General features: G+C 46.3%; 2 protein-coding genes across 9 annotated transcripts in view; one reads left to right on the top strand and one right to left on the bottom strand.

Annotated features, from left to right (window-relative positions):
• Positions 1-3,962, bottom strand: part of WDR59 (WD repeat domain 59) — a 93,468-nt gene extending 89,506 nt beyond the window's left edge. For 2 of the 3 annotated variants that reach the window (XM_080827734.1, XM_080827736.1), the window contains exon 1: positions 3,780-3,949. In XM_080827734.1, the coding sequence (XP_080683860.1) occupies positions 3,780-3,833 (54 nt within the window). In that variant the 5' untranslated portion in view covers positions 3,834-3,949. Of the gene's footprint in view, positions 1-3,779 lie in introns of all 3 variants that reach the window. The other variant, XM_080827735.1, reaches the window with a different exon arrangement.
• Positions 3,963-12,434: 8,472 nt separating this feature from the next.
• ZNRF1 (zinc and ring finger 1) lies at positions 12,435-109,789 on the top strand. 6 transcript variants are annotated; one of them, XM_080827733.1, is made up of 5 exons: positions 12,435-13,486; positions 95,311-95,406; positions 105,707-105,812; positions 107,443-107,534; positions 108,235-109,029. In XM_080827733.1, the coding sequence occupies exons 1-4, from the start codon at positions 13,063-13,065 to the stop codon at positions 107,498-107,500; spliced, it is 684 nt and encodes a 227-aa protein (XP_080683859.1). In that variant the 5' UTR covers positions 12,435-13,062; the 3' UTR covers positions 107,501-107,534; positions 108,235-109,029. The 6 variants fall into 6 exon arrangements, with proteins under 6 accessions (XP_080683859.1, XP_080683854.1, XP_080683858.1 ...); XM_080827728.1 differs by having other exon boundaries at positions 12,445-13,486; positions 108,768-109,789; XM_080827732.1 differs by having other exon boundaries at positions 12,445-13,486; positions 108,474-109,030.
• The last annotated feature ends 642 nt before the right edge of the window (positions 109,790-110,431 follow it).

Below are 110,431 nucleotides of genomic sequence, written 5' to 3'. Positions count from 1 at the left end.
CAAACAGGTGAACGGATGGATACAGACTGTGGTCTCTCCATACACCAGAGTACTACCTGTGGGCAATAAAAAAGAACAGACTAGGGGCATCTGGGTGGCTCAGTGGGTTAAGCCTCTGCCTTCGACTCAGGTCATGGTCTCAGGGTCCTGGGATCGAGCCCTGCATTGGGCTCTTTGCTCAGCAGGGAGCCTGCTTCCCCCTCTCTCTCTGCCTGCCTCTCCACCTACTTGTGATCTCTCTCTCTCTGTGTCAAATAAATAAAATCTTAAAAAAAAAAAAAACAAAACAGACTAACTGATGCTCAACAACATGGATCAATCTCAAAGGCACTCCGTTAAGGGTGAGAGGCCAAGCTCAGAGGTTTCCACACTGTCCGTTCCTTTTCTTACAGCAATCACCTCAGCAGCTGCCCGAGGGAGGCACTACGACTGGCTACACAGGGGCACCAAGGAACTCTGGAGTGTTACTCTTGAGTGTTACGCTGGTTACAGGACTACATACATGGGCAAAACTCAACAAATTGTCCACATAAAAGGGGGAATTTTGCTGTACATTAATTATACTTCAATAAACCTGGTTGGTTTTTTTAAAAAGATTTTATTTACTTGACAGAGAGACAGCGAGAGAGGGAACACAAGCAGGGGGAGTGGGAGAGAGAGAAGCAGGCTCCCCGCTGAGCAGGGAGCCCAATGTGGGGCTCTATCCCAGGACCCTGGGATCATGTGAGCTGAAGGCAGATGCCCAACGACTGAGCCACCCAGGGGGCCCCAGTAAACCTGGTTTTAAAGGAAAAACAAAACAAAACAAAAAACCCCCTCTGGCTCTGTGGAGGATGAACTGGAAAGCAGCAAAAAGCTAGGGTGCAGGGAGAGTGGTCCCGAGTATGGCCGGCTACTTTGGAAAACTGAGTTTGAGACATCTCACAGATGCCAAAGCGAAGACATTAAGCAAACTGTTGCTATGAGCTATGAGCTCAAATTCCTGTCTTCATCCCAATCATTTTCTGAACTGTTTCTGCTCTTTCCGTTGGTTTAGAGGCTTGTGAACTACGCGTTCTGCCATCTGACCTCTTTGCCAGGGGTAATGATCTCATCTCCCATGCACTTTGGAAAAGCACAGCCACTCGATACAAGTGGCTATTTACATGGCAATTAATTCAATTTTAATTAAATTAAACATGCAATTTTTCGGTTGCACTAGCCCCATTTCAACTGTTCAATGCCACATTTCCATCATCGCAGAAAATTCTACTGAATTTTCTAGAAAGTTATCTCTAAGTTTTCTTAACACTCATCCATTCGAGGGATCACTTCAGAGTAGTTGTTAAGTACCACGGTTTCTTCGCTATTAATCAGGGATGGTAACATCTGAAGGCATGGTTTCCTAAAGTGAACGGCACTTGTAGAAACTGAAGAAAACGGGACACCTGGGTGGCTCAGTCGGTTAGGCCGCTGCTTTCTGCTCAGGTCATGATCCCGGGGTCCTGGAATCGAGTCCCGCATCGGGCTCCTTGCTCAGCAGGGAGCCTGCTTCTCTGTGTCTCTGCCTGCCACTCTGCCTGCTTGTGCACTCTGCCTGCTTGTGCTTGTCTTGCTCTCTCTCTCACTCTGTCTGACAAATAAATAAATAAACTCTTAAAAAAAAAAAAAAAGGAAAGAAAGAAACGGAAGAAAAAGAATTTCACCTTTCAGGCTAGGCTTTTTCTCCGAAAAACCAAAATATTTCAATTTTTTAAAAATGATTTTTAGAAGAGGCAGGGGGTTTTGAAAAGTTTATCGGTCTGTCCTCCCTTGTGAGAAAAACAGTATGAAGAGTTTTGATTTTTTTTTCTTTCCACACGAATAAATAAAGTTAATAAAATGGGTCCAGATCCCTTCCAGTTGCCACCAGAAACAACCATAAAACCATGCTAATTCAAACTAAGTCGTACCCTTCCAACTGAATAGAAAAATCAAAAAGAAAAATAGAAACCCCCACAAGGCAGTTAAATTACCCAATTTACTTTGTTCTCTTACTATGACCACTGCTGTTCAGGTTTAATTACTTGATACTACTTCATACATCCTAATATATGTGTCAGCACCCTCTCTGCAGGTCTCTCCAATTACAGCTCTATACAGAAGAAGGGGTGAGACTACCTGAGTTTCCCTGAGAATTAAAGCATTTGCAGATTAGTAGCTTCCAAATTAATAGGCTCAGAGGTAACTATACATGACTGTTCCCAGTCTCCAGGGAAAGCAATTAACAAGAAGGAACAAGAATACAGTGTTTTTTCCCTAGGGGTCTGGCGCCTCCCATGGGACAGTGGGCCTCGTAGAGACACTGTGCTGACAGAGCAAAGTACCTTAGAATCCTTTAATTCGTATGTTGCTGCTCAAATTCTCCATGGGGTCTATGTGTCAGAAGGAACCACACAGCAAATCGGTGGGTGGCTCCTCCATTTGTAAATCTTTATGGCAATAAAAGGGATGGAGTTTTAGAAAGAAGAAAACACATCACCCCTTGTTGTAATCCAGATTTGCCTTCAGTATAAATCACCTGAATCCTGATACACAATGCAGTGTTCACCTAGCAAGGGCTCAGTAAATTCTTGTTGAATAAATCTGTGGATGAAAGCCTGGCACACAGAAGGTAGTCAATAAATATTTGTTGAATAAATGGAGAGAATCACCAAGACACTGTCCTAGGTGATGGGGAAGAGGAAATGGGTTAGCTGTTGTGGAAGGACTGGACGACAGACTGCTAAAACATGAAGCAAAGTAAGAAGAACCCTGAGGTCAGATGCCTGCCTTCAAATCCCAAATGCGCCACACAATGGGAGACCTTGGCCAAGTCACTTGAGATCAGCCAAACACGGATCAATCCCACCCCCAATTTGGATAAAAGGGTTAATATCTATTTATCTTGGTTCTCTCATGAATTAGAGAAAGTAAATGCAGATAAATCACTTAGCACAAGGGCTAGCATTAGGAAGGCACGAAATACAAAAATGGTAAAAAAAAAAAAAAAAGGCTCTAGTAAACGTTAAAGTTCCTTGAGGCTAACATGTGCCCTTCACTGTGCCACATATCCTAAATATAATAATACATCATAAAATTCTCACGCCAGCCCTGTGAGGCAGGCACGACTCTCACCTTCACACAGGTGAGAAAGCTGATGAGCTGAGAGGGGATGGCAGGCTAGGGCTGAGCTGGGATTTCGAACCAGGTATTCGAACCTGGGCAATACATACATCGCACACTCCTATTCCCTATAAGGTATTTTCCACTATTCTAGCATCAGCAGCCACCTCAAAGCTTAGCTGCCGAAACAGGCACTTTATAGCTTTGTGTTTCTTTTAATCGAATCCATTCCAAAGTTCTGTGAGGCAAGGATACCTCCACGCAGCTGAAGCTCAGAGAAGTTCTGCGACTTATCCAAAGTCACTAAGCCTCGAGGCCCCCAGCCTTGCAGAGCAAACCCACTCGCTCACCAGCCGGGTGTTGGGAAGCCTCCCCTCAACACTCACTCGCGCTCAGTCTCTGCGCTTCGGTGTCCCAAGGCAGACCCTACTCCCCGGACTCCCCATACCCCTTCCGTGCCCGCCCCAACCGCCCCCAACGGGCATCAAGGCTCCCCTCGCTCGCTCGGGTCTGACAGCTCCGGGTCACCCCCTTACCCATCTCCCCAACTCAGGCTGGAGGGTCGCTCCGCCACCAGGGAGACTGACCCGGCTGCGTGGGGGAGGGGAACCAGAGAGGGCGCATGCCCAGAAGGCTCCATTTGGCCCCCGACTCACCTGGGAGTCGCGGAACTCCACCACCACGTTCTCGCTGCTCCATCGCGCCGCCATCTCCTGCACCCGACCGCCCCCACCACAGGATTTCGCGTTCCACACCCCGCAAACTCGCGTTCCTGGGCTCGGTGAGCCCCAGGCAGCCCGCGAGTAAGCCCTGCCACGCCCCGTCCCCCTCTTCCTCCAGACCTCAAACCATTGGCTGACCCAAATACCGGCTCCGCCCCTCCTCCCGGCTCCTCCAATTGCGACACCGCGCCGACCCAAAACAGGCACGCCCCCTCCACTTCCGTCTCTCAGCCTGAGTGACCCATGCTCCCAGCCGCGGTGGGTACACGCCCCCTTGCCGCAAGCTCTACCGGGAGTCGTAGTCCGAGGGTGAGCAGCGCGTGGGTAACTCGCCGAGAGCTCGCGAGTGCGGGTTTGGCTAGGGGAGGCGCATGCTGTCCTCCCTATCTCGTCGCTCGTGTCCCCCGCAAGGCCCAGATGGCCTACAAACCAAAGCCCAGCATTCGCGCAAACCAAACAAAGGTTTACCCCATCCCCGGAGGCCTGCCGTAAAGGCATTGATAGGTCTGAAGGCACGATTTATTCTTACAGTGCAGCAGCGCCTACCAAAGTGACCAGGGACCCCAGAGGGTCTCCAAAGGCGAAACTTCCCATAATTCTACTAAGGCCATTATTTATCTTCTACAGTTTCTTTCTTTCACCGGTGTACAGTGGTTTTCCAGAGGCTACGTAGTATATAGTGACAAGCTGAACGTCAGAAGCAGATAGGAGAAACCAGCGGTTTTCTATTAAGCCAGACATTGACAAGATTTACCACTCTTCCCACTAAATTTTTTTCATGTTATGAAACACAGATATTTTTTACTTACAAAATGTATTATTAATATTAATGTGCATTAATATTCGAGTGAAATCATGAAAAAAATTTTTAATTCTCAATTTTAATTTCTTTTTTTTTAAGATTTTATTTATTTATTTGACAGACAAAGATCACAAGTAGGCAGAGAGGCAGGCAGAGAGAGAGGGAGGAAGCAGGCTCCCCGCTGAGCAGAGAGCCCAATGCAGGGTTCAATCCCAGGACCCTGAGATCATGACCTGAGCCCAAGGCAGAGGCTTTAACCCACTGAACCACCCAGGCGCCCCTCAGTTTTAATTTCTAATAGTTATGGGGTGCCTGGGTGGCTCAATCAGTTAAGCTTCTGCCTTTGGCTCAGGTGATGATCCCAGGGTCCTGAGATCAAGCCCAACATGGAGTTGTCTGCTCAGTGGGGAGCCTGCTTCTCCCTCTCCTGCTCCCCCTGCTTATGCTATCTCTGTCGAATAAATAAATAAAATCTTTAAAAGATAATAAAATAATAATAAGAAGAAATAATCATTCCTAATAGTTACTTACTATCAGTAGATACAGCCCACATATAAGTTTGGTGGGGAGGGTCCTTAATAATATTTAAGAGCATAAGAGATTCTGAGATCAAGAAGTCTGAGAATCACTGTGCTAACATGGTGGTGAGTAGAGTTCTCTTCTTCTGTCCCACCCTTTCAAATCCTGGCTTACCTAGCTTAGCTTTAGTTTCTTTATGAATAGGAGAAATGACCTATTTTGTTAGTTTGGTTCTTATAAGGAGGTAAGCACAAGGGCCAGGAATATAGTCAATACTCTTGCTGTTGTTAATATTACCATTATTTCTGTATACAAGTCCTTGTGTGAATATGGATAAGAAAGATTACCCTCCCTCCTGGAGTGTTGCATATAATGGAGAAAGAAAGACATATCAACAAATGGGGGTGACCAGCTTGCCCAGGAACCCTTCCTTTATTTATTTGACAGACAGAGATCACAAGCAGGCAGAGAGAGAGGAGAAAGCAGGCTCCCCGCTGAGCAGAGAGCCCGATGTGGGGCTCGATCCCAGGACCCCAGGATCATGACCCGAGCCGAAGGCAGAGGCTTTAACCCACTGAGCCACCCAGGCACCCCTGAATTGGGTTCTATAAAAGACTTGCAAGCAATGTGCTAGGAAAGGACACCCTAAATAAGAAACCTGACATGGCATCCCAAACAAGGTGACATTTAAGGTTTCAGTATAATATCAGCATTTTCATAGAAGACACTATAAAGAAAAAAGCACTTCAGCATTGAAAGTGAACAAAGACCCTTAAGTGTGAAGACGGGGCATGCGTTCCAAAGATAAAGCAGTTCCCCGGAAAACAGTCACAGAGCCGTGCTGCTTTCTTTTCCTTCGGAATACACATCACAATTTGTAATTCAATATTTGTTTGTTTATTTAATATTTTCAAGCTTCGGGAGGCTAGGGACCAGATCTGTTTTGTTCAGCCTTGCTTCGTAACTACACATCAAGGCCTTCCATACTGGTCCAATTAATGAATGGGAAAAGCATGTAGAGTCAGGCCGCCAGAGCACTGTCTAGGCCAAAAGGATGTCTTCTGTGAAACCGAAAGTAATTTCTAAAACCATTCAAGGTCTTCACTTGTAACTCTTTACACCCACAAGGGATACAGAACCACACCACCTTCTCCTCAAAACACTTCACTTCTTAGTTATTCTCACACGCTGCAGCCCTTCAAAAATGCCTCTAGCCCTGGCCTTCACCCTTCTGTAGTGGCCTTTCTTCTTGCCTCCCAGTTTCCTCCCAGTTCTCTATCACAAAGGGCCAAAGCCTGCTCTGCAGAGAAGAGCCTCAGCTCACCAGGCCAGAAAGCAAAAAAAAAAAAAAACAACAAAACAACTCCAAGGCAGGTTCAAGGCCAGAGAAAAGAAAAGATAAAGAATATTTTCTATGCAAGTTCACATTGTCACAGGGGAATAAATGAATCCGTTCATCTAACATGTCATATTCTTGTTTGTTTATTTGCCTACAGCCTTGGATATAGTAGGTGCTCAATAAATATCCACTAAGTGACTAGCAAATAATCAGGTATGGCTAAAACTTAGGGTATGGAACAGGATGTAGCGAGAAGTACAGCTAAAAATGCTGGAAAGGGCTAGTGAGGAAGGCCCCTGCTTAGGCCTTTGAGTTTTATTTTGGAGATTGAGATAGAGATACAGGTATTTCAAAGCTCTCTGTCTATATATAGCTTGGTAATCTGTTTCCCACTGGAACTGGTAGGTTTGCCCTCGCCTGAGCATTTCTGCAACCCTCCCCCACTCCCACCTCTTTGCTTCGTATTTGTCTAGTTCTCCAAATCTGCTTGTCATGGTTCGTAGGCACAGAAAGTACTTCGGGTTTCAAGTCCTTGGTGCTCTCTGTTCTCTCAGTGTTTTCTCTCTTAGATGTGGAAAGGGCCCTGGTAGCATTTTTGAGAGAAGGAGCATGAGCACCATTCATACTGCCCCCTGGGGCCCTTCCTTTTTCTGTCTCCCACCCACACTGTCATCACAAAAGAGTGGGGACTCTGGAGCTAAATCTAGAGCTCTCTGGCTGCTTCCTGATTGCTGTGTGCCTCTGAGACCCACACATGAATGTCCCGCCTCAATCAGAGACTGGAAACTGTTGGTGGTGGGGGCAAGGGAAGGTTCCCTTGTCAAGTAGATTTCAGCTTGCTGACCTGGCCACAGGGCTCTGATCACCAAGCATGCTCTTTTCAGAAGGTCACCTGCCAGCCATCCCAGAGGAAAGCAGGGGACATGGTCAACCCAGAAATCCAGCGCTTTTGCTGGCTGTTATCAGCAGCTGCCCTTGCAAAGTTTTAACTCAGATCCTTTATCTTTCTAGTCCTTCCTTTCCTCTTCTGCAGAATGCGGAGTTAGCCCACCCCTCAGTCTCTTTACATCTGGGAATCTTGGAATCCTGCCCTGAGCCCCACTAGTAATTTTCCTCTCCATCAATCAACAAATATTTGTGAACGTGCACACAAACTCGTGCTCCTGGCTTTGTGCATTTGGTTGCCCATTGGCCTGGTTTCTCTAAGTTTTCTCTTTTCAAGCAAAATAATACAAATGTAAAGAGCTCTGAGAAATCTGGGGGGAAGTTTCTTACTGGGAGGCACTTATCTACCCCAGAGGGACTGCTGGGGACTTCCCCCAAAGACGTGGTTCATGGAGACAGAGAGGAAGGAGGCCACAGGTTTCCCAAGGATTCTCAGGAGCAGCCCCAGCAAGCTATTTCCTTCATTTTTCCAAACCTTTCAGGAATCTCCCAGACTTACTTCTCCCAGAGATGTTTGAAACTGGGTCTTTGTAACATTGTTATGTCCTGGCATTTGCAGGGTTTGGCAACACCAGTCTCATCAGCCTTTTCTCCTGTTGGTTCTGGTAGGTGGGTCGGTGGTTTATTAACCCTGTTTCACAGCTGAAGAACAGCCAGGAAGCAGCTCACCCAGGGTCAGCGAGAGCAGGAAGATAAAAAATAATAAAACAGAGTCCTCAATCTAGCTGGGGCCCTTTCTGCATCTGACCGCCTTGCATGGAGAGCATCTAAAATGACTCAACACCTCCCCAAACCCATTAACTTTCAACCAAGAATCCACAGGAGAAACTTGCAGCCCCTCTACTGGACTCTGAATGCAACAAATGACAAAATGAAACTAATCAGCTAATCGGAGCTTGCAAGTCTCTGTGCATGCCTGTTGCTACGCCCTGAGTCACTCTCCCTTAAGATGTAAAGAGGGTAGAGCCAAGCTACTGAATGAGGAACTTGCCCTGCTCTGTATTTGAATATTTTAATTTCAAAGGAAATTTGTTCTTTACTAAGTGCACAAGGATATAACAAGGGCATTGCCTGAGAGAGGCTGCAAGTCAGAGTCCCACAGGGCACCTGAGCCTGGTGTCATCATACTGGGGACAGTAGAGGCTTCACCCCCCCCCCCCCCGGCTCAGGCTCTCAGCTGTTCCGTGGTGCCAGATGCGACAGAGGATGGCCTCTCCTAATCAGTAGACAGGACTATAAATCCTAATGGCAAATTCTTAAGTAATAGAAAGAAATAGAGCTGTTAAGCAGATCTACTCTTTTGCACTCCATTGACGAGCATACGGAGAAAATGAACTTGGCGTCCAAAGAGTCCTTGATGAGCCAGTTCGCTGGGAAGCTTAGAAGTCTGGCTCTACCCCTACTAGCCGAGTGACTTGAATGCCTGGGTGTAGACTTTATCTCTCTGTCTCTCTCCATTTACATGGTTCCAATATTAAAATACCAAAAAAGTACATGATGAGGGGTGCCTGGGTGGCTCAGTGGGTTAAGCCTCTGCCTTTGTCTCAGGTCATGATCTTGGGGTCCTAGGATTGAGCCCCGCATAGGGCTCTCTGCTCAGAAACCAACCTGCTTCCCCCTCTTTCTCTGCCTGCTGCTCTGCCTGCTTGTGATCTCTCTCTCTCTCTCTCTGTCAAATAAATAAAATCTTAAAAAAAAAAGTACATGATGAAACAATCTTTGTCATCCATCCTGTCATCCCACTGTTCAGTTCTGATGATGGCCTACCTCCCAGGGGGGCTACATCATATTGTTTCGTGTCTCTATCTAGTAGCTTTATGAATCTAGAAGCTAAGAAAAATATAGATCTTTAGGTGGGAAGGGGGCAAGTTTCTTAACTTTTCAAGTCTTGACATCATCATTTTTCATTAGTCGTTGGCCATTCTTATGTGTACTGATAATGATGTTGGTAAATCTTCCCAGAGCTCTGTACACCCTCAGGATATGGTCTGTGCTCTCTGTTGTGGCTCCTAGGACCCTCAGGTTTGCCCCCTGAGGACCAGCTTCATCTTTGGTTCCCACATCCTCTCCTATCAGCTCCACTGCTGCTTTCAGTCCCTTGAAGATGCAATGTTCTCTAGGCCTTCGAACATGCTAGGAACATGCTTGGAACATGCTCGTCTTCCTTCAGCGCAGTTCTCCCCCTGCCACCCCATTCCCAGGCTCATCACCAGCTCATCTTTTAGGCCTTGGCTTAGGATCGCTGTTGGTGCCTGTCTCCTTCCACCAGCACCAGAATCTTTCACTCTCATGGCACTTCCTCATTCACTCATTCATTCACATAGGGGGCTAACTACACGCCAGGCACTGCTCTAGGCGTATCTGTCACCCTGTACTGTCACTGCTTACTTCAGTATTTTGTATGACATTGCGCTGTCATTCATATACCATCAAATTCACCCTTTTAAATGTGTAATCAAGCAGTGTTTAGTATATTTACAAGATTGTGCAAACATCACCACTATTCTTTAAAAAAAAAGATTTTATTTTTTTGAGGGAGAGAGAGCACGAGCAGCTGGAGGGGCAGAGGGAGAGAGAGAGGCAGACTCCCCACTGAGCGGGGAGCCCAGCAATGTGGGGCTCAATCCCAAGACCCCAGGCCCACGACCCAAGCTGAAGGCAGATGCTCAACTGACTGAGCCACCCAGGCGCCCCTCCTTTTTTTTTTTTTTTTAAGTAGTCTCCATACCCAACATGGAGCCCAATGCAGGACTTGAACTCACAACCCTGAGATCAAGACCTGAGCTGAGATCAAGAGTCAGACACTTAACTGACTGAGCCACCCAGGTGCCCTAAACATCACCATTATTTAATACAGAACATTTTCATCACTCTAAAAGGAAACTAACCCTTTAGTGGTCATTCTCCATTCTTGCCAGTCCCTCGGCTCCGACAACCAGTAACCTTTCTGTCCTAGTGGATTTGTCTATTCTGGAAATTTCATATAAGTGAAACCACACGATATATGGTCTTTTGTGATTAGCTTCTTTACTTGGTGTAATGTTTTCAAGGTTCATCCATGTTGTTACCCATATCAGTACTTTATTTCTTTTTGTGGTTGAATAATAATCCACTGTATAGGCACAACACAATGGCCTTATCCATTCATAAATGGATACACAGTTGGGGTTGCTTCCACTTTTTAGCTATTTTGAATAATGCCACTACGAGCATTCATATACATGTTTATCTGTGCATATAGGTTTACATTTCTCTTGGAAATAGACATAGGAGTGGAATTGATGGGTCATATGATAACTGTTTAATCTTTTTGAGGAATCACCAGACTGTTTTCCAAAGCAGCTCTACTATTTTCCATTCCCACCAGCAAAGTATGAGCGTCCCAATGTCTGCACATCTCACCAACACTTGTATTTATCACCTTTGATTATAACCATTTTAGTGGGTGTGAAATGGTTCTTCTGAAACTTTGTGAGAACCCAGACTCCATCTGTCTTGCTCGCCACCAAATCCCAGAACCCAGTGCTGTGCCTGGCACTTACTAGACATTCATATTTCGTTTGATGTGTTAAAAAAGTGTTGAACGGGTAGGTAAATCAAAAGTTACTTAGATGGTTACAATAATGCTTATTGATTGTGGATTCTTCTCCCCGGTAGAGCTCTGTCAAGGGATCCAGTATCCTTTCTCCTGCACAGAACTGTACCACCCCTCTTCTGTTACCTACTCTTTCTTCAGGGAGAAAGGAGGGTTAAATGTAAGCTTTCTTATTTTCCTTCAGACCACTCATTTGGATCCTAGGTGTGCCCAAATTCCTTATTTAGCCACTTAACAGATAATTTCTTGGGTATTGGAACACTTTGTTTTTTTTCTATGTTGGTTTCCCAAGCAGAATTTCTGCTCACCTCTAAGCACTCCATGCTTGCAAATAAATATCCTTCCTCCTGTTTCTTTCCAAGCTGCTCACCCTGGGACAGTCAATACCTGTGACAGACCAGCTCTGTTTTGGGGGAGATGGGTTCTTTTAATATCTCTCTACCCCCTGTTTTGGCTCCTTGATGTGGAAGTATCTGAGGGACGTTTAGAGCATGGAAGTTGGACCAGGGACTGGGTGATGCCCGTAGCCAGCACCCAGCACTTGAAAAATAGTTCTTGAATGAACGAACGGATGGATGGATGGATGGATGTGAATATGTGAGAGAGACATATTGTAAAATGCAGACTCGGTGGACAAATATTTATTGAGTACCCACTGTGTCCCACTACGGTGCATGTTGGAATAAAAGGTAAACAAAACTGGGGACTCGCCTTGGACTAGGGAGTTTCTAAAATTACCAGTTCTGGCTGTGTCCATGTCTTCTCACTTTCTACGCCACACCTAATCATCTTCAGGATCGCATTTTAGATAAGGAATCCGTCCGCTGCTTAAGCCTCAAGTAGGAAGTTCCGATCTACTCTCAGCAAAATCCGGAGTCACAAGTGCCCCAGTGCCAAACAGCTAAAAATTCCCCAAATGCTAGGCTTCCTGATCTGATCTTAGGGGTTCCTGGTTGGGAAACCTCCGCAAGAATGGACAGCACGTCCACCAGAGGGTGCTGTGGGGGCAAATTTGTGCCGGGAGGGAGGCTTGACCAGTGACCCTCAGAGCCAGGTAGGCGTCTCGAGTAATTTTCATTCTTCTTGGCGTTTCCTTCCCAGCCCCTTGAACCGTCGCCGCCCCTCCTCCCATAGGTGGTTCCCCCTCAATAATTAGCCATTTTCGGGACCTCTAAAGAGCGCTTGCTTTGAAAAGACGCCTGGCTTCTATTCCTGACGCCCCGTGGCTCGGGCCACCCGAGTCACAGGCCGGTCGCGCTGTGTGGGTGGGTGGGGACCTCCTGGGCGTCAGCGGCCGGGCGCCGCAGGGGCCGCGAAGGGGTTAACCCGGCGGGGGGGAGGGGAGGGGGCGCGGGCCGCGCCTGCGCTCTGCCGCCCTCCATTGTCTCCACGGCGGCGAGGAGCGCCGGCGAGCGCAGCCCGGGACCGAGCGGGGCGGAGCGGCTGGCGGGGCCGGCGGCGGCTGGAGCGAGAGCGCGACGCGACGCGACCGCGGCTTCCCGAGCTCCGCCTGGCCGCCCAGCGCCGCAGCCCGCCCGAGGCCTGGAGGGGTCCGGGCCGGCGTCCATGGTCGCGGCGTCCTGAGGCGGGGGACGCGCCCGGTGCCCCCAGCCCTCCTCCGCCTCCTCCTGTCCGGCGGGCGGCCTCCTCCGCCGCCTCCCTGCGCCCGCCCGCCGCCTCCCTCCCTCCTTCCCTGCGGCTCCCCCGGCTTTCGGGAGCCCGGGGGCGGCCTGTGGCGCGCCGAGCCCGCGCCGGACTGCGCTTCTTTGGACCTTGAGGGGAAACATGCGTTTGGCTTGGATCGTTTTAAATTCTTAGTTTGGGATCCCCGCCCGCCTGCCTCTTCCGCCCCGCGGGTTTTCTTTTCTTTTTTCTTTTTCTTTTTTTTCCTTTTTTTCCTCCCGGTCTCCTTTTTGACTCCCTCCCCCTTTATGCTCGCCCAACCCTCCCCCCGCTGCTGAGAAGTGGGGGAGGGTCTCGGCCTCCAGGTTCCCGCCCCACCGGGGCCCGGGCGAGCATGGGGGGCAAGCAGAGCACGGCGGCCCGCTCCCGGGGCCCCTTTCCGGGGGTCTCCACCGATGACAGCGCCGTGCCCCCGCCGGGAGGGGCGCCCCACTTTGGGCACTACCGGGCGGGCGGCGGGGCCATGGGGCTGCGCAGCCGCTCAGTCAGCTCGGTGGCGGGCATGGGCATGGACCCCAGCACGGCCGGGGGGGTGCCCTTTGGCCTCTACACCCCCGCCTCCCGGGGGACCGGCGACTCGGAGAGGGCGCCCGGCGGCGGAGGGTCTGCGTCCGACTCCACCTATGCCCATGGCAATGGTTACCAGGAGACCGGCGGCGGTCACCATAGAGACGGGATGCTGTACCTGGGCTCCCGAGCCTCGCTGGCGGATGCTCTACCTCTGCACATCGCACCCAGGTGGTTCAGCTCGCACAGTGGTGAGTCCGCGGGCGGTGGAGGCCTCGGAGGGTGGAGTGCAAGGGAGGGCGCGCCGGGGCGCCCCAAACCTTCGCGCGCGCTTGCGAAGATTTGGATGTGGAGCGCGCGACCTGGATCTGTCCGCCTTCCCTTTGGTTCCTGGGGATGAATGGGCTATCTACCCTTTAGAAAAGAGGCTTCCTGCGAGGCTGCGGAGCCGGGCGTTTTAGGACTTGAGGCGTTGGTTCACTTGTGGATGAGCAGAGTGAAACCTGCCCATTGAAGTCCCATGTATCGGCATCACCGTCCTCAGAGAGGAGATCTTGTCTGGCTTATAGCAAGTCGGCCTCGATGCTTCCTTTCTGTCACTGCAGCATTGTGCCTGCCTCACCGTTAACAGGGAGAGGGATCCGGTTTGACCAAGCGGTGTCTCCCAAACAAAGAGTGTGAAAAGAAAGAAAATTGGGGGCAAGTGTTGTTTGGATTAGGGCTCCCACTCTTGCTGAGAGAAGGGGGTGCCCAATTTTGCCACCCTGCTGGAGATCTGTCTGAATTGTTTAAAATGGAGCAGCCGGAAGGCTGCTGCCATAGACAGGTGTGGCCTGCCGAATGGAGGGCCTAGCCAGGGAGCCTCCCTCTGAGGCTTTGCAGGACCAGGGCTCTGGTGGCGGGTGCTGCATGCATGCAGTAGGCTTGGCTGGGTGACTCTCACATCCCTCCATCTTTTTTCTTCACCTCCATGCCAAGTGCTAGGTCTTCCTGGTAATCTCTACCTTTTTGTCGTGGGAGGTGGGACTTCATTGCCTGGATGTTGTTGTTGCGTTACCGGGGGGAAGAGGGGGATTCAAAAAATCTGGATGAATTCATTTTGTGAACTTCTGGTGACAGGCCAGCAAAAAGCTGGAGGAGGATTTCCCAGGCCCTGACTGGCAGGGCAGAAAAGGCACTGGCAAGAACTTCTGGAGCTAAACAGGTCTGTCTGCTCGGCTAACCTGAGAAGCCAGGTTAGGCTGCTAGAAAATTGGTCAAAAGGGGTGTGGGGCTGATATTTGCTAATTGGCAAGTCAGTGTGAAGAAGTTAACATTTTCAGACTCTTCGGGAGAGTTAAGCAAATCTGGATATTGTGTAGAAAGACGGAAGATTGCCTTATGGAGGGTGTATCTATTGGAACACTGTTCTAGCTATTGTGAAATAGGGTAGACTTTTAAAATCTTTCTTATTTCTGGAAATAGTCTGGCTTTTGTTTCGATTCTGTAAACTTTAATTTGTGAAATAATTTTTGAGGGGGAATTAGTAACTAATTTAGAGTAACACTGGAAAGTGGCTTTTGAATTGCTAAAATGGTATTTTAATTCTTTTTTTTTAAGATTTTATTTATTTATTTGACACAGAGAGAAATCACAAGTAGGCAGAGAGGCAGGCAGAGGGAGGGGAAAGCAGGCTCCCCACTGAGCAGAGAGCCCAACATGGGGCTCGATCCCAAGATCCTGAGATCGTGACCTGAGCCGAAGGCAGAGGCTTAACCCACTGAGCCATCCAGGTGCCCCAGTATTTTAATTCTTGAATGGACCTCTAGATACCATCCGAGCTTCCTTGATCTACATCAATCTCTGTCCTGAATAAGATGTAAGGTGTGACTGCTTTGGGCACTTTTAGACATTTGATCATTTTTAGACATCTTGAAATTAAAATTTTTTCTTATAAAATTAGGTCCAGAAAAAGGAAGCTCTATTTGTGAGATGACTGTGATTAACTTTTTAAAAGAACTATCATTAGTATCCGATTTTAAACTGAAAAGCAGTGCATGATGGTTCTCTAAAATCACAGAATTTTGTGTGTTGCAAAACACATGTAATCTTATGGATGCTTACCTGGGGAAGGAGTTCCCGTTTTGAAAATTTCTTAACTGTTTCTTACTAGAAACTTCTTTTTCCTTATTCCACCTGGTACCAGGTTCCATGATGGAGTTATGAGCTTACAGTTGGATTCCAAAATTTCAGACTCCTCAGCTGTGAAACCTGAGTTTAATTTTTTTCATCTAGCTGTGGTGAGGGTAGGAAGAGCCACAGAACCATGAGAATACAGGATACACACACTTTTTAAAAAAATAATCTTTATACCCAGTGTGGGGCTTCAACTCACGACCCCAAGATCGAGGCTCATGCTGTACTGACTGAGCCAGCCAGGCCCCCTGGGTAATACATTCTTTGTAGGACTGTCCTTTTCTAACATTTTGAGCCCACCTGGCCCTGCCCACTACGTGCCTCCACAAAATTTCCAAATGCTCTTGACGCAGGAGCGGGACACCATCCTGACTGACAACCACTTGTTTGGGGATTCATTCTTTTATTCAAATAAAATAATTAGTTTTTCCTTTGCAGTTCATTTACCATGAACCTTCATATTTCCAGTCTGCTGCACTGGTAGTTCTGTCTCACTTTCCGGAACAGGCCACAGGACCTTCCTTCCAGGACATCCCTTTCCTCTCTTGTTTATTGCTGTAAGAAGAGAAACATGTTTCTATTTTGGAGCCTTTGAGTAAGGCCAAGCAGTTTTTGCTCCTGTGTCGTAAGAGTGAAGGATAAGGACTTCGGTGCACAATTAACTAGATGCCTAGAAGTTGATGGGATGTCATTGCTTGTGTTTTTAAGGTGCTTTTGGAACTCTTCATGGGCACCGACAACAGTTGTCAGTGAAATAAGCAGGGGAGTTCAGGGTACACGAAGCTTCCTCGGAGGGAGGGAGCTGATGTTGTGTCTGGAGGTAAAGTACTAGGGTCTCAGGCCCTCCTCAGAGTAGCTGTGACCTTGGGGAAGACACATCACCTCTCTTGAGCCTCGTCTTTGTTATTTTTAAAATAGATGTGTTAGTCTTTGGCAGCCAGCCTGGAAAGGTTATTCCCCAGGTCCCGTGAGGATACGTAGCCATCACATTTGTCTTCTCTCGGTTCCTACGCTTCCCCAGGTTGTGAACCTTGCACGCCCTGGTCCCTATAATTGGAATGCTTTCCCTTCCATTCTGTTTTTGGGTAGTTCTTTCTGATCCCTCATGACTCAGACTTAAATTCCTCCTTAGAGACCGCTCTTAAAATTTGCCTCCCTCCTCTGAATCTTTCCAGCCACTCACCTGTTACCTTAACAGCACTTCACACACTTTATAAGTATTTTATTTTATCTGTTTGCCTTTTCTATTTAGTTTGACTGATTTTTAAGCTCCATGAGAGTAGGACTGGGCCTCTTGCTCACTACTATATCACTTGCACCGTGCGTGCCTGTCACAAATATTTGTCGAGGGAATGAATCTGAGTGCCTCATGTCCATCTTCTCATTTAATCAACCCTATGACTGTGAGGTAGGTGGTTTCATCCCCATTTTACAGGTGAGGAAACAGAGATGTAGGGCAAGGTCAGGAGCAGACACAAGGTCAGATAGTGAAGAGATGGCAGAGCTGGGGTCGGAATATAGGTCTGCTGGTGTCAGAACCTGGGCTCCTAACCATTACACTGCACTGCCTCCCATTCCAGAACACCAGGAAGCTGGCCAGTGTCCTGGAAATTGTGCTGGCTGGCGAGCCAGAGCGCTCATCTGCTGGTTGGGCTATCAAATAACTGCCTGACTTGTGACCTTGGGCACGTGACTCATCTAACCTCAGAGGCGCTGTTTTCTCACCTGGAACATGGACGTAATGCCTGTCCTGCTTACCTCTCAGAGTCCTCGGGGGTCTCATGAGCTAGTGTTTCCAAAAGCCAAATAGCAGATGTAAGCAAAGAGGGGTTCCTGTAGGGGCACTTCTACAGTTCACTGCCTTCTTTCCTCTGAGCAGAAGGTGCTAGGCAGGGAGACTGAGAGCTGTGTGAACTGTTTCCCCAAAATGGAAGCTACTGCTCTCTGCTGAAACCTGACCTACATTGGCGGGCCGTTGATAATAATGAACGCCATCAAGAGCTGTTTTAGAAGATGAGAGTTAGTGTCCCTTCCTTTCCACTTTAAAATGTCAATTTTGCTGTAAGGTGTTTAATCTCCAGATGGTCTTCTGGGTGATGTTCTGGAGATCTGGTTCTCAGAACATGGATTTCTGGGGCATCTGGGTGGCTCAGTCGGTTAAGTGTCTGCCTTCGGCTCAGGTCCTGGGATCAAAAAATCTTAACTGTTCTTTGTTGTCACCAAGTCATCAGCGGGGCTGATAGAAGGTAACTTTTGCTAAGTCTTGGACCAAGCTAGCAGGACATCTCCTGGATTCTATTTGCTGCCATTCTAGGGTTCTCAAGTGATTTAGTTGTCTCCTCTTAAATAATTTAAACAGAGTTGCCAACTCCATTGGAAGGGATCAGAAAGCCTCTTTGTGCCTCACCCACAGGCGTGCTAGAGGTAGTGGTCCTTTACATGGCTTCTGGGGAAGGAAAAGCGTTCTGTGGTCTTCAGAGAGCATGATGGGTCTCCTACCCTGCAAAAGTTCTATTCTTTTTTTTTTTTTTTTAAAGATTTATTTATTTATTTGACAGAGAGAGATCACAAGTAAGCAGAGAGGCAGGCAAAGAGAGAGAGGGAGGGAAGCAGGCTTCCCGCTGAGCAGAGAGCCCGATACGGGACTCGATCCCAGGACCCTGAGATCATGACCTGAGCCGAAGGCAGCGGCCCAACCCACTGAGCCACCCAGGCGCCCCAAGTTCTATTCTTAATGAAAATCTTTCCGTACAGCGGAGTTTATAGTTCTCTGTTATATGAGGGCTTATTTTCTACAAAATAAAAACTTAAAAATTTCCCTTGAGAAGCTGATAATTCCTTGAAGGTCACAGTTCACTCTTCCTCATTGGGGTTTGAAAGGTGTTGCAAGAAACAGTGGCTTGGCTCTTAAAGTGTTTGTTTTATGGGATGTGTGCATTTAGCTACTAAATAAAGACACACCCCAAATATGTCATGAGGAGTACTCTGAGCCAGGCCATTCTGCACCAAGGAAATGCAACTCTAGTTCCTTTTGAGAAAAGAAACCTGCTTTGTATTGTACAAATGTGATACTCAACACAAGCTTCTTGGGCACACACATTCTAGTAAATCTGATTATAAAACGAAACATCAATTTCGACAGTTCCAAAATTAGAAAAAACTTCATAGAGAAGTGGTCCTAGCATAGACGGACTAGTCTTGCTCCTGCTAACCCTTAAGTAGGGTGCTTCTAGTGATAGTGGGTCACTGAGGCTATAGTACTAGAATCTTAAAGATAGCTCTAAGCCTAAATCCTAATCCCAGTCAGGGATTTAGAATGCTGGAGGAGTTTGAATTACCATCTCTTTCTTTTCTAAGCGTTGTCATGGCCTAATCTGTATCAGATCATCCCTAGTGATTATTAGTGTGCAGAAGGCATTTGTCATGGAACCAGCAGTTTTCACTTCTGAATCTTATTTTCTCGTAAGGACAGAGGTTTATCCTTGAATGCAACACATGGGTTCCTGGTTTTGGTAGTTGAGGAGTACGTTTTGGGTATGAATGAATAACCTGAAAACTAGTTACAACCCTCCAGTGTGAAGCAGATAAGGAGCCAAGTTTAATCTTAAAGCAGCAGCTAGGGGCAGCTTCTGGACCGATGAGACTGTTTACCCCGAAATCTCCCTGGAGTTGTTAGAACTGAGAGTGCAGCCTTCCTCTGCTGGAAGTAAAGAGGAAGGGAGGAATTCACTGGGTCCCTATAAACACCAAGTTAAAGGAGGCATGGTAAGAATTTATAGCGCACTCTTTGGATCTGTAACAAGGAGGCAGAAGCAAGAGCTCTCTTGATTTCTGCGAATGGTTCAAGGGGTTTTCAAACTTGACGGCCCCCGTATTCTCTGGGGGGCTTGTTAACAATGCAGATGACTGGACCTCACTCTCAGAATTCAGTAGAGCTAAGGAGACACCGAAGAAGCTGAACTTGGAACAAATGATTCTGAAAATTCTCATCCCAAACAAAAAAAGAACTCTGAATGCTTTTCGGTGCACTCATTAGTGTTATTTTCAGTGTTACTAAACGAATCGAGTGTCTCCGAAGCAGGATCCATACAGATCTTCCTTTCAGCCGCTCCAGAGGCTGGATTCACCCAGCAAGAGCATTGTTCATGGTGTGATGTTTTTCTTTTATATGGAACTAAGCGTTTTTCTCCCAGAGATAGGCCTGAGCCCATCTGCCTTGGTCCTGAGAATTGAAGTTGCTCAGAACAGAAGGTAATTGTGGCAGTGTCCCTTTTCCTTCTGTGCTTGCCTTCCCCCTGATTTTTCTCCTAAGGCACAGCTGCCTTTGGCTACTTGTGCTACAGAAGGGCTTGCTGAGCTAGATCCTCTTTTACGTGTCCCCGGCCAGCAGCTAGACAAGATCCTCGAATGAATCCAGACTTTAAATGGACAAAATACCTACTTTTCCCTTTTTCCTGGAGACCCAAAACTCTGAGACCTTTTGAGTGTGTGTATGGAGATCTGTTGAGCCAAGACATTCATTTATTCAGCTGCAAGTTACTGAGCGCCTCCAGTATCCTAGGACCTATGTGAGGTGCGGGGAATATATCTTTATTATAAGGGTGATTAACATTACTTTGTTCTTTCTAAGAATTTTGCTTCCTTACTCCTTGAGAGAGAGTCAGAATCTTGCAGCTTAAGGGGAGATTTTTACCTTCTCCATCAGTTCTTCTGTTGAACAAACAAATTCAAGGTTTCGTCTCTGAGGCTGCTATGTGCTCTTCACGGACAGTCTTCATTCTTTCCTAAACCCTGTTTCTGGCCTGGAGCAGGTGATTTTTCTTTGTGGTTGCAGCCCAGTGCGTGTTAAGAAATTCCTCATGTAGCCTCATACAAGTGGTCCTGTATCTTCTCAGTGAGAATATCTAAAGGAAAAACTGTTTTTGCAAACTCTTCGTGTGTACCTCTGGCTTTGGTGTCTTTGTCATCCCTAGAGCCACATTTCTTTCTGGTCATTGAACACGGTTTTCTAGAAGCATGATCCACCACTTTAGTAATCTTGTCTCTGTAAAATTTATCCCAAGCCACAAATACCCATAAGGAAATATGAGGAATGGTTTTTCCCCTTGGTCTTATATGTCTCTGACCTCCACAGCGTTGACACTTAGTGCTATTTTTGGTGATTTTTATTTTTATTTTTAAAGATTTTATTTATTCCTTTGAGAGAGAGAGAGAGAGAGTGAGACAGACAGAGTGAGAGAGCGTGAGAGAGGAGGTCAGAGGAGAAGCAGACTCCCAGTGGAGCTGGGATCCCCATGTGGGACCTGATCCCTGGACTCCGGGATGATGACCTGAGCTAAAGGCAGTCACTTAACCAACTGAGCCACCTAGGCGCCCTTTAAGTGATTTTTAAAGCTTTGTTTATGACAGCCAACATTGATGACTGAAGTGTCCTCCCTACCTCCCCTGAATAATTATTAAATGTGTGTTATATTTGAGGTTTTTTTTTTTTTTTTTCCTGAAAGTAAAAGGTTTAAAAGAATGTTCCCTGCTCAGAGACTTAATATGGGCTTTGGCTGTAGGATGATACCTTAATTTTTGGAGAAACCTCACTTTATATTTAGGAATATGTAGTCATCTTGATCTTAGTGAATTAGGTTTGTCATAGCTTGGCTCCAGCTTTCTCTTTGGTAGTACCCTTTAGCCCTCTAAAAATATGATTAAATAAGCCATTGCTTCACAAGGAGTTGTTCTGAAATTGGTCAGCTTTGCCGTACAGTATCTCTTAAGGTCAAAATTGATTTTTTAGCATGTGGGAGAAACTTACATCTGGAGTCTTCCAGATGATCTGTGCAGAGCGGGGAGAAGTCAAGACCCTAGACCCCAGCCATTTTGGTCACTATGCCCATATTTCTCAACTCTTTGAAGATGTTTTCATTTGATTCCTCTCCAGTAACCCTTTTTTTCCTGCTAACAGGGTGCTTTTCCTTAGGGAGAGCCATTAGAATTCTTTTATCCTGATGTCTGCCTCAGTACTCTGGGAATCCTACAAGGATTTGAGGGAGTCCTTGGGATTCCAGCCCAAACCAATGAAGTACTTGCCTACCATAAATACAAATTAGCTTTTTGTGATATGGTTCTATTCTGTTTAGATAATTTACACTTTTAATGCCTTGTAAAATATAATGCTATCTAAGACAGCTTTTCAGAGAAACTCTGTTATGACACCACTCACTACGGTAACAAGCATCACCACATACCCCATGTACACCATATATTATTATATTTCCTCCGTCCTGGTCAGATGTGGCTGCAGTAGTCATACCATTGCAGCCAGCTGCCCTGGGGAACTATGGCAAGTCTCATACCTCTGATGAGGGCTGGTTTACACGCGCCGAACAAGCCCAGCCTTGTTGGCTGTATTTAATCCGTCTGTTCCCTACCTCTTCCCTCAGCCCAGAGGCCGAGTGCAACATAAAAGGATAGTGAATCTGAGCATCTCCAGTATTTTGGGGTATAGGGATCGCCTATGAAGTGGCAGGCCTTTGAGAAATAGTATTATGAGCTGTTCTGTTTTTGCTGTGGCTTTGGAAAACCTTTGGATTCTTCTACTGAAAATTTGTTTGAAAAAAAAATCTTTTTAATGAAATAGTGAGTCACAAAGCAGCCACTCCTTCTCATAATAGCATTTCTCACCAGGGGAATTTTTGGTAGCTGTTGGGGGAGGGATTTGAGTAGGTTGTGGATGATAAATCCCTGGGTGGAACATAACCAGAGGCTGCCATATCAGAACTCTGGTGCTTTCCACGCTGACAGTGAGCCCTGAATTTAAAGTGCAGGGCAGCAGAATAGAATGGGGAAGGCCTGTGCCCAGCGAATTGCCACAGTAGCATGACCAATGAGATTGGAGTTGAACATTCAAACTCAGTTCATTAAAACACCATTGTCATGTAAGAGGATCATGAAACTGAGGCCTTGAGAGGGCCTGAGGCCCCTTACGGGAGGAGCATCACATTTCTTGATTAAGGGATGGCTGTGGACCTAATGATGACAATATAAGAGTCAGGAATATGCCTCCTTTTTCCATAGTGTGAAATGGTGGCCTGGCGCTTGGCGCTGACTGTTGGACTACTTTGCAAGGAGACAATTCATACAAGGTCATCTGTGCTCTGAAGGTTTTAGGTCCTAATAAAGCCTTTACAGTGACACCCAAAGTGAACATATGACCCATCCAGCCTCTGTAGGATGGTGAAAAGGAAATGTTAGGGATATTAAGAGTTTAGAACACGCCAGGATTATGCTGTCTGCATCCAAAATGCTGTCCTCAACCCCTCTGCCTGCCCAAACCAGAGCTTTAACTGTTCCCAACTTCAGTGACCTACAGCTCTTCAGTCCTCGCGTCTGAACCACTGTCTTATGTAAGCTACAGAGAGAGGAAAGTCTGAAAGGTTATTACAACCGTGTTAAGATTTGCTTTCCTTTGGAAAGTCGTGGCTGTCTCCACTCCGTGTTTTCCTGGCTTTGTACTTTTCTTCAAAGCCTCTTCCCAGTTCCAAGGCCCCAGAGCTCAATAAAGGGGAACAGGAAGTCAGCATTTAATGCCTAAGAGCCAGCAATAACTAACAGAGAAAAGGGCACAAACAAGGGACTCAGAGGGGGTTTTCTGGGCCTGAAAGCTCTCAGGCCTGTAGGATTATAGATCCATCCCTCAGAGATGACTTTGACCAGGCCTTCAAACAAGGAAAGAGTAAGAGGAAACTCTACTCTGAGAGGACTTTTTCTTGGATTATATAGTGGAGACTCCACTTTTTTTTTTTTTTTAAAGATTTTATTCATTTATTTGACAGAGAGAGAGAGGGATCACAAGTAGGCAGAGAGGCAGGCAGAGAGAGAGGGGGAAGCAGGCTCCCTGTCGAGCAGAGAGCCCGATGCGGGGCTCGATCTCAGGATCCTAGAATCATGACCTGAGCCGAAGGCAGAGGCTTTAACCCACTGAGCCACCCACGCGCCCCGGAGACTCCACATTTTTAATTGATGTCATAATTACAAAGTATCTTTTGCCTAAGGAGTTCAAAACACTGAAGGAAAAAGTGATGGTCACTTTTTTTTAATTAAGTTTTTAATTTTAATTCCAGTATAGTTAACATACAGTGTTAAATTAGTTTCAGAGATGCAATATATACAATATATACAATTCAATATATATAATAAACAATTCAATAGTTCTCTACATAACCCAGTGTTCATCACTGATAAGTGTACTCTGAACTCCCAGCACCTATTTCCTGCATCTCCCCACCATCCCCCCTCTGGCAACCATCAGTTTGTTTTCTGTAGTTAAGAGTCTTCCTTGGTTTGCCTCTCTCTCTTTTTTTTTTCCTCATTTGTTTTGTTTCTTAAATTCCACATATGAGTGGAATCATGTGGTATTTGTCTTTCTCTGACTGATGTTATTTCATTTAGCATTATACTGTTTAGCTCCATCAATGACATTGCAAATGGCAAGCTTTCGTTCTTTTTTATGGCTGAGTAATATTCCATTGTATGTATACACCACGTCTTCTTTATCTGTTCAGCTATTGGTGGATTCTTGGGTTGCTTGTTGTTTAGCTATTGTAGATGATGCTGCAGTAAACATAGGGATGCATGTATCCCTTTATGAATTATCGTTTTTGTACTTTTGGGGTAGATACCCAGTAATGTGATTATTGGGTTATAGGGTAGTCCATTTTTAACTTTTCTTTTTAAGTTTTGCTTATTTAAGTGATCTATACACCCCAAGTAGGCTCCAACTCAGAATCAGGTCTTCTGACTGAGCCAGCCGGGTATCCCTGTGTGTGCCTATTTTTATGCCAGTACCATACTGTTTTGATTACTACAGCTTTGTACCATAACTTGAAGTCTGGAATTGTGAGGGTTATTTTGTTTTTGTTTTTGTTTTTGTTTTCAAGATTGCTTTGGATATTTGGGGTCTTTTATGGTTCCATACAAATTTTAGGATTGTTTGTACTAGCTCTGTTGAAAAATGCTGTTGATATTCTGACGGGCATTGTGTTAAATGCGTAGTTACTTTGTGTGCTATACTTTGGGTACTCTGGGCATTATAGACATCTTAACAATATTTGTTCTTCCAACCAGTGAGCATGAAATGTCTTTCCATTTCTTATCGTCCTTTTGAATTTCTTTCATCAGTGTTTTACAGTTTTCAGAGTGCAGGTCTTTCACATCTTTGGTTAAATTTATTCCTAGATACCTTACTGGTTTTGGTGCAATTATAAATGAAATTGTTTTCTTAATTTCACTTTCTGCTGCTTCATTATTAATATATAGGAATGCAACAGATTTCTGTACATTGATTTTGTATCCTGCCATTTACTAAATTATCGGTTCTAGTAGTTTGTTGGGTTTTCCATATATAGCATGATGTCATCTGCAAATAGTTGAGCTTTTACTTCTTCCTTACCAATTTCAGTGCTTTTATTTCCTTTGATTATCTAATTGCTGGGACTAGGAGTTCCAGTACTATGTTGGATAAAACTGGTGAAAGTGGACATCCTTGTCTTGTTCCTGACCTTAGGGGAAGAGCTCTTAGATTTCCCCATTCAGTATGATGTTAACTGTGGGGTTTTCATACATAAGACTTTTATAATGTTAAGGTGTGTTCCCTCTAGACCCACTTTGTTGATGATTTTTATTACAAATGGATGTTTTACTTTATCAAAATTTTTCTCCAAGGCAGTGATCACTGCCTTTAAAAAAAAAAAAAGACTATTATTTATTCATTTGACAGAGAGAGAAAGCACAAGCAGGTAGAGAGACAGAGAGAGGGAGAAGCAGACTCCCCAAGCCTGATGTGGGGCTCAATCCCAAGACCCCGGGATCATGACCTGAGCTGAAATCAGACACTTAACTGACTGAGCCACCCAGGCGCCCTGATCACTTTCATAAAATAGCATGAATTACTTGCCCACCTTCTTTTCCTTGAGGGTCCTCAGGGTACATCTTGTCATAGGATCCAGACTGGAGCCTGACCCTTCCTTCTCCTGTCTGTTTACTTATATTAGATGAACTCTAAAGTTTCTGTCCTATGATTGCAAAATGGAAAAGTCGCAGGATTTTATACTATCTCAATTTTTTGCTTCACTTGCACATTTCAGGAGATCAGATGCTAGTGTGACTGAATAGGAGCTCTGACATCTTGGAATCTTTTCCAAAAAAACTATTGTAGGCATTCAAAAGAGATAATGTATTTACCTACCAAACAGATTAATAAATAAATAAATAAACCATTACAGATGAAATTGCATAAATCCCACCCCATTCCCATATTTTTTCTTCCCTCCCCAAAGGTAATCACTGCCGGACTCTCCCGTTCATCATCCTCTCCATATATTTATACTTTCATAGCAGGTTTCTGCTAAAACAATATTCATTTAATTCATATAAACATTATCATAATGACTCTATCCTTTTATATCCATATATATACATGGAGATATATATATATATATATCCCCAAATGAATTTGAGATCTGTCAGTCCATCATCATAGTACTTATTGCTTATGTTGACACATTCATTTTCACTGTTGTATTCTGTTGTATGACTGAGTCTACCACAAATATCACCATTTCTCAATCCATTCTTTTACAATGGGTATTAAAGTTATTTTCAGTTGCTTTGAGAATTTTTTCTGTTTCTTTACATACTTGAGTGAGAGTGTTTTTTAGGGTGCATCCTTAGTTGTGAAATAGCTGGGTCATAGGTATATATATCTTCAGCTTTTAGAGAGATATTTCCCACTGGCTCTCCAATATGCTTGTACCAGTTTACATTCCCCAAAATAGCATATTTTCACTTCCTCCGTGCCCCTGCCAAAACTTCATTATCATCATACTTTAATTTTTGGCAAGCTCTGATGGGTATGAAATGGAATACCACTGTGATTTTGTTATTTATGTATTTGATAAGGTGCGTTTACATATAATTAATATATTAATATCATATTTTTAAATGTTTTTCTTCTATGAAATGCTTGTTCATGTCTTTTACCCAGATTTATGTTGGATCTTTTATCCTTTTCTGACTAGTTTGTATGAATTTGTGTTGTTTTGTTTTGTTTCCAGACAATTATTATTTGTTGTCATATGTAATGCAGATGTATTCTCCCAGTGTGTGGCTTCTCTCTTTATTCTTTTTGTGATTTGTTACAGTTAACTTAATTGTGTAATTGAATATTCCACTGTTTTTCCTTACACCATATGCATTTTGTGTCTTAAGAAAGATTTTCTTTGCCCGAGATCATAAAGATATTATCTTACATTTTCATCTCAAAGTTTTTAACTTTTGCCTTTCACATTTAAGTCCTTAATCCCTGGAAAATTAAATTGTTTGAATGGAGTAGAGTGAGGATATCTTTTTCTTTTCTGTATGACTACTAGCTCTCCCAGTAGCAAGTGAAGAATGGTGAAGTCCTTCCCTACTGATTTGCAAAGCCGCCTCCGTCATATATCAAGTTTCCTCCCAGGCCTGTATTTGTTCCTGGGCTTTTTGTTCTGTTCCATTGGTCAATTTGTCTGTCCTTGTGCTAACACTTATTTAATTACTGTAGTTTTGTCTTGCTGTGTGGAAGGGCAGATCCTTTCATCTTGTTATTCTTTTTCAAAGCTGTGTTGTCTAAGTGAAGCTTTCTAGGGGACAAATAAGGTAATCAGGATAGAATAAACAAAATGAAGTACAGAGTACTAGCAACTGCTCTGTTTATAGCTGGTATTCTTAATGACAGGACATCTGGCAAACTGACCCTAATGGGCAGTTTCAAATTTTTTCCCTTACTATGTTGTACAAACAATAACGTTTCCCTGTGTCTTTGTATTGCAAACAGCAGAATAAACAGTTCTTTCTGTATGTTACAGACAACAACAATAAAAACAACAGAAACCGGTTAGCTATTTTTGGCACTTTTGCTCCCAGAATCAGCTTTGTCAACTTCTATGGGGGAAAAGCCATTAGAGTATTTATTGGAATTACATTGAGTTTCTCAGTTGCCATCTTTATAAATTTGAGTCTACCTATGAACCTGATGGAAATGGGTTTGTAGATACAATAGAATTGTTAATTTTTTTTTTTAGAATTGTTAAATATTTTTTTTTAAAAGATTTTATTTATTTATTTATTTGACAGACAGAGATCACAAGTAGGCAGAGAGGCAGGCAGAGAGAGAGAGGGAAGCAGGCTCCCCGCCTGAGCAGGGAGCCCGATGCGGGGCTCGACCCCAGGACCCTGGGACCATGACCCGAGCCGAAGGCAGAGGCCTCAACCCACTGAGCCACCCAGGTGCCCCTAGAATTGTTAAATATTTTTTAACGCTTTGAAATAATTTCAGATTTACATAAAAGGTGTAAAATTTGCACAAAGAAATATTGCATTTGTGTCACCCAGAATCCTCGGATGTTACTAGGAAGACATAAATAATTGAATGTCCAATTCAATTGGACAAAAATGTCCAGTGACTCTGTAAAGTAGCTTAAGATGTTAATGAAACTTCTCAAATATGAGGAGCCTACATTGACCTGCTCCTAGAAATGGGAAAACCACATGATATTAAAAATGACACGGTGTCTGAAAGGGTGGATAGATCTAATGCTGAGATCTATTTTCATCAGAGTTGGTCTGTATCCTTACCATGAACCTTTGCTCCCAAGGTTTGTACTCTGGTCCCATCTGTTGAAATAGGGGCTTGTTGCCCATAGTTCAGGTCAAATCTGCCTCAATATGACATGACATGAGACTATCTCCTGGAGTCTTGACTCAGCTGTGCTGGAGGTGCCTTCATGGGAGGAATGGGACACCCTTCTCTTGGGAGAGGCAGTGTAGGATACCCATTAAGATTGCAGGCTTGGAGGGGCGCCTGGGTGGCTCAGTGAGTTAAACCTCTGCCTTCTACTAGGTCATGATCTCAGGGCCCTGGGATCAAGTCCCGCATCGGGCTCTCTGCTCAGCAGGGTGCCTGCTTCCCCTGCCCCTCTCTGCCTGCCTCTCTGCCTACTTTTGATCTCTGTCTGTTAAATAAATAAATAAAATCTTAAAAAAAAAAAAAAAAGATTGCAGGCTTGGAGCCAGACTGCCTTAGGTCTGAATCCCAGGGTAACTGAGTTTTAGTTCTGGAATCTTGGGCAAGTGATTTACCCTTCCTTGCACCATAATTTCTTTAATTCTAAAGTGAGGCTAATAATAATTACATCTATCATGTGGGACTATATGAATTAAACAAATTTGTAGACATAAACACACCGTTCAAAATCGTGCCCGGTAGATAGTAAGTAGTCTGTAAATATAACCTCATGTTATTACTTAATGTTTTTGGATAAAGCTTTATAATTTTTAAAGATCTTGAATCCCTTTTGTTAAATTTATCACTAGGTACCTTGTTTTTGCATTATTACTGTAAGTAGCTTTACATTTTTTTATAATCATTTCAGATTTCTTGTATATTTGGCAAATTTGCTGAACTCTTAGAAAGAGACGGAATATAATAATTATAATGTGAAATGTCTACAGAGAAAATTCAAGAGAATCACATCTGCAAATAACCACTCTTTAGTTCCTTCTTTTCTAATCCTCTTCTGTGTCACTTCTCTTTCTTTTAAGATAGCGAGCTAGTTCCTCCAGTAAAAAGTTTATGTGAGTTGGTAATCATGGGTATCCTTGTTTTCCTTTTATTAAAGGGAGTCTTCTTGCATTGGAACCATTGTCTCTTTTTGGTCAATTTCCTTTATTCCCTTCTATTCTTAATTTGTTAAGTATCACAGCTGACTCTTTGATCAGATTTTTCCCTTGCATTTATTCAGATGGTCTTTCTCCCTCCATCTATTAATGATTACATTAATAGGTTTTATAATGTTTAACTATCCTTATATTCTTGAAGTAAGCCCTACTTGGCTGTGGTACATACATTTTTTATAAATTGCTAGATTTAATATGCGAATTGGGATCTCTGCATATATGTTATGAAATTTCACTCATAATTTTATTTTCTTCTATTGCTACTATGGTTAATGTAGTTTTTTTTTTTTTAAGATTTTATTTATTTGTCAGAGAGAAAGGAGAGCAAGCGCACAAGCAGGGGGAGCAGCAGGCAGAGGGAGAAGCAAACTCCCCGCTGAGCAAGGAGCCTGTCGTGGGACTCCATCCCAGGGCCCTTGGACTGTGATCTGAGCTGAAGGCAGATGCTTAACCAGCTGAGCCACCCATGGGTCCCAAAAGTTAATGAAGACTTTTAAAAGGAGTTTAGGAATATGTATATGTTCATTCTCCTCTAGAAGTATTTGTACAAAGGCCTGTTAGAGTTCTGGCTGCAAACAGATTGCACACTCAGAGAGGTAATGGAATCAGATTTAATTGAAGAGACAGTTTAAAGGTGTGGGCAGGATTAAAGGCACTAACAGTGGATGGCTGAAGCATCCAGAGATTGGCCACAGTGGCAGTCTGTTAGCACTCCTGGATCCGAAGTGCAGGGGGATGGGAGTTCTTATTAAACCTGATAAGAGGGGCACCTGGGTGGCTCAGTGAGTTAAGCCTCTGCCTTTGGCTCAGGACATGATCTCAGGGTCCTGGGATTGACCCCCGTGTCGGGCTCTATGCTCAGCGGGGAGCCTGCTTCCCCCCTCTCTCTGCCTGCCTCTCTGCCTCCTTGTGATTTCTCTCTGTCAAATAAATAAAATCTTAAACAAACAAACAAACCTGGTGAGAACTCTGGCTCTGGGAAAGATCTTGCATGTAAAATTGTCCTGTAAAAGTGTCTGGGCCTAGCGCTTTTTTTTTTTTTCCATGGGTAAGTTTTTATTTAATACGATTCAAGTTCTTCAGTATTATTGGTATATTCGAGTTTTCCTATTCTTGTGTCAGTTTTGATAAGGCATATATGTCCAGGCAATCTCTGTGTCTATCCCTGTATTATGTCCTCCTTTCCATTCCTATTATTATTTGTAAGTTTTCTCTTTATTCTTGATTAGTCTTATCAGAGCTCGGTTTTATTAATTTATTTTCAAAGGACCAGCTTTTGATTTTGATTACCCTTTATCCCCCACCCCATTTTGTTGCTTTCTGCTTTTTTTTAAAGATTTTATTAGAGAAAGAGAGAGAGAGCATGTGCAAGCAAGGGGAAGGGCAGAGGGAGAGAAAATGTTAAGTAGACTCCCCACTGAGTGTGGAGCCTTATGCCGGGTTCGATCCTTCAACCCTGCGATCATGACCTGAGCCAAAATCAAGACTTAGAGGCTTAATTGACTGAGACAGGCTCTGTGCTTTCTGCTCTTAACTGTATTTTATCTTTCCTTCTATTTCCCTTGGGTTTACACTGTGTTATTCTAATTTCTTGAGTTATTATACTTCATCTGAGTTAAAGTTCTGCCTTCCAAAGGTAGGCTTTAAAATTTTTTCCATGAGTCTCTTAATGGCATACTCTTTTTGCTTGCCTAAAAGTGTTTTTATTTGTCATAACCATTGAATGATAATATGGCTTGATGTAAAAATCTGGGCTGACAGTTATTTTTTCTTTTCACTTGAAAGATGTTAGTCTGTTTCATTATCTTTTGGCTTCTAATAATGCAATTGAGAAGTCTGCTTCTCCACTCTTAATCTGTTTTTTTTTTCCTCTCTCTCAGCTGCTTTTTTTATCTTCTCTTTGTTTATAGTGTTCTGCACATTTGCTGCCATGTTGGTTTATTTATCCTGCTTGCTGTTTGTCTTTGAGTCTGAGACTTCATGTCTCTCAAAGCACCTAAGAAAATTTTAGCTGTTTATCCCCTCAAATTGTGCTTTTCTTTTATTTCCTTCCATCTTTCCTTTGGAAATCCTGGATGTTCTACATTGGACTTTCTTATTCTCTCCTTCATGTTTCTGAAACTGTTTCATATTTCCCACGTCTTTAGTTCTGTATGCTGTGCTCTGGGTAGTTTCTTACCTACACCTTTGAGTACACTAGTTCTTTCTTCACCTGCTTTTTAACCCATCCACTGATTCTTCTATTTCTTGGAACTGCATTTTAAATTCCTTGGATTGTTTACTTATTGCCATCAACTGCATAAAAACAAACAAAAAACAAATAAATCACTTTATTTCCATGGTTCTGGTTTTCCTCATTTGGAAAGTAAGTGGGACTGGCTAGTTGCTGTTTGTTCTTGTCCTCAGAAATTCCATCAAGCCATATCACTGGCTTTATACTCTTGAGCAAATAAGCGCTAGGAGCAGGGAGGCAGGAAGCTGGAAGCCCATCTTCATTTTGGTTCCTACTCCCAAGGGAAGAGTAGCTCCTGAGTCATCTAGGGAAGCCTTTTAGCACTGTACCTCTTTGGGGTGGAGGGGGCTGGCTCACAGCTGGGACAATGACCCATGTCTATGGCCACAGGAAGCTTAACTTTTTCTCTGTACTCAAGATAAACAGAGCTTTCCATTTTCTCAGGAGGCTGAATTTATTCTTTTTCTTCTTCTCGACAGCACTATCCAGTACGGTAGCCACTAGCCACATGTGGTTATTTAAATTATAATTAATTAAAATTTAAAATTTAGCTTCTGACTCACACTAGCCACATTTCAAGTTCTCACCAGCCACAGATTGCTAGTGACTGCTGTAATTGGACAGCACAGATATAGAACATTTCCATCATTGCTGAAGGCTCTGTCAGGCAGGACTCTTTCACACTCTTCACGGTATTCTGAACAGTAGATAGAGAATTGGTAAACATGAAGTTTTGGGAAATGGATCAAATGGACTTGTTGATACCCAGAATCTAGAAGGCTCTCTTTAGAGTTACCATAATTCTGCATCACCTACATTTGGAAGAATCCAGAGAGGGCATTACATTCTAAGAATGATTTATGGGATGAAATGGTATACAGAAGCCTACTTGTCTTACCTGTAACTTGGTGCCATGGGAAGAGGGGGAGCCAGGTAAGTAGAAAGGTGAATGAACCCCTGATGTTCAATCATTTTTGGGAACATGGAGAAAAATTACTGCAGGGGTATACTGAAGTTATGCAATTGTGATTAAGCTGAGACTAGGGAAGGTGGCCTTGTGAGGTAACTAGAGAAAACCAGCCCAAGTTCTTATTACTTGAAATTTGACTCAGGTTGGAAATTCCTTGTAATGAAGTCATCTTTTTCCACCCCCTTAAATTGACATCTCATTCTTCTTTGAGTTGCTGTAGAAGAGTTAAAGATTCTCAAGAAAAGAAAAGAGGTAGTTTTGTTCTCCCCTCAACCACATACACACAAACACCCACACTTTCTTCACATATAGCCGCGTTTCGCAGTGACTGGCCTCCAGATAGACCAAGAATAAGAGCAATGTAGGTCAGCTCTGGCCCCAGCAGGCTGTAGAGTGAAGAACCACCGACCCTAACTTTGTTCATCACCCATGGCAGACAGTGCTAAAACTTAACCTCACTCTTTATTACTGAGCTCTGTGTGGACTCAGAATCCTTCTCAACACAGTGCTCTCGGTTCCCAAACCATATTAAGTAGCTGGAGCTGGCAGGTGAGACTGAGACTAAACCTCTTTACTGCCCTTTGCTAGGGATTGAGGCTTGGAATTTGCCATTCACAGAAGGGACATTGTTCTTACTGATTTCAGAGTGTAGTACCAATTATAAGCCAGATGAAGTAGTTCAGCTGCCTGCCTGGCTCAGTAGGTAGAGCATTCAGTTCTTGATCATGGAGTCGTGAGTTCAAGCCCTATGTTGGGCCTAGAGCCTACTTAAAAAAAAAAAAAGTCTGTCTTGAGTATTTATGGACCAGTGTAAGAATGGATACCAAAATAAAAGTTGCTAGTGAAAATGGATGGTAACTTTAGGGGTGAAGGTAAAGGGAATTCGTAATGGAAAGGGGTTCAATACTTAGTTCATTCCATGATTTTTGTAGGGTTGGCAAAAATAAGTTGGATTGACTTTCTGGAAGAAACTGATCTGAAAGAAAAAGATGGCTTGTAAGATGACTGGGAGGGATTTAGGAGGAATTCAGAGACAGCATTTGTAAAAGGACATGGAAGTTCTTAAAAAAAAATGTCTTACAGCAGGTGAAGGAGTAGGAACGGATTAACTAATAGGTAATAGGCACTTTGCAGAAACACAGAAGTTAGCAGACATTTGTGATCTCTAAATCAGTGGTGGGTTTTTTTTTTTTTAAGATTTTATTTATTTATTTGGCAGAGTGAGAGAGATCACAAGTGGGCAGAGCAGCAGGCAGAGAGAGAGAGGGAAGCAGGCTCCCCACTGAGCAGAGAGCCCGATGCGGGGCTCGATCCCAGGACCCTGGGATCATGACCTGAGCTGAAGGCAGAGGCTTAACCCACTAAGCCCCCCAGGCACCCTGAGTTTGTTTTTTGTTTTTTAAAAGCAAATCTGGAAGCATGGGTTCTTCCCAATTTTTTTTTTCCTCCAGTCACAAAAATAATCAAAATATTCATTGTAAAGATTTCAAGCATTAATGTAAAAAGCAGGTTTCCCATGGTTCCTCTGGTATGTATCACAGACTTTTGCTCTTGTGGATGAATGGCTATGTATAAGAAAGTAACACCGTGTTACCATTTCACAACTTGTCTTTTCTGTTTAATGCCTTCTTCATTGTTCCACTTAGTCCCATGTGCATGTGTGGATTTCTTTTGTTTTGTTTTTGTTTCTGTTGTAGTTTCCGGAAACTCGTACATGGAAGTAGAGCCTATTCACAGCAAATCCCTCCCCTTGTCCCGTTGTCATTGTGCCTGTTTGGTTGAAGTCACAATGAGGCAGGGCGCTGTCCATGAAGTTTGCCTAGAAATGGCTTTTGCTCCTTTACTTCTTTGCTAGAGAGACGATATCTACTATTTGGTCCAGACTTCTCTGTAAGTTGTTATAAGAATACCACAAGGAGGGGCGCCTGGGTGGCTCAGTGGGTTAAGTGTCTGCCTTCAGCTCAGGTCATGATCTCAGGGTCTTGGGATGGAGTCCTGCATTGGACTCTCTGCTCAGCAGGAACCCTCCTCTCTCTCTGCCTTTGTTGTGATCTCTCTCTGTCAAATAAATAAATAAAATCTTGAAAAAAAAAAAAAAAGAATACCACAAGGAGAGTTCATGAAGCCCCTCCCGTAAATTTAGTTCACTTTCATAGAGCAATTAAATTATGAACTAGAAAGAGCTCAGAGTGCAGCCCCAATGGCAGAGGATGTTTGGTAAGGAAATCACACCAGGCAAAAGGAGGCAAATAGGAGCCCTCGTTCTCCTCCAGTCTTCAATTCTGAAGCAGTCTGAATATCTCTCACTTGTTCCAGAGTTCGCTGCTTCTTTCCATTTTTCTTTCTGATGAGATGATTGCTCCTGCCAGTAGTTAGACTTAAAGCAGGAGAGATTTGTCTCTGGGATCTACAGTCTAAGCTACTCTAAAAGAAAACACCGGGCGGGGAATGGGGGTGGAGACATTTCAAGCCAGGCCTGTAAGAGGCAGCTGAACATGGCTCTGCACTTGGCTGGTGCTTTTGCTTCCTTGTGGGGTTGCAAACAGAAACTGTCAAATAGGCAGCGTGCTGGTGGGGTCTGCAGCCTCTCCTGGGACCTAGCGACTGTCTGGGATTGTATCCCACAGGGGAGTCTCACGTGGGCCCGAGTCGCACAGCCCCATGGTCTGAGGAGCTGTCAGGTGCCAGTCAGGCAAGGGTCTGTTCCTCCTCCTCCTTCCAGTACCTGTGGAATAAAAAAAGTACCCTTTCCCGAGGTGTTTTATTAAGATGTTCCTGTTCCATGTGACTGTCCCGTTGTGTGGGCAGGAAGTAAAGGTGCTGGCCCAGAACCTGGAAATGGAGTTTAGGATGAGGTGGAGCCCTCAACAGCAAGGCTCGGTGTTTATAGGGTTCCTATCCTTGAGCTTACAGCGGAGGGCACGTGTTGTCTCCCCCAAGCCCCCAGAAAGTGGAGAAACCGGAGCAGAGTGGGAAAAGTACTTGGAAGAATTCTGGAATGACTGAACGCTTGAGTCTCTGAACTCTTCCCTGCGGGGGCTGTTGCTCTGATAACACTCTGTTTTTGTTGGTTATTGCATCTTTTAAAAATAAGGAACATGCACAGCCTCAGCAAATAGTAATGCTGTTCCTAAGAGCAGACGTTTATCTGTTGCTTACAGAGCTACAGGCCCAGTTGTAACGCTTCTTGGATGTTGCTCGAATCCTCATCCTGTGAGCGGTTACTCTTACCCCCGTTTTACAGATAACTGAGCCCCAGTGGTTAGGGATTTTGCCCAGTGTCCCACAACGAGGGAGTGATGGGGCTGTAGTTAACAGCACCTCCTGTTGTTACCAGATACCATCAGTTTGGACGCCACGTATCACATGGTGGGAGTCTTTTCAGTCCTGTGTCCTTCCTACCACTTAGGAGCCTAGAGCGTTCGTTGTAGTTTCGTGAAATGGTGGAGAAATAAAACGGGTTGCCTTACCACATCAGCCCTAAGAGTTGCCGCTCATGAGTGCGCTTCTCTGCTCTGTATCATAACATCAGCCCTGTCAACAGTCTGCCCCCGGCAGGACCTATCGTCCTCCTTTCTCCCTGTCCCTCATGCCCTCATGCTCTTACTTTCTTTCTTAAATAACTTGCATTCCAAGGAATTATCTACACCGCCTCAGGTAGCACACAGTTAGGCCCCTTCCCCTCTTTTGCTTTGCCACAGTTAACTTGGCTAAGCCACAACTCTGATTAAATCCAAGTCTCTGCCTACTGTGTGGCTGTGCTTCTGGGTTGGAGGAACCGAGCATGCTGGCTGATCTCACCCCTAATTCATGGTCACTCACGTGAAGCAGGCCTCTAATGCTGCCAGGGAGTCCTAGTGTGTTTCCACAGTTCATTCATTCTCCCCCTGTCCTAGAGGACTAGTCTATACCTTCCCCTCTCTTCTCAAAACTCCTTTCTCAGCCTTTGCTGATGAACTTACTTCTTCTTATTTCATCAAGGAAACCTGTTTTTGACACTCACCACCACATCTGTCCACCCATTTGCATCTCTGCTGCTTGCCCCTTGCCTATAACTAGTACATCTGAGTTGTCTGTGCCCCTGGGAAGGGCCAGGATGTCCACTTGTGTGCTAGACTTCATGCCTACTTGCTGAGTCAGGAGCGTAGCTCCAGCCTTCCTCTCTGTCTCCTAAATTTCGCTTCTCTGGACTGGCGTGTTCTCTCAGCCCACAAACTACTCATGTTTCTTCCATCTTGAAGACAGTAACACCTTCTCTTCGTTCTCTAGTTCTCCAGATACTACCCCATTTCTCTCCTTCCTTTTATAGCAGATTCCTTAAGAGTTCTCTTTCCTTGATTTTCTGACTTTTCTCCTAACAGTCTCTTCTAACCCACTCCAGCCAGGTATTTCCCCACACCACCGAAGCAGAGCTCCTCCTTCTCGCTTTTCAATTTGGGAAAGCCGGCTGCATTTGGTCTCCTTGAAACACTTTTTTCACTTGCTTCCAGGAGTCCTGGTCTTCTTCCCATCTCTCATTACTCTTATCTACTCGGCTCTCATCCCTCTGCCGCTAATTTTGGAGGCTTAGTCCTGGGATTACGTCTCATTCTTTCGTATAATCACAACCTTGGTGAAGTCTTCCAGGCTGGTGGTTTTAAGCACCGCGTGTATGCCAGTGTCTCCAAAATTTACTCTCCTGCTCAGCCACTCCCTTGGCCTTTTTATATTTAACTGCTTTATTGAGATATAATTCACGTGCCATACAAGTCACCCATTTTTAATGTGCAGTTCAGTGATCTGTTAGTGTATTAAGAGGATTGTGCAACCATCACCACAATCAATTTTAGAACGTTTTCAGTACCCCAAAAAGAAACCCTGTAATTGTTAGAGTAACTCTGTTTCCTTCAGTCTGCTCCGTCCCAGGCAACTGCTAATCTACTTTCTACCTATTTGTCTGTTCTAGACATTTCATAGATGTGGAATCATACAAAATGTGGCTTTTTCCACCTGATTTCTTTCACTTAGCAGATGTTTTCAAGATTCATCTGTATTGTAGAATGTGTCAGTACTCCATTCCTTTTTATGGCTGAATAGCATTCCGTTGTATGGGCGTATCCCATTTGGAACACTACATCAAAAACTAATGATGTACTATATGGTGACTAACATAACACAATAAATAAAATAAAATAAAAAGAATTTTATAGTCTTAGCTCTTATGCTTAGGACTTTGAACTGTTTTGCTTTAATTTTAGTATTACAATGTGATGTAAGTGTCCAGCTTTATTCTTTCACATGGGGATGTCCCCTTGTCTCAGCACCATTTATTGCAAACACTATTCTTTCTCAATTGAATGGTCTTGGTACCTTGTTGAAAATTAGTTCATCCATAGATATTTGTGGTTATTTCTGTTCCATTGGTCTATATGTTTATCCTTACACCAGTGTTACTTCTGGATTATCGTAGCTTTCCAGTAAATTTTATTTTTTTATTTTTTTTTTTTAAGATTTTATTTGACAAATAGAGATCACAATTAGGCAGAGAGGCAGGCGGGGGAGGGGGGGAGGCAGTCTCCCTGCTGAGCAGAGAGCCCGATGCAAGGCTTGATCCCAGGACCCTGGGATCATGACCTGAGCCCAAGGCAGAGGCTTAACCCACTGAGCCACCCAGGCACCCCTCCGGTACATTTTAAAATCAGGAAATATGAATGGCTGTTCGATGTTGCTTGCAGTTTCATTTGAATTTTAGGATCATCTTACCCATTTTTGTGAAAAAGGCACTTGGGATTTTGATAGGGATTACCCTGAATCTCTAGATCAATTTGCCATTACCAATATTAGGTTCTGCAGTGCATGAATATGGAATGTCTTTCCATTCAAATACTCCTTTTTTTCTTTCAGCATGTTTTGTAGTTTTCAGTGTACAAGTCTGGCACTTCCTTTGAAAGTTCATTTTCCCCCCTAGTTGTTCCAGCACCACATGTTGAAAAGATTATCCTTTCCCCTACTGAATTACCATGGAACATTTACAGAAACTCCGTTGACCATGTGTGTAAGGGTCTACATCTGGACTCTATTCTGTCCTGCTCTATTTGTCTGTCCTTATGCCAGTGTCACACTCTTGAACACTGTGGTATTAAAGTAAGTCTTACAGTCAAGAATTGTAAGTCCTCTACCTTATTCTTTGTAATTGTTTAGGGTATTCTCAATCCTTTGAATTTCCATACACATTTTATTTATGTATTTATTTATTTATTATAAAGATTTTACTTATTTTAGAGAGAGAGAGTGTGGCATGAGCAGGGTAAGGGGCAGAGGGAGCTGAGCAGGGAGCCCAGTGCAGGACTCCATCCCAGGAACCTGGAATCATGACCTGAGCCAAAGGCAGATGCTTAACCACTGAACCACCCAGGTGCCCTCCGTACACATTTTAGAATGAGCTTATAAATTTCTAGGAAAAAAAGCTGGCAGGGATTTGGATTTGGATTGAATGAAATTTGTTAATAAATTTGAGGAGATTTAATGTTTTAAAATTACAAATTCCAGTCCATAAAAGCGGTATATTTCTACATTTATTTAAGTGATCTCAGTAATGTTTTATACTGTTAGAATGAAGGTCTTGCACACATTTTTTATTTTTTATTTTATTTATTTATTTGACAGAGAGAGAGAGACAGCAAGAGAGGAAACACAAGCAGGGGGAGTGGGAGAGGGAGAAGCAGGCTTCCACTAAGGAGGGAGCCCAATGTGGGGCTCGATCCCAGGACCCTGGGATCATGACCTGAGCTGAAGGCAGACGCTCAACAACCGAGCCATCCAGGAGCCCCTTGCACACATTTTTAAAACTTTAAGTATTTCATGTTTGTTTAAAAATTTTTTTAAAATTATTTGTTACTACACACAGCATAAAATTTACCATCTTACCACTTTTAAGTATACTGCTAAATGGTGGTAAGTACAGAATATTTATATTGTTGTGTGACCTCTAGATTCTCCAGAACTTTTTCATGTGGCAAAACTGAAACTTTCTACCCATTCATTAAACAACTCCCCCCTTCTCCTTCACCCAGCCCTTGGCAACCAGTATTCATTCTACTTTCTGTTTCTATGCATTTTACTGTTTTTACTTGACTTACCTCATGTAAGTAAAATCATATGGTATTTGTCTTTTTCAACTGCCTTATTTCACTTAGCATAATATCCTCAAGGTTCATCCATTCTGTAGCAAGTGCCAGATTGTGTTTCCTTTTTAAGGCTAATTAATATCCCATCGCATGTATATGTCACATTTTGTTTACCCATTCATCCACTGATGGACATTTGGGTAGCTTCCATCTTTTGGCTACTGTGAGTAATGCTGCTGTGGACATGAGTGTGCAAACATCTCTTCAAGGCCTTCTTTTCAATTCTTTTGTATACATACCCAGAAGTGGTATTGCTGGATCATATAGTCATTCTATTTCTAATTTTGTGAGGACCCGCCATCCTGCTGTCCACAGTGGCTGCACCAGTTTGCATTCCTGCCAGTAGGGCACTAGGGTTCCCTTTTCTCCACCTCCTCACCAGCATTTGTCATCTCTTGTCTTTTGGATAATAGACATCCTGACACGTGTGAGGCAATATCTCGTTATGGTTTTGATTTGTGTTTCCCTAATGATTAGTGATGTTGAGCATCTTTTCGTGTGCTTGTTGGCTATTTGTACATCCTCTTTGGAGAAATATCTATTCCAAGTCCTTTGTCTATTTTTAAATTGGGCTACTTGGTTTTTTTCTTGTTGAGTTATAGAAATTCTTTATATGTTCTGGTAATAACTCCTTATTGGGGGTGCCTGGGTGGCTCAGTTGGTTAAAGCCTCTGCCTTCAGCTCAGGTCATGATTCCAGGGTCCTGGGATGGAATCCCTCATCAGGCTCCCTGCTCAGCAGGGAGTCTGCTTCTCTTTCTGCCTGTGCAGCTCCCCCGCCAGTGCTCTCTCGCTCATTCACTTGCCCTCTCAAATAAATAAAATCTAAAAAAAAAAAAAAAGCAACCAACAAACCTTATCAGATATATGACTTGCAAATATTTATTCCCATTCTCTAGGTTGCTTTTTCACTCTATTGTAGCCTTTGATGCACAGAAGTTTTTAATCTTCATGTGGTCCAACTTACCTGTTTTTACTTCTATTGCCTATGCTTTTGGTATTATATCTGTTTATGGTATTTTTTAAAACTTTATTTTCCTATAGTTCATTGCTAGTCTATATAAATACAATTGACTTTTGTATATTGATCTTGTATCCTGTGACCTTGCTAAATTAACTTACTGGTTTTAGCAGCTTTTGTGTAGTCCATAGAACTTTCTACATACTTAATTACATTATCTGTGAATCAAGACAGCTTTCCTTCTTTTCAAATCTGTTTGCTTTACTTAATTGCCCTGGATAGGATCTCCAATACAGTGTTGATTACAAGTAGTGACACAGATATCCTTGGCTTGCTCCCAGTCTTAGGGGGAAGCGTTCAGTTTTCTGTTATCTGTTATTAAGTGTGATACTAGCTGTACGTGTTTCATAAGGTTTCCTTCTATTTCTAGTTCGCTGAGAGGTGTTATTAACAATGGCTGTTGAATTTTGCCAAATGCTTGTTTTATATCTTTTGAGATGATCATAGAATTTGTCTTATCTGTTAATATTGATGAAAACCAATTTATTTCAATTTTTAAAATTTTAAGGATTTCTGCTTTTATGTTTATGCGTAATTTTTCCATGCAGTTTTTGTCTTGTTTTGGTATCAGTAATGTTGGCCTCATGCAACAAGTTGGGAAATGCTTCTTTTCTATTTCCTAGAACATGTTGTGGAGTATTTTTCTTTCTTAAATGTTTGATAGAGTTCAATTAAATGTTAAATAGAGTTCAAATTAAATTTAAATGTTCAATAGAGTAAAGCCTTTAGAACCGGGATTTTTTTTAGTAGGTATACAGCTATTAGGGTTATTTATTTCTTATCAGGTAGGCTTTAGTAATTTGTCCTTTTTTTTTTTTTTAAAGATTTGTTTATTTGGAGCACCTGGGTGGCTCAGTGGGTTGGGCCTCTGCGTTTGGCTTAGGTCATGATCTCAGGGTCCTAGGATCGAGCCCTGCATCGGGCTCTCTGCTCAGCAGGGAGCCTGTTTCCCCCATCTCTCTCTGCCTACCTCTCTGCCTGCTTGTGATCTTTGTCTGTCAAATAAATAAAATATTTATTTAAAAAATATTTTATTTATTTATTTTACAGAGAGACACACAGTGAAAGAAGGAGCATAAGCAGGGAGAGTGGGAGAGGGGGAAGCAGGCTTCCCACCAAGCCCAATGTGGGGCTTGATCACAGGAACCTAGGATCATGACCTGAGCTGAAGACAGACGCTTAATGACTAAGCCACCCAGGCACCCCAGTTATTTGTCTTCTTATTTATTTATTTAAAAGATTTTATTTATTTATTTGACAGAGAGATCACAAGCAGGCAAAGAGGCAGGCAGAGAGGGGAAAGCGGGCTCGCCGCTGAGCAGAGAGCCTGATGGGGGACTTGATCCCAGGACCCTGGGATCACGACCTGAGCCGAAGGCAGAGGCTTAACCCACTGAGCCACCCAGGCGCCCCTGTAATTTGTCTTTTTAATGTAATTTGTCCATTTCATCTAGGTTGTTGAATTTAACGATGATTTATTAATATTACTATGCTTCTTATTATTAGCAAAAAGTTGTTTGCTGTGTATTTTTGTATGGGTTTTTTTTGTGTTTTGTTTTCATTTTAACAACCATAAGGATGTTTAGGGGTGATCTTTCACTCCTGACATCTTTCACTCCCGACATTGGTGATTTGTGTCTTCTCTTTTTTCTGATTAGTCTGGCTAGAGATTTATCAATTTTATTAATTATTTCAGTGAACTAGGTCTTGGTTTCATTGATTCAGTTAGTTTGTTGTTTTTCTGTCTTCCATTTTGTTGATTTCTGCTTTTGATTTCATCTTACTTTCAGTTTAATTTGCTCTTCTTTTTTTAGCTCCTGAAGATTGACTTTTAGACTTTAGACCTTTCTTTTCTAATAAAAGCATGTAAAGCTGTAAATTTCCCACTATTTTACTTACCTTTTTTGTATTATGTATTCCATAAATTTTGTTACATTGTACTTTTACTTTCATTCATTTCAGTGTATGTTCTAATTTTTTCTGATTTTTTTCTATGACTCATAGGTTATTAGAAGTGTCTTATTTAGTTGCAGATATTTGAGGGTTTTCCAGGTATCTTTCTTTTGTTGATTTTAGTTTAATTCTGTTGTGATTAGGAAACATACTTTGTATTACTTGAATCCTCTTAAGTTTTTTATTAACTTTTGATTTTGATTCCAGTATTGTTAATATACAGTGTTACATTAGTGTCAGGTGTATAATGCAGTGACTTAACAAATTCTATACATTAAGCAGTGCTCATCCAGATTAGTGTGCTCTTGGTCTCCATCCCCTAAAACCCACCACCTCCCCTTTGGTAACCATCAGTCTGTTTTCTATAGTGAAGGCTCTATGTCTTAGTTTGTCTCTCTCTCTTTTCTCCTTTTGCTCATTTGTTTTGTTTCTTAAATTCCACATATAAGTGAAATCATGTGTTATTCGTCTTTCTCTGACTTATTTTGATTAGCATTATATTCTCAAACTCCATCCACATCGTTGCAAATGAATCCTCTTAAATTTTTTGAGATTTGTTTCATGGCTCGGAGTGTTTTCCGGTTTAGTGATGTGCCACATGAATTTGAGCAGAAAGTGTTTTCTGCTGCTTTTGGATGGGTTTTCTATCAATGTCAGGTCAATTTGGTTGATAGTGTTGTTCAAGTGTTCTGGAATTACACTGATTTTCTTTCTTTTTCTAAGAGATTTACTTCTTTTTATTTGAGAGAGTGTGTATGCTTGCGTGTAAGCTGAAGGAGGGGCAGAAGGAGAGGAAGAGAGAAAATCCCAAGCAGATTCCCCTGGATGGAGAGCCCTGTTGTGTGGCTCATGGTGGGGCTCTATCCTAGGACCCCAGGATTATGACCTGAGTCGAAACAAAAAGTCTGCTGCCTAACCCACTGAGCCACCCAGGCACCCCATACTGATTTTCTGTTTACTTGTTTTATCAGTCACAGGGGAAAGTGTTAAAATCTTCTGCAATAATTGTAGCCAATCCAGCTTTCTTTTGATTGGTGTTTGCAAGATTATCTTTTTCAGTCTTTTTTCTTTTAACCTATCTGTATCTTCCTATTTAAAGTGGATTTCTCAGAGAAAGCATGTAATTTGGTGTTGCTTTTGTTTTTCCAGACTATCTTTGCTTTTTACCTGGAGTGTTTGCATTTAATGCACTTACCAGTATGTTTGGATTTATGTTGACCAACTTGCTTATTTCTTTCTCTTTGCTCTTTGCTTCTTTTTCCCTCTTCCTGACTTCATTTGGACTAACAGAATCTTTAATATTCCGTCTTATCTCCACTGTGGGCTTGTTAGCTTTTTACCTCTTTGGCTTGTTTTATTACTGATTACTCTAGGTTTTACAACATACATCTTTAACATCACAGCGTTCCTTCAATTAGTGTTTTATCACTTCTTGTACAGGGTGAGAACTCTGCAGCAGTGTTCCATTTGTTTGCCTGCCCCAGAAAATCTCTAAGTCCTCCACCAGTGCTGCAAGTTCAGCCCCTGCACCTGAGGGGAGAGTGAATGAGTAGGCCCTGAAGGACAAAATTCAGATTTCACAGTTCATTTAGCAGACATAAGATATTGAGCAAATCATGTAAAATTGAGTCCTGAAAAGCAAATGTAGTCTCATTTTGGGGGGAGTTCTTTGATTCTGTTGGTTAAAAGAGTGAGGGAAAGTTCAGTGTAACAGAGACAGGTGAAGCCTGGGCTGTGATTAGTGGGTGGCTGCCCTTACCAGTTTAATGCCAGTTAAAGGTGAAGATTCAGGTACTACCTAAGAATCAAGAAGGGTTCCACTGAGAACCATCAGTCTCCTAAGTCTTAAGAGTTAAGCTCCTCTACCTGCCAGCATCCTTCTGAATGCTAAGACTTGCCCCTGTTTTAGCCAAGGCCTTCCTTTCTGTCAAGCAGTAGACTCAAGGACTTGTTACTTCCCAACACTGAAGTTCATTCGCCAGCTCTCAGTTGTGAGTTGAGATCATCAGACCTGCATAGTTGCTTTGGGCTAAGAGCTCATCTCTGCTGTTCTCCTTTTAAGGATCCATCTCTAGACAAGTACAGCGTGCTCTCTGGCAGCCAAGTTATCTGCTTTCTCATCCAAAGAACTTTGGACAACCTGTCCGGAAACATAGATGCAGCTTCATTCATTTTCTTTCTCAGATGTTGACATTTTAAACACTTAAAAGGGATAGTAATACCTGTATGGTACTTGGAGGAGTAGGGTTTGTCCAGTGCACCTGGGTGGTATATGTTTATGCGTACAGACATATGTTTATTTCCCTTGGGCACGATTAACTGAGCCATATGCGATTTAGTTTCTTTGTATTTGCTTAGAATACATTCAGGGACATCCTAAGGCTACGCAACACTTTATAGGTTTGGCTGCATTGATTTGGTAGAGAAGAGAGAAGGGAGACATGAACTTGACATTTCTTGAGTGCATGTTCAGGGCCAGGCCTCCCATCTTACAGATGGGAAATAGCGGAGCCAGAATTCGCATCTGCCTGACTCCCGTATCATCTTTTGCAGCCTTTGTCATGGGTGGCATTTTAAATGTGGTTACATTTAAATTTCCTTCCTATTGTAAATGGACACAAGGTTCTGGTATGTAGAGGGAAGAGCGGAATGGATGATCCCATTGAAATCCACATCTTTAGGTTCTTTCCTTCCCCCTGTTTCAGCAAACTCTTAAGAGTGGAGCCACGTTGATAGGTTGGTGTATAGGGGTGGAGCCATGTTTCAATTTGCCTTTAGAAAGGATATAAAATATTCACATCAGAAGCTTTTTTAGTATAAAATTTGGAAAGCAGTGAAGCCTTTTGTTGCCAGACATGGAAAACTTCTGTGAAAAGGAAGCAGATCAGGTCTGGCTTGTGGATATTTATATTCTGCCCCACCCCCAGCTAGATTCAGGCTGGCCCCACCCCTGAGGTGTCCAGATCAAGTCCATACCTGTTGACTACAATCTGCATATCATTTACCTAGAAGAATGTTCTAGAACAGGATTGAAACCTCTTTTGTTGTCTGTTGTTGGGTAACAAAACCCACTCCCAGACTTAAGGCTTAAGACCATAGCCATTTTATATTTGCTCACGATTCTTTAACTCAGGAATTCAGGCAGGGCTCAGCCAGGCGGTTCTTCTCTGCGTGGCCCAGCAGGGGCCTCTCACGGGGTTATAGGAGTCGAGAGAGCGGCTGGAGGTGGACCATCCAAGATGGCTTCACTCCCATGACAGGTCTGGCGTTGTGGTGGGGATGGCTAGGAGGCAAGGACCTCTCCTCCCCTTGGCTGACTGGGATTTTGTTACATGGCAGCAGGGTTCCAAGAGCAGCATTCCAAGCCCTGAAGGCGGAGTGGCATTTCACTCAGGGCCAGCCTCAGAAGTCGCCTCCTCCCCATCCTGTGGGCCCGAACAAGAATCTGGGCTGGCCCTGTGATAAGGAGGGGGTGGAGAGCAGCCATTCAGGAGGAGCCCACAGGTTGGACAGAGGCGTGTCACGACTATCTTTTGGGAGCACAACCTACAAGAGAATCCTTTCCCTGGAGTGCTTGAGCCCCATCCCCGGCCGGTTCAGTCAGAATCTGATGGAACAGCCAGGAGCTGCTCGGGAAGTCCTGTGTGCGCGCTCCTGCAAGCACGGTTTGCACTGAGGTCCTCAGTCTGGCTCTTCTGGCTCCCGCACATGGCATTGCAGTGTGCGAGACTACTCCCACTCCTTTGAGCCACACTGATAAGAGAAATTGAAAATAATTTAAGTGCTGTCACATTTTTTTCTAGGACACAGTCCTATTTCTATAAAAATTCCCCCAGTCTGTTCCCGCGTACACTGATGTCGAGTACTATTGTTTTTATAATAGTTGGAAAGTATGGTGAATTCCTGGTATGGACGAGGTCTTCTGTGTCTGTGACTTCTGTGATAGCCCAGCATTAGACTCCGGTAGGTATTTAGGGAATTGTTGTAGGATTGAACCATTGGCTCTGCTGTTGCTGAGTGTTATTAGTGTCTGTCAAAACTGTGCTCTTATAGATCAAACAATTACACATCCCTGTTAAGAATTCAGAAAAACATGTGATCTTGCACTTACACAGATTTAAAATTAGATTCAACTTGAAGAGTGACCTAAACACTTTCAAAAGAAAAACATTTCTTTAAATGTGGGAGCATATTTAGAATACCTCGAATAAATATAATTTACTTCTGTCAAATGACTTCATTTAGAAAGGCCTAAGGCAGAACTCTTCTGACTTTGAACCATTTAAAATATAGGACGTCTTCGGGGCGCCTGGGTGGCTCAGTCATTTGGCCCTCCGACTCTTGATTTCAGCTCAGGTCATGATCTCTCAGGGTCATGAGATCGAGCCCCACCCATCAAGCCCCATGTCAGGCTCTGTGCTGGGCATGAAGCCTGCTTGGGGTGCTCTCTCCCCTTCAGCCATACCCACCACCCACCTCACCCACATGCCCCCCCCATAAATAAATAAACCAACACATACGTGCACATAAATACATAAAACACAGGACATTCTCTTTGTTGCTTTCAACACAGGAATGCACAGATTTTACTCTTGAAACTACTTATTAATGGTCCATAAGAGTGCTGTAGCTCATGGAGTACTAAACCATGAGATTGTTCAGTCATGATTCTATTCTGTAAGAGGTACAGGTTACAGCTCTGATATAATCTCTGGGGGGACTTTGGAAGCTGTATTTTTCCTTTGTGTTCCTGGAACTTTTTACAGATGCACATTAATGAGCCCCAACCCTGACCTATCTGGGGTGGAGGGATATCTGAGGGGTCTGTGTTTTCAAATGACTCTTATATGCAGTAAAGCTGGAAAACCACTCTTGCAGAGAAATCCATATCTCCGTCCTCCGCCTGAAAGTTCCATTTCTACTAGAAAGTATCCTAAAAGATTTTCCCAGTGTAGGAACCTGCAGTTAGGGACCCTTAAGATAATACAGATGGTTGGTTGTTGGTGGTTTTTTAAATTGAGTTGTGGTTTACATACCATAAAATTCATCTCTTGTAAGTGTACAATTCAGTGATTTTTTTTTTTTTTTTTTAGTAAACATACAGAGTTGTATAACTATCACTGAAATCCAATTTTGTAACACTTCCATCTCCCCCAGAAGTTCCAGGATATCTGTTTGTGGTCAGTCCCTGCTCCCTTCTCCAGTCCCAAACAAGTACTTATTCTGCCCTCTCTAGATTTATGTTTTCTGGAGATTTCTTGTAAATGAGATAATATGTAGTCTTGGGGTGCCTGGGTGGCTCAGTGGGTTAAAGCCTCTGCCTTCGGCTCAGGTCATGATCCTGGGGTCCTGGGATCAAGCCCCACATCAGGCTCTGTGCTCGGCAGGGAGCCTGCTTCCTCCTCTCTCTCTCTCTGCCTGCCTGTCTGCCTACTTGTGATCTCTGCCTGTCAAATAAATAAATAAAATCTTTAAAAAAAATAATATGTAGTCTTTTGCATTTGGCTTCCTTCACTAGGTTCATCAACATGAACATGTTCCTTTTTATTGCTAACTTTTATTCTGTTGTATGAATTTACCGTGTTTTTTTCTATCCATTCACCAGGCAATAAGACATTTGGATTGTTTTTGGTTTGAGGCAGTTATGAATGATGCGGCTGTGAACACTCACATGCAGGTTTCTGTGTGGCCATGTATTTCCATCTGGCAGGCCTACATTTAACCTTTTAAGAAACCCAAGAGCATTTTCAAAGTAGCTGTACATTTCGGCAGTGAGTGAGGGTTCCAATTTTGTCACATCTGCCCAACACCTGGTACTGTCAGTCTTAGGAATTATAGGCAATCTAGCAGGTATGTAGGGGTATCCATTTGTGGTTGTAATTTGTATTTCCATAACAAGTGATGATGTTGAGCTTCTTTTCATGTATTCTTTAGCAATTCCTTTATCTTCTTTGATGAAACGTTTTCAGATCTTTGCCTGACTGTTTTTTATTGTGTTGTTTATTGTCTTATTATTGAGTTGTGAGAGTTCCTTATGTATTCTGGATTCAAGTCTTTTTTTAAAAATATTTTATTTATTGAGAGAGAGAGAGAGAATGAGAGAGAGAGAGCTTGAGAGGAGAGAGGTCAGTGGGAGAAGCAGACTCCCTGCTGAGCAGGGAGCCCAATGTGGGACTCCATCCCAGGACTCCAGGATCATGACCTGAGCGGAAGGCAGTCGCTTAACCAACTGAGGCACCCAGGCACCCAAGGATTCAAGTCTTTCGTCAGATGTGTGACTTGCAAATATTTTCTCCCAATGTGTGGCTTGTCTTTTCATTTTCTTATATGGTTGTCTTTTGAAGAACAAATGTTTTTAATTTTGACTAAGTTCGGTTTTATCAGTGTCTTTCTCTTCTTGGTCAGTTTTTAGTATCATGTATTTAAAAATCTATGCCTTGGGGTGCCTGGGTGGCTCAGTGGGTTAAGCCTCTGCCTTAGGCTCAGGTCATGATCTCAGGGTCCCGGGATCCAGCCCTGCATCGGGCTCTCTGCTCAGCAGGGAGCCTCCTTCCCCTCTCTCTCTGCCTGCCTCTCTGCCTGCTTGTGATCTCTGTCTGTCAGATAAATAAATAAAATCTTTAAATAAAAAATAAAGATAAGGGCACCTCGGTGGCTCAGTGGGTTAAAACCTCTGCCTTTGGCGCGGGTCATGATCCCGGGGCCCTGGGATGGAGCCCCGAGTTGGCTCTCTGCTCGGCAGGGAGTCTGCTTCCCTTCCTCTCTCTCTGCCTGCCTCTCTGCCTACTTGTGATCTCTCTGTCAAATAAATAAATAAAATATTTTTTTAAAAAATTAAAAAATAGTAAAAATCTATGCCTTGTCCAAGGTCACGGAGATTTTCTCCTATGTTTTTATCTAGAAGTTTTATAATTTTAGCCCTTACCTATGTCTGTGTTCCACTTTGAGTTAATTTTGGGGTATGGTGTGAGGTAAGGGTGTAAGTTCTTTTTTTTTTTTTTTTTTTTTTTTTAATCAGTACAGGCAGTTGTCTTGACACCATTTGTTGAAAAGACCATCCTTTCCCCCACTGAATTCCCTTGGCAAAATCAACTGGCCATAAATGTAAAGGATTATTTCTGGGCTTGGTTCTGTTCCATTGACTTACATGTCTATCACTATCCTGGTTACTTACAGTTTTACAGTAAGTTTTGCAATCTGGTAGTATATGTTTTCCAACTATGTTATTTTTCAAAATTGTTTCACCCATACCAGGTCGTTTGTATTTCCATCTCAATTTTAGGATCAGCTTGTCAATTTCTACAAAATGGTTATCCCTTTTTAAAACTTTCTATTTTTCATTCAGGAGTCTGAGACTTCTCAGCGAGAAGCTGAAGCTGACTCACTGCTCTTTGAGAGGTTGTAATAAACGGTTCCTGAGAGACACTTGCTGTCATGGCATTTCTCCAGGCGAGGCATGTTACGTGTAACAGCTAGTGAGAACACAGGCCAAGGCCAACTCCAGAGCACCAGTGGGGGCAGGGTGGGGGTAGAGTTCCCTTCCCCGCGGAGTCTCACCAATAGTTGGCCCTCTATAAATACGTAATAGGAGTGAGAGAACATCTGCAGTTAAAAAAACAAAACAAAACAAAAACAAGTTGAAGATGAAGCATTTATCTTCTCTCTTCTGTTTGAGCCTTCCTTATTTGAAAGCCATCTTGATACCAGTAAGTTTTGCACCAGCCCGGCCAAGCATGGCTCCCTCTCCACTGGGTTACAGGCAGTGTCTTGGCTGATGGCTTTTATCAGATTTTTTTTCACCTGCTCTTGCCTAAGCCTGTAACACATTATCACTCACACCAGACATGCTTTTATCTCTTCAGAAGCTGCAAGAGGAAGCTCTGGTCTTTCCTTCTTCAATTGTACTTAGAGGAACATTTTATCTCCTTCTGGCAAAGGTTGGCTCTTCATCTTTTAACATTTTAAATGCGCATTTCTTTTGAACAGGTTGCCTTCCAAAAACTGCATAGTTCTTCCTTCTACTTCATCAGGCCTCTTGTGCCAGATTCACTGAAACCCAACCAATATTTATTGAGCGTTTGAAATATTCAGGCTGCCATTTGAGGCCCTCCCAGATGTGGAGAGGGTTCTTGCCCTCACGGAGCTTATAGTCTGGTCAAAGAGACAGTGTGTCGTGTAAGCACACAGATAGCTATGAGGAGCAGTAATATCAGAGACTGGAAAGATCTCAGGGCTTTCCGAGGAACCTGCTGTGAACTAAAAGCCATGATCTTGACTTTCAGAATTTAGTTCTTGGAAATCTCTCATGGTGGTTTAGCCTTGCTGACTATAGAACAGATAGAGTGCTTGACTTCCTTGTCCTGCTGACTCACTTTGCTATCTCTGATTGTACCAGGCTCTAGGATATATTTTTCATTATTGTTATTCGATGGGCATTCTGTTTTCCCTTGGAGAAAGGGCTGTATATTTAACAAATGAACCATGAGTGACATGCTTGTAAAGGGAGTAACATGATATTTTAAGCACCTCATCTGTTATTTAATGTATTGTTAAAAGTGGGATTCTTTTCTCTCACATTGCTTAGTACTTCCACCAGAAAAAGGAGGTGGCAGAGGATTTGAAATAGTGATGCTGTTAGCTGCGCCCCCACCATCCCTCCCTCCCTCCCTCCCTCTCTTTCTTTCTTTCTTCTTCTTCTTCCTTTCTTTTTTTTTTTTAAGTTTTATTTATTTATTTGATGGAAAGAGACACAGCAAGAGAGGGAACACAGGGGGAGTAGAAGAAGGAGAAGCATGCTTCCCGCCGAGCAGAGAGCCCAATGCGGGCTCGATCCCAGGACTCTGGGATCATGACTTGAGCAGAAGGCAGAAGCTTAACCAGGCGCCCCCCCCCCCACCGCCCCCTTTCTGTACTGTGGGAAACCCTATTTATCAGAATCTCCTGGCAGGTGTCCTGGTTGGGTCCATGGGCGGTGCTAGTCTGGTGGTCTCATGGATCCGGTTTGGGGATCCGTCTGAGCCCTTGGGGTGAGAGTTTGTTTGTCTGTTTTTAATCTAACCCACACCCATGCAAACCACATTCCCCATACCAGTACCAGAATAACCCTGGCCAAGACTCAAGAAAAACCTAGTAAGTGACCTAAAATTAAATGCATGAACTCTTCCTGACCTTTGCATTACAATCTGTTGTTGTTGTTGTTGTTGTTGTTGTTGGGTATTCTTGACTTTTTTTCCCAGGAAAAGTCTGGGGAGTAGAAGTTTGAGTTATTATCCTAAGCCTAGAGAAGGGATGGAGGATTGGGAAGGAGGGTTACTGCTAATAAGCATAGGAGGGGTCAGTGCAAATTTTAGCGGATCTAAGATTTTCTTTTTAACCTAGCCATAAAGATTCCATGACATTACCAGTCACTGATTTTGTCCGAGAGAGAGCCCTATTATGGTCTTGACTTTGAACGTGAGCCATATTGCTCCTGGTGCCTGTAAGCTGGCTTTGCCCTTCTACCCTCAGCTGAGTCTTCTCCCTGATGAGCCCGGGTGTAGAGTGTGGTATGTTTACCCCCGAAACCTTTCAGATTATAGGAAGTCATACAAGCCTTGAAAAGGGCCTGGTCTTTACTCTGGCTTGAAAATAAACGTTTTGGGTATTAAAACACTTTCTTTCCTAGTTTTACCTTCCTGCTGGTTAGTGGTAGTTATGGGAGTGAGTTTATTGTCTTCAGAAAAGGAATGTGGTGTTGTGGGACTTTTTAAAACATCATGAGCCCTTTAGAATTTAATGTTTGCATTTATCTAGATCTCTCTATACTCTCTATAGGAGAGTATAGAAAATAATGTGGCAGACATCTGTGTGCCTATCACTGAGATGAAATGTTTACATTATTTTTTATCATTCCTGTGAATTTACCTGTACTTGTACCACTTTGATGAATCCCCATGATTTTGTGTGTCTTAAAAATGAATAGATTAATGTATTGTTGTAACTTGCTTTTTTGTCGTTTTTTAATTCAGAGTTATGTTTTTGTGATGTATCCAGACAGATCCAGCCCATTTATCTTAACTGCTGTGTCGTGTTCCCTTGATATGTGGATAAATATATTGGAACTTATTTATCTGTATGCACAGAGAGGGACAGTTAATTAATGCACCTAAATTTCTAATTGTTTTCTAATTGTTGGTATATATTGATTTTTGTGTGTGTGAGTATCTCCGTATAGCAGCTTTACTCAACTTATATTGGTTCTGGCCATTGTCCTGGCAGATCTTCCTGCCTTTGTTAATACATATCACCTTGGGTTTCTTCCTTTCCAGCCCTTGTATCTCTCCTCTCTTCTTCTTCTTACTGTGTCAGTTTGCTCGGGCTGCTATGACAAGGTACGACAGACTGAGTGACTTAAACAATAGAACTTTATTTACTCGCAGTTCTAGAGGCTGGGAGTCCAAGATCATAGTGTCAGCAGGGTTCATTTCTTCTGAATGTCCCTCTGTGGCTTGTAGATGGCCGCCTTCCCGTGTCTTCACATGGTCATCCTCTGTGTGTGTCCTGTCTCCACTTCATTAGGAGATAGCCACAGTGGATTAGGGCCTGCTATAGTGACCTTGTTTAACCTTTATTTCTTTAACAGCCCCTTCTCCAAATACAGTCACCTTCTGTGTTCCTGGGAATAAAGACTTCAAAGTAGGAATTTTGAGGGGACAGAGTGCAGCCCATAACACTATGCTGGCTTAGCCACCCAATATACCACTGAATTCAAGTACTGATGGTGGCGTCCTTGATTTCTTTCTGGCTACAGAGGTTTTTAAAGAGAATGTTCTTGGGCCCCCTGGGTGGCTCAGTCGATAAGCGTCTGCCTTTGGCTCAGGTCATGATCCCAGGATCCTGGAATGGAGCCCTGCATCGGGCTCCCTGCTCCTCGGGGATCCTCCTTCTCCCTCTCCTAAGCTGCTTGTGTTCCCTCTCTCACTGTGTCTCTCTCTGTCAAATAAATAAAACCTTTAAAAATAAATAAATAAAGAGAATGTTCTTAAAGTTTCAGCACTGAAAGGGACTGTAGCTGTGGGTTTGTGGATACCTTTCACTAGGTTAAAGAAATTCCTTTTTGTATCTTGTTTGTTCTCATGAATGGATGTGGAGACTTTCCAACCCCATGAGGGCCCCTTTGCAAGTCAGAGTCAGAAAAGGCAAACGCCTGGCCTTCCTGACAGCAGGGTTTGGAGACATGACCTGGGATCCATCCAGAGGCTAATTTGGAAAGAGCAACTTGAGGCAGAGGAGGCAGCACGCTGTCAGAGTCCAGTTCAAGCGGATACATGGCGTGATGGGGGGCGGGGGGGACGCGAAGGTGGTGGTTTCCTCAAGTGCCCGAGGTGGACGGCTCCTCATCAGTCCAGTTCTGTGGTGTGGTGTTTGGCGGCATCACTAGAAGCTTAGCTTCCAGTTCCTGGTACTCTGCTACCATCCTTTCAATTAGCTCCTTCTCCTCCTCATCACCATGGCCATTTTCTGCTGGTTGCAGTGAGGAACATTTTATGGCCCAGTCATCCTCCCTTCCACTCTCTGTGACTATGCTCTCTGCTTCCCTCCTAGGTTTTTGAGTTGGACACTCTTAAGATTTTCCATTATGTTTACTTTCTAGTATATACCTTTTTCATGTTTTTATTGAGATGTAATTTACATATAATTCACCCTTTCAAGGTGCATTGTTCAGTGGTTGTTAGAATATTCAGAGTTTCAGGGGGTGCCTGGGTGGCTCAGTGGGTTAAAGCCTCTGCCTTCAGCTCGGGTCATGATCCCAGGGTCCTGGGATCGAGTCCCGCATCGGGCTCTCTGCTCAGCAGGGAGCCTGCTTCCCCTTCTCTCTCTGCCTGCCTCTCTGCCTGCTTGTGATCTCTGTCTGTCAAATAAATAAAATCTTAAAAAAAAAAAAAAAAAGAATATTCAGAGTTTCATAGCCATCACCAGCATCAATTTTAGAACATTCTCATTACCCTAAAAAGAAACTCCATGCTCTCTAGATGTCTCCCATTTCCTCCCAGGTCTCCTGGTGCTGGGCAGTATACTTCCTGCTTGTATAGATTTGCCTCTTAAGTATATGCATTTTAAATCACCCTTCGGTTCTGCTTTGCAGTGTCCCACAAACTATTTTTAATCATAGAAGAATTTTTTTTATCCCCTTTTATTGTTTCTTTCTAAAGATCACTTAGGTGTTAACTTAAGAGGCTTTATGCTTGGTAAGTTAATCAAGATTCATGGCTACTGAATATAGAGTGGAAAATATTACTCTGAGATCTTTTGGTGAAGATCTTTTGGTGAAGCAATTACATTTCCTCAGACGATCCAATACGAATGTGTACTATCATCCGCTCTGTTCTAAGTGGTATGAAATCTAGGTTCCCTGAAATACAGGAACTAATTTTCCCTTGAGTGAGCTCCTAGGGACCTTTCTAAGTTACTTGGATTGGAACCCCAATATATCATTAAGTGGTTCCAGTATTTTCATCCTTCTTTTGTACCCCCACCCTCATTACCATATTTAATTGCCTTGATGTGAACACAGGTTTTTCTGTTTATAGTTGTACAAGATATGTTTCTTGGGTGCCTGGGTGGCTTAGTCGGTTAAGCGACTGCCATCGGCTTAGGTCATGGTCCCGGAGTCCTGGGATCGAGCCCCACATCGGGCTGCCAGCTCATGATCCTCTCCCTTCTCATCCTGCTTCTCTCTCTTTCTCAAATAAAATCTTCCCCCCAAAAAGATATGCTTCTTCTTCTCTTCATCTTCTTACTTTGAAAAATTTCAATCCTACAGAAAACTTGAAGGAATAGAACAAAGAACACCCAAATCCCCCTCACCTAGATTTGGCCACTTAACATTTTATTTGTTGTATTTGAAGTTCTCTCTGGGTCTTTCATATTTTTTTCTGTACCATTTAAAAGTAAGTCGTAGACACCATGACATTTACTCCTAAATATGAGCTAATTAATATATCTAATATTCACATCCTTACTCATGTTTCCATTTGTCCCCAAAAGGCCCTTTTTCTCGTCTCCCTTTTCTTTCCTCCTTCCCTCCCTTGCTTCCTTCCTTCCACAGTGTCTTACTCTTTGGAAATTGGGAATCCTTATTTATGTCTTTAATTTCAAATGTACTTACTTTACAGGGCTTGTAAGGCCAGACTGTTTTCAGATTCCTGCGTGCAGTGGGTTGCCCCCCTCCTGTGTTTTGTGATTTTTAACATGAAAGTCATCGTAAGCAGGATGCAGGAGGTGCAGGCCCGTGGTCACAGGTCTCAGGGGAGACTGTTCTGTCCTCTCTTCGTGGAAAGACAAGCCTTTCTCCAGTCTCACATTCTCTTCGGTTCTCTCTCAGTTTCTGACACTTGGGGATTTCCAGTCCTTTTCTTTTGTTCTCCAATTGTATAAGGTACTTGCAGCGGTAGGGTTTTCTGGTTATGTAGGCCATCATATTCCTGTAACTGGAAGGTCCCCTGACTTTCATTTTCAGAACTGAGACTTGGCCCTTCAAAGAATTTTTAAGGCTCAGGTTTACTCTTCTGCAGACTTTCAGCAAGTGTCCAACGTGGTTGTCTTTCCCCCCATCTCACAAGTCCAGGAATCTTAGCTTCCAAATGATTAACCCTGATTACAAGATCTTGCAAATTCTTATTTTTTAAATGACGTGGGGGTTGGAGAAGGGATGGAGTTTCGAGAACATGGTAGGGAGGGTAGTGAAGTTGTCCAAGCCGCAAGTGCCTTGTTTTGCTAAATCTTTCAGTCCTTAAGGGCCTCCGTACATCAGCACTTGAATGTGTTAGAACGGTTTGCTTTGCAGCGTGATCAAGCCCCAGCAAAGTTACTACGTTTTATAAGATGAAAAGAATCGTGGTTCACTCCCCTGCTGAGGTTGTAGTTTGAAGGATTTATGACTTTTAACATTTTCTTTTTTTAGACAGGATCTTATTTTCAACAACAGATGGAAACAGCTGTGTCTAAAGCATGTTCCCTCCTGCATCTTGTGAAATTTACCAGCAAATGATGATTTAGGAGCTCTCAAAGCTGAGAGAACCCCATTTTGACAAACCCAGGCTTGGATAAGGTGGGTGTGAAGCACTCAGTTTTTAAAAAAATCTTCTCTATAATTTTCAGTTTGCAAATTTGCAGCTACCCCCATGTAACTATAGAAAACATCTGTTTTTTTTTTTCTCCTTGCGGCCCACTTGACATAAATTATCTATTGATCTCTTCATATTTCATGCAATGCCAAGATTCCTATCCCAAGGAGGAAGGGAGGAGGTCTAGAGGCACAAATTGCTCAGAAATATTCATTAACATTTTTGGTAATTGATTAACTGTCCTTTAGTTTTGAAATTAGAAGATAAAGGATTCTGTGATTGAGAAACCTCTTTGGACTTTGGTTTTCCTTTTCTACAGTAAGTGGTTAGATGACGTTAGTGGCTCTTAACTAGGGAGAGGTTTCAAAATTGTCTGAAGAACTTTTCTTTAACTTTCTACTTTGAAATAATTAGAGATTCTCAGGAAGTTGTTAGAATAATACAGAGTGGCCCCTTGTACCTTTGTGTGGTTTTCCCCTGTGGTACATCTTCCATAACTCATGGTATTATAGCAAAATGAGGAAATTGATGGTACCCTTGGTACAACCCCCAGACCTCACTCAGGTGTCACCAGTGGGACCAGCACCCGTTTGTGTGTTGTGTAGTTTGTGCAACTGTATCACCTGTGTGGGCTGGAGTGTCCACCACCACAGTCGAGAGACAGAGTGCCCATGGCTGCAGAGACCCCTAGTGCCTCCCTTCGTGGTCTCACACACACACACACACACACACACACGCACACACCCCCGTTGCTCACCCCTGGCAGCCGCCAATCTGTTCTCCGCCTCTGTAATTTCACTGTTCTGTTTATGCTGTATAAACGGAATCCTACGTATGCACCCTTCAGGATTAGCTGTTTTCACTTAGTGTAATTCCCTTTCCATATTGTTGCACATATCAGCAGCTTGTTCCTCTTTTTGGGGGGTTAAGTATATTCCATGGTATGGACGGACCATGGTTTATTTAAGCCGCTGGAGGGACTTTACCAAATGCTCCTCCGCTGGTGTGGCCATACCGTCGCTTCACACTGCCCCCCTCCGAGACACCTTTTACTCCACTCTTCTGTCCGTCCATCACTCTGGTGGTTTTGACGCATTTCTGAGTAGTTGCAGACATTCGTGTTCTTCCCTTTAAACATTTCAACATGTATACCATCCACTGGTATTCAGTACTGGTTTATAGTTTCTTCTGGCATAAAATTTACATCTGTTGAAAGGCACCATTTTAAGTATATGTTCGTTGAGTTTTGACACGCGCATAGACAAGCACACCTCACACTCCTATCAAGACAGAAACATGACGTCTTCCCACTAACCTCAGCCTGTGGCTCCGGAGACTTACAGCCCAAACATGAGCTATTTGTAAAAGGTCCCTAGTTCTGAGGAGACTGATTCTAACGCATCCCGTCTAAAGAACCCCTGGGGACTTGATAGACCTCCTTCAGGCCAGAAGAAAGAGGGTAGTTCTTCTGATCTCAGGGGTTCGTGACATCCTTACTCCGGCAAAGCTGCCGCCATCCTCAAGCAAACAGGTCTGCTGGAGACAGTAAAATGAGAGAATTATGCAACAGACACCCATGTGACCACCACCTCAACTCTACAATAAGCATTTCCCCATGTTTGCTTTATCACAAGTTGTTCATCAGTGCAGTCCTTCCCCAGGCCATCCTACTGTTCTGCTGCCTTTCACCACGTCTCTGTAGGATCTCTGGAATTCCGCTCCTGTGCAGCACAAGCTCAGAGAATTAACACAGAGCTGGTAACCATGTGAAAATGAGGAGAATCTGAGCCTGCAGATGTGAGCAGCCTGCTCGCTTGCTGCCATTGGGGATATGACGTGTGTATTCCCGAGACGAGCTAGACGTCCTGTGACTTGGCTCCATAAGGCGTCTGTACTGGAAACGAAGGACGAACCGCCTGAGGAAATGGACTCTTTCTTAAAGTCCTGGCGAGGCAGGCCGACTGCCTTCCTGAAGCCCTATTTATAGATCCCAGAGGAAATCTAGGGGATTTTATCTCGCTTCCCACCCTACCTTACAAAATTAGTTCAGGTGGGTGGTTAGAATCCTAATGTTAAACACCAGTTATCTAAATATACATGTAAGGTGGGAGCAGAGGGTCAGAAAAGACTGATATTCTCCAACTTGAGGACTCCAGCCTGCAAGATATAAAAACTATGCGCCTGGTGTCTGTAGCTGTCAAAGGCTACTTGTGAGCCCAGAGGTTTTCTTCTCTTTGCATCTGTAATTAACCGTCATGGGTATGCCTCCTGCTGCAAAACACGATGGGTATTAAATAAACAAATTTGACTCATCTAAATAGTTTTTCTCATGAGCTCGTTTATGTCCTTTCAGTTTGTGCTTTGGTATGGCATGTCACATTGTCAAGAAAATCTAGACTTCAGGAGAGAACCTGTAGGGTGTTCCTGGTTGGTCTGGGGCCCCCAGGCTCCCTATTCTGGCTGCCTTTGCTGCAGGGGCTGTTGGCTTGCTTGGCTCATCCTGGTGACTCAGATTCTTCTGTTACATTCCCTTTGGTGGTCAGCATCTTCCCAAGCTCAGGTCAAAACTTTGCTTCTCGTTGAATGAACTGTGTGTCTCTTCCTTCGGCTTCTAGGTTTGCTTCCGTTTTAAATTATTTCTTCCCTCCTGTTGACAGTTTGCCTTGTACTACCCCCTTTCCCCAGCAAGGCCCCCTTAGTTTCCTCTGGTTTTGTGGTTCCCGTGGAAATGGCAGAGGCCCCTGTGGAAAACAATGCACCTGCTGTGTGTGTTTGAACAGCGTGATATCTTCATGTATGCTTTTTGTGTTCCAGAGCCCCTAGCTGTTCTGCCTACCTCGCTGATCTCTTACCGTCAGAGGACAAGATAGGCACAGGTCTCAGATCCGGGGCAGAATTCCCCGTCAGGCCGGCGTGAGAGGGAAGAGTGGGGAGGGGGACCACGGGTGGGGACAGCCATGGAAGAGATCACTGTGGGCTTCTTGGGCCACATGCTGAGTTTTCAGTCTTGACTCTGGTCTCTGAGTCAGGCATGTCTAATTAAGGGTCTAGAATCATTGGTTCTTACTTTAAGAAGTAATTTAATAACTTAACAGTGATACTGTTCCTGCGCTTCCCTGACCACTCTGCCATCTAAGTGCTTTGACACCATTACTGTATTGCTCTGTGATTTCCCTCCTGATACCAGTTCCACTGGGGGGTTGGCCTTAACCTGTTCACGTGAAGCATCACCTCTCCCGGAGCAGGAGGCCTGCTTCCTGGTGATGGTGCCTTGGCTTTCACTGGCCCCATTGGATGGACGATCTCAGCCTCTCCTTGTCTCTCACACCTGGCGTTTCATGCTGGTCAGGTCCAAACAAGAGAATCTGACTCTCTTCCTGGTCTGTTCTGCTGTGTAGCTCTCTTGTTTTAGAGCAGTAATTAAAGGAGCAGGGTGTCTGGATGAACCTGTTTCTGTGATCTTATCAGCTTCCCAGAGCAACTGCAGAAAGAAGGCCTTTGTAACAGGCAGAGTGGGTGGGCCACGGTCTCTTTCCTTTGCGGAGGGATGGCTTTCCTTTCTCAGCAGGTAGGGCCCAGCTTCGTGCTGTGCTCCATTAATGCAGGAGAGAATTGAGAAGTGTGGGAACATCGTTTGGACTTTCCCCCTTGCTCCTATGTTATTGTTTTCTAAAGGAACTATTTCTCTGGTTTAAATAAAGTGGCAGCAGCACTAGCTAACTAGAATTGAGAACCACTCCTCCTTTGTTCATGCTCACTCTGCTTTTCCAGTCCCCCGCTTATTTAGAATTTCACCTTGCGTAGATCCAGGGTTCTGATTGAAGGTCCTGGTGTCTCTTTTCAGAAAGAACTTGGTCCCAGCACTTCCTGTGCTGCTGGCCCAGGAATAGGTCATGTTCTATCCTCAGACACGGGGTCTTCTCGGAAAGGCTGTGGGCTTGGTGATGGCCACTGCTTATCCCTTTGGGAGAGAGGTCTTTTCCTCCGCCGACAGAGCTGGAGATTTTGTGGACATGCCAACTGCCCTCTAGAGCAAGAAACCCCTTCTTGCCAGTCTGTGGAATGTTACTTCTGCTGGAAACACATACGAATGCCTATTGACCCCTTTGAGTGAGCTTGGAAACCAAAGACTGATTTTACAGAAGGAAAGGCAGTATAAACACGCAGCCTTCTGGGGGGTAATTACTGCCTTTCCCGAAATGATCTTTCCCTGGGAAGGTCAGCCTCGTCTCAACTAGACGTGTCCTTGAAGAACCAAGAGGGTGTCTCTTGTACCACAAGCTCTGAAGAAAACAAGTAATGTTCCTGCTCCAGTCTTTCTTCAATAAAGACATTAGCTAGTCCATGACCCAGAGCTGTCCCTGAGCTGCTCAGAATTTAGATCTATTCCTTTGCTGAGCCGGCAGGTTATATTTATATATGATCGGGACTGTTTGCTAGTAGAGAAGATTCTGAGGACTGCAATCATTTGAGCTGTTAAAGCTGATGATTATTTCTATAGGTCCCCTTTCCCATTATCACTTTAGAGGCCTCTTTTCATGTCTGTTTGAAATGTAAGGATCCATAAGAGGAGCTGGAATCTTCCTCTTTAGAGCTCAGGCCTTCAGCAAGTAGACTGAAAGGATCATCTCTTTCCACAGATCCCAGTGGCTGTTCTAGTTCACATTCCCATCAGGTGGCTCTGGCCAGAGGCGTCATAAACTAAGGTATTGGCCCGAGAAGTCCATCTTTTCCCGATGACAGTCATACTCCCGAGTTCTAGTGGTCATGGCCGGATCAGAGTCAGGTATACATAGTGCTGTCTGATGTTGGTGTTTACCTTTCTTGGCTAAACAGTAAATCCGACACTGGCGCCCTAACAAGAATGGAAACTGTGTTCTTATACAAAGACTTGAAGATCGTGAAGTTCACATGTCGTGTGCAGGAGGACAAACCGCAGTGGCGCTTAACTCACAAAAGAGACTTTTAATACCAGCAAGTTCAGCCACTCACTGTGGGAATCCGCTTGAGAAGCAACTAGAAAACTCAGCAGTTCTCTGCCTCTGGCCATTTTATTGCCAGAAGGGTAAGGCCCAGGGCCACCTGGGTAGCTTAGTCGGTTAAGCAGCTGCCTTCAGCTCAGGTCATGATCTCAGGGTCCTGGGATCTAGTCCTACATTGGGGTCCCTGCTCCGCCGGGAGTCTGCTTCTCTCTCTGCCCCTCCCCCTCATTCAAGCACGTGCGTGCGCGTGAGCACAGAAACACACACACACTCTCTCTCTCTCTCAAATAAATAAAATAAATAAAATCCTAAAAAGAGAGAGAGAGAGAGAAAGGTCAGCAGGATTGCAATGCATGGACGTCGTTCATTTCTTGGAGTTAACCAAAGTGAAAATGAGTCAGAGTGTTACCTGGCTTCCTGCTTTGAGAAACAGTTGATGTCCTTCCATTTGTTCTGAGGTAGAATTTCCCAGCTGGCGTGTTTTTAGAATGACACTCTAGTGAGTGTGAAGCGTTTGAACTCAAGGGCAGGTGAGTATCTGCCCAAGGGCCTGAGCTTGCTCAAGCAAGGCAGTGAGGCTGACGCTTGGCTGCGAGACCCTGTCTCTGTGTCGACTTGTCCGTTTTCTCAGGAGAACTTTCCTCAGACCCCGGTGCCTTTGGTCCTGTGGCATCTTCCTGTTTAGTTTCTCAGACTGTTGGATTCTTACTCTGTCGGGATTTCTCCTTACAGAGTCAGGCTGTTGTCTTTTTCTTTCTGATTTTTTCAAAATCTCCTGGGGTTTTCCCTTACTCAGAATCGGCGGCTACCGGGCTTCTTTGAAAACCTCTGCCCCGCCGGCTCCTCTTCCTCTTCCCTGCTCCTCTGACTCCCGTGTAACTCAGATGCTTGTTTTATGCTTATTCACGCCAAGCAGATTTCTGATCGAAATGTGTTTACTGAGGTTATCCCAGTGCAAATACAGATGGCGACAGAGTTTGGTTTTCTTGTCTGCTCAGCAGGAATCACCAGGTTCTGTCAACACCTGGAGAATTTTAGAAATGACTTAATTTGGTCCTAGATTGAAAGGGGCTTGAAGAAGACAAGAGCCTTCAGCCCTGAGACTAAAGAGCCTTCCCTTAGCCAGGAGGTGGGCCGGGTCAGGGCGGCGGGCTGACCGGATTCCTGCGGTTCTTTCTTGGGCTTTCTCTGCGTCTGTCCCTTTTTGAACCTTCTCGTTTAGTTCCACAGTCAGAGGTCTTGGGACATAGGAGTGGAAACAGCTTTATGGGAGCAAATGCAGGCTTCATACAGGAACAGGGGATTCATCGTCCCCGGCCTCAGGATGGTCCTCTGCATCTGCTTTGCCAGGATGTCGCTGCAGAGGGCTCTGGAGGTCTGCCTCGGAACTGCCCTTCTCACAGTGAGTTGTGCGTGGAAAAGGTAGGGACCGGTACGCTGTAAGTCCCCTGAACACACGCAGGGTCTGAGAGAGAAGAACCTCTACTGTTCCCCTCTGGTCCTATCCGGACTCTGATATCGGGCCTTCCTCCTTTGCTTTCCCTTCTCCACAGGCGTGGACAGATACGATGAGAGCCTGGGGCTGTCCCATTAGGTGGGCTGTGTTCATCAGGGGTGTGCAGCGTTTGCCTTTCTGGCTCTCAGTCCAGGGACAATTTCCCCCAACCTGTGGGGTCAGCACCACTGCAGGCAGCAGGAACAAAAGGGAAGAAAAGTGGCGAAGGCCTCACGAAAGAGTGGGAGAAGTGGTTAGAGATGGGAGCAGCTTCATAGCGTAATTGGGCAGAAAGTACTCGGCAAATCTCATTGAATTGCTTTGAAAAGACAGGCTTGGATTGAGTTTGGTAACTTGATACCAGCTTAAAAGAAGCTAGTTCTTGTCCTGGGCTCTGGTGCGGCTTTGGGTGACTGGGTCCAGTAGAATTATTCCACGTGGTCCCTTTCCTCTTCTCCTTTCAGTAAATCACATCTCACCAGCCAGAAGATGCACTAGGCTCTCCGCACACCTCAGTTAAGAGTTTTTGACCACACTGATTTTTTCTTTATTAAAGATTTTTATTTATTTATTTATTTATTTATTTGATAGGGAGAGAGAACACAAGTAGGCAGAGAGGCAGGCAGAGAGAAAGCGGGGAAGCAGGCTCCCCGCTGAGCAGAGAGCCCGATGCGGGGCTCGATCCCAGGACCCTGAGATTGTGACCCGAGCCAGAGGCAGAGGCTTAACCCACTGAGCCACCCAGGTGCCCCAATGCTGGTTTTTTCTTATTCTGGTTCTGAGCCACTGCCGTCCCAGGGGCTGCTACTTGCTAGACTTTTCAAATTTGAATATAAATGACTAGATACTGGCCTTGATGTCCAGCTGCATGAGCAGTTGGGAGCTGTGAAGGGAGCCCTCAAATTGTCCCAGACCCGCCTGCTCTAGGAAGAGCCTGCTATCAGAACCATTTCCAGATTAGATTACAGGACTCATCACAGACACTTGGAAATTACCCTTCCCGTTTCAGGCTTGGCCGCAAATATCTATGGAATTGAAAAAAAAAAGAACAGCGTAATAAATCAGGATCAAATACGATAAGTCTCTGATACTGTGAGGGTATCGGAAAACTATGGTCTTTTTATTTTTGTTTGTGGTGAAACGATTTAGCTAGTTGGTCTAGGAACCGGTCTCTGCCATCAAAACACTCCAGTCTCTTAAAGTTTGTTCTTAGGTCTTATTTGATCCTTCTGCTTTTAGGTGTGAGCAGAGAAAGATTTGGAGCCAGCAGTTGGAGTGTTTTACTCTACCTGCCACGACTGGAAGTTGTATAAATCAATTTAAAAGTGGACCGGGTGCCTGGGTGTCTCGGTCCGTCAAGTATCCAGCTCTTGATTTCAGCTCAGGTCATGATCTCAGGGTCCAGAAATAGAGCCCGCCTCGGCTCTGTGCTGGGCGTGGAGCCTGCTTAAGATTTTTTCCTCTCTCCCTCTGCCCCCACTCGCATCTGTGCACTCACAGTCTCTCTCTCTCTCTCTATCTCTCAAGAATAAACAAACAAAAAAATAGTGGACTAAACGTGTTAGGCTGAGAGTTTTGACTGCTCTCCTCTCTCTTTCAGGCCAGCTTTTTGTTTTATTTGACCCTTGGAAGTCATAGTGTTTGTGTTCCTGTATCTTTTCTGCCCCCCGTTTCTCCCTCTATTCCTTTGCACTTACCAGGTCTGGAGGAGCAGAGAGAGAGTTGAGGAAGAATTCTATGACCAGACATCTCGGTGTGATTATTTGGTCCAGTCCAGAATATGAGGATCCCCTCTCAGTCGTGGAAAACCCAGAAGCACTTGGGCTTGCCATTACCAAACCAAGGTGATGGGCAGTTTTCTAACTTGGGTGGTCCTTCCTGGCCTGTGACAGGACTGGGGAGACAAATCCCAGCCACACATGGGAGCACCAGAGCCGTGAAGTTCACCCTAGCACACCAGCCTCAGAAGAGAGTTTACGAGTACAGAAACCTGGATTTTAACCTTGGCTGCACCCTTGGTTTGGGGGAAGACTTCTGAGGTCATCTCTTCATTCCTCCTCCGTGCTGGGAGGGTCCTGGCATCTCTTCACTGCAGGACGGGGAAGCTAAGAAAATGAGGCAAGAGGATCTCAGTTATGCCTAGAGGTGCTTCCCTTCAGGGGACATGGTAAATCCAGACCCTGTCATGGAGCTCTGGTATTCTGACCAGCAGGTTTTATGACGGCTTCCTCAGAAGTGACCGCGGAGAGAAGACATGAGAAGTATGGCACTTCTCAGCTGGTCCCTGTGCCCCAGTACACGTTTGAATCCACCAGTTTTCCTCACAGAATTCATCGCTTTGCCACCAGCTTGGTTTAAAGCATTAATTAGAGGAACCAGCCTTGTAACAGCTTCTGACCTAGCTGAGGCCTTTTAAAGAAAATTGGCCTAAGCGTAGTAGTGCTGTAAGAGGTTCCTGGGCAGGGACGGTGGAGGACGCTGGTTTATGTTGTATTTCCCTCCAGTTAATCTGTGAAAGAAACTTAAAACCAGGTTATACTTCTGACTTGACAAAGTATCAGTGTTCTCGCTGTTAATGCTGCTTAGAAGGATCTAAGCAAATGGCTGTTCAATGACTTCAAAAGAATCGAGACAGTTGAAAGAACTTGCTTTGACAGACCTGTTATATCTCATTTATAATAACATGCTTAGAACCGTATCTGTTCCGGGGCGCCTCACAGGAAGGTGGTGTCGTGTAGCTGTTCCCTTGGAAGCACCAGTAAGCCCCACCCTGGGAGGCCGGGGTCTCAGGGGAGGACACCTCACATCTCTTCAGAAATTGTATTTCTTAGTCACGTGGGAAATGCTACTCCCTCCATAAGCCCTCTCGAGGCCTCTCTTAAGACCTGGAGAGGTTTCTACCTGCTGTAGCTCAAGGTCAATGCCTTGACCTTCTGCCAAGGTTCAGAGTTGCTGAGGTGAGACGGATTATTTGCCGGAACGAGTTGGTTAAGAGAGCTAAGAGAGAGTGCAGATATGAGCTACTTTACCTTTTCACGGCAGCCGTGGCCACCTGCTCCTGAGTTCACTTTGCCATCCGCGTGCCCAGCGGTCGGTGTGGAGCTGGGTCACCCCGGAACTAGGGTGTTCCTATTTTGGCCTCCTCGTGGCACTTGTGGCAAGACAAACGGCACTGCTCCACCTCTCAGTCTTTAATTGCCTTGTGAGAGTCTCTCTCCTTCAGGTCACTGTAAGTGACAGAGGCTTTGGGGAGAGGGTTGCGGGGGAGTGACCGGGGTGCTGCACGGGGGGTCCAGAGAGAAACATCAGGAGAAGTCTTTCGGAGTTTCACAGTCAGTGTGGGACTAACAGGTATCCCCTTGCCTTCTCTCATAGAGGCTTTAAGAAAAACCCCAGGAGTATTAATTCTGAAAATATTTTAGGGGGCACCTGGGTAGCTCAGCTCAGATCATGATCTCAGGGTCCTGGGATCAAGCCCCACTTCTGGTTCCCTGCTCAGCGGGGAGTCTGCTGCTCCCTCTCTCTGCTCTTTCTCCACTCCTGTTCTCCCCCGCTTTCTCTCTCTCAAATAAATAACAATCTTAAAAATGAAAATATTTGAGAATATTTATCATCTGTGAGGCTTCCCAAGTCCTTTTGTTCACCTGGGAACAGCAATACTGCCATTCTTCAGGGGCAGAAGAACCCAGGGGCCTCCCTGAACTGAAGGGGACCTTCCCGGGGGGAGAGAAAAAAACCACAGTGATCCCTAACTTTAAATCTGTACGCCTTAGAATTAGCAGGAATCTCAGAGACCCAAGTCAGTCTCCTCTTTTCACAGGTGAAAAAGTGGAGAGTCAGAAGTGCTAAGATCTGTCCAGGTTAGAGACAGATCCTTGATAAGAGCGCTCATTCTTTGAGCTCAGCGATTAGTCCTTTTTCTACCACCCCACCCCCTACCCCCACCGCCCGCCCCCCACCACACCAGTGGCAAGCTGGACCCTTACAGCGCCTTTGGGGCGGTAGGGAAGGAGGCCTTCAGCCTGTGCATTGCTGGAGGCCAGGGCTAGATTCCAGCCTAGATTGGGGTGGGTGTGGTTAGCCAGGCTCCACCTGGTTTGACTTTTACCTTATCCCCCCTTCATCTCTGACCCTCCCGCCTCCCCCTACTGGCTTCAGCATTTGCCTTGGGTAGGTCTTCATGGTACGTAGCTTTGAAAAAATACGTGGTGGCGGGACGCCTGGGTGGCTCAGTTGGTTAAGCGGCTGCCTTCGGCTCAGGTCATGATCCCAGGGTTCTGGGATCGAGTCCCACATCGGGCTCCTTGCTCAGCAGGGAGCCTGCTTCTCCCTTTGCCTCTGCCTGCCTCTCTGTCTGCCTGTGCTCACTCTCTCTGACAAATAAATAAATAAAATCTTAAAAAAAAAAATACGTGGTGGCATTCATTTGTATGTTTCAAATTTTAGCCCAAAGATTTTTATTTCTTTCTGAGAGTATTTGAATTAATAAACGAATGAAGATACATTGCTGGTTTTGAGAACGGACGATGAAGTCTGTGAAGTCATTTTGTGAGCTCTGTGGTCCTGCTGCAGTCAGGGAGGTGAGTGCCCGTGAGCACACTGTCCACTCATGTGATAAGGAAAAGACCATTCTTAACCAGAATCTGAATGAGAAGGGAGAAGACTCCTGGCAGAAAGCCGTCACCACTTCTGTTCTCAGAAGTAAACGTGGGGGATAAGTGGCCTTTTGAGTTGGCTGTGACCTCCCTGTGTGCGTCTGCCTCCCTCGCACCAGGTGGGGCTAGACAAGGAGTGGGAGTTTCCTCCCCGCGTAGGATTTTTGTTACAACAGGGGTGTCCATTCCCCGTTATTCTTACCGCCCTTCCTGTGTAATTCTACATCACCCAGAGCAGTGTAAGGTTATTATTCCTGAAAACATCTCCCCACCTGGAGTCTTGCATTAGCTAATCTTTGAGATAAGAATCTGATTTTAAACCAAAACTTGGTTGCTCTGTCCTTGATTGAAAAGGCAGGACAAGTCAGTTGGGGTTGGTTGCTTCTATCCCTCCCTCCCTCTGTACTTCGCTTCCCCATCTGGCTTTTCATATTGTCCTGAGGTCTGTCTGCCTGGGCTGTGCTACCTCCTCCGAGCACTCATAGCCGTCTGACCTTCAGTTCCCTGTGCCTCCTCCTCACCAGAGTGCTGAGGTTGGAGAGAGATAACACGCAGGGAAGCCATCAAGCCTCCCAGAACCTGGGCCAGGCACCTGCCCGCTGCTCTGAAAATGCAGGCTGCCCTTCTCATTTGTGCTTCCTCTTCCTCCTCTTCCCACTGTCCTGGGTGGATGGAGAAGCTAAATGAGGAGTGGATTCGGTTGCTGTGACAAGAGAATGGGGAATGTTTTTCTGGCTACTCTTGGCTGTCCTCGCAATATGTGCCACTGGCGTGGCTTGTGTTGGTGAGAGCCACGGGGGCTTTTCAGAAGGACTTACTGCCCGGCCCTGCCCTTGGCTCACCGTGTGTCCTCCCCAGCATCACGCGTGCCGTCCTGTGTCCCTCAGAGGGCCCAGCAGAGGACACAGTGAACACCAGCAGCTGGACCTCTCCACTCGGACCTGGTGGTATGGGAACGCAGCATTCAGTTCAATCAGACTGATGAAGCTGCTTTTCCCGGGGGCTTAGCAGGTAGTTCTCCCCTTGACGTCTGTGAGAGATGGGCCATGTTCCTGCGTTCCTTCCTCGGTAGTTCTCGGGCCTTCAAATAAGGAAAAGGGGAATATGCTTTCACGGAAACTATACCAACCCCATTGCTTTGATAATTATAGTATTACCTGAGATAAATGCAGGCAGTCAGAGCTGGGAAGGGAGAAGCGGGAAGCAGAAATGAGAAGAAAGCTAAGGAGAGGCTCTTCACTGCTCTTTCCAGCATGGCCATCCAGCTAAGAGGTGCTGGCCGCTCCAGCAACTGGGGCCTCTGGGGCAGCCCACCCCCCCACCACTGCAGGGCGAGTCAAGGTAAGCAGCTCCGCATGGGGAGCACGAGATGGGCGAGAGGCGAAGGGACAGGCAGACTCCTTGCCGAGTGGGGAGTCCCAGCACGGGGCTCGATCCCAGGACCCGGAGATCATAACCTGAGCCGAAGTGAGATGCTTAACTGACTGAGCCACCCAGGAACCCCTCACTGCAGCTTTAAAAAAAACCTGTTATTATAAAAATTTTGAAACATTCAGAAAAGTTAAAATGATACCGCAGTGGGCACCCACGTATGCACTACCTGAACTCAACACGTACCATTTTTGCTGTATTTCCTTTACCTATATTACATATATATGTATTTTTTCTAAACCATTTGAACTAAGTTGCAAACTTTGTGACACTTTATCTGTATATACTGCTACATATGGGTGTTTCCCAAGAGAAAGGACATTTTCCTGCAGAATCACAATATAATTGTCACACTTTAAAAAATTAACAGCAATTGGGGGTGCCTAAGTGGCTCAGTTTGTTAAGCATCTGCCTTCGGCTCAGGTCATTATCCCAGGGCCCTGGGATTGAGTCCCGCATCCCTGCTCAGCAGGGAGCTTGCTTCTCCCTCTCCCTCTGTCTGCTTGTGTGTGCACATGTTCTCTCCTTGTCAAATAAATAAATGAAATCTTTTTAAAAAATTAACAGCAATTCTATAATATCGATACCCAACCCATATTCGGAGTTTCCCCATTTATTCCTAAAGTGTTTTCCCCATTCAATAAGTATTTATTGAACGTTGAACATTATTTGTTTTTTGTTTTTTGGGTTTTTTTAAAGATTTTTCATTTATTTATTTGACAGACAGAGATCACGAGTAGGCAGAGAGGCAGGTAGAGAGAGAAAGGAGGAAGCAGGCTCCCTGCTGAGCAGAGATCCCGAAGTGGGTCTCGATCCCAGGACCCCGGGGTGACGACTTGAGCCAAAGGCAGAGGCTTTAACCCACTGAGCCACCCAGGCGCCCCTGTTTTTTGTTTATTGAACAATGTGTAGTGAACATTAGTGAATACCTTAGTAGTCACTACGGAAAAAGGAAAAATAAATTTAAAAAAATAATAAATTAGGTACACCTGACTGGTTCAGTTGGTTAAGCGTCCAGCTCTTGATTTCAGCTCAGGTCATGATCTCAGGGTCATGAGATTGAGCTCTGTGTCGGGCTCCACACTGGGCATGGATTCTCTGCTTAAGATTCTCTCTCTCCCTCTCCCCACCCCCTTACAATCAATCAGTCAGTCAATAAGACCTGCTCCCTGTCCTCATGAACAGTCTAGTGTGAGAGATGCAGACATGCACAAGAAATGTGATGCACGATAGACTGCAGAAACCAGCTCTGTAGGACGTGGGGCCTCCTCCTGCTATAGGTTGTAGGGGAGCTGCCAGGTCCCTAGTCCTAACCGACCTCCCTCTCGGCTCCGTTTGTGGATTCTAATTTGAGGGATATTTGGTCTCCGTCCAAAAAATACATTTTTTTAAAAAGACTTTTATTTTTATTCATTTGACAGAGGGAGAGAGATCACAAGTAGGCAGAGAGGCAGGCAGAGAAAGGAGGGGAAGCAGGCTCCCCGCTGAGCAGAGAGCCCGATGTGGGGCTCGATCCCAGAACTCTGGAATCATGACCTGAGCCGAGGGCAGAGGCTTTAACCCACTGAGCCACCCAGGCGCCCCCCAAAATACATTTTTTAGATGTCTTTATTAAACTAAGATTTAGTCAAGGTTCATACGTTGCGTTTGGGGATTGGTCTGTTTCTTGAATTTCTCTTGATCCAGAACTCTGAGTGTACGTGTGCGTGTGTGTACTGACATCTTGTAAAGACCACAACCAACCGACAGAATGTTCCTCATTCTGGATTTGTCTGATTGTTAACTCAGGGTGTCTTTTAACCTGTTTCTCTATACTATCCCTGGTATTTCTTTATAAACCTGAAGCTGGGTTTAAAGGCTTGGTTAGTTTCAGCTTGAACATTCTGGGGAAGAGTGTGGGTGTTACGGTTACATACTTCGTATCATATCATGTAAGGGGATATGTAATGAATGTCAGGTTTTCCCACCATTACAGTTCTGTTAAGTTTGATCATTTGATAAGATGGTAACTGCCAGCCCCTCCCCTTGTAAAGGTTCGCTCTTTCCCTTGGCAGTGAGCACGTTACTAACAGGGCAGTTTCCCTGTTAGGAGATACCCTGCAGATACCCTGGTCTCTGACAACCAAATGACTTTATTATCATCTTAATGATAAAATTTAATGGTTTTAATATCTGTTGGTGATCCTTTCCTAGATCAATTACTTCTAGGGTAGGTCACTTCAAAACTGTTCATGTGTGTAATTACATGGTGCTGTCCTAGACTTTTAACAGAGCTGGTGTCACTTTTCTTAAGTCTGGAACACGCTGAATTCCAAAACTCCCAAGCCCTGAGGTTTGCAGATAGGGGCTTATTTAAAAAAAAAAAAAAGTAGGAAAAAATGTAGAATGTCTTTGTGTCACAGGAGCAAGGAAGAACTTTTTCAAGCACAAATAAGGCAAAAACGCAGATGGTATTTAAAGCTTCAATACTCAGAAGGGAGAGGATGTAGAAAGAGAACAGTAGAGGGTCAGGACTGAGGCTTGGGACATGGACCGTTATTAAGTGGTTGGGAGGGAGAGGAGAAAGAAAACAAAAGAGGAGACAGAAGGAGCAGCTGGTGGGGTGAGGAAAACCGAGGAGTGCCATGTGGAAGCCAAATGAAGAAAGACAACCTGATCTGTGCTCCTGTGAGAGCCGGAGTAGACAAGAACCAAGAGCAGACTTGGGTTTGGCAGCAGGGGGCCAGCGGTGCCTTTGATGAGCCATTCTGATGGAGTGATGAAGGCAGAAGTCTCATGGGGGTGGGCTTCGAGTGAAAGAGAAGAGAGGCATTGATTGGTATTGACAACGTTTTGGAGGCGGTTTGCTGCAAAGTGATGCAGAGAAATGGGGAGATAGCTGTTGAGGGAAGCTGAGTCAAGAGAAGGCACTTTTCTAAAATTGGAGAAATACCAGCATATTTATTTGTGGATGGGAATGATTGTGTAAAGAGCAAAAAAGTAAAACAGCCCCATTCCCAAAATGACTATCCACATTTTGCAGACACACCTGTAAACAGAGGATGCACGGGACGCACACTTAACATGCTTGCTTTCAGAACAGAAGGTTGTGCAGGGAGGAGAATGGGATGATTCTTGGGGATGAAAGGACTCCAGAGTGCCACGAACTGTGGCGTGTGTTACGTCAGCCCTTGTAGCCAGAGGGTAAAAACAGAGATTGGGGATGAGCGTGACATCTCTGACATCTGGCAGTGAAACCACAGCCAGCCCCCCACCCACAGACAGGAGGTTAGAGCTAAGTCATTTGCGAAGTCTCAAAAACTTGCCCTTTCCCGGGAAAATGCTGATGTATGTGTTCAGCCCCAATGAGGGAGCAAACCAAGAAAGAGGGAAACCTGGAATCCCAGGAAGGGGCACTACCAAAGGAGGAGATAGTAAGAGGGCTGTGTCCTTACAGAACGAAAAAGATACTGTTATCAGTAATTACCTTTGGGGAGTTGAACTGGGGACTTTCTACTCCTACTTTTAACCCTGTTCCCTTTTGTAGTGGGTAGAAGTTGTTATAAAGCATCTGCATCTTAACTGAGCAGTTTACTTTGTGAAACTTACCCAAAGGATGAAACTGGTAAGTGCCCAAGATATTCAGGTGCGGTCAAGACGGTGTTGTTTCTGATACCAAAGAGCTGGAGACAATCTAATGTCTGTCCGTAGGAAACCAGCTGAAGGAATTATATCTCTGTACAATAGGGTGCAAAGGAGATGAGTGAGGTGGTATTATTTCCATGTAAAGAAAATGTATTTTACTCTTTTTTTTTTTTTGTAAGATTTATTCATTTGTTAGAGCAAGCACAAACAGTGGGAGAAGCAGGCATGGGAGAGGCAGGCTCTCCACTGAGCAAGGAGCCCAGCACGGGACTCAATTCTAGGACCCCGGGATCATGACCCAAGGCAAAGGCAGATGCCCAACCAACTGAGCCACCCAGGCATCCAAAAAATGTATTTCAAAATGAAAAAAAAATTTTTTTTTCAAAATACTGTAGATGGCACGGTATATTAAAAAAAATCAACGTCTAAATATTTTAGTCCAGAAATATGTTTTACAAATAAAAATCTATTGATCTACACTGGGGAAGAAGGGTGTCATGCCAAACAGGCCTTGGAGTTCACAGCCATGTGCCACATTCCTAAGAGTACAGTCCCCTGGTAAAGCCTTGAACCGAAAGAAGATGGCAGTTACAATTAGTTAACACTTCACAATATGCTTAAGTGATTGGGGGGAAAACCCCAAGCGTTGTGCCATCCCCAGGCCAGGAGTCTCCGTCTGCGTGGGGAGCAGGCCGTGGGGCAGCCGCGCGGGTGCGGCAGACCCCTTTCTCAGGAGGCAGAGCTGAGCTCTCATCCGTACCTACTGTTCGTTTTTCACAGATGGTCTAGTTGGTTGGTTTGCCTTTTAGAGCCAAGCTCAAACATCAGGCAGTCCAAAAAGTTAAATGATCCCAATGATCTGGTTTTGGAGCGTGGCCTCTGGAGACAGAGTGCCCCCGGCGTGTGCGAGGGCCTCTAACACCAGCTGGCGTCACGAGCAAGGCCAAGGCCAGTTCTGGGGTCTGGAGTCTGTACGGCAAGCCTCCACGTCTCCAGCCAGTTTTCCTGCTTCCCTCTGGGGCACAAAGTATCATCCCCCACCTCCAGGTTTAAAATCTGGCTCTGCTGGCCAGGACTGGAGAACACACCTCCCTCGTCACCCCGTGTCCATTTCCTTACTCATGTGAGCCTTTTTCCTCTTCTGCAAAACGGGCCTGAAGCCACCTCACCAGCTCATTTTGGATGCACTAAAAAAAATGAGAGGGTCCCTCCACTCCCGCCGCCCCCGTTCCATTCAGCAAACGGAGGGAATCAAGCTGACACCCGAGGAGAACCAGTGGGACTGAAGAAAGTGAGAGAAACGGTACTTTCTGGTGCTTGTTACTCAGCGAGGAAACCAGTGTTGTTTAATCATTTTAAAGATCTGAGTTAGCCCAAGTCAAGAGGTAGTGTTTTAGTAACACCACTTTCCAGCTAACAAACACAGGAACAGAAGGAAAGTCCATCAGATGAGTTGCTTTACAGATAGATAGCTACAGTTTGGGAACTTCATCTGGTTTTTTGTTTTGTTTGCTTTGGATTTCAGGGTATGCACTGTAAATATTATTCCTGGCTGTGCCCTTCTTCATCCACTATCCATGATATTTGCACTCATGTTTAAATGTGGTCCCTTAAATGTTATTTTCCCTCAGGGCCCAACCTGGGATCCTTATACATTCTCGTCGAGTAGGCTTATCTGTTCCCGTGGACATTTTTTTTTTCCTTCCCTATTTTATTTTATCTTTTTTTAAAGATTTTATTTATTTATTTATTTGACAGACAGAGATCACAAGTAGGCAGAGAGGCAGGCAGAGAGAGAGAGGAGGAAGCAGGCTCTCTGCCCTGCCGAGCAGAGAGCCCGATGCGGGGCTTGATCCCAGGACCCTGGGATCATGACCTGAGCTGAAGGCAGAGGCTTTAACCCACTGAGCCACCCAGGTGCCCCTTCCTTTCCTATTTTAATCTGTTTCTACCCTCAGGCACATCCCCTATCCAGATCCTCTGGGCCTCGGCTCCTCACCCCACATACACCAGCTACCTCCTCCCTCGCATCTCTCTGATTCCTCGAACGCAGTGCGTTTGGAGTAGCCCATCGTCTTCATCCCCACCTCCTTCCAGCAACCCATCCTCTTCTTACAATTCCTATGTCCATAAGAACCACTGCTTACCTACTTTCTGAAGCCAGAAACCTGAGCATTATTGTTAATTACTTCTGCACCCACTCCTCGGGACTTCTACAGTAAAAAACCCCAGAATATGAACCCCTTCAGGATCTTTTTAATCCCTATATTCTCTGCCGGGGTTGGGCACAATGCATAAGAGGATGCCAGAAAAATTTTGGTGATCAAGATAAATAATTGTTCTGGGTTGCATCGACCAGATGTCCCTCCTGGATTCTGAGTTTGCCAGATGGCTCATTGGGCAGCCAATCCAGAGGCCTTAGGGGCATCGGGGACCTTAGTGTTTACCAGGGGTTGGCAGGGCAGCAGGGTAGCCTGGCCCATGCCTGTTTTTCTCTATTCACCCCACTTTTGGCCTGAATGACTGCAGCAACTCCCTAATTGCTTTGCAGGCTTTCAGACCAACCCAGTCTGTTTACTGCACTGTGACCAGAGTGGTGTTTTAAAACCTCGTCCATGTCAGACTTGCTGGATTGCTTGTAATATTTCTGGAATGATGCACCTAAGTCCTCAGTGTGCCTTACAAGGCCTTATCAAATCTGATCCCTACTTCCCTCTTTAGCTTCCACATTTTTTTTTGGCCCCTCTACCTGTCAACACTTAAAAAAAGGAAACTTTTTTAAAATTATGGTTCATGTACGTTCAGAAAAGTGCTTCTATTACATCCTAAATGTGCATCTTGATGAATCTTCACAAACTGCACAACTCTGTAAGCAGCGTCCCAGGAGACCCTCCCTTGGCCCTTTCCAGCCCCTGCTCCATAGCAGGGAATGGTTCTCCCGACTGGTAACAGCGTGGATTTGTCTTATGATTGTACTTTAAGTAGGTAGAATCATAAACTTCGCACTCCTGTGTCTGTTCCCTTCCTCGGCAGCATGTCCGGGAGACGCGCCCGTACTGTTAGGTAGAGCTGTAGACCTTCCATTTGCTCCGCCGTAACGGTTCTCCGTTATCTGAACGCGCTGTATCTTATGTGTCCGTTTGTTCTTGCGCTGGGGCTACAGAGCAAAACTGCCCCAAACTACGAGGTGTAACATCCCTCTCATGCTCCCGGATTGCGTGGCTCTGGTATTTGCGTAGGGGACAGCGGGAGCAGCTGGTCTCTGCTTCATGATAGTGGGGGCTTCAGCCGGACAACCGGGTGACAGGGCGCAGTGTCTCTTGATGGCCCATGACTCACCTGACGGGCTCGCAGCCAGAACGCCAGCGTGTGTGGCCTCCCCTTACGGCCTGCGCTTCCTCCCAGCGTGGCGGCTGGGTTCTGGGTGCGGGTCCTGAGAGCGCGCGAGGTGGCAGCTCTGTCTTCCGTGCCACAGCCTCACAAGCATTTCAGCTCTGCTCACTCGGTCAGACCCATCACAAGCCCACCCGGGTTGAAGGAGAGGGAAAACCGCTTCCAGAGCCTGGTGACGACAACACGGTTCTGGAAGTGTGTGTGGAACCGGCAATAGTCCTAAGGCCATTTCTGGAAAACACAGTCTGCTACTCCATTCGACTGGTGATGAGGGGTTTTTGCCTTTCTGATCCAGCAGCCACACTGATAATTTTTTAGTTCTTTGAAAAAACAGCCTCTCTCTCCTCAGGCCTTTGCACGTGCTGTTCCGTTCACTTAGAAGGAGAACTCTCCTCTCCCTTTCCTTCCTTGCTCGCTTCTGCTCCCCGCCCCCCTCGCCGCCTTCCACCGTCCAGCTTAGCCGGTCCCGCTTCCCGGAAGCCTTTCTCACATCACTGCCGCAGCCCCGGCCGCGAGATCTCCGTGAGGGCTGCACTCCCCCTTCCACGTGGCACCTTGTCCTGTGCCTACCATCAGGGTGATTGTGAGGTAGTTCACCGGCCTGTGTGCCTGTCTGTAGCATCAGAGTTGAAGCTTCAGGAAGGCGCTCTTTCTGCCTTGTCTGCCAAACCAGGGCCTGGCACTTCGCAACCCTCAGGAAAACAGAAAAAATGGATTCCGCCCTCAGTGTCCACCCACTATGTCTGCACAAAATTGAGCGTTAACACTTTAATACGTTGGATTAATTGTGTTGTAGGACACACACTTGTGCGCACAAGCACTGAGTATGAGAGCAAGCAGCAGTCGTGGGTTTAGATCGTCCCATCAGACCCCTCCTTTTGCTGGTGAGAAATGTAACCAGAGCTGTGACATGAGTCACCGTGCCCGAAACAGGGGCCTCCAGGACCCTCCGTTAATTCCAGGTCCACTCTGTGAGGGGAGGCATTGCAGTGAACGGGACTGTGTTTGGACCCCCCGGCTCCCTTCACCTCTAAAATGTGGGGGCTGGCGGGATGAAGGCCAGGCGCTGCCATTCGTCATACCCTTCCTACATGCGAGCAGCAACAAGGAGCGAGGCCTCCTCTGTCAGTCCCCCTGCTCTCCTGGCCCCCATCGGGGGCCGTTTGTCAACCAGTTAGCTAGGCGGGTGAAAGGAAGCGGTAGAAAAATTGAGGCCAGGCAGCTTTTCACAAGTATTGATTGTTTGCTGGCTTCTGTTAATAGTGCGCTTTTTTTTTTTCCCCAGTCTCCCTCTGGTGCAGAGTTAATACTGTTTCTTGGTTTGTGGCATTTTATCATTGGTCTGGGCAAGGCCGTTCTCTTGGTTTTACTCATTTGTACATTGATTTACTCCCTTTTATTCCTGTTCTCCATTCCACTCCATAGCCAACATGCCCATGTGCTTGGGGTGTATTCCCTTATTGGTGTGTATTGTGAATTGTTGCTTTGTGTGCATATGTGTAGTGTATATTTATGTTTTATTTATGTTTTTGCATTTGGATTTTAGTTAATCGGGGGCATATGTTTTTCACTTAAGTAAATGGCTTGGTACTACATATCCTTTGTTTCTTCCTTTTTTTTTTTTTGCTCGGCACTGTGTTCATCTCTCTCCTGTGTGTATGTTCAGTCCATTGCTGCTCCCTGCTGTATCATGCTTCGGGGGTCCATGCTCGACATGAACTCCTGCCTACCTCACCTGGGCTGCCTGGAGCTCACTGCTACTCACCTCCGTGCTGGGATGGACATCCTGCGCTGTCTTCTGGTTGGCCTCTGGGAAACATATCCAGACCAGGAAGCTTTCTGGGATCATTTCTTCTGAGGACGTAAAAGCGATGACTGTGTCTGATTTGTCTCCCTAGCCTCTCCTAGGTACAAAGAAGGTGGACTACTTAGACTGCCCCAGCTTTTAGCCTGGCTCTGGAATCTTGTAGTGATGCCATCCAGAGACAAAGGTTGGGGTTTTATTCTCTCGTGGGTCAGTTTGAAGTTTGAGTTTCTTCACTTTGAGTTGTTCAGAATCACGTTGCTCCTTTTGTGTCCACGTGTAAAACTAGCCACCATTGCCACAGTCTGTTCCGTTAGCCTTTTGTCCATGACTATTCCTAGACCTCCTGTGCAGAAGCAGCTTGGTATAGGCCATACAGTGGAGTCAGGCAGGCAGAAGACATAGCTTGTTTCTCCATGTGCTTGGTAGCCCCATCCGTGAGCTGGGGTCATACCATCGGCCCACAGGGTGTGTGGGGGGTCCCACATGGAACCACATAGCACAGAGCCTATCCAGGGGGCAATTCTGACTCTCTTCTTGGCTCTCCTGCTATGGGACATGAAAGCCCCCAACAAGAGTGTTGGAAGAGAACAGTGTTAAATGGGTGTTGATCTGTGTTAAAATATTTGTTACCACATTGTGAATTATTTATAGATGGACTTACATCTAGAATTTGTTTCAAAATAACCTGGCATGGGGTGGGGGGTGGGTTGGAGTAGAGGTCAGGTGACCATATAATTTATTGTCCAGTCCTAGGCATGTTTGAGACTGAAAAAGGGGGCTCTTGATTACACAAGGAGAGGAGCCTGGGTGGTTCAGTCAGTTAAGCATCCAACTCTTGGTTTCTGCTCAGATCATGATCTCATGGGTGGTTCTCCCTCTGCCCTTCCCCACCACTCATGTGCACTCTCTCTCTCTCTCAAATAAATAAATAAATCTTCAAAAAAAATTACACCAGGACAAGCTTAAACCAGGATTGTCCAGGCAAACCAAGACATGGACATCCCAAGAGAAAATGAGACAGAATTGACCCTGAGTTGATCATCGTTGAAGCTGGATGATGAGTACCTGGGAACTCATTCTATTCTATTTTTGTTTGTCTGAAAAACTCCATAATAAAAAGGGTTTTCTTTAATTTTATTTAATTTTTTTAAACATTTATTTTTAAGATTTTATTTATTTATTTGACAGAGAGAGAGAGATCACAAGTAGGCAGAGAGGCAGGCAGAGAGGGGAGGAAGCAGGCTCCCTGCTGAGCAGAGAGCCCGATGTGGGGCTCGATCCCAGGACCCTGAGATCATGACCTGAGCCGAAGGCAGAGGCCTAACCTGCTGAGCCACCCAGGCGCCCCAATTTTTCTTTAATTTTAAAGAAATATATCTTTTAGACTGCTGAAGCATTCAGAAGTCCCCACCATCCAGGAAATGGCCATTGGGTCCCTAAGCAGCTCCTGCGTGGAGTAGAAGGGTCACCGGTACTGTTCTTCCACCTCCTCTAGGCACTTCCACGTGGGGAGAAGTAGGTGGAGAGGTCCAGCGGAATGAGACACCGGAGAGGATTTCTAGCTCAACTGGACTTGGTTTAGCATGGGGGCAGGGCTGATGTCTTTCCCACCTGCAGGACTTTCAAGTCCTGCCCAGGTGGCAAGCCGAGCCGAGCCCTTCACATCCGCTCCGCACCGTAGTGCTGGGGGGCAGGAGGGCATGTGATTACAATCTGCACCCTGTGTCAGAACCACGGGCTGGGCAGGAAGCAGCATGACCGCAGCGGGTTTTTAACTACCTTCTGCCTCATACATGCTGCACCATCCTACTTAGCTCTCAGTGTGGTCTGGTGGTTGGTGGAGCCTTGAGTGGTAGAAGCTAGCCCCTGCTGGGAATGGACTCAAATACAGTCTGATGTACCCTTAATTTGTTACCTCTTTCCAGTTGTACAGCTGGGCCTTCTTCACACAGTTCCATGAAATGTGATATTCATTCTTCCAACTGATAGTTTCAAGAGCCTATCAGATGCCATGATCTGGGAACATAGCAGTAAAAGAAAAAGACTCTGCCTTCAAGGAGCTTATATTGAAATGGCGTGACAGATAGCAGGTGCTGCAGTGGTGAATGCTAAGAAGAATATAAAGCACGTTGGGCTCTGGAGGGTGGATCGAGATTGGTAGCCGGTAGAGCGGTTGTCCAAGGAGGAGAGAGGGAACTAGCCAGATGTCAGAGGAAAGGGCATGATAGGGGACCAAAAAGCAAGTGTAACAACGTGCTGGGGGCAGGTGGAGGAGGGACACCTTTCTCAAATGCTACTGATTGTTGGATAATTGACTTTAGGATTCTATCATGTGGAGGTCCTTGGTAGTGGCAGTTTTGGGGATTGGAGTAGTTCAAGAGGGAACAAAAGGAGAGGCAGTGTGAAGAAAGCCATTGTAGGTAAGTTCTTTGCAGGTGCTCCTCATTGTAAATGGGGCCGTTGCTGAAGGTGTAGGTGGCACTGAGAGTGTCCTGTAGGCTGAGGATGAGCATGTGTGCATGGACTCAGTAGAGAGGGAAATTATGTTTACTGGAACTTGTTGTAAGTGGCCCTCTGGTATGCTTTAGTCAATGTGAAATGACCCTGATCTTGAGGTACGGAGCCCTAGAGGGCCTGGTTCAGTTTTCTTTTTTCTGTCGGCAGTCCGTCTTCTCTATACGAAAGGTAACTCACAAGTGTTGGGACTGTTTTCAAAATACTACAAAATATCAGGTAATCTTCTGTCTGTAATCCTAATTATACAAATAGTTATTAACTTTTGGGTTATAAACCCAAACCCTTTTGACAGTGTGTGGATCCATTCCCCAGAAAAAAAACATCCCTGCCACAGAACCTACCATATTATTTTAGGAGGTTGAGGGATCCTGTGATGTCCATTCTAGAAGTGTTCAGGTCAAGAAGCCGCGTTACCAGGTATGCTCAGTAGACACTCACTTAAGCCTAGAAGAATCATGAAAAGAATAAGAGCTCTGTGGCCTTGCCACTTCTTTTGTTCCCTAATAGATCATCAGTTCCTTGAGGGTAGAAATTATATTCAGTCCTTTGCCATGTTTCCTTACCACTTAATAACTAGAATAAAAATGAATGGACAGACCCGCTGATTGACTTGGCTGCTCATCCTACTTGAGTGTGGCAAATAGTTGTGCAGTTGTCAGTGGTGCCTCAAGAAAGGATATCCTGCTCCAGTAATTTTTGGTAGAGTCAGGGAACCCCATCTATGTCCCCCCTTTAAGATCTGATCCTTTAGGAAAATAACCATGCCTCCTGTAACAATCCGCATTCGTTTCCTATTACTACTACAATAGCTTATCACAAGTTTGACAACATAAATTTACTCTCTTGTATTTTTGGAGGTTCAAGTCTGAAATGGTCTGAGTGGGTTCAAATCAAGGCATTGGCAGAATTGCATCTCTTCTGGAGGTTCTAGAGCAGAACCCATAGAACCCGTTCCCTTGCCTTTTCTAGCTTCTAGAGGCTCCTGCCTTTGTGATTACATTGAGGCCCCCTGGATAGTCTGGAATGATCGCCGATTCTAAAATCCTTAATTTATCCCATCTGCGAAGCCCTTCTTGTCATGTATGCGGTATCTGGGATTAGGATGTAGACATCTTTTGGGAACCATTATTCTGCTTTTCACGCGTTTGTATAGCTTTTTACACACATGTTTTCATTGAATGGCTAGGCTGACAAAATTATTCCTGTTTTACAGACCAAAAAAAAAAAAAAAATGGGAGTTAAAGGAGGCTAGGTGACTTGGCCTTGGCTACGTAACTGGTGACTCGAATGCCCGAATTCTGAGTCCAGATCCAGGTTGTTCCATTCTGTTCGGTTGCTTATGTTTTGGATACTCTTACCTTCCACAGATTTCATTAAGTGATATTTATCAATATTTAGGTATCTGATGCCAGTATTTGGGGAAGTTGATGTACTGACGTGAAATGAGGGGTTGTCAGAATCTGCAGAAAAGTCATCAAGGCAAAGATGTCAGCGTGAAGGAGGAGTTACCATTTTAAGTGGCCCTCCCATTTCATAAACATATGTAAGGGGCAGTACAGGGTCAGCTTGCCGGCTTAATATTTCATCTGCTGACATGCAGTTGATTTTACATGTTACATCATATCACAGGCTTTTTGCTTGCCAGCCAGGTTACTTACCATGACGAGACCCCTGACTTTCTTCCCCTTGGACCCTAGTACTGTGAGTAAGGATTTGTAAGGTATGGCCGTGTTCCTGCTGCCACGTTGGCATCTTTCCCCTTGCTGTCCTCTCTCCATCTACCATTTTAGTCTACCAGCCTCAAAGCAATCTAAACCAGAGATGAAGAAAACCAGTCCAGTAGCACACTTTATGCGTCTTGATAGGGGTCATACGCTATTTTAGGGAGCTTAGAATTGACGATCCTTCTAGCTCGTGCTTTGTGTCTGGAGGGTCTCTGGGGAATCCTTTTTTAACTCATCGGTTGGTCAGTACCTCCTAGCTCTCTAGGGTCTTTCCATCTCCTCTGTGGTACTCACGGCCGTGGATGACAAAAAAGCAAGGACTGAGGCATGAAGGCCTTCTCTTACCCTTTGAGTTCCCTTTGATAAGATTGATTGTTCTACTGCTGTTAGGCTTTCAAAAATAACCCCATTCTATTCTTCTGGCCTCGTCCTCTTTAGATGCCATTTCAAAGCACAGTTGTGGCCTACAGGACTGTGTCCTCTGAGTTCCTGTTTCCATCTACTTCGGTGTTGGAGGTACAGCTGAGCAGAGGGTGCCCTGCTGGGCGGAGGCCAGGTCTAGACCCAGGCAAGAAGCCAGCCAGCATTCATTCTGCCAAATAGCCACACTCAGCCTTCAGTAGTGCCCAAGCCGGAGCTGCTAATTGTTAGGACAGGAATACAGTGGCACGTGTGCTGCATCCCGACGTTACATGGAGAGCCGTGAGGAACTTTCCAGCAGACCTTCAGGGACATGAAGGCCAGGGTTGTCAGCATCAGTAGTGCCAGGCAAATGGTGTTTTTCAGTATAAGCAATCACTTAGATGTGAGTGTCATGTCCATTTGCCTGGTGAGTCGGATTCTGGTTGAACGTTATATAGTTGTATGTTCAAGTATTTTCCTTCTTGTCAGTGAAATTCCTATCAGCCACATGGACGCTGGGGTAGACGATGCCTTCAGGAGCTCAAAAATAAACTATTGATCTTCTATAGATTTTGTGTGAAACTTTCCTTCTTTGTCCTTTCCCTTCCATAACTCTCCTTTTTCCCTCGAATTCTACCTCCAAAAACTTAAAAAAAAAAAAAAGCAAAGTTCATTAAAAGTTGATATTTTTAAACAAATCAATCAAGGCCCCAGGATTTGAAAAAGAATATATTCAGTAGCGAAACAGGCCAGCAACAGGGTCGTTCCAAGCCCAGTCCTGGCTGCTGGCACCTGCTGTGAACAGAACTAGACCTGCTTGGCTGGTGTCCTACTCAGACAGTGTCCCCCTCTGTGACTGGGAGAAGTGAGGCTCCCTTCTATTGCTAATCAGTCCACAAATCTCTTCAGGTGTTAACTGCCCTTCTTTGCCTAGACACCAGATTTTATTGTTTCCTTTGTCTTTTTTGAGGTCCCATGGCCCCACTCTTTGCTATTGAATCTGTGAAGAAAAGGCAGAGGATTTCTGCGCACTCCTAAGAGTGTTCTCTGGCGTTGCCCAAACACTGGAAAGCCCACCTGAGTGGTAGCTATGGGTGTTGGGTCCAAGGGCCATTGGAGGCATGTGGTGTGTTAGGGATTGGAATGAAGGTGGGGCAGCCATTGAGAGGAAAGCATGGTATTCAGCTAAGTAACTAGGCATTTCCTGACCAGACCTGTCTATCCCATTGCCTAGCTTTTGGTGATCACTAATAATCTAAGAATTTAAAGAAATTCTGGCTTGACTCCTTAGATATTATTACTCTTGTAACAGATGGTCCGTCCTTCAAATAAGACATCTCTAAAATGAAAGCCAAATGTTCATCTGGAGTCCACATACACATTTTCTGCATCATGATTACATGTCCCTAAGCTTGCCTGAGGATGCTAGCCAGGTGACAAGGGGTTATATTTGACATTCATCTCCCCTGGCCTTGATCACACTCACTCTTGGGCTTTTGCCTTTTCCATATTCACACTTGCTCAGTCTTGGGTGTTCAGACCATCATGTCGCCATCACTCCCTCTTCAACAGTCCTAGGGCCTGTCTCTGGAAGAAATGAGTTGTAGTGTCAAAGGAAAGAGAACCGATGAGTCGCCATAGCTCCTGTTCTGGCGAATGCCTTTCCTCTTCTTCACTTGGCTGCTGCTGGGCTCCCCCTGCTGAGAGTTGCTGTAGCACCCGGGTGGGTCTGATGTCATCAGGCACGGATCCACGTGCACACCCTGCAGGTCTTTGCTTTGTGCCCTCTGTAGATACCGTCACTGAACCTGTTCTCATCTGCAGTAAACGAACAGGAATAAATAAATGTATTGGGTATATGGTTGGGATTGGTCTATATGTATTTTTAAATATCCATATATGTATTTCTCATATAGCCACTGATTCTAATTTGATTATGATTTAGCAACTCAAAAATCAGGATGTATCATATATACATATATATATCTTATAATGAGCAGAGTTTTGTTTTGTTTCGTTTTCCTCTCTTAAAGCTTTATAATGGTGTCTCTTTAAATTGATGGCATCTTAGGATCCACAAAATATTTCTTTGCCTGAAGAACAGGCAAAGAAATGAAATAGGGAGATCTAACAGTTAGCCTCAGTATATTGGAACTGTACTGAGTGCAGCCTAGTAAAATGGCCACCCCACGTTCCACATGTCTTTTTCTCCACACAGAACACTCATACATCCATCTTTGGTTGAACTTTAAAACAAACTGGGCACTGTACAAATATTGCTAAGTAGCTTGCACAAGGCCACCTGGCTAGTGCCAGGGAGAGCCTCCTTCTTCTGACTCCTGATAGGATTTTCTTTCCTCCAAACCAGTCAGCCCAGAGTCCAGAAACAGCAAAAACACGTTGGGGGTAGAATATACTGTGCTCGGAATAGAGAATGGAGATCACTACTGAGAGAATCTTTATAGTAGGTAAAAGTTGGAAATTCAGACACCCACAGAAGAAAAAAAGCTAAGCACAATATATTATCACTATAGAATACATAGACATTGAAAATGATAAGTATGTGGATTGTTGCTGATGCAAGGAAGGATGTATATTTAAAAAGCAAAATATAAATATCCAGACGGAGAGGATTCTGGGAAGATAGTGGCTGGAATGCATGTCTCCTCTTTTTGACTTACGTGCCAGCTCTTTCCCTCTTCGAGCCAAGCAGTGGGGCAGGCAGCCATGGCCCAGGAGTTAGAAAGGCTGAGCTCCCGAGAAAATGCTAAGACACAGAAGTTACGAAGGTGGAGATTGGAGATGATAAGACACCTGGAAGATGTACAAGACATTTGACATACAAGTAATAGGAATAATGGAAGGAGAAGAATGTAGAGGAAGAATGTATTGGTCAGGATAGGCTAGAACTAGGTCGATAATGTAATAACAAATAAACTCAGTAGTTTAAACTCAACAAATTCACTTTTTCCCCACACTGCAGTATCCAGTACAGGTCATGGCTGTGGCAGGGGGGCGGGGGTGGGGGAAGAGGTGCATGGAGTAGTGGTCTGCTCATTGTTATTTAGGAACCTGAGGTGGTGGGCTGCCGCACAGGGCTGTGGTAAACCATGAGCTAGTGCTTAAAGTCTGCTTGGCAGTGCATAGATTACTTCTACTCACATTTCCCTAGCCATAGCAAATCACAACCTCACCTTTAACTTCAAAGGGGGTAGGCAAGTGCAATCCTACTATAATATATAGCTAGAGGGAGGAACACTAGAAATACTTGGTGGACAGCCCTCATGCCTTACCATGAGGGGAGTAACTAAGACACATCTAAGCATATCCTGGTAAAATATCTGAACCCTAAGGATGAAAGGAAAAATCTCTCAAGCTTTCAGTCCAAAGGAACATATTATTTACAAGGGGAAAAGAACCACACTGGTATCAAATTTTCTATTTGCAACACCAAAAAGCCAGAATATTACAGAATTTTATCTGTAGACCGTTGAGGGGGAAAAAAAGGAAAACAACTTAATGATCCTATACTCAGGTAGACTTTTATTCAGCATAGAATTAGAAGTCTTAGCCAGAGCAATTAGGCAAGAAAAAGAAATAAAAGTCATCCAAATTGGAAAGGAAAAAGTAAAGTATCAGATGATGTAAAATTGTATAGAAAACCCTAAAGCCTCCACCAAAAAATTGTTTTACCTAATAAACAAATTCAGTAGTCAGTGACATATCCAGAAAAAAAATTAAGAAAACTATTCCATTTACAATAGCATCAAGAACAAGTACTTAGGAATAAATTTAACCAAGGAGGTAAAAGATTTGTACACCAAAAGCTCTAAGACGCTGACGAAACAAACTGAAGAAGACAAATAAAAAGATACCCCATGTTTATCGATTGAAAGAGTGTATGTTAAAATGGGAGCTTCATATTCAGTGCAATCCATATCAAAATTCCAGTAGAACTGTACCCCTGGGGATAAAAATACATTATATGTTTATTAAAAAATTAAAAAATTAAAAAAAAATTCCAGTAGGATTTTTCACAAAAATTAGGGAGAACAATCCTAAAATGTGTATGAAGCCACAAAAGATCCTGAATAGCCAAAGCAATCTTGAGAAAGAAGAATAAAGCTAGAGGCGTCACACTTCCTGATTTCAAACTATGTTGCTAAGCTATTGTAATCAAAACAGTATGGTATTGGCATAAAAACAGACACATAGACCAATGAAACAGAATAGAGGCCAAAAATAAACCTGTGCATATACGGTTAATTAATTTTTTACAAAGCACGGAGAACACACAATGGGGAAAGGGTAGTCTGTTCAGTGGTGTTAGGAAAATTGGTTATCCACATGCAAAAGAATGAAACTGGATTCCTTACACCATACACAAAAATCAACTCAGAATGGATTAAAGACATTAGTATAAGACCTGAAACCATAAGATCCTGCAATTTATGATTGAAATTTGTAGGAGAGCATGTCCCCACTGTCACCTGCCACTCCTGGTACTTATTGTGCTTGTGAACTTGACCATCACTGTCCTAACACACCAAGTTCTCTGGTACCTGTCTCCCCATCGGAGGGGCCTTCCTTGACTACTATAGCTAAATTAGTGTGTGCATGCGCGTGCACACGCACACACACACACACACCCATACCCTCACTGCTTGCTACTTTTTTGGTGACATATGATGAAAATTTCAAACATACAGGAAAGTGGAAAGAAATTTAACTTATACATCATTTTTTGATGCATTTCATTTCAATGCACATGTCAGTACATGTTGCTCTAAATGCTTCAGCATGTGTATCATTAACTACAGTTCAATATTTGCTTAATTTTTTTTCTGGTTGAAGTAAAATATATACAAACAATGAAATTTCAAATCTTAACTGTACATTCCTTGAAATTTGAATTCATTGAATTCTTACACATGCGTATGTGTAACCCAAACCCTCTTCATGATATAGAACATTTCATCACCCCCAAATGGGCTCTCATCCCCCGTTCAGTTCATTTCTGCCCAAACTGCTATCTCCTAGAGACGGACAGTGTTCTGATTTTTTCCACTACAGAATTTTCCCTGTTGTAAAACTTCATACATCTGGAATCATAATATGTGCTCTTTTGTGTTCTTCCTCAGCATATTTTTCATATCCGTCCATGTGGTTGCATGTACCAGTAGTCCTTGCTTTGTATAGCCGAGTGGTGTTCCGTTGTATTCCATCCAGCCACGGTTTGTGTACCCGTTCCGTTGATGGACAGTTGAGTTATTTCCAGTTTTTGCTTGTCATGAATAAAGCTGTGATGCAAATTCTTACAAACATCTATTTGTAGACAGAGGTCTTCATTTCTTTTGGGTAATTATGTAAATGAGTTGTTTAGGTCAGGCCACGTATATGTATAAAGAACATGTATAAAGAACTCCCAGACTGCTTCCCAGAGCGGATCCTGCCAACAATCCCTGAGAGCTCTAGTTGCTCTACACTGTTGCCAGTATTTTAAATTTTACTGTTTGGCAATTGAGTAAATAGATGCCTTGGGGTTCTCCAGAGAAGCAGAGCCAGTGGTGGGGGGAAGGAGAAAGGGAAAGAGAGAGAAAGTGATTTATTGTAAGGAATTGGCTCATGCAGTTATGGAAACTAAGAAATTCCATGTCCTGTCATCTGCAAGCTCAAGATCCAGGAATGCTTTCTGGAGTTAGTTCCAGTTTGAGTCTGAAGGCCGGAGAACCAGGAGAACCAATATTGTATATCCCGGTCTGACGACAGAAGACCAGTGTCCCAGATCAGCCAGGCAGACAACTCAGAGCCTCTTTTTCTCCATCTTTTATTCTCCATCATCCAATGGATTGGATGATGCCCGCCAACCTGGGGGTAGGCCGTCAGCTTTATTGAGTCTACCAATTCAAATGTTAATTTCATCCAGGAACACCCTCACAGACACACCTAGGAATAATGTTTAAGCAGATATTTGGGCACCCCATGATGCAGCCAAGTTGACACATAGCGTTAACCATCACAACAGACATGTCAAAATACACACACATGCACACACACACGCACACACACGTTAAACTGGTTCTAGGCGTCAGTGTGGCTGTGTCCTCTAATAGCCACTTACGAGAATTCTCTTGGCTCCTGAGGCAACAGGTAAGCCTCAGTCCCTGGAATGGAACTGCGGAAGGCAAGTCCGAAAGAGAGGTGTTGTTAAAAGAAGCAGGTCAGAACTGCTGGGCCTTTTCCTAGTCCAGAATGTTCTTCAGGCAGGCATGCCTTACCAACTCATAAATTGTGCCTTGGTGTCCAGTTATGTCTCAGAGGTTGTGTGGGAAAGTATGTGTGAAGAATGTGATATCCGCAGCCTCTGCTCTTGGGGACATGTCTCTTCGGCAGTTAGAAATGTCAAAGAAAGTCATTCATGTTACCCCTTGATCTTTTTCCTGTAATCCCATTTTACAGGGGCACCCGGGTGCCTTAGTCAGTTAAGCGTCTGCCTTCAGCTCAAGTCGTGATCCCAGGGTCCTGGGGTAGAACCCCGAGTTATTGGGCTCCCCGCCCTGCAGGGGGAAGTCTGCTTTTCCCCCCGCCCTCTGGTGTTCCCCCTACTTGTGCATGTTCTTTGTCTGTCTCTCTTTCTCTCTCAAATAAATAAATAAAATCTTTTTTTTAATCCCATTTTAGCAAATCATTTGGTCAAGTCCCATTTCACAGACAAGCCCCACAGGATGTGAGAGGAAAGATCCAGGCTGGAAACTAGGAACTGAACCGTGGGGACAAGGTGTTGAGGGTGGGGTGAGGGGAATGTACATCAGCCCCCCTTCCCCGAGACAGAAGGCCCAGCCTGGACGGCCTGGCTTCCTTTTCCCTGGTTGCTTCTTCAGATTCTTCTCCCTTTAGGTGATCCCAGAGACAGGCAGAACTGGGGCAGCGTTAAAATAGCGCATCAGCCTAGGAGGGAGGGTCAGGGAGGGAACTGGGGCAACATGCGGAGCACACGTCCCGCCCGAGAAATCAGGTCTTAAAGGAGAAGGTTGCAGTTTTGGGAACTGAGAAAAACTGATTTACATCACAAGATGGATGTTGCGGAGGACTGAGAGGGCGGCGACCTGAGCCAGTTGCTCCTGTCCCTCCTCAGTTGCCTTGTCAGTCCTGGAAGGACCCGGGTGCAGGCAGAGGCTTACCATACATGACTGTGTGCGCGTTCCCGGGGTCTCTGCGGGTTCATCTAGCAGGGGGCTTATGCTGCCCTTGTGGCTACAGGGGTCCAGGCCCTGCACTGGGTGGAGGTTTGTCTTCTCCCTGGCGCTCTGGTTTGTAGCCCAGCTGAGGATTCCCCCGTTTACGCAATCTGCTGTTGAAAGACAGGAAGCAGCTGGGCTCTGGCTGATCACATACTCGTGGGCTGTTCTGGCTGTATAATTTTGAGCGGCTCTGATGACGAGAAAGAGCAGAAGTGAGGTCCCCATCAGAAAGGCTCCCCTCATTTGCGGTAGAGGATTCCTGTGGCAGCGTCTGTTTGGTAGAGTCCATCCTGAGCAGAATCGGCAGGTTACAGACAAATTCCTCTTCGTGCCCTGCCATTCGTCCCTTCCTCGTTTTGAGAGGTTGGCAGAGAAAGGCTAGGAACCGTGTAACTTCCATGCCTCTGCCACAGCCTGGTGGGAGCAGATGACGACTTAGAGGAACCACCGTCAGACTTGGCCAGCAAGCTCGGGGCAGTGAGTGAAACCGGCCCTTCATTCCGTTCAAATTAAAGACCCAACATGTGCAGGACGCTGCCTCTGACAGAAAAATAAGATCGGGAGAGGGAGAGTGGCTGGGTGTGCGTGCTGCCTGCCTCCCAGCTCCCGGGGTGCAGTGGGCAGTCCGGTCTCAGGGGCAGACAGGGAGCACCTGTCCCAAAGGCTCTACCTGTAGCTTTCTCATGAAGGAAAAGAAAGCATCTCGTGCACACACTTCCTGAGCGCTGATGAAGGACTCTTCTGAAATTTTACTCAATCTCATCAGTTGGGTGACTTTGTGAACCTTTGTCTTTGTCCATGGGCTGATTTTAATTTGGCTCGAACTTTTTTCCAAAATGGTATCAAAATTTCCTAGGTACTTTAACCTTCCGATAGCTCATAAGGATCATAATGTTTCTCATTCTGTAGGGCTGTTGATGCTAAATCATGACTGGACATTTACAAGAAAAGTTTGGGGCAACAGAGTGGTAGTACCCTTCTGGATCATGGGACGACCTTTCGGGAAAGAAGGTGGGGACGTCAGTTTTTCCCCCTTACCTCTTGTCCTTTATTTTCCATTTCAAAGGTAATTTGCAAATTCGGCCTCTTAACCCCCAGTGTTACAGGCTCGGCGCCAAGTAGAGAGCATAGCTCTGTCCCTCCATGTCAGCAATGCCCAGGAGAAAAAAAATGGCCTATTGCTTCTGTGTATGGGATTATCCAGGCCCACGTGCTTCAGAAGAAACTGCTGGGACAGTGTGGAGGATTTGAAGTTATTATTTAGTAATACCTAGCGTCTGTGTAGCATTCATGTTCCTTTTGCCATAGAACGCCGTCCTCCTTACACCAGCCCGCCTGTCGCCCAGCTTGGCAAGCAGGGCGCACGCCTGGCAGTGAGGCTTCCTGGGCGCCGTGTGCCGGCTCTGCGAGGTCGAGCTCACAGCAGGACCCCCTCCATAACCCCGTAAGTGAGGAGACACACATAGCCCAGCGGCTGCTCACAGGGACCACTCAGTGCACGCAAGCTGCTGTCGGTCACCCGGTGCAAGAGCGGGAGCCACAGGCTGAACGGGGAGCCTCGTTCCACATGGGATTTAGGAAAGTGCCGTGCGTGATGCTCCAGAAGTTCAGAGGGAGTCAGTGGGACAAGCAGATGTGGCCGCTCCCTCCCCACCCGCTCCGCTGGCCCACTCTGCGTGACCTGTGGCCTCTGTGCCCTGCTGCTCCGCCACCCCCGACCCCCGTCTCCTGGCCCCCCAAACCCTTCCCCAGCCCTCCTCTTCCTCCCTCCTCATTCCATGCTGCCGGGCTTGATGATACATTTGATTAGCTGCTTCCTCGGGCGCTCGAAGGTTTCTTACCTCATCCGATCCTTGCAAGAGAGAGGCCAAGTCCTCTTTCTTTGCGATGAGAACATGGAGGTCCGGGGAGTGGAGATTACTTAACCACGTCTCGAAGCTGGAAAACCCAGGTCATCTTGTCATTTCCCACTCACGTAATAGTCTGTGAGTTCCTTTTTCATCCTTAACCCTGCCCCCCATTCCAGAGGAAGGTCTCGCAAGTGGCACTAACCCTGCTTTCGCTAAAATGTAGGTCTCTTCCTACCACGGCGCTGCTTCCTCTCCCGATGTAATGTTTCCTCACCCACCTCTTCTTAAAACCCTGTTCTGAGGTGTTTTCCCAGTTCCCACTGAGCAGTTAACCCAGTTTCAACCCTGTCTCCCCAGAGATAACATCAGACCGCACAGGTTAAGGGCTCCGTCCCCCGAGACTGGCCCCCACTTCAGACACCAGTCACAAGTTCAGGTTTTCACTTCTGCTTCTGCCTGACTGGCTCTTAATGAGATGTTCCCATGATCCCCTTCTCAAGTTCATTTAGTTTGCTAGAGCAACTCACAGGACTCAGAGAAACATTTTACTTACTTGATGACCACTTTATTATAGAAGGATATAACTCAGGAACAGCCAGATGGAAGAGATGCAGAGGACAAGGCATAGGGACAAGGCATGGAGCCCCCGTATCTTGTCCTGGGGTGCCAGCCCCCCTGAATCTTCATGTATTCACCGCCCTGGAAGCTGTCTGACCCCCACCCTCTGGGGGCTCTATGGAGGCTTCATTGCACAAGCGTAATTGATGGAATCAGTCGCCATTGGTGACTGACTCCATCTCTGGCTCCCTCCCCTCCCCAGGGGTTGAAGGGTAGGACCAAAAGTTCAGATCCTCTAATCAGCTGGTTGGTTCCCCTTGCAACTAGCCCCCATCTTTAGTTTACCAAGGAAGTTTCCCAGAGTCATCTCATTAACATAAATGTTGGTGCCTTTGAAAGGGACTTGTTATGAGTAACAACAAGAGGTTCCTTTCACATTATAGCTCTGGAGCTATTCGGGAACCCGTGACAAAAGACCAAATACTACTGGTCTTATTATGTTAGGAAATTCCCAGGGTGTTAGGAACTCTGTGCCAGGAAGGGGACGAAGACCAAATACATAGTTCTTACTGTAAATCACAGTATCACGTGTAGTCGGCTTGTTCTTCCTGGATAGAAAGGACTTTCAATGGCCTGCTAAGAAATCTGACCCGCCTCAGCCCCGCCCCTTCAAGTGTTTGAGCCTGAGTCTTCTTTAAGGCCTCTTTCTCTTTACAATGAGGGCACTGGCCTAACCCTGGGAGTCTCACCTTGGTTTGTTTTTCTGGGACATAAATGTCCAATGACGTTTCCTTGTAGACCTTCTCGTTGGGTGGCCTACTTCCCAGTACCTTAGCTATAACTCGACTCTCTGTCCTGCATTCAAGGAGTCATGTTGGGACGCGGGGGTGAGTGATGCTATTATAGTGATAACCATGAACCTGTTCTAGGTTATCAGAAAAGTAAGTAATGCGGGGCATAAGGCCTCCTCTCAGTAGCACCAGTTCTCGTCAGCACTTCCCAGTGACTATATCGGGGCCCGGTGTTGGAGGAGCTGGTCCAGGGCACATCCAACCTGATGTGCTCTCAGCTCTGAGCCCTCAGCCTGCAGACAGGATGCTTACGTGTAACAAGTTGAAACTAGAAATGTCCTGTAGTCATTTAAGGTGTCATAAAACCTTGGTCTTTTGAGCCCGAAAAAAAGGCGAAAAGAACTCTGAAGAAAAAGAGACAATCTCCCAATGGTTGGTAATTCTGTGGAATGTTCCTTAATATTAGTTTATGGGCATGCGGGCACGACCAATGCTCCAAAGGGACTTAGGGTAGATGTGAAGACATCCTCGTTGTGCAAGACTCAAGTTCCTTACTCAACTGTCCACCGCATGTATCACACTGGGTCTGTGGATTTCCGACCTGGGTTAGAAAAAAATCAGCCTGGCACATCTGAGATCTGGTTTTGCCAGAAAACAGGGGATGGACCCTCCGCCCACCATGTTTCTTTTCAGTCTTCTGGTTTTGTTATTAATGGATTCATAACCCGCCCAGAGATCAGAAAGTACAGCCCTTGCTCAAAGCTTGGCCAGGATCCTTGGATTAATAGCACTTGTTAGACTTTTTAGCTGAGACACAGGATGCCCACGATCTTTGAGGAAGGGGGTCAGGGGAATAGGGACTGTGCCCTGGAGTCTGAGGTCCACTTTGTCCATAGTTAACTGGACACTGGATTTTCTGTCTCGTCCTATAGTTCATTGTCACTGAAAAGAGGAGGGTTTGGAGAAGACTTTGAGCAAAGTGCTTATGCCCTACATGGGAACACAGGAGCTGGCTTGCTTCCTGTCTCTACACCTGCAGCTGTCAAAGTCCAGGGCTCTCCATATAGAGTGAGCAAGGCCCTGGGAAGAAAAGTGTGACCTCCGCCTCTTACCTGTTTCATAGGAAGTGTTGCCGATAGATGTTACCAGCATTCAGTGAAACTGGGCATTGAACGCTTTGGAGAGTTAACAGGATAGTCAGATTTTCACAAGATTTAGATGTGCTGTATTGGACCTAGGAAATCCAGGCTTGGGGACAGGTAGGAATTACGGTCACAAAAGGGAGAAGCTGCAATGTGTGAAATTTGATGTGGACAAATGAGTAATAACTTTCCAGTGATTCTAGATCCTTTTGGTAGAATGGAACAGAACCGATCATTTGAAAATAATTTCAATAAAAATAAAATGGGGGAAATTGGAAATTGTTTATCTTTAAAAAGGTTTATAAAAAAAATAAGTCGAGGGACTGTGTTCACTTAATTGAGTTCAGCTCAGAAGATTCTCAGCAGAAATCTCCAATACTGGTACAGTTCCGACGGAACTGCTCGGATGTATGAGCAATCCAGACTCCCGTGGTGGTGGGACAGCGGGGTCACACCACCCTGTGTTCACCGGGTCTTGTGCAACAGCTGTTACTCTTAGTGGCACACGGCCAAGGCGCGCATGGCATCTGGGAATGCTCCAGAGGGCCACCCTGCTGCTCCGCACTCTCAGAGGACAGCTGCCTGAGCCACGGGGAGGCCCGGTGGGACGGAGGTGCTACCTGGTTCGGGGGGCGGGGTCAGGCCTGACGGCTGTCACGCTTCCTCCCACAGGTGCCCAGCCCAGTGGTTTGAGGGCTGTGAGGAGGAGGGCTATTAAACGCTTTGTTACCCCAAGACTATTGATTTGTTTGCCTTGATTGCATCCCTGCCTATCCCTGCTGCCCACTAGAGCCCCTTGGGAAAGGGTCTAAAGGAAAATAAAACTCAAACCAGCCCGGGCCTTCAGCCCAGGCCGAGGGGCCTGGCAGGGACAGCACTGGCGGGACAGGGGGAGTTGGGAGGTTATGATAAAATAACAGAATGAACGAAGGAGGGATCGGATCTAGGGTCTATCTAGATTGTAATCCTCCACGTTGGCCCTGAACCCCCTGGCCATAGCTGTCTTGGGGCCTCTGTGTTGGTTGTGGGTGTGCTTGGCTTGGAGGAAGTGTTTCATACTGTTCTCCTCTCTTGCAGGTTTCAAGTGCCCCATTTGTTCCAAGTCTGTGGCTTCTGATGAGATGGAAATGCACTTTATAATGTGTCTGAGCAAACCTCGCCTCTCCTACAATGGTAAGGATTTGGTGGGGGGACCTTCTGAGGGAGGGTCTTGAGTTGGTGCGGCTCCAGGCAGCGTTGTCACCCCGTTCTCCGGCGGGAGCGCCTGCGTGGTGTTGAGGAACTGACTGTTCAAGGGATCTTGGTGCAGCAGCTGGGAAGGAAGCAGAGCAGAACAGCAAGGAAGGCCCAGGGGTCAGGCCTGCGGCCCTGGACAGGCTCTCGGTTTGCTCAGTTAGGCCTTTGCCCATTTATGCACCTACCATCAGGGGGCCTGGGGAGAACACCCCCTCCTTGGGGGAGGAGGCTTCGGTGCGGCTGGTGTGCACAGCACGATAGCTTCAGCGAGCGGACACCCTTCAGGGAATAAAAATGCTAACCTGCCACCTAGTCAGTCCACCAAGGCCACACTGCTTCCTACCTTGGAGGCTGCCTCAGAGCTGAGCAGTGAGTGCAACAGGGGTAGACTCACCAGGCCAGGCCGTCCCGTGAAACACGGTACCTCTGCGGATGAAGGAAGTATCCGCATGGGCCTGGTATGCTGTGGGTCAAGATTTGGGACCCAGCCGATCTGAATTCAAAGTCTGCCTCCATCACTTCCAGACTGTACAGTCTTACACAAGCTGCTCAGCATAACAGAGCCTTGGTTTTCTGTCCACGAAATGGGACTGTCATAACCTGGCTCTTAGGTTTTCTGTCCAAATGAAGTAAGATATTTACACCTCAAAACTTTCAGAACCTGGCACATGGTCAGTGGTCAGGAAGTTACAGCGGCCATTGATTGAGACAGTCACCCTCAAAGATGTGAACCCCTCCGTGAGTTTCCTCTTGTCATTTTCCAGAGTGGACTGACCTCTCTTTAGTGCTGGGTGCTGTGGGCTGCCAGCAGCTCTCTGGTCTTCCACTGTTACGTGCTTAATCTGGTCTTCAGACCACGTTCACCGGAGAAATGCGTCTTCTACCAGAACAGGCGCTGGATCTGAGGGGCTTGTGTCCCAGCCCTGTCACTGGGCTCCTCCCTGGGGTTGAAGTCAGAGCAGCCCTCGGGAAGGATTCTGCAAGTTCTCAGTCTGTGGACTGGATGGGAGGTGAGCCTGGGATCACTTGAGCCCCATCCTGACAATGAAAGTGTTCCCGGGTAGACTCTCCTTCCAGAGCTGTCCTTGGCCTCCTGCCTCCTCAGACCCAGATGCACTCCTGCCTCCACACAACGTTAGTCTAGGGAGGCCTGATGATTCCAGATTGCTCCTACGAAGTGCATCTGACAAATCTGATCTACTCCTGCTCCTAAAAGCATGCCCTACTGTTCTCTTATCTCTTACTTACTTGCTTAGCTGAAATTCCTGCATGCACTTGGGCAGGCCAGTTACCTTCTTGTCCCAGCTACCCTCAGTCGGTCTTACTTGGTCGGGTCAGAGGCTGCAAGGCAAGCTGTGGCCCCCGCCCCTGCCCCCAGTGTTTCCATCCCCTCTATTTCCCACCTGGTGCCCAGGAAACCCCTGTTCTGCCCTGAGGACACCCTCTCCCTGTCCCCAGACATTGACTGCTGCCATTCTCTGAAACATTGTCATGTGGGCTCTGGGCTTCCTGTCAGACTCGTCAGTGCACGTTCCTTAAAGGATGCTCCAGCTCCACTTGGTTCCGTTCCTCGTCTCTGCCTGGGACCATGGAGGGTATCGACTCTTCTCCCGTTGCCCACAAGGGCTGTGGGCAACACAGCCGTGTTCTCCCCAGCCGTGGCCTCAGAAGCTGTGTTCACTGATTCTCCACATGTGCAGAGCCCTCATGAAGACCGCTTTTTGTCCTGTGGGTGGCTGGGGAGAATTCTCAGTAGACACTGCCTTGCTGTCATAAGAACACAAAGCAGCCTCAGAGTGGGCTCCGTCCTAGAGGACTGGGTTCTTGACGTCATCAGGGAGAACTTTGCAAGGGCAGCTGTGGAGGACAGAGCGCTCTTGGGGCCACCTGTGTGACAGGTACCCATATACCCCATTCATTGAGCTGGGAAGGTGAGGGCCTTATAAATGCCTGGTGCTGCCCAGAGCTCTCCTCTGTGCCCACAGCCACAGGGCAGGGCCCCCTCTGCCTGTCCCCTTCACTGCTTGGTGACCCAGTCTGAGCACATGCCACCTGCAGAAGTCACAATCACAGTCCCCTTAGAGGAAGAGGAAGTTGGCCAACCAGCCCAAGACAGAAGTGCAGCTGTTCCCATCCTGGTCCCATTTTGCCCTCCTCCTCTAATTGAAAGCTACATCTTCAGGATGTGTGTGTGTGTGTGTGTGTGTGTGTGAGAGAGAGAGAGAGAGAGAGTGTGTGTGTGTGTGTGTGAGTGTGTGTGAGAACTAGAGGCTTTAAATTCAAGGTTCTCTTCTGCAAAAGCCAATCCTTCCCAGCAGAGGCAGGGAGCAGTGTGTTGCATCTGGTCCTGTCAGTGGAATTTGACTTAAGGCCATGAAGATGCTTCAGAAATGACGGCCAACCTCTCCCTGGACACTTACACATTAATGGCCGGGCTCCCGGGAGCCAGTCTCTATGTTTGCTGAAGACATCTGAACCTTCCAGATAAGAGAAGGTGTTTGCCACCTGGAGTGGCAAAGTCTGGAAAAGCTCTGGAAGTCTCCAGAGCTCGTCTAGGGCCTGTTCTAGTTCACATGAAGGACAGGCCTTTCAGGGGCCATAGGCCAACCAAGTCAGGGCCTCTGGGTGTTTATTTTGGTTTTGCCAGTAACATACTTTGCCCATGATTTCTCATCACCCCATCCTCCCCACCTTCTACTTTATCTTTTCTGTTAAAAAGAAATGTGAGAAGACTTAAAGAATCTATAAAGTGTGGAGCTCCTGGAATCATCTGGAAAGTGGGCAAGATGAGCCTTTCTTAGTGGATAGAGAACAAAGTGCCATTTTCTTATGAAGATTCACCAGAACTCCTGGTCACTCCCCTGGAGACTTCTCATTGACACACACATACATAACACTTTGTAATTGCTGGCACTAACTGGGGGAAATTTCTAGAAAATTTACAGTGGTTATATAAGATGAAATTTAGTTAACCACCAAAGGAAAAAAAGTAGAAACCTCCTAAATGAGGCAGAGAGAAAGCAGTATTTTTCTTATTATGAGGGTTGGCCTGAGCCGTGGGCTGGAAAGCCTCCAGTAGCGGCCTGCCAGATTAAAAAAAAAAAAAAAACAAAAAACACAACAACTTAAGGAGGGCAAGACTAGTTTAACTGGTCCACCCAGTGCTCAAGAGAAGCGCGAAGAGCAGGAACTGGTGCTCCCAGGGCAAGCACCGGCTTGGAAGGCTTTTGAGTTGCCTACGCCATGCAGAGGGTGCAGAGAGCGTGCAAGACCCCAGAGCAGTGAGCGCTCCATCCCTCCTCCTCCTCACCCAAGGGCCGCTCTGAACTCAGGACCCCTAGGAGATGAGGGGGGAGTTGGTCCGTCCCACTTCTGTGGGTAAATGTGGTGAGCTTTAATGGGCCTCTGATTTCTCTCCCGTTCCAACATCTGTTTGTAGTCCTGAGAGCGGAGACCTCGCCCTCAAGAATATGCACCCCAGGGGCACCTGGGTGGCTCAGTGGGTTAAAGCCTCTGCCTTTGGCTCGGGTCATGATCCCAGGGTCCTGGGATCGAGCCCCGCGTCGGGCTCTCTGCTCAGCCGGGAGCCTGCTTCCTCCTCTCTCTCTGCCTGCCTCTCTGCCTACTTGTGATCTCTGTCTGTCAAATAAATAAATAAAATCTTTAAAAACAACAACAAAAAAAGAATATGCACCCCGGTTTCGACCTTCACGTTGCTCAGCTGGCAGAATGAGCCTTGAGATGGGCTGGGGGACCTGATTTTGTTGTGAACAGAAGAGAGTCCTAATACCGTGACGAGGCGGGCACAATAGATGGCCAGCTGTTCATGGAAAGTTTAGGAGACCCTGATTCCAAGACCAGCCAGGGGTCTGTGGCTCCAGTAGATTCTGGGGTGTTTCAGGTTCCTTTGCCAGCAGCACTAAGGGAAGCTTAGTGCCTGGTAAAGCAGCTTCAGGAGATGCTGTGCTCTCTTCTGGAGTGCAAACCATGCCCTGCGTTTCAGGTCCTCACGACCCTCTCTCTTCCTCTCTGCCAAAAGTCGTTGCCCCCAACTTCAGGGCTCTGAAGATGCTGCGTGTCATGCAAAGTTTCTTTAAAGGAGCGAGAATCTGACTCCCCTAAAAGCAGAAATACCTCCTGCTAGTTTTCCCCGAGCCAGCAGACGTGTGTGAATGGTGCTTACTTGGCCTGCGTCCCTGCTGAGACCCTGTGGTTGGGATGGAAGTGCCTTTTCTTAGGCCTGGAGGAACCAGGTCCTGGCCGAGGAGTGTGCCCAGCCCAGTGGGGCCCTGCCAGGGGCTATTGTTAGACCTGCGGCAGTGCCAGACTCAGAGGTGTCCCCTCCTCCAGGAGGGAGGGCCGGAGGGAGCTCCAGCAATGCTGACCAGTGGGCTGCTGGGTGAGTGAGGAACCAGCGGGCCGGAGACACACACGGGCTTGCCACAGTGGGGACACAAGAGTCAGGTGGCTGCAAGAGAAGGGACGGAGTGGGGTCGCCGTGGGGAGCCCCATTGAAGAGGAAGCCCTCCGGGCCTGAGCTTTATCGGCTGACTCTCGCGGGGCTTCCATTATTGGAGCAGTTTGGGGTGTCTGGGTGGGGCTGCCACCGCTGGTAGGGGATCTCTCTGCTCGAGGTTTCCCCTTTCCCTGGAGATTTCCCAAGAAGGGAACTCGCAACACCTGGCACTGATGGCACCACCCGGCACTGATGGCACCACCCCTCCCTAACCCGCAGGAGACGGGCCGGCAGCTCTGCATTTGCTGGGGAGGCTACAGGGCCAGGCTCCGCTGCCCCTGGGCTGGCAGTGAGGCCAGGAGGTGGAGCCAGTGTCCGTGTCATTTTTTAGGGGTTCTCCTGGCTCCTACCTTCCTTGCCAGCACTAGGAGAAACGCATTATGTATGGTCCTGCCCTCAGCGGCTGACTCTGAGCTGTACAAGCTTCAGCCTCACCCCCCACACCCATGACGCCAGCAGCTCTGGGCATCCCCTGGGGAGTGTGGGGGCTGGGTCTCTCCACAGGGCAGCACAGCCTCACAGTGGCATTCGGGGGGTGGCAGTGCCGCTCCCTGCACCTAGGCTTCTCCACCCTTCTTGGGCCCTGCATGCACAAATCCACAAGGAGAGAAAGCTGAAACTGAGATGGCTGGTGCTTTCCAGCCTCAAGGGAAGAGACCCTGTTACCTGGTCTCTTGGAGACCAGGAGAGGAGGTAAGGTCACCAAGTAGAAGGAACTTGTCTTGGAAGCCATGGCCACTTACCAGCTACATGGGCTGATTCAGAGACACCCCCTCCCCGCCTGCCCTAAGGGTCTTTAGCATTCACTGAGATGTTTCTGTGAAGTCCTGCCATACAGCTGACCCCAAAGAAGTGAAGCCTCCTTTCTCTCCTCATCCTAGATCTTTCTTTAACAAACAGCAGCTATCAAGAGTGCTCCCCCTGTATCTCAGGGAGAGAGCAGAACTAAGCAGTCACCTCCCACCCTGCCCTACCCCAGCCGCTGCCCAGGCATCACCCCTCCCCCTGCTGTGGCGCTGGAGAGCTTTGCCTCTGGTTTGGCTCCCTGGTGTAGTTGGAGGGACAGGCATTGGCATCATTGAGCATCACCCCCAGCCAGACCAAACACTTCGAAGACCCCCCCCCCTTGGGCAGTGACATTGGCTTTGCGCAGGGCATCAGGAAGCTTGGGCGGGGCGGGGGGCAGGGGGCGGTGGTTAAGAGCCAGTAAGACAAAAGCAGAAGGCAGAGCTTCATTTCTGGTTTCTCAACAACCAGTATCGATTAAGGCCCCCTCCTGTGGGTACCTAGGGATACCAAGGGACATTTGCATCTGTCTACCAGGTGGCCTCAATTTGTGCCAGGCCCAGGGTCCTCAGCTTCAGGCCTGGAGGTTCCCAACAGCGGGCAGCAGCCTCCTGCAGAAAGGGTGTGGAAATCACATAGGAACCTGTTGATAGCCAGGCATCAGTTTCAGCCACGTCCACCCCCCTGCTGAGATCCAGGGACATCTGGGGGCTGCTGATTCCAGAGCTCCAGGGACTGGGACAGGAAGTTTTACTCAGCCCACTCAGGCCTGTGGCCGGATCTGTGTACCTCCTGTTTTCCGCTCCGGGAAGAATGCCACTCCCTGGGCACAACACTGGGTGTGGACACCGCTGGCCTCCCCACACTGTCAGGTTCCCAGCCCCCAACTCCTCCCTATCCTCACCACTCCAGGCCACGGTGAGATGGGCTCCCCACCGTGTGCCAACTGGGTGGGCCAGCCCCCAGTTCATTCCCACCCTCGCTGCAGCCTCAGGCTGGCTGGTGAGGCACAGCACGGTGCTGTTTACGAACGTGCTTTGCGAAGTGTCATGTGCTGGTAGTTGATTGTTAGGACAAAAATGCATCTGACCTTCATGTGCTCAAGCCTGAGTCCTTGGTAAGAAAAAGGAACCGCCCTTGTGCCTGCTGTCTCCTACACCTGGCCCTTCCCTCAGTGGCATCCAGTATGAATAGAGAGGAGGGTCAAGTCCAGTCCTGTTGAAGAAGCAAATCTCGAGTTTTATCTCCATTCCCGGCTCCCACCCACTAGCTCCGTCACCTCTACCCTGGCCAGAAGCCCGTACAGGTGGAGAGCACAGCTGGCCGAGCAGGGAGCTGTTTGGAACCCAGGGAATTCCAGCCTAACCCCTTGGCCTCACAGCTGGGGTGCCAGTCAGTGGGGGGAAATGGAAGGGATGATAACTTGGATCTGTAATCTTACTGCCTCGCAAGGAAAGGAACTCAGCCATTAGTGTGGAGAGGGGGGCGTGAACGGGACCCAGGGCCCACACTCCCTGTACCAATGAGACTCGGAGGCAGGGAGGGCAGAAGTCAGCGCCCAGGAATGTCTACAAGACAGCTCTGCCTTCTCAAAGCCAGACCGGTTTTCCTCCCATCCTTATTGGGGTTTTTTCCTGCAATGCTTTATTTTGAAAGTGTCAAACATAGAGCACAGTTTGAGGGTTTTACCGGGAACGCCCAGATCCCCACCAGCCGCAGTCTGCGTTTCCCTGCAGGCGCTCAGTCACTTGGCTCCGTCCACCAAACCCATCTTCCCCGTCGACACGTTTCAGAGCCACATGAAAACACCAGTACGTTTCCTTCTTGGGGTTTTTAATTCTACAGGTAATGCACGTGCAAGTAAATTCAAAAACACATAAAAACATTCTGCTTCTAGTCTTCCTTGCCTTCAGCATTGAAGTGTAGCTCCTCCAGATGTTTTCTGGGCTTACGCGAACGCACAGAGACACGCACATACTCAGTAAGGAGGGTATCTGGTGCCGTAGGACATGGGACCGTGCCCTTTTGCTGATCCACCGCTTGCCACATTGGGAGTCTGAGGTGACTACTGGCAGACTGATGATGCGCCATCTGCTTTTTCTGTTCAGGTGGGCCTGTGGGTTAGCCTGATGTTGGCAGGGGACGATCCCAGGTCGTCATGGCCGGGCAGCTGAGAGTGACTTTTCCCACAGCTCATATGCCCAGGGACGTCAGTACTGAATTGTTCCTAACTTGGGCTTTTTGGTCAGGGTTCCTGGTGGGGAGCTTTAAGGCACTTTAGCCCTCTAGGCCTTGAAGAATCCTCATTTTCTGGGCCCCAGATGTTTCCCTTCCCACCAGAGCAATCAGAGGGAGGACCCAGAAACAGCAAGGTGGGGGGCACCAAGTGAAGGGTTTTGGGCCCTGCAGAGGCAAGATGTTTGACTTCTCTGGCTTCCGTGTCCTCCTTGGCAAGACAGGGATGACACATACGTCCTGCCTCGCTCATGAAACTGCGACTCAGTTGAACACACACCATCTCGGTGTGTGCCACTGGCGGTGCTCGAGAACAAGTAGTGAGGAACTGATCCTGTTTCCAGCTTGCCTTTCTCCACATCCATCACCCCCCTCCTTGGCATTTCTCCTGTGGTTTGGGGAACTTCTGAGTAACCTTGGCTTCCCTCACCCTTGCACCTGCCTTTCAGATGTTAGAGTTAACCTTGTGTTCTGTCTTCTGCCTTCTTGGATTTCAGCTGAATCTCTATCCCACGTCTACACTTGTCACCCACGTCTCTCTTCTAAACCCCAGCTCTAGACTGCAGTGGACTCCTGGAGGTTTCCATTAGCATGTCCCAATGGAGACAGCTGGTCAGCACCTCGCACCCAACTCTGAACTCACTTCTCATGCCTGACCTTCTCTTCCTGGGTCCCCTCTCCTAGGCACGAGCACCTGCCACTTGCCCAGCTGCCCTCGTCAGCACATGCCATCCCTCCCTCCTTGCCCCCATGGCTAGTGCAGGCCCTGAGTCCTTCCCTCCTGCACTGCTGCCTCGGCCTCCCAAGCGGGCTCCCCATCTCTGAGCTCTGCGAGCCCATCCTCCAGTATTAGCAGAGACCAGCGGTGATCAGAATGTATCTCCAGAGGCTCCCGGTGAACCAGATGAAGCCTAGACACCGCAGCAGAACACGAGTTCGTCCTGGGGGTGTCTGTCTCACCCCAGCTGTGGCTCCCATGTCTCTCTGCAGACGCTTTAGCAAACTTCCTGCTTTTCCCAGTGCACAGATGTTGTTCCCTTTGCCTGAAATGTCCCCGCCCTGATGGGGCATCAGCCATCCCTTCTTACCTGGGCTTTTATGCATCATAAGGCTTCCTAGAAGTTCGTGTGCTGTTCATTTCCATTTTCTTGTCTGCCTCCTCTGTGAGACTGTGACTTCAGTCCTGAGGCTGTGGCTTCTTCGCGGAGTTGCCAGTGCCCAGAATGTCATAGAAGTTTAATAAGGGGCTGCTACCGCAGCCACTGTGCTCCCCCTGTGTGCTCAGGCTTTTCCAACCATGGCTGTGCGAAGGGCCTGGGGTTTCCAGTAGCTTCCTCCCATTCCTTTTTTTGTGGGGGACCTTTTCTTCTTTTTTAAATTGAGTCGTAGTACCATTTAGAACCTTCCCAATGCTACCACCACCACCATCTCTGTCTAGTTAGGATTTTCCAAAGAAAGCCCCTTGCGTGATTGAACTTTTACCTGAAATAGAGTCCATCTCACAGAGCCAGAGGGTAGAATAGTGGGTCACCAAGGCCAGGGGGACGGGGAGATAGGGAGGTGCTATTCAACAGGTGCAGAGTTTCAGTCATGTCAGATGAGTAAGTTCTGGAGATCTGGCTGCAGTTAGCAGTACTGTTGTGCACTCTTGAAGATCTGTCAAGAGGGTAGATCTCATCGTAAGTGTTCTTTTTTTTTTTTTTTATTTGACAGAGAGAGATCACAAGTAGACAGAGAGGCAGGCGGGGGGTGGGGGCGGGAAGCAGGCTCCCCACTGAGCAGAGAGCCCGACGCGGGACTCGATCCCAGGACCCTGAGATCATGACCCGAGCCGAAGGCAGCGGCCCAACCCACTGAGCCACCCAGGTGCCCCCATCGTAAGTGTTCTTAAGAACACCACCAAAAGTGGGGATGAAGAACACCCCTACCCCATAGAGCAGTCACCCCCCAACCCTCCTGCCCCAGCCCTGGGCCTCAGTCTTGTCCGGTTTGGCCTGTGCTGCACATTTCATAGAAAGGAGTCGTTGAATAGGGGACTTCTTGTGTCTGGCTTCCTTCCCTTCGCGTGATGCTCTCCAAGTCCATCCACACTGCAGCCCGCATCTGTGTCCGCCCCTTTCCCATGGCCGAGTGACACTCCGCTGTATGGATGGCTCCCATTTGTTGATCCAGTTCTCAGCTGGGGGCGCCAGGGCTGTTTCCACCCATCGGCTGTTGTGAGCAATGTTGCTGCGGACGAGCTCACCCCAGCCCCAGCCCCAGCCCCAGCCCCAGCCGTAACTAGAGCTCCCGCCTCTTCCATCCTCTCACCTCGCACCCCATTGCCGTGCTTTGCCAAACCAGAACTCCAGGCACCTGGTCCACGTGTATGTTTGGGGGAAGGTCTCCTCAGGGAGGCAGCTGGCCTCTGCGACATACCTGTCCCCGCCCGAGCCCTTTTCATCCTTCATCCCCTGGCCACTTTCTTGGTGATTGGTCCCACTTGGTCTTGAGATCACTGACGTGCAGTATGCATGTCTTGTCTCTGCAGGGAGGGCTTTCGGGTCAGTGAACCCTTGGGTTCCTGTGTCACTCACACAGCCTTGCCCACTTAAGGTGGCCCAAGCGGTCCCAACCAGTTCCTAGACCTGTGCCCGCTTTGTGCCACCTGTCTGCTAGTGACTGACCGTCTTTCGCTCTCCTCTGTCCCCCCCTTTGCAGATGACGTACTGACGAAAGACGCGGGTGAGTGTGTGATCTGCCTGGAGGAGCTGCTTCAGGGGGACACGATAGCCAGGCTGCCCTGCCTGTGCATTTATCACAAAAGGTATGGAAGGGCCCCCGGGGCCGGCTCAGCTCCATCTGCGATCCCAGAGGGCTCCTTCCCTGCTGCTGGGGGAGGGGGACACCCTCACCACTAGCCGTTCAGTCCCCTCGGGTGGTGGGATATCCTCTTTGCCAAGGGCTCTAAGTGGGGGCAGAGCAGGTCTCTGGTGTGATGGCCTGGATGGTGAGGGCTGACAGGGAGACCTGCGGAGCCCCACAGGCGAGAGGCACTTAAGATCCCACCCGGAAAGAGGTTGCTTCTGCATATGTCTCCCTGAGCCTTTTCTTCCTCCACGGGCCACTCCACAGCACGAGAACTGTCGTCTGTGCCAGAGAGCCCGCACAGAGTGCTAGTGCATGCAGCCCCTGTCCCTTCTCCCCCAAGGGCTAGAGGTAGGAATAGCCAGGACTTGGGCAGCCACGGCACGAAAAGCTGCTGGAATTAGCAGGGCTCCGAGTCATTCTCAGGCTCCAGTACGAGCCGGGTTCTTGCTTCCAGCTAGAAAGAAGACACCTCTTTTCCCAAGACGGGAGGACACTCTGTGCCATCTGCTCTTGGCTCCCTGAATCCCAGAACTTCTTCTGACACACAGGCTTTTTCACAGCCCACCTCACAGGGCTACTGGCCACGAGGCGGTGGTGGTGCCTGGCACACAGATGTGGCTGGTGCATGAGAGGCTCCAGGTTGGCCCCGATGGAGGGGGTCTTGGCCTGGGTCTGGCACAGATTGCTCCAGCCCCCCAGGGAGGCACCGCTCAGAACCAGAAGATGGAAATGCTGGGCTCTAAGGGAGAATTATGCATATTATCTACCTGGTTCCTATGTTTGAAAATACCCAGATGTTGGCTTACAAATCAGAAAGCTCTCTTGGGGCAATCTCTGTTTCCTGTCTGGTTCAGATGGTTCTTTCTCTAAACACTGGAGACCAGGGTTTCACTGTCAGCCTCCTGTCTGGCCCTGTCTGACCCTCCCCAGCAATGTGACTGAGCCAAAGGGCTGGTCCTCCCCTTCCCATCTCCTCCAGGAAGGGTTCTGTGCCATCTGCTGACCACAACCGACCAAGCCATGTAGAGCTTGGCGGGGGTGGGGAGGGAGGATGTCTCCTGAGAAGTCCCACTGGGGACAAAGCCTCAAGGCTGCCCCTTTGACCGAAGAGGGGGCTCTCCGGACCCCAGAGCTGGAGCAACAGCCAGCCTGCTGGGTCTTGGTTCCCATTTTCCTGTGCTTTAAGCCCGAGAGATGGTGGGCTCACTGGCCAGCATGGCTGTCCTGCTCTCACCCTCTCCCTGGTAGCTGTTACCCCCCACCACCCTGATCCCATCCAGGCTCCACTCGGCTGAGGCCACGGTCCCTCTCAGGGTCACACTTCCTGCTTCCTGCAGCTCCCAGATCCACCCAATCCTATACCCACCGTGCTGGGCTGATGCCTCAGGCTGAGCTGACATCAGTCTTGGTGTTCTCCCTTCTTGCTTCAAAAAGCGGGTGTCTGGGGACATACTTGTTTTCCCCCAAGGTCCCCATGAGTGAGATTTAGCAAACCCCTGTTCAGAAGCCCAACCCCTGGAGAATACGCCCTAAGGAACAGCCTGGTCAATGGTAACATGTCTCCCCTTGCCACCTCCCTGCCTCAGTTGCATAGATTCGTGGTTTGAAGTGAACAGATCTTGTCCAGAACATCCTGCGGACTGACCCTGCTGGGCTCGCTTGCTGACTCCTCTCAAAGGTGAGCCCGTGGCTGGGGGTGCTCTGGACTCCGGGCCTGGGGTCAGGTCACTCTGGGGCCTGGAGGTTGGGGAGCTCAGGTGCCCTTACACACCCCACCAAGAGGGGAGCATCTTATCAGTTAACGGTTCTGTGAGGGGGCGGGTATGATTCTCCAGGAAGACTGGCAAATACAAACGCATAACCTGATGAAGGAGAAGCTGCTCAGTAGAATTAGATTCGCTGGGAAAAGACCAATGTATTCCAGACATCTAAAGCGAGTCTCCCTGAAGAAGGCTCAGAAAGATCGCGTGGAACGTGCCGGGTGGGAGAAGCAGCGGCGAGCTCTAGGACCAGACACTGGGTTTGTGTCCTGCTCCGCCTCGTGCTGGAGGAGTGGTGAGGGCAAGTCCTGCTTCTCGGGGTCTCTGCTTCTTCGGGGCAGGGGGATAACCTCACTCCCTGTCTCCATACGGACATCCCACTTATTAAACTAGACAGCCTGTGGGACGGTACGCTGTCCTCTGCGGTGCTCATCCGTGATCATGTCACTGCTGGTTCTTTCTGCCTTTAGGCCACCTGCCTCCCACACACACTCACACTCTCACGCACACACCGCTTCCAGATCAGTCTCTGCAGCAGGCCGGCACAGCCTTCCCCACCAGATGTGCACACGTGGTCCCTATCTAACCGTGCGCTCTGACTCCTCGTCTCTTCCCCAGGGCACCTTGCTTCTCTGCTGACCACCCTCTCCTGTCCCCATCCTCCCTGTCCCTTGTGAGTTCTGAGGCGACACTTTCTTTTTTCTGGCAAACGAACAAAACCCCTAGAGAAAACCAAAACCCTGACTCCACCTCATCTCACATCGAGAGGTTTTGGGGCCTCCTTTCTTTTCTCTCTCTCGCTGTCTGTCTCTCTTGTTTTTGTTTGTTTGTTTTGTTTTCCTTTGTTCTTTCATTAGGTTTATTTTATTTATTCCAAGTAAGCTCCCAGAACAGCTGATGATGTCAGACAAATCAGGGACATTTGCTCTTTTTACCTTCCCCTCAAAAACTGAGGACACGGGGAGAAGAAAAAGCAAGGGTGAGAGTGAGGCAGAGGGACTGGGCCGGCGCCGGAGCGGGAGTCCAAACCCCGGCGGGACGTCTGGCTTCGGGCCCCAGAGTGGAACCACAGACGCCTGGCCAGCCTCAGCGGGATGCACGCGGCCGGCCTCGGCTGCCAGAGCGCGACTTACGTGTTCCGGTCCACACAGGGACAGCCAGCCCCCGTTCCTGAGAGGAGGCATCGGACACGGGCAGAGCTGAGCTGGGGACACCAGTGGGAACAGGGCACCCCTTCTGCACTGACTTCCAGAGAATGGTTCTCCCTTTCTCCCTGAGGACACCAAATTGGATGAGAGCGAGTTTGAGAGAAGAATCAACTGCTATCTTTCCCCTCAGCCCTCCTCCCAGGAGGGAAAGGGCATTTTCTTTTACACCTTTGAAAGGCATTGTGGGTCTGTCTAAAGTGTTTACAAAAAAAAAAAAAAAATTATAAAAAAAAAAAGTCTAGTGTCGACTGGTGTTTTCCCTCGTGATGTTTACAGATTGCTGTCTGCTGCCCAGCTAGAGCCCACTCAGTGACAGAGACGAACGGGGCCGCACACACGGTCTCCTCCTGTGCCCAGCGCCATCCCACCCCACCCCCCACCCTGGCCCTGTCTATCACCAACCACTCTGCCTTGGGTGTTTTTTCTTTCTTTCTTTTGTTTTTGTTTTGTGGGGTTTTTTTTGTTTTTTCCCCCTCCATTTTTCTGGCTTGGTTTTGCACATATCTCACCTTGGGACCCTGATATGTAACTTCATTGCCAAAAAAAAAAAAAAAAACCAACCTATCAAGGACCTTTTCCTCTCCCTACCGTTTATCTCTCCCTCCTTCCCTCCTGGTTCTGGTCAGTTCAGAGGATTTAATAATCACAAGTGTCCTGCAAAAATGCCAGAACATTTTTCTTAGACCCTTGTGGATTTTTTGTTTCCAGAAAACTTAAACACACAAAAGACTTATTAAAGGAATATGTACAGTTATCCCTGTTTTCAGGCACTCTGTTTGAGAACATTTTAGCCATTGATGTTCACACGTGGCATCAGCCCATGCAAGATAGGTTTCTGTATTTATATATTAAAATACAAAAAAAAACCTTATAAAATGTTTAAAAAAATGTTCAAAGCTTGGGGGAAAAGCTTTCTTCATTAGTCAAGGTGTTTTGATATGGTATTAAAATGTCTAATAAAAGGTGTACTGTGTGACTTTATTTTAATGAGGTATTGTTACACATTCAAGAACTGGGGGTTGAAGGCCTGTCCCCCACTCCCTCACCTACCTCCTTAGCCTTCCTCCAGGCTGCTACTTGGCCCTACAGGAGTGTGGAGTGGTCCTCAGAGCAGTCATGCCTGAGCAGAGGGAACCTGGCAGGTCAGACCTGAGTCCTTCAGGGTTACTGACCCTCCCAAGCATCCTGGAGTCCATCTGCCGTCACCTGTGGAGTGGTTGTGACAGAACTCTGTCGCAGGAAAGATCTACGGGGGCAAAAGATCCTGCAGCCAGTGGAGGCTGCAAGGATGCAGACTCAGGTATCGGCCCAGTCCCCGCCCTCATCCTCGGCTCCCCATCCCACGTCCTGTCCTGCCTCGCCTGTTGCTCAGTCTGCATCTCAGTGCTGACTCATGGGCATGCTTCATTGAGGCCGAGAAGGAGGCCCTGCTTTGGGGCTGAGCCAGCTCAGAGCCCTTGAACTGGAACCAGCCACTCCGGGCTCACAGGAGTTGGCACACCTCGAGCTGGGCGGGAAGCTCGGAGCAGGGGGTAGCGGCGCATGCCTGGCCTCTGTCCCTGTGCCAGACAGGCTCCTGGAGCGGCATTCCAGAGCCTCCTGCAGAG

This window comes from Martes martes, assembly GCF_963455335.1.
Source record: "Martes martes genome assembly, chromosome: 17".
In the NCBI taxonomy this organism is placed as follows: domain Eukaryota; kingdom Metazoa; phylum Chordata; class Mammalia; order Carnivora; family Mustelidae; genus Martes; species Martes martes.
Note: the sequence above shows the minus strand (reverse complement) of the source record. Positions and strands in the feature narration are given on the sequence as shown.

Excerpts from the sequence above, each read along its gene's own strand:
- ZNRF1 (XM_080827728.1), top strand. The coding sequence starts at position 13,063 with ATGGGGGGCAAGCAGAGCACGGCGGCCCGCTCCCGGGGCCCCTTTCCG. Across the intron at positions 95,407-105,706 it reads ACCTCGCCTCTCCTACAATG|ATGACGTACTGACGAAAGAC; the intron begins GTAAGGATTTGG and ends CCCCCTTTGCAG. Across the intron at positions 105,813-107,442 it reads CTGTGCATTTATCACAAAAG|TTGCATAGATTCGTGGTTTG; the intron begins GTATGGAAGGGC and ends TCCCTGCCTCAG.